The sequence below is a fragment of the Triturus cristatus genome, chromosome 5_2, assembly GCF_964204655.1.
Source record: "Triturus cristatus chromosome 5_2, aTriCri1.1, whole genome shotgun sequence".
Classification (NCBI taxonomy): domain Eukaryota; kingdom Metazoa; phylum Chordata; class Amphibia; order Caudata; family Salamandridae; genus Triturus; species Triturus cristatus.
In genome coordinates, this window is record NC_140588.1 from 1,091,821,630 (window position 1) to 1,091,965,808 (window position 144,179).

The following is a 144,179-nucleotide window of genomic DNA, read 5'->3' on the forward strand; positions in this document are numbered from 1 at the left end:
AGAGGGTATTGAAAACGTTCACACTGAGTTTCCAATCTGTACGATCTGAGAGGAATCTTGAGTTCCAATCTGCAGAGAGATTCGACTTCCCAGGAAGGTATTCCGCCTTCAGGGAAATCTTGTGTTCTAGACAGAACATCCAGAGTTTTTTCGCTAAAGCGGATAAGTCTGCTGATTTGGTTCCGCCAAGGCGGTTGATATACGATACTGCGGAGATGTTGTCCATCTTGAGAAGGACAGATCTGCCTTGAAGAGAGTGTCTGAAGCTCATTAGAGCATATAGACCGGCTGTAAGTTCTAAGAAGTTTATGTGGTGGGAAGATTCCGCAGAGGACCAAGCGCCACCAGTGTTTTGATCGAGGAAGCGAGCGCCCCAGCCGTGGAGGCTCGCATCTGACTCCAAGACGAATTCCGGGACAGAGCCGGAGATTGCTTTGCCATTCCAGGCATCCAGGTTCTCTAGCCACCATGAGAGTTCTAATTTTCCTTCTTGGTCGAGGGTCACAGAGTCCTCGTACCAGAGACCAGACTTGAGAGCTTTCGCCTTTATTCTCTGAAGGGCGCGGTAGTTCAGTGGCCCAGGAAAGATGGCTTGGATGCTGGATGAGAGGAGACCTAGAAGGCGGGCTAACTCTCGTAGGGATATAGAGTCTTTTTTTAGGACATACCTGATTTCCTTGCGAATTTTGGCGATCTTCTTGGTGGGGAGGAGGAGGAGACAGTTCGAGGTATCCACGGTGAAACCGAGGAATTCTAAGGACTTGGAAGGATAGATTTCTCTCTGTTTATAATGAAACCGAGACTTTCGATAAGGTGGATGGAGGTAGTGAGGTCTTTTTGAATTTGGGAATAGATTTGAGACATGATCAGAATGTCGTCTAGGTAAATGATGAGGCGGATACCCCTCTCTCTCAGAATCGAGACGATAGTTCTCATCATTTTGGTAAAGCACCAGGGAGCGGATGAGAGACCGAAGGGGAGAGCTTTGAATTGGTACAGACGTTCTTTCCAAGTAAATTGGAGAAAGGGTTGGTGTTCTACTGCCATCTGAATGGTAAAGTAGGCGTCCTTCAGGTCTAGTTTTACCAACCAGTCTCCTTTCAAAAGAAGGTCTCTGAGAAGATGAATACCTTCCATCTTGAAATGTCTGTAAGCTAAATATTTGTTCACCTCTCGAAGATTTATCACTGGTCTCCATCCTTTGTCCTTTTTTTGAACTAAGAAAAGGGTGCTGATAAATGTTTTGGAGGACCAGGGAACCTGTATGATAGCTCCTTTTCTGAGCATCGAAGAGATTTCCTCTTCGACGATCTTCTGGTGGTCGATTGAAAGTGTTAAAGGATTTGGGGGATGAGATTGAAAGGGGATTTCTAAAAAGTCTATTTTGAAACCCTGAACGGTCTCTAGAACCCAAGGATCTTGAGTTAGAGACTCCTAAATGTGGTAGAATAGTTTTAGTCTGCCCCCTACTTGGGAAGAAGAGGGAAGAGGAGGAAGACTTAATTGCGGGAGTGGAGAAGTTTGGATTTCCACAAGATCTGTAGCCTCTATTACGAGGACCTCCTCTGGTTCGACGGGTGTAGAATTGTTGATTGGAGGGGTAGAAGCCTCTACCAGAGCCTCTGAAGGACGAGAAGGGCCGTTGTGAATTTCTGCCGGAAAAACGGCCCCTTCTTCCGGCCTGTCCAAAAAGGTTTGTACTGAAGACACGCTTCATATTTGATTGAGCCCTATCTAGGGTGGTAAAGGTGGCGACATATTGGCCAATTGACTTGATCATGTCCTGTCCAAAAAGGAGACCCTTAGGGTTGTCCGAAGGTTCTTTTTCAGCCAGGTCGCTGAGTTTGGGGTTAATCTTTGTCAGGATAGTTTTCCTCCTTTCGATGTTCAGACTAGAGTTCGCATTACCAAGGAGAACAATAGCTCTTTGGCTCCATCCGCGAATGAGATTGGTGTCGAGAGGGGTATTTGAAATGTGAGAGTCCTCTGCTAGATCTAGGATCCTGGTGAGAGGGCCGAGCACGTCAAGGAGATGGTCTTGGCAGCCCTTGAGTGCTCTCTCCAGACCTCTTCTAGGGTCTTTTCCCAGTTTAAATAGGAATTTAATTAGGTCGGGTCGAGGTTGGGGGTTTGGGAGACCTTGTCGTGAATTGTGGGTCTCGGGCACTCTGATCTGAGGGTATTTCTAGTTTCTCTTTCCAGAGAGTTCCTTAGCCATCTCCTAACAAATTTAGAGACGTGTTCTTGGGGAAACCACTTTGAGCTGTTAGGGTGGGAAATACTTAGGGGGGGGAGAACATTTCTTCTCCTAAAGGGTTGAGTATAATGTTTTCGGAAGAAGAGGGGCATTCTCCTTTGTCAAAATTATCTAGATCTTGGTTTGGGTCGTCAAGATCCAAAACGAATTCATCATAGGGGTTGTGGAAATTTTCTTCCTCTGAATCAGAATCTGCATCATCCTTCCCGTCATAACGGGTTGTGCCGCTAGGGGCACCCATCAAATTTATGCCGCGAAGGGCACCATTCTCATTTGAGGCGCAAGGGCCTCCCAACATAGATGAGGTGCTAGGACCTGCTAGGTCGACTCAGGTGCTACGACCTCTTGTGCTGTAATCATCAGGATGTTCGCAGTATTTTGATTTTTTATTCTTTTTCCCGTGACTTAAGGTGTTATAGGTAGGGTCATCGTGACCAGAGGGGAGAGGTCTTTTGGAAGACATCACTTCTTTAAAGGTGGATAGCATGCAGTGTCGCATTTCTTTTTGTAGGAATTGTTTGAAGGAATCATTATTTTGGAGAGGTGAGCTAGCAGTAGCATCGTCCGATTCAAGGTCTGACATCTTTGGAGGTAAGTATAAATACTAAATAAATAATTAATGTCTCTTTTTTTTTATATATATATAGATATATCTATTAGTTGAATAATTATAATGATATCAAATTTCCCCTCTTTTTTTTTTTTTTTTTTTAGGAGATGGCAAGGCTGGAGGAATAATTTGTTAATTAATAATGCTGGAATTGAAAGGGGTTTCCTTGTTTGTTATTATATTCGAGTATTTCCTTGGAAATGGTTAAAGAGCATTTTTTGGCAGCAGCTGATCCGAGCGGAGTAACTGAACCTCTCGCTCGAGATCAGCTGTTGCCAGGGAGACGTCGGGATTAGAGGAAGGAGCCTGAGATACAGGCCTGTGAGCGTGCACCGTTCCTAAGGTGCATTCCTCAAAGGCAGTGACGCGCTCGCTAGGGTGTCGCGAGCGCGTCGGATCATCAAGGTCCGGCAAAATATTGGGCTTAATATTCAAACTTCTTGTCCTCGGATAAACGGAATCATTAGGGCGTTGCAGCAGATAAGGGGAAGGTGTCGCGAGGTAAGGAAGGCAAGGGCTTGCATGTGAGAAATAAAAGGAGTGTAGAAGTACAATTGTAGGAGAGAGAGGACGACAACCTCAATAGGAAGTCGATGGGAGGGGGTAGGGGAAGGGGGGGGGTAGAGCCCCTAATCGGTAGCGCAAGCGGCTGGGCAGATGTTCGTTACACAAACATAATAAAGGGAAGAAAAGGCACGATAATCAGGATTAAGAAACGAAGGGCAGACAAGATGAAAGGGTAGATGTTCCCTTTTCCCCTTCTTAAGCGTAAGCAAGGTCTTTAGGACAATAGCAGTAGGAGATATAAAATGTTACTTATCTGTCTGTGAGCCGCATTTAAAAGAGGCAGTCTGTTTGCGTCTCATGCTACTAGTATCCTGGACACTACATTCTAGAACTGTTTGGTTTCTTTGTGATGTAGTGCGGCTGTCTGTGACTGCATTAAAGGATTAATGCATAATGTAGCCTCCGGTCTTGTAATAAAATCCCAGAGAGATCATGAATATGCGCCCTCGCATTCCTCTGAGGAGGATAGCCCCTCCCCACAGCGCCTTCCCGTAGGGGTGGACAAGCTCCTTTCTGAGGCCATTACATAGGCGTTGGCCTTCCTGCAGGAAAGCATTGATAAGTTGTCTGCCCAGGTCTTCAAGGGCACGGAGATACTCGGAGAGGGGGGGGCTGGGCCTAGTGGGGTGACTGCGTCTTGCCCGTGTAAGGCCAGTAAGTGTAACGCGGGACACCCTGAAGGCTTAAGTCGGCTGACCGAAGCCTTTCATAAGAGTGAGCAAACGCTTAAGGAAGTACCCTACCGGGAGGAAGAGCCGCCAGGGGTTACCAGCAACGAGGTCGCCACAGATTTTGACCCCAAAGAGGGGTTCCCCAACACGGGGGAGGATGATTTGGAGGACGATGAGGGCTCTTCGGATGGAACTCAGGATTCGGGCAGGTTTTGGCGCCCACAGTCATCCTACTCCGATACTGGTGACGGGAGGGTGCCCCTCCTGACATGTTTGACCCTGAAGGTATTTTCAGACCGCGTTCTGCCGAATGGGTCCCAGACAGGAAAGTGGCAGACTATGTGAGCAATAAAATCAGACAACCACTTAGTAAGGCGGTGAGGGCCCGCCAAAGGTCAGAATGCCCCGACCATCTTTGGCCGACAAGGTCACAGCCACGCCAGAGATAGATCCGAACTTGTGCGCCTTCTTTAGTAAATACACGGGGGATCCCAAGAAGGGGATCAATAGATCATAGAGTGCCTGTCAGGACAAGCTCCTGGATGAGGTGGGACCGCTAACTAAAACCATAGAGCTGGCAGAGCGGTCCAGGGAGTCAGATCAACCCCTTCCCATGGACGACATGGGGGGGGTAGGCGCAGAGGGCGATATGTCTTTTGGGCAACGCAAACTGCGCCCTCTCTGCAGAACGTCGCTGCTCTCTTCTCCTGAATATAGATCCTAAGTTAGGGGAGCTCTCTTCCTCAGAAGCAGGCCCATTAGCCCAGGGCTCTCTCTTCAGCGATCCCTACGTCGAGGAGCTGGGAAAGTTTGTGTTGACGTTCTCAGCTCTTGACAAGGCGCAGGCGTCTATGAAGAAAATCTTCCCTGGAAAGGATTTTTAGCGGGGCCGAAAGAGGCAAGTGTCGCTCTTCCTGCCGCCAGGCCTACCAAGGCCTTAACAGAGCCCAGGCAAAAAGAAACAATGGCTGGCAGGATGGCTGGCAGGGAACATTCTACCTCTCCCGTGGCGGCAAAGGCAAGAACAACCGTGGCCGCGGAAAAGCCCACAACAACTCCAGCGGATATAGTGGTAAGCACCAGTCTTTTAACTCCTCTTCATTTAGGAGGGAGAATAAGCATGTTTGCTCGCAAATGGGCAGGGATCTCCTCAGACCCTTGGGTTCTGGAGACGGTAAAGGGGTTTCACATAGAGTTTTACGGAACTCCGCTGCAAACAGTCAGACCCCGTCCACTGGTCTTTTCCTCTCAGGACGAATCCCTGGGTGATCGGGAGGTCAAGGACCATTTGACAAAAGGGGCAGTTTGTCACTCAGAGCTGCGCCCCAGGGGTTTTTTAAGCAATCTGCTCTTGGTGGAGGAAAAGTAAAAGGGATTCCGCCCAGTCATCTATCTCAGGTCTTTCAACAAGTGGCAGATTTATCGCCACTTCAAGATGGAGGAGATTGACCTCCTCTGGGATCTGTTGCAGCAGGACGACTGGTTGGTGCATCTCGGCCTCAAGGACGCATACCTATCTGTCCCCATCTTCCCCTCCACTGCAGGTTTCTCCAATCCGAGAGGAGGGGCGGGTCTTCGAGTTTCAGACCCTGCCTTTCGGCCTATCATCAGCACCCTGGTGCTTTACCAAGCTCCTCAAGCCGGTGGCGGAGCATCTACGTACCCTGGGCATCAGATTGATTAACTATTTGGACTACATCCTGCTGATGGATCAGTACCGAGACCGTCTGATTTCCCATCTGAATACCACCATATCTCTGCTTTAGAGTTTGGTGTTCATCATCAACCAGTAGAAATTGGACATGGTCCCGCAGCAGAGCATGTTATTCCTGGGCTTCCAAATCGACACCACGACGGCGACCCTGAATCTACCGGAACAGAAAATCACCAAGCTCAAGAAGGAACTGAGGAAGGTCCTAAGACAGGACAGGATATCTCTACGGCAGTTGGCCAGGACTGTTGGCTTGTTATCACCATCGATACACGCCATCTTTCCAGGACCGCTGTACTACAGAGCATTGCAGAGACTGAAAGCTTCCCACCTCCGGAGGGGTCTCACCTGCTTCGAGCTCGTGGCTCTGACGCAGGAAGCCAGGATGGAACTCCAGTGGTGGATCGATCACATGGAGGCGTGGAATGGTTGGATGCCAGTCGCCTGGGCTAGGGCGCCAGGTGTGGGTCAATCACCATGGGAGGCAGATGGACATAGGAGGAGCTGTCACTCCATATCAACTGCCTAGAGCTTCTGGCGGGCTCTTTTCCCATTCGGTCCCTGATGAGGGACAGAGTTTCATGCTGTGTACTCCTACGGATGGACAACACGACAGTGGAACAGTACATCAGCCGGATGGGTTGTACCCGATCCAGAGCCCTGGCAGAGCTGGAGAGAGACTTCTGGCAGTACTGCCTCCACCATCAGATCTCGGTGACAGCAGAGTACCTACCCGGGACCCAGAACTCAGTGGTGGACTGGAACTCCAGGCACTTCAAGGATGCCAGCAACTGGAGAATCGATCCGGTAGTTTTTCGAGCAATGACAGCGCTTTGTGGTCCTTGCCAGGTGGACCTGTTTGCATCCAGATGGAACGCCCAGTAACCCCATTACTTCGGCTGGAGAGCGGATCCAGGGGCAGAAGCGGTAGATGCCTTCCTTCGGGATTGGTCTGCAATTCTGGCCTACTCCTTCTCTCCCTTTCTCTTCATCCAGCGGGTGGCAGTGCAGGCCCGGCGCCAAAAAGCATCGATCATCCTCTCTCCTAGAGCTGGCTTGGGATGCCCCAGTACGCCTTCCATCGTACTGTAGAAGCCATTTTCTGTATGATACCAAATGCAGTAAGCTTCTAGGCCCTGTTAAGTTGACATAATAAACACTGCACACTTGCACCTTTTCTGCTTCAGAGAAACAGCTTTAGTAACGCAAGGCTTGCTCGAAAACAAGATACGTGGCAAGGGAAGATGCTCGCTTAGGCACGTACATTTCAGCATATCCCATTTCTCAATATGTTTTTGGTCATTACTATTATGTTGCAACTATTAACTGGGAAAGCACCAGACTTATATCTTACATTACAGTGGAAAGTCCCAGAAGCTGCTCACTTGGGTCACGTGGTCGGCAACCATACATATCGGACCTTAAATGGTATATAACTGTTTAGGCCCTTGTTAATTGGTCAAATGAACTATGCTTAATTTGTGCCACGTATGTTATGATGCTACATCCTCTGCGGGTTGGACCTATATAAGCTGTCAGGCACGTCAACTCTTTGGACATTCAGTGACTTTGCTGATGTCTCCGTGCTGCACGTTAATCTGTTTGTTGGTCTCCAATAAACGCTGTTATATTATGTGCTGACTGAGAGTCGTATGTGTGGAATCATTTCTTATTTCTTATTTCAGCTTCTATATTTGGTGGAGAATGCAGCTTCCAGACCACTGACGATTACACAGAATGGCTGCTGGACTCCAGCTTCCATCAGGGGTTCGGAGACCTGAGGTCTCTGCAATGCTCTGTAGTGCAGCGGTCCTGGAAAGATGGCCTGTATCGAGGACGATAACAAACCAAACATCCTGGCCAGCTGACGTAAAGAGATTCTGTCCCGCCCGAGAACCTTCCTCAGCTCCTTCTTGATCTTGATGATCTTCTGCTCCGGTAGATTCAGAGTCGCCGACCTGGAATCTATCCTGAAGCCCAAAAATAGCATGCTCTGCTGCGGGTGCAGGTCCGACTTCTGTTGGTTGATGGTGAACCCCAGACTCTGGAGTCGAGTTATAGTAATTTTCAGGTGGGCAATAAGTTGTACTCAGGACTGATCCATCAACAGGATGTCGTTTCGGTAAATAATAAGCCTGATTCCCAGGGTCCGTAGGTGTTTTACCACTGGTTTGAGGAGTTTAGAAAAGCACCATGGTGCTGATGACAGGCCGAACGGGAGGGTCTGGAATTCGAAGACCTGCTCCCTCCACTTGAATTGGAGGAACCTGCAGTGAGGGGGGAAATGGGGACAGACAGGTAGGCGTCTTTGAGATCGAGACACACCAACCAGTCGTCCTGTCGCAGAAGGTCTCTGAGGAGATGGATCCCCTCCATCTTGAAGTGGCAGTACACCAGCCACTCGTTGAAGGACCTGAGGTTGATGACGGGCCAGAAGCCCTTATCCTTCTTTTCCGCTAAGAACAGGTTGCTTGAGAATTCCCTGGGATGTTACCCCTTTGGTCAGAAGGTCCTGGACCTCCAGGTCTATGAGGCATTCGTCCTGAGAGGAAAAAAAACAATGGACGGGGTTTGACCGATTGACCAGGAGTTCTGTAGAACTCTATGTGGTACCCCTTTACTGTCTCCAGCACCCAAAGTTCTGAGGTGATCTCTGCCCACTTGCAAAAAAATAAGGTCATTCTCCCCCCAACCAAAGGGGTGTTAACAGATTGGTGCTGACCACTGTATCCACCAGAGTTGTTGTGGGCCCCTCTGCGGCCCCAGTTGTTTTTTCATTTACCGCCATGTGAGGGGTAGAAGGTTCCTTGTCGGCCGCCCTGCTAGGCATTGTTTTGCCTTGCTTGGGCTCTGTTAGGGCCTTGATAGGATTGGCAGCCTGAGGAGCGACCCCTGCCTCTTCCGGCCCTGCCAAAATACTTTCCAGGGAAGATCTTTTTCATCGACGCCTGGGCTTTGTCAAGAGCTGAGAACGTCGAGACAAACTTCCCAAGCTTCTTGACAAAGGGGTCGCCGAAGAGAGCTACAGGACCTGCCTCAGATGATGAGAGTTCCCCCAACTTAAGGTCTGTTTTCAGGAGGATCATTAACCACCACAAGGGCAGCCCAAACCACCTGAACCAGGGGCATTCAATAATTATTCCAAACAAAAGGTTCAGGGTATACAAATCAAAGGAAATATCAGAACACAATAAAAGCATAAATTTATAATCAAAAAGAAAAAGAAAAAGAAAGAAAAAAGAGAAGACCCTAATAGAAAAACATACAAAATGTATTCAATAAAACAGCTCAGTGTGTTAAGCTGGTACATATAACATTAAGAACATATACATGACCAGACAAGTGGCAGACAAGGAGAAAAGTACATAACATGGGAGTGTACACTATTTTTCGTAAAACTCCAGTAGACAAAAGAGTGTGTCCTCCAATAGTTGCGGCCACAATAGCGTCGACGGCGTTTCGACCTTTGGTGTTAATCCATGGTCATCTTCAGCACGATAAATATACTGAGCATCCTAAACAAGTATCACATACCAGTGGTATTGAAACTGCTACCACTGGTATGTGATACCGTGCGGTGTTTAAGTCCCGCATGGATCAAATAGGGTGAAGTTGTCAAGAATTCCTGTCATGCGAGGGGAGGAAAACGGTAACCAGCGAAAACGGACTACATCTCCCAGGATGCTTAGCGGTTGAGAGGTTATGTAAACAGGAGAGCTGTTACATAACTCAAGGAAAACACGCCCTTATGTAAACAGGAGAGCTGTTACATAACTCAAGGAAAACACGCCCTATAAAGGGAGGAACCGGGAGGTACAACGCTGTCGGATATTGTGTTTACACCGACGTACCTGCTTAGTGAAGAAGCAGTGTTCCGGAGTGGTGCTCCAGTAAGGCAAGAACGGAGGTAGGTCGAGTCGTTACTCCCTGGGCCGTGTCTTGCCCCATCGTCACCTGTGAAGGACCCGGAAGCTCTACCGGATAACCATTGAGCTTCGCTTTTTGACTCGGCTGAGTCAAAGCGCAGTGGCGCTTTTGCTGGTTGGAGTCGTAACTCCCAGCCCGACCAGAGATACAGGGACTGCCAGCTGTAACGCACACCAGGAGGTGTTTGCCGCGTTACAGACTCGGAAGTCCACAGGATCGATCGAGCGGCTGCTCTCGGTTCAGTCTTCTTTGCTTGTGATTGGGGTATCGGTGACGCATCACCAGGAGGTGACTCCGCGTCCCGGTGCAGTCTGAGGAAGAGGTTGAGCGGCTGCTCCCTTCAGGTAGAGACCCCGGCTGGGTGTTTCCCTGACTCCTCGATTCTCCCCAACACTCTTCGTGCCCCTCACAGCCTACCGATTGGCATTGTCGGCCATTTCATTTCTGCCCTCTGTTGGCATACGCCGGGATCGGCGTATATGCAGAGGACGGTTAGGACCATCCGTGCTGTGGGCTGGTAACGTACTTAGCCTGGAGGATTCCAGTGACTATAACCTTTGTTTATTCCTTGTATTAATTTTGCCTTCATTAAAATAACTAAACCTTCACAAGTGGTTGCGTTCTCATTATCGTGTCTGTTAAACGATCCTGAGACGTTCAGGGCGTTACAGAAGTTGAGGACGATTTGTTCGCTCCACTATTCCCTGATTTCATTACCGTTAACGATCGGCTCCCCAAATTGAGGTTGTCGTAGTCTCCTTGACGGTTTGATATTTCTTCAAGTGGCTTCTGATATTTTGACCGCTGAAATAAAAAATAGCAGTGGTATCCAACCTGTTTAATACAGAAATTACTTGTTTAGGTTGCTCAGTATATTTATCGTCCTGAAGAGGACCATGGATTAACACCAAAGGTCGAAACGCCGTCGACGCTATTGTGGCCGCAACTATTGGAGGGCACACTCTTTTGTCTACTGGAGTTTTACGAAAAATAGTGTACACTCCCATGTTATGTACTTTTCTCCTTGTCTGCCACTTGTCTGGTCATGTATATGTTCTTAATGTTATATGTACCAGCTTAACACACTGAGCTGTTTTATTGAATACATTTTGTATGTTTTTCTATTAGGGTCTTCTCTTTTTTCTTTCTTTTTCTTTTTCTTTTTGATTATAAATTTATGCTTTTATTGTGTTCTGATATTTCCTTTGATTTGTATACCCTGAACCTTTTGTTTGGAATAATTATTGTTTTCAGGAGGAGAGAGGAACAAGGTTCTGCTGAAAGGGCGCAGTTGGCGTTGCCTAGGACGCATACCGTCCTCTGCGCCCACCCCGCCACGTCGTCCATGGGAAAGGGCTGACCTGACATCCTTGACCATTCAGCAAGCACTATAATTTTCATTACCGGTCCCACCACGTCCAGGAGCTTGTCCTGGCAGGCTCTCCAGGATCTATTGATCCCCTCCTTGGGGTCCCTCATGTATTTACTGAAGAAGGTGCACAGATTGGGGTCTATCTCAGGGGTAGCTGTGACATTGTTGGCCAGTGACGGACTAGGGCATTCTGACCTGAGGCAGGCTCTGACCTCCTTGCTGAGAGGCTGTCTAATTGTGGTGCCCACGTACTCAGCCACCTTCCTGTCAGGGATCCACTACGCAAAATGCGGCCTAAAAATACCTTCAGGGTTGAACATGTAAGAAGGGGCGCCGTCCTCCTCACCAGGGTCGGAGTTGGTAGACTGTGGGCGCCAAACTTGCCCGAGTCCTGTGTCTTGTCAGAGGAACCCTCTTCTTCGTCAAAATCACCCTCCCCCATGTCGGGGAACTCCTCTTCAGGGTCGAAATCTGTGTCGACCGTGTCACTGATAGCACTGGGTATGTCTTCCTCCCAGAAGGGTGCTTCTTTAAGCGTTTGTGCATTCTTTTGAAAGACTTCAGCCAGCCGGCTAAAGCCTTCAAGATACCCTGCGTCACGCTTACCAGCCTTACGTGGTGAGCCGAGGTCACCCCACTAGGCCCAGCCCCCCCCCCTTGAACACCTGGGCAGAGAGCTTATCAATGCTTTCCTGCAGGGGGGCCAGCGCCTGGGAAATGGCCCTAGAAAGGAGCTTGTCCATCCCTGCAGGAATGCGCTGTTGAGGGGGCCATACCTCCTCTGAGGAAAGAGGTGGAGCATAATAGTGGTCACGCTGGGACTGCATCATTAAGGAGGGTAAGAGCACCAGTAATATACGCCCCGAAAATTAAGGCAGGCAGCCCCCTCGAACGGTGCTCTAAAAATTAGACCACAAATTGCCAATTAGAAAGGTAAGCGGTGAAACAGCAATGCGTGAGAAGTTAATGCGGTATATATATGAATGTCCTAAGCCCTTCTTTCTTACCGCTTTGCAGTGTCAGGCGAGGGTTGGGAGGGAAGTAGGCACAAGCAGGGCGGGCCTCTCTAATCCCCCAAGCGCGAACCCGACCACCGGAGTGCTCCTAGCTGCTCTTTGGTGCGATTAAATGCGTTGGAGGCATGAAATAGAGCCACCTAGTAACCCATCAATCAAATCCTCAAACTATCTACCCAAGGCAGGAGGAGGGAAGGGATTTAACTGACGGGGCAGCAGTGTAGAAAGAGGAAGGACTACGACACTCGTATTATTATATGGACTATCGGGCTGCTAGGTGATTGGACTGTTGGTGGCCATGGTTACTCCTAGTGTTCATGGGAGTTGTAGTTCATTGATGTGTTTCTTTTACTTTATCTTTGAACGTGCTGTTAATAAAGAGTGAAGAATGTAATGCATAATCCTCGCCTCTGCTCCTGACATAGAATTGAAAATTCTTGTCACGAATATTTGCACAATTTGAATTCCATGTGAGGACCGAAGGTGAGGATTATGCATTACTTTCTTCACTCTTTAACAGCATTTTCAAAGATAAAGTAAAAAAAACACACATTAATAAACTAAAACTCCCATGAACACCGGGAGTAACCACGTTCACCAACAGTCCATATATTCAGAGACGTGTTAATGCATGGGCAAAGTGGGCTCTGGCCCAGGGCCCCAGCCTTTCAGGGAGCCCCCTGACAGTCAGCTCCATTCTCCAGAGTTTTGCCCTAATGACCTTGAATATTTCCTAAACAGTTTGTTTTAAATTCTGTTTTCCTTTCATTTATTTCTTATGTACCTGATGTGTGAGAGTCTAGTACAGCCAATTTGCAGAGAAATTTTGTGTTTGTTTCATGCAATATACATAAAAAACGTTTATTTTAGATCAAAACAAGGCCTAACATATAAGAAATGGGAGGGTGTCCCAGAGATTATTTGCAGTAATATTGGTGAGCTGCTGCTGTGTTACAATATTGAAAACACACATAACTATCCCTGAATATTAGATGTAAACACATTCAGGGCCTTATTTATGAGAAGTGATGCATCGCTGTGTGAAAACAGGGATGCGTCACTTCTTAGTGCGCCCTCATTGCGACATGATGGATGTGTCATATGTACTGTATGACGCATCATGTCGCAAGGAGTTACAGATATGTCAGTATTTCTGACAAATCTGTATGCGCAAAAGTGATGCATTGCTGGGGTGTGTCTGAAAATAGACGCAACTCCAGCAATGTGTCCTTTCACATGGGGCAAGCCCCATGTGAAAGGGCCTGCATCAGTCTTACGCCTGCTATGTGGCAGGTGTAAGATATTGACGCAATGGCGTCCTAGAAGTGGCGCACTGAGTTCTCATAGATTTCAATGCGCCACTTCTACGAGGCATTTTGCGGGGCATCACCCACCCTGCAAACATTATGCCTGGCGCAGGCATCTGCCTAGATGCGTCACTTTGTAAATAGGGCGTAACATTGCACATTTTTTATGCTGCCGGTGTGTCACAAAAAGTGACGCACCAGCGGCATAAAAGTGAAGCAAAGCCTCATAAATAAGGCGCTTAGAATTTGGACGAGTGTTCCTTTGGACTGTCAGGGACCTAATGAAATGAAATTGTGTATTTAATAAAGCGCGCAGCTACTCAGACTAGAGAGTCCTGGCGCATGACAGTGGGAGGAAAACATGCGTAAAATACCCATCAGTTATCAAAAAGCCAGGTTTTTAAGTTCTTTCATGAAAGAGAGTTGGTGTGTGGTTAGTCTCAGAGACTCAGGGAGGCAATTCCACAATTTTGGGCCTAGAAAGCCGTGGGATCTGCCTCCAATGCGGGCACTGCATATTTTAGGCATGATGGCCAGGTTGGCATTGGAAGAATTTAGGGGTCTAGCTGTTGTGTTGCGATTAATGCGCTTATTTATGTAGCCGGCTCCTAAGCCATGGAAAGCTTTAAAGAAGATGGTCATCGCTTTGAAGCCGATCCGTTCTTTTATGCGGAGAGACTTAAGAATAGGGGTCATACTAGATATTTTACCTTTAATATTTTGGCAGTCTACTTGGCACCCCACACACCTACCTGCTCCCTGCTGACGAGAGGCAATTACCTCGAAACACGTGTCCAGGGATGGCATTATAGTGACATACTCGTGGCATAGGCGTACTCACCGTTGCTACTACATTATCCAGAGTTCTATGGGGCTATTTGCTGGTATGACGAGCAGTGTGCGACCTACTTTGTTTATGTATTTAAGCTCCCTCGAGCGATTTGGGCTGACGAGCCTTGGTTCCGCATCTGCGCGCCGTGAGAGGTATTTTACCTTTAATATTTTGGCAGTCTACTTGGCACCCCACACACCTACCTGCTCCCTGCTGACGAGAGGCAATTACCTCGAAACACGTGTCCAGGGATGGCATTATAGTGACATACTCGTGGCATAGGCGTATTCACCGTTGCTACTACATTATTTAGAGTTCTATGGGGCTATTTGCTGGTATGACGAGCAGTGTGCGACCTACTTTGTTTATGTATTTAAGCTCCCTCGAGCGATTTGGGCTGACGAGCCTTGGTTCCGCATCTGCGCGCCGTGAGAGGTATTTTACCTTTAATATTTTGGCAGTCTACTTGGCACCCCACACACCTACCTGCTCCCTGCTGACGAGAGGCAATTACCTCGAAACACGTGTCCAGGGATGGCATTATAGTGACATACTTGTGGCATAGGCGTACTCACCGTTGCTACTACATTATCCAGAGTTCTATGGGGCTATTTGCTGGTATGACGAGCAGTGTGCGACCTACTTTGTTTATGTATTTAAGCTCCCTCGAGCGATTTGGGCTGACGAGCCTTGGTTCCGCATCTGCGTGCCGTGAGAGGTATTTTACCTTTAATATTTTGGCAGTCTACTTGGCACCCCACACACCTACCTGCTCCCTGCTGACGAGAGGCAATTACCTCGAAACACGTGTCCAGGGATGGCATTATAGTGACATACTCGTGGCATAGGCGTACTCACCGTTGCTACTACATTATCCAGAGTTCTATGGGGCTATTTGCTGGTATGACGAGCAGTGTGCGACCTACTTTGTTTATGTATTTAAGCTCCCTCGAGCGATTTGGGCTGACGAGCCTTGGTTCCGCATCTGCGCGCCGTGAGAGGTATTTTACCTTTAATATTTTGGCAGTCTACTTGGCACCCCACACACCTACCTGCTCCCTGCTGACGAGAGGCAATTACCTCGAAACACGTGTCCAGGGATGGCATTATAGTGACATACTCGTGGCATAGGCGTACTCACCGTTGCTACTACATTATCCAGAGTTCTATGGGGCTATTTGCTGGTATGACGAGCAGTGTGCGACCTACTTTGTTTATGTATTTAAGCTCCCTCGAGCGATTTGGGCTGACGAGCCTTGGTTCCGCATCTGCGCGCCGTGAGAGGTATTTTACCTTTAATATTTTGGCAGTCTACTTGGCACCCCACACACCTACCTGCTCCCTGCTGACGAGAGGCAATTACCTCGAAACACGTGTCCAGGGATGGCATTATAGTGACATACTCGTGGCATAGGCGTACTCACCGTTGCTACTACATTATCCAGAGTTCTATGGGGCTATTTGCTGGTATGACGAGCAGTGTGCGACCTACTTTGTTTATGTATTTAAGCTCCCTCGAGCGATTTGGGCTGACGAGCCTTGGTTCCGCATCTGCGCGCCGTGAGAGGTATTTTACCTTTAACATTTTGGCAGTCTACTTGGCACCCCACACACCTACCTGCTCCCTGCTGACGAGAGGCAATTACCTCGAAACACGTGTCCAGGGTTGGCATTATAGTGACATACTCGTGGCATAGGCGTACTCACCGTTGCTACTACATTATCCAGAGTTCTATGGGGCTATTTGCTGGTATGACGAGCAGTGTGCGACCTACTTTGTTTATGTATTTAAGCTCCCTCGAGCGATTTGGGCTGACGAGCCTTGGTTCCGCATCTGCGCGCCGTGAGAGGTATTTTACCTTTAATATTTTGGCAGTCTACTTGGCACCCCACACACCTACCTGCTCCCTGCTGACGAGAGGCAATTACCTCGAAACACGTGTCCAGGGATGGCATTATAGTGACATACTCGTGGCATAGGCGTACTCACCGTTGCTACTACATTATCCAGAGTTCTATGGGGCTATTTGCTGGTATGACGAGCAGTGTGCGACCTACTTTGTTTATGTATTTAAGCTCCCTCGAGCGATTTGGGCTGACGAGCCTTGGTTCCGCATCTGCGTGCCGTGAGAGGTATTTTACCTTTAATATTTTGGCAGTCTACTTGGCACCCCACACACCTACCTGCTCCCTGCTGACGAGAGGCAATTACCTCGAAACACGTGTCCAGGGATGGCATTATAGTGACATACTCGTGGCATAGGCGTACTCACCGTTGCTACTACATTATCCAGAGTTCTATGGGGCTATTTGCTGGTATGACGAGCAGTGTGCGACCTACTTTGTTTATCATACTAGATCTGGGTTTAGGTGTCAGGATGGCTCTGGCCGCCGCGTATTTTACCACTTGTAGGCGCTGGATAAGGGATTTGGGAAGACAGAGGTACAAGCTGTTGACATAGTCAAGCTTTGATGTCACCAGAGTCTGCACCACGATCTTTCTGCTCTCAAGCGGTAACAGTGGCAGGAGTTTTTTTTAGCATCCAGAGTATGCCAAAGCAAGTGCCATTTAGATTTTGAATTTGAAAGCACATGGAGAGTGTCTTGTCTATGACAATTCCTACGTTTTTGACTTCCTCCTTTTCAGCGGGCGGGGGTCGGCAGATCTTTTGGCCACCAAGAGCTCCAGTTAGGTGTTTATGGATTACCAAAGAAAACAACTTCAGTTTTGTCAGGATTGCACTTCAGCTGATTGATCTTAAGCCAGTTAAAAACCTTTGTGAGGCAAGACCTAATCATTGCCCCGTCAAAGTCGGTTCCTTTTTCACACGTAAAAATCAGCTGAGTGTCATCAGCATAGGAAACAATTTTGGCGCCCTCTTCCTCTACCAGAAATGCAAGGGGGATAGATATATATTAAAAAGGGTAGGACTGAGAATGGAGCCCTGAGGGACACCTACATTCATGGCCGGAACTGGGGATGAGAAAGGGGGGAGCAAGATGTCCTGAGATCTATTTGCCAAGAAGGATGACATCCATTGTAAAGGCGGTCCCGCCAGACCGATGTTAGCAAGTCTCTCCGGGAGCCTCTCATGTGGGACCATATCGAAGGCCGCCGACGTATCGAGCAGTATCAGAACAGTCTTGCCTCCCTGGTCCAGCTTACCCTTGAGAAATTCAGTCACTTCCAGCAGAGCGGACTCCATGCTGTAGTTAGCCCTAAAACCGGATTGGGACTCATGAAGGAGCTTCCCATCTTCAATATGTTTTTGGAGGGCCTTGTTTACATGCTTCTCTAGTACTCTGGAGAGGGTCGGAAGAAGGGAGATTGGCCTGTAGTTGGCAGGGTCCGTCGGTTTGGCGTTAGCCTTTTTTATCAGTTGAAGATTCTTAGCATTCTTCCATAATTTCTGCATGTTGCCTGAGGAGAGAGAAGCATTAAAGAGTTGGTTTACTGTGGGGTTTATGGTGGGAGCTAATAGGTTCAAGATATTCCCTGGACATGGGTCAGTAGGAGAGCCAGACTTAATGCTTTGGAGAGGGGTCAGTGACTCTTCAAGCTGAAACTCAGGGAAAGCTAGTAAAGATGTAGGATCCAAGAGGTGAACTTTGCTATTAGAACTAAGGTAGAAGGTCAGTTCTTCCTCTGAGATGTTAGTGAAGGCTTGTTGGATCATGGAGATCTTTTTGTGGAAGAATTCAACTATTTACTTAGACCATTCTTCAGTGCATGGCCCTTCCTTTGTGCCGGCTCTCAGGGCAGTAAAGGATTTAACTATGCTAATGATTTCCGTACTCTTATTTTGGGCATTTTCAATCTTGGTTTGAAAGAGGTTTTTCTTGGCTGCCTTCATGAGAATGTAATGAGCTTTTAAAGTGTCTTTATACACCTTCCTGTCCTCAGGTAGATAGGATTTTCGCCATTTCCGTTCAATTGTTCCACAATTTCTGTTGCGAGATCTAAGGGAATCGTTAAACCATGGAGCTGGTGGGGCTGACCTCTTTGAGGAGCAGCAAACAACCAGTACCACTGCATCAATGTTGGTTCGGAAACATGACTCTATTGAGAGGGCGTCCGATTCGGGGCAGCCAGACCGCTCTGGTGAGGAACGACCGAGGGCGTCTGCTAACATCGGGATGGATATTTTATGGAACGTCCTGTAATTAGAGACCCTCTGCCCTGTGTTAGCTCAAGGGGCTGTGGCAGAGTTGGGAATGACGAATTTTAATAGGAGGTGGTTAGACCAGGTAATGGGAAGAGGTAGGCTTACTGATATGTCAAAGTTGTGAACGATTTGGTCTAGGGTATGGCCCTTCTCATGGGTGGCCAAAGAAACAGATGGAAACATCTTGCAGGCCTGCAGCGCCTCCAACAAGGAAATTGTTTGAGGGTCTTTTCCATTGTCCATATGTATATTGAAATATCCCAGAGTGAGGCAGTTGTTGTATTTTAAGGACAGGGAGGTGGTGGCTATATTAAGCGTAGTAATAACATTTCCAACAGCACTGGGAGGTCTGTAAATCAGAAATCCAGCTATGCCATGATGGGGGGATAAGGCTAAGCAGTCTAGTTTTTTATTGTAAATTATGGCAACACCTCCCTCCTTCCCATTCGATCGGTCCCTCCTAAGAATGTTATAACCCGTAGGGATGGCCGAGGTGATAGTAGGGTTGGAGGCTTCAGACAGCCAGGTCTCTGTGAGAAATAAAAGATCAGACTGTTAGTCTAAAAGTAGGCCATAAATGTATGGTTCATGCTTTTGTATAGAGCGACAATTTAAAAGGGTGGCCTTTAAGTCCTCTGTTTTCTTATTGTTTTTACACTTATTGTTGCGTGGGAGGATATTGGGTGCGAGTTTCCTGGGCTGGAGGAGAGTCCAGTTGCACTTATTGCATCGAAAGTCTACCTCCAACCTCGGATCAGCGGCTGTACAGTGACATAATGGTAGCCGCCTAAGGCTAAGCAGTTTTTCCCTATTGCAATATAGTGGAAGAAACTCACCGGAGGGGAACTGGGCAGCATGGCCGGCGCCGAACGCCTCCAGGCGCAGACAGGCTTACCTTCGGCACCAGCGGCGCGCCCGCTGTGCACGTCCACTTAGCGCGTCCGTTTGCATCGGGAAAATATAGGCTAATGCCTATGATGCAAACTGGATCGCCAACGCAGCTGAGGAAGCGGAAACTGCATAGGCATAAGTGAGGAGCTCGATAGTAGCCCCAGCCCTCCGCACAATCGGCGTATCAGCCGCGGCGGACCAGGACTGGAGGACAAGCGAGATGCGAATCGGAGCAGCTAAGGAGGTGTAGGCAAGCAGAATCAAGTAAAGTGCAAGTGCGCATAGGGAGGAGAAATTATTAAAAAGCACAGAGTAATTCAGCCAGACATATACAATTTAAAAAGTAATAAAAACCTAGTAGCAGGGCAGGAAACACTAAATCCTACAGCTATCAGCTGTTCGCATCCGTTTGCATCGGGAATATATCGGCTGATGCCTATGATACAAACTGGATCGCTAGCACAGCTGAGGAAGTGGAAACTGCGTGGGCGGAAGTGAGTAGCCCGATAGTAGCCCCAGCTCCACACAATCAGCGTATCAGCAGCAGCGGACCAGGACTGGAGGAAAACCGAAATGCGAATCGGAGCACCTGAGGAGGTGTTGGCAAGCAGAATCAAGTAAAGTGCAAGGGCGCATAGGTAGGAGAAATTGTTAAAAAGCACAGAGTAATTCAGCCACACATATACAATTTAAAAAGTATTAAAAACGTAGTAGCAGGGCAGGAAACCCCGAATCCTACACCTGTAAGCTGCACATGTCCATTTACATTGGGAATATATAGGCTAATGCCTATGACGCAAACTGGATCGCTAGCGCAGCTGAGGAAGCGGAAACTGCGTGGGAAACAGGGGCTCAAATTAGATCATAAATTCAAAGGTGTCCTGAACAGGGGCCCCCAAAATATGTTTGGCCCAGGGCCCCCCAAATCCTTAAGATGTCCCTGCATATATTATAATCCGCATCATAGTCCTTCCTTTTTCTTCACTGCTGCCTCGTCAGTTAAGTTCCGTCATGCCTTCTTCCTAGACTTTAGGGCTTTTCTGGAGTGTCTTTTATATTTTACAATCGATTTGTGCTTAAATGAGAAAAGCGCTGTGAGCGCTTTTACTTTCCAGTGTTCACAGCAGGCTCTCTGGCCCGAGCACGTCAATTTCTGACTCCCGCGCAGGCGGGCTAGGTGGCACTGTTGCGCGCCTCTTACGATCCACAGAACTGCTTGCTGCGCTCCGGTGGTTCGTGTGCGCTCGGAGAAGGTTAGCGTTCTTCACTCGTGCGTCTTTCTCCCCCATCCCTCGCCTGACACCACGCTGCGGTTGTACTGAAGGGCATCACCCAATATATCCTTTTCGCCCCTCACTCTGCTCCGGGCAGTCTAGGAACTTTTGACTTCTGCTACTGCCCCAAGCAGTATTTTATACAAAGGAGCACCGGCGAGGGGGCTGCCCACAATACCTAACGGGTGTAGTGCTCCTGCCCTCCATTTGATATGCAGTCCCAGAGAGATCATGAATATGCGCCCTCGCATTCCTCTGAGGAGGATAGCCCCTCCCCACAGCGCCTTCCTGTAGGGGTGGACAAGCTCCTTTCTGAGGCCATTGCATAGGCGTTGGCCTTCCTGCAGGAAAGCATTGATAAGTTGTCTGCCCAGGTCTTCAAGGGCACGGAGATACTCGGAGACGGGGGGCTGGGCCTAGTGGGGTGACTGCGTCTTGCCCATGTAAGGCCAGTAAGTGTAACGCGGGACACCTTGAAGGCTTAAGTCGGCTGACTGAAGCCTTTCATAAGAGTGAGCAAACACTTAAGGAAGCACCCTACCGGGAGGAAGAGCCGCCCGGGTTTACCAGCAACGAGGTCGCCACAGATTTTGACCCCAAAGAGGGGTTCCTCAACATGGGGGAGGGTGATTTGGAGGACGATGAGGGCTCTTCGGATGGAACTCAGGATTCGGGCAGGTTTTGGGTCCCACAGTCATCCTACTCCGATACTGGTGATGGGAGGATGCCCCTCCTGACATGTTTGACCCTGAAGGTATTTTCAGACCGCGCTCTGCGGAATGGGTCCCAGACAGGAAAGTGGCCGACTATGTGAGCAATAAAATCAGACAACCACTTAGTAAGGAGGTGGGGGCCCGCCTCAGGTCAGAATGCCCCGACCATCTTTGGCCGACAAGGTCACAGCCACGCCAGAGATAGATCCAAACTTGTGCACCTTCTTTAGTAAATACACGGGGGATCCCAAGAAGGGGATCAATAGATCATGGAGTGCCTGTCAGGACAAGCTCCTGGATGTGGTGGGACCGCTAACTAAAACCATGGAGCTGGCAGAGCGGTCCAGGGAGTCAGATCAACCCCTTCCCACGGCCGACATGGGGGGGAAGGCGCAGAGGGCGATATGTCTTTTGGGCAACACAAACTTCGCCCTCTCCGCAGAACGTCGCTGCTCTCTTCTCCTGAAGATAGATCCTAAGTTAGGGGAGCTCTCTTCCTCAGAAGCAGGCCCATTAGCCCAGGGCTCTCTCTTCAGCGATCCCTGCGTCGAGGAGCTGGGAAAGTTTGTGTTGACGTTCTCAGCTCTTGACAAGGCGCAGGCGTCTATGAAGAAAATCTTCCTTGGAAAGGGTTTTGGCAGGGCCGAAAGAGGCAAGTGTCGCTCTTCCTGCCGCCAGTCCTACCAAGGCCTTAACAGAGCCCAGGTAAAAAGAAACAATGGCTGGCAGGATGGCTGGCAGGGACATTGTACCCCTCCCGTGGCGGCAAAGCCAAGAACAACCGTGGTCGCGGAGAAGCCCACAACAACTCCAGCGGATATAGTGGTAAGCACCAGTCTTTTAAATCCTCTTCATTTAGGAGGGAGAATAAGCATGTTTGCTCGCAAATGGGCAGGGATCTCCTCAGACCCTTGGGTTCTGGAGACGGTAAAGGGGTTTCACATAGAGTTTTACGGAACTCCGGTGCAAACAGTCAGACCCCGTCCACTGGTCTTTTCCTCTCAGGACGAATCCCTGGGTGATCGGGAGGTCAAGGACCATTTGACAAAAGGGGCAGTTTGTCACTCAGAGCTGCGCCCCAGGGGTTTTTTAAGCAATCTGCTCTTGGTGGAGGAAAAGTAAAAGGGATTCCGCCCAGTCATCTATCTCAGGTCTTTCAACAAGTGGCAGATTTATCGCCACTTCAAGATGGAGGAGATTGACCTCCTCTGGGATCTGTTGCAGCAGGACGACTGGTTGGTGCATCTCGGCCTCAAGGACGCCTACCTATCTGTCCCCATCTTCCCCTCCACTGCAGGTTTCTCCAATCCGAGAGGAGGGGCGGGTCTTCGAGTTTCAGACCCTGCCTTTCGGCCTATCATCAGCACCCTGGTGCTTTACCAAGCTCCTCAAGCCGGTGGCGGAGCATCTACGTACCCTGGGCATCAGATTGATTAACTATTTGGACTACATCCTGCTGATGGATCAGTACCGAGACCGTCTGATTTCCCATCTGAATACCACCATATCTCTGCTTTAGAGTTTGGTGTTCATCATCAACCAGTAGAAATTGGACATGGTCCCGCAGCAGAGCATGTTATTCCTGGGCTTCCAAATCGACACCACGACGGCGACCCTGAATCTACCGGAACAGAAAATCGCCAAGCTCAAGAAGGAACTGAGGAAGGTCCTAAGACAGGACAGGATATCTCTACGGCAGTTGGCCAGGACTGTTGGCTTGTTATCACCATCGATACACGCCATCTTTCCAGGACCGCTGTACTACAGAGCATTGCAGAGACTGAAAGCTTCCCACCTCCGGAGGGGTCTCACCTGCTTCGAGCTCGTGGCTCTGACGCAGGAAGCCAGGATGGAACTCCAGTGGTGGATCGATCACATGGAGGCGTGGAATGGTCGGGCGATCTTTGGCTCTCAGCCGGACCTAGTGATACAGTTGGATACCAGTCGCCTGGGCTAGGGCGCCAGGTGTGGGTCAATCACCATGGGAGGCAGATGGACATAGGAGGAGCTGTCACTCCATATCAACTGCCTAGAGCTTCTGGCGGGCTCTTTTGCCATTCGGTCCCTGATGAGGGACAGAGTTTCATGCTGTGTACTCCTACGGATGGACAACACGTCAGCGGAACAGTACATCAGCTGGATGGGCTGTACCCAATCCAGAGCCCTGGCAGAGCTGGAGAGAGACTTTTGGCAGTACTGCCTCCACCATCAGATCTCGGTGACAGCAGAGTACCTACTCCTAGAGCTGGCTTGGGATGCCCCAGTACGCCTTCCATCGTACTGTAGAAGCCATTTTCTGTATGATACCAAATGCAGTAAGCTTCTAGGCCCTGTTAAGTTGACATAATAAACACTGCACACTGGCACCTTTTCTGCTTCAGAGAAACAGCTTTAGCAACGCAAGGCTTGCTCGAAAACAAGATACGTGGCAAGGGAAGATGCTCGCTTAGGCACGTACATTTCAGCATATCCCATTTCTCAATATGTTTTTGGTCATTACTATTATGTTGCAACTATTAACTGGAAAAGCACCAGACTTATATCTTACATTACAGTGGAAAGTCCCAGAAGCTGCCCACTTGGGTCACGTGGTCGGCAACAGTACATATCGGACCTTAAATGGTATATAACTGTTTAGGCCCTTGTTAATTGGTCAAATGAACTATGCTTAATTTGTGCCACGTATGTTATGATGCTACATCCTCTGCGGGTTGGACCTATATAAGCTGTCAGGCACGTCAACTCTTTGGACATTCAGTGACTTTGCTGATGTCTCCATGCTGCACGTGAATCTGTTTGTTGGTCTCCAATAAACGCTGTTATCTTATGTACTGACTGAGAGTCGTATGTGTGGAATCATTTCTTATTTCTTATTTCAGCTTCTACATTTGGTGGAGAATGCAGCTTCCAGACCACTGACGATTTCACAGACTGGCTGCTGGACTCCAGCTTCCATCAGGGGTTTGGAGACCTGAGGTTCGATAACTTTTACATTTGTCTTTCTCTCTCCTCCACCTCCCTTGGAATGCTGGGGGACTGTCTGCCCGTAAGTTGACTTCGCTTTGCCTCTGGCTCCTGCTTCCGTTTCTCTCTCTCACTCAGCACATCTGTAGGGTCCCCTGCTAACGACCCTCCGTCGCTCTGCGCTCTGCGCTCTCCCTCGCCATCTGCCTTTCCTCCTCTCATGTCGAGGGTAGTTTGCCTGTGCCCTGGTGACGTATATAAGGTCTGTTTCCCTGACTTGTGGGACATACCAATGGCTATCATTACGGCTGCACTTATCACATTCTTCTGTGTCCTTTTCGTGGTTCTCGTGATTTATTTTGCGGTCTGTCATCATTCGGATAAAGACTGAGCTCCTGCCTAACGTCTGCACTCGTTAACCGGTGCCGACAGGCTTTCTCTTCTGGTTCCGTGCGTGGCTCTTGATCTCTGACATTGCTGCTGCTCTCTGCCAGAATTCTCTACATGTGCAATTTTGCTCTACCATTCAGTTCCTGGTCCGGATACCCTCCCCACCTGGCCGGTGACGGCGTCCTTCTGCGAGTTCCCTGCACGCAGTGACTCCCTGGTGCCAGGCAGCACCTGGCTGAGGGCGTACCAAGGAGGGCGACCTACTGCACCCCCCTGTCTTGCTAGCAAAGAGTCCCCGGACGATGGGGGTGGAGGACCTTCACGGATCTTTCCTATTGACTGGAGCAGAGGTCGGTACGCTTTGACTCAACAGACGCCGGTAAGTCTTGTTTGGGGGTTTTGTATACTCCAGGTTGGGTTGTAGCAGGTAGCCCCTCGTTTTAGAGCTGTGGCAGTTTTGCTCCCCAGGTTCAGGTGGTGGCGGTAATTGCACCCCTGTCATTGCACATCCTATTTGTGCTGGAACGATATCGTGGAGGCTGTGGTCAGTGGGCTGCTCCTCTTGTGGTTGCAACGGTTTCTTAGGGCGCCAGTTCTTAGGGTCCCTGAACTCAGGTCTGAGTCCAGCTGACTCATCTCAGCACCACTGGACCCGGGTACCCAGTGGGGCGCTGCCTTCTGCTGGACACCAGAGGTGGTCTCCAGCTGTGCCTAGGGGGTTTCCTAGGCACAGAGAGGAGGGAGTATCAGTGGTCCTGTTGTCTGTTATTGTAAGGGTTCCTTGCATTTTTCTAGTGTTGTATTGTATAGGCCTCTCATATATTGCGGCAAAGTTTAATTAGGGTTGTAGAGTATTGTTAGTATCTGTCAGACAGAATTTCTTCTTTGGGTATTGCGACGCTACATGACTGACATTTGACGCTGCTAAACTGTCTGACAGTATAATAAGCTCCCTTCCAATATCTACTGCCACCATATCAAATGTCCTTTATGTCATCGTCCATTTATATTAAACAGAGTGATTGACTTCTTGCGTCTGTTGACATAATAATATTGTTCCTATTTTTTTTTTCCCCTTACTCTTCTGGGATTAGTGTAATAGCACTTCACGTAGTTACAGTACACAGACTCTCTGACAGCGCTGCGCGCAGGGTTGCCAGAATTTGTTTTATGTTTTATGTGTCTGTCTGCACTGAATGTAGAGTTCACCATCCTGCACTGTTTATTTGATTGCCTGAGTGATTCCAATTCTGTCTAGCCGCTCCTTCCGCCCGATTATGGGATAACGGAAGATTGCAAGGAGACGGAATTACTAATCTTTCTTTTAAAATACTTTTCTGTCACCTTTCCTTCAGTTCATGGGACGCCAGTCATTAGCACCCAGAAATCTCTATCATTCTCACTTATGAACACTTGGGTGAACTTGAATCAACTGACCTGTCTGTTTGCCTGACGAATGGCTCCCTCTGCTATCACAACAGCTGGAGAGTGGCTGAGAAGCGCATGATCGCGTTTGTTTACCCACTGTGGTGTCTGTTCATAGTATAGCACGAGACCCCACCCATCTGTCTGGTGTGTCTGAACTGTCCCTGCATTACAAGACAGGTTAGCGCTTGCGCTTTAGACACTCCACACTCATCTCTCACAATGGGAAACACACTCTGCAAAAATAATTTAGACAGCAGTCAGCCGGCCCCCCCTAAAGACTCTCCGGCATACAATGTGGCCCTAAGCCAAGGACTCCACTCCATACTATTTATACATAAATGGCATGATCTGACAGCTAGGAGACAGGACTTGCAGTTCTCGTGTCAGGGAATGTACGACATAAAAAAGTTGTCATATTTGAGACAAATGTTGAAATTAAAAGGAAAAAAGATAAGACCAATAGAATGGGAGTGTTACTATAGCTGGGTCCTGGTACTGCGTGACAAACGCGCAACTAATGATGTAAAATCGAAAGTCCACAAAGAATTAGTAGAGGTCAAGAATAGGGTGCTAAATGATATAAGTAAGCAGAAAATAAATGAGGATTGGAGAAAAGTGCAAATGGATATTGTAGGTGTATACCCATGCATACCGGTGGTGAAAGAAAAACAGGGAGAAAAGGAAGATAAGGGGGACGATGACGCAGTACTAGAAGACCTGCTAATAGGGCGGATAAGATCCACCACAGTCTCACACTTTGCTCCCACAGACGAATCCTCTGAGTTAACTCAGCAACAGAAGACAGACGCTGTAGCCTTAACACGCAAACTTATCAATGAAGACGCTACCAAAATAGACTTGGACACCGTCCAAGACATTGCTGTTCTGCAGCTAATGAGGACGGAGGCAGTCCACGCTGCTAGAAAATATAGTGATAAGAAAAGACAGCTGCAGGCTCAATGTACACAGGGAGACGTAACACAACCAAGACTAATAGACCACAAATGGCTACAACAATTCGAGGACACATCAGCAGATGACTCTAGGTCATTAACACAATGGCAGTGCCTGGTTTGGGAAGTTTGTACATACATATTGCAAACAGTGCATGACATCGAATCGCTAGAACAGGCAGTAGTAGGCCCTCAACAGTCTGCACCACTGGCTAGGCGTGACAGTTTAGGTAAAATAAATAATACTATTCTACATCCACACAGCTCACCCTTAACACAAAAGAGGATATTGAAATCAGACACAGCAAAATGCCAGGATTTACTGCAACAGATGGTGGAAGGAAAACTAACTGTAGATGCCCTCACACAACAACACAACAGACTGTACCTAGAAAAAGTGCTGTCCCTACCACGCGCACAGTTAATTGACAAAGGCGCACAAGCCCATAATGCATATATACAGAGAGAAAAGGCCACGAGCCCAGATACTACAGGTGTAGTCCCACCACTACCTGCACAGTATAATTGGGATATAGCAAGGTTCAGTTTCACAGACTCAGACCTGCAAACATACAAAGAGGAAGACCTGAAAACTAGACTACAATATGCGGTGGACAAACTGCAACAGTGGAAGCAGCTGGTGCACACATTTGCAGTGTTGGAAGTAGTTCAGACCCTTACCCCTCGCACAGGAACACCAGCGCCATCAACAGCTGCCACACTAGCACTCATAATGCCCCTTAGAGAAATACCAGGTAGTACAGATAACGAATTAGCATATGTCCATGCCCCTTGGTCTAGACAAGACATTATGTGTTTTATGAAGGACTTTGCCAAGCTCAGAGATGAGCCAAGGAAATGGTACACTGAGCTAGACAGAATGGCGGTTTTGGGAGGACTGCTGTGGCGAGATTTTGACACCTTATTTAATATAATAGTTCCAAAGGATCTGTGGGAAGATTGAAAAAGGAAAGTGGAGTGGCCAAAAGGGGAGCCAGGAAGGGGGAAGGGAGGAGCACCAGGAGATGAAGTAGATAAAAAGTACAAAGAAGTAGTGAAATACTTAAAAGACAAAATACCAGAAGAAAAGGTAGACTGGACCAAGATCACACATACTAAACAAGAAAAGGATGAGAGTGTGAACTCGTACTTTGACCGCCTGCTACAAGTCTATCAGCAGAACAGTGGGTTAAAAAATCCAATGGGAGAAGCCATGCCAGCCTTTGTCACCACTTTTGTCCAAGGCCTGAAACCGCCTATTAAAACACACCTACAAACCTCTTTTGTTTGCTGGCAGCAAGAGCCCATAGAAAAGGTGCTGGCAGCAACAAGGTACTGCTCTGACTATCAGTCCAATGAACAAACAATGGAAGCAGTGAAAATAAAGAAGGAAAAGGTCAGACTGATGGTAGCGCAGGAAAAGTCCTACACAAGCCGGCAAGGAAGAGAGAGGGGCCGAGGTAGGGGAAAGGGTACGGGTAGACCACAGAATCACCGGCCAGCTTCCCTACCGCCACCAGGTACAGCTTGCTTCTACTGTAAGGACCCGAGTCACTGGAAAGCAGACTGCCCCATATTAAAAAAGAAAAATGTGGAAGGCAGGCCCACACAGAATAGGGGACAGTACGAACAACAATACCAGCATAATGCCCAGCGCACAGAGTATAGAAACAATGAACAGCAGGGCTACATGTCCAACGACATGCCTCCAACACGGCAAGACTGGGCTGGGAGGGACGGGTGGGGACCGCAGGACAATAGCTTCCCACCGCCACCCCAAAATCTATTCTAGGGGTGCCCGAAAGTGGGAGACTGCCTAATAGCTCCAGCCATAGCAGTGGATCAATCAGGTCCATATGTAGAAGGGACAGTTTTGGGCAAAATTGTGACCTTCCTGATAGACACAGGAGCTCAAAGATCAATGCTAAAGGCGTCAGTGACGCCGGAGGCACCACTTTCGGGAACAGAGATTACTGCAGTCGGAATGACAGGACAACCTATAGATGAATATCTAACACAGCCATTGCAATTAAGGGTAGGCACAGTAACTGTCAATCATCAGTGTATTCTCAGCAGATTCTGCCCAGTGAACTTGCTAGGGAGGGACTTGCTTTGTAAGATGCAATGCACCATACACTGCTCACCAACAGGGGTCTTTCTGGAAAGCAGACCTAATGGTCTGATGCTACAAGCCTTCATGACCTGCACTGACCCCGTCATACCCTCAGAGCTGCGTGACAGTGTGCCACCCCAAGTCTGGGCTACCAGTGCAAATGGTAGGGCAAGTGTTGAATTACCCACCAGTACAGGTTACATTGAAGCCAGGAGCCCCCCTCCCGAGAGTACCACAGTACAAAATTTCAAAGGAAGGGGAGGAGGGCATAGCACCAGTGATACAGGACCTCCTGAAGCAGGGAATAATAAGAGAGATACGCTCTAGCCAATGCAACACGCCCATACTCCCTCTAAAGAAAGCATCCAAGGGCCCGAATGGGGCCCCTGTATACCGTTTTACACAAGACCTGAGTGAATTGAACAAAATAGTGATACCTTCCTTCCCAGTAGTTCCAAACCCAGCAACAATATTGTCTAATATCCCAGTAACAGCGACACACTTCACAGTACTGGATTTGAGCTCCGCCTTCTTTACCATTCACCTGCACCCTGACAGCCAATCATATTTCTCGTTCTGTTTCAGATCTAAACGTTTCACATGGTGCAGGCTTCCCCAAGGTTTTACAGAATCACCCTCCATCTTTACGAATGCACTGAAGACAGATCTAGACTCCCTAGTGCTGAGGGGCGGCTCAACTCTTGTCCAGTACATAGATGACTTACTACTGGCCCCACCTTCAAAGGAGGCTTGCATACAGGACCCCATTGCCGTCCTGTGCCATCTAGCAATGAAAGGTTACAAGGTTTCCCCAAAGAAATTACAGTTCTGCCTCACTGCTGTGAGGTATCTAGGCCATGAAGTGTCCGAAGGGACAAGGAGATTATTACCTGACAGGATATCAACAATTACCCACTTTCCCCGACCACGCACACAAAAAGATGTTCTGGCATTTCTGGGGGTGGCGGGATACTGTTGTCACTGGATCTCACGTTTCTCCCTCATTGCAAAGCCATTACAAGCACTGACACACAAAGAGGTCCCAGACGTGGTACCTTGGCCACCGGATTGTGACAAGGCATTCAACAGACTCAAAAGTGAACTGAGTGGAGCACCAGCCCTAGGCCTCCCAGATTACAGCAAAGATTTCCACCTGTTCTGCCACGAGAAGGGAGGTTGCTCACTGGGGTTACTGAGTCAAAAGCACGGATCTTACTACCGCCCAGTGGCATACTACTTAGCCACACTAGACCCAGTTGCCTCTGCCCTCCCGCTTTGCCTCCGAGCTGTGGCTGCAGCAGCACTAGCAGTAGAACAGTCAGAGAGCATAGTGCTGGCACACACCATGATGTTGCACGTTCCCCATGCGGTGGCCACACTACTCACGTCCACAAAGACTCCGCACCTAACAAATGCACGACTTACTAGGTATGAACTGATACTGCTAGCACCACACATTATCATCAGGAGGTGCACCACTTTGAACCCAGCATGCCTTTTGCCAACAGAGCATGAGTGGGACGATCTAGAATCAGATGATGCCTTTCACGATTGTGTATTAGCCATTGACAGCCACACGAAGGTGCGCCCAGACTTGAGAGACACACCACTTCCCGATGCTCAAGGGGACTTGTTTGTAGATGGGTCATGTCTTCGGGATGACAAAGGAACTTTGCAGGCCTCCTATGCAGTAGGCACAGCTAATAAACTACTGGAAGGAGGAAGGCTAGTAAATGCCAAGAGCGCACAGGCAGCTGAACTCGTGGCACTAAGGAGGGCATGTACATTGGCTAAAGAAAAAAGAGCAAATATATATACAGACAGCCAATATGCCTTCAGAGTGGTCCATGACTTTGGCCAGCTGTGGTCAATGCGGGGATTCCTCACATTAGCAGGCCAACAAATACAACACGCCCAATTGATAAGTGACCTCCTCCATGCCCTGCTACTACCTTCAAAGGTGGCTATCATCAAATGTGCAGCACACACTTCAGCAAAAGACTATGTGTCGAAAGGAAACACATTCATTGATGGGGAAGCAAGGAGAATAGCACTGACAGGCTGTCAGCTAGCTATGACACAGATGATAAGCACCAGCAATAACACAGAGGCTACCAATGATTCCTTACACTTTGACTCCATACACATTCAGAGCAAAGTGGAGAAAGAAGAAAAGGAAGAGTGGGTAAAGGGTGGGTGTGTGCAAACAAAGGAGGGATTATGGACAGGGCCAAATGGAAAAATATGCCTACCTTCATCCATGCTCCCCTCCATGGCACGCCTCTTTCACGGCCCCTCACATATTAGCAGGGACGGCATGATCAGACTATTTGCCCAATGCTGGTACAGCTGCAAGTTTCGCCAAATAGCAGAAAGACTTTGCAGGCAGTGCACCGTTTGCGCACAGTACAATACTGGGAAAGGTACACAAACTGCACCTGGCCACTTCCCTCCTTCCCACGGACCATTTGAAAGCCTCCAGATATACTTCATTGACATGCCCCCCTCCCACAAGTACAAACATGTGTTGGTAATTGTGTGCATGTTCAGTAAGTGGACCGAAGCATACCCAACAAAGAACTGTGATGCACATATGGTTGCCAAATGCCTCCTACAGGAACTTATCCCACGCTTTGGAATACCAGCCCTTCTGAGCTCCGACAATGGGCCAGCGTTCATTTCCCATGTCATAGGGGGAATATGTAAGGGACTTGGGGTCACACAGATACTACACTGCGCCTATCACCCCCCCCCCCGCAGCGGGCGCGGTGGAGAGGAAGAATGGGGTGTTGAAGAATAAGATTGGAAAAATTTGTGCATCAACTGAACTTTCATGGGTAGATGCACTACCACTAGCCCTGCTAGCAATGAGGAGCACACCAGATAGAGTCACCAAACTCAGCCCCCATGAGATAATGTTTGGCCGCCCCATGAACATTGCAGGCCATATGTCCACGGCCCCACTATCAGTTACAGATGATCTTCTTTTATGTTATTGCAAGAAATTAACAGAGACTTTACTTTATCTTCACCGCCAGGTTCTGTAGGCTCTTCCAGAGGCAACAACTCCACCGCCACATGACCTGCAGCCTGGTGACTGGATCTGGGTAAAGGCCCACACCCGACGGCACTGCCTCCAGCCAAGGTGGAAGGGACCTCACCAGATCATCCTCAGCACAGCAACAGCAGTCAAGTGCCAAGGGCTGACCTCCTGGATCCACAGCTCCCACACCAAGAAAGCAGACGGACCAGACAGCAGAGAACCAGCTCTACCGGCACCACCAGCGACATCTGAGGCACCGCGCAGGTACAACCTTCGATCCACCACACAAGACAAGACCAACGCAAAATAAGAGGCAGACACCTGCTCGGGGCAGGCTAGGCCTCCAACAGAAAACAGAAGACACCAGAGGCAGTAACCTACTGCGCACAACAAGCCCAGGCCTCTGGGTATCATCACTCCAAAGACGTCTGTACCAGCTACTTTCCAAGGAAGTGCCAACTGTCATGTGCTAGTAACCTCTGACGGTACACCATCAAGGCACCAACGTTTTCTTCTAAATGGTTGACTGGTGTCTGCACCAATAGACCCCTAGGTGGTGCAGAGGCCGCTAGTTAAATATCGAAGACCAAACTTGGGAACATCAAAGAACTAAATTGAACGCTTGGTTAAGGGTATGCCAACACCTAAGTAGACCACATCTACGACCAATGCCAGCAAACAGATCTGGAAGGCTTAGGTCTATACAGGTGAGAGTAGAAGAGTTACAACTAATAATTCATATAAGGCTGTTGTGTCCTGGAATAGACTCAAATGGTGTGCTGGAACTGACTGTGCCAAATCCTCCGCTATTGAGTGGGTTGAGAGACCTGATCTTGCAAGACATTTCCTTCGCCACTTTTGGACTGCAAACAACGGCACAAGATATTGCAGACATACGCCTTGACATTTTGGATTGCGTTATTTATGCAATAGAAGACATAGGATCTGGTCTTATCAGAGACAGTAACTAAACAAGTGGAAAGCAAGGAACAATGCCAAGAATGAAAAAAACGGAGAGAATATGGCCTTCAGTGATAGCAGCGATATTGACACCAGTACCAGGGATAATAGTGACTGCGCTGGTAATAATATTTGCAAATGACGTTGAAATACCGTTCATCAATGGTCGGCAGGGGGATGAGGGAGACCAAAATGTAACTAATGATGAAAGACAAATACAGTTTGAAAATGAAGATATTTTGGGAAAAATTGACATCAAAGAAGGAGGGGAAAGGGAACTGTGGGACGAGTATAATGGAAACCAATATGTTGAAATGCTCAAAATGTATGTACGCATAATGAATATATCTGGATGTTATGTCTGCACACACTTGCCAACAGACACAGAGAACAGCATGAGCTACAATGTGCTGCCAGTTTCCAAATATGTGGGGTGCATATTAATGCGAGATTTGCTCCTCAACCAACATAACATGTCAGTGTCAGTTGCGCCACCAGCAAGTAGCAGAAATGCAACAAACAAGGGTGGGGAAGCACCTGGGAGAAAGAGAACGCCTTGTATGAATATGCAACCAGCAATAAGGGATAAGGAAATGTTAGACACATTTGATAAATCTTCTAGGAATGAAGGATAGAAAGGAAGAGCAGGGTGGAACAACTTGGGGACGAAGAAGGAAGGAGAGTTGAAGGTACCCAGATTTAAAATAGAACAACTTCCATCTGCCCCTTCCTGTATTCAGAATAACAAGGTGGTACTGCCAAAAAGAATACCTAAGTTGCCCCAAGAGGGAAAAGCTGCTCAATACAAAAGTTACTGCAGAAAGACGCCTGGAAAGATTGCATCTCATTTGGATGCACTATAGCAGAAATGGTGCAAGGGAACAAGGGACGGCTAGATTGTGAAGACAGGATAAACAGAATAAAGGGAATTAAGGAGGAAACAAACGTGGAACAAATTTTCGTTGGCAAGAGTAACTGCACACACATAACAAGGCTGTCACGGATCAGGAACAAAAATGAAAGATCCTCACCTGGACTAGTAGGATATAAGGGGTTATTTTTTGTATGCGGCCAGTGGGCATACTTCTACCTGCCACCAGGATGGTATGGCAGCTGTTATCTTGCCTCCATCATACCACAAATGACACATTTTTCCGACATAGTACAGATTACGCACCAAGGCCAACAGCCAAGGGGAGTAAGGAGGACGCCAGGATGGGCAGACATGATGACAGGTTTTGGGATGATGGTCCCTGGGGCAGGAGTTCTCTACACCACACAGAGAATACATCAGTGAGCAAGAATGATTGAGGACTTAGCTGACTCAACAGCTGCAGGGATGGGAAATGTTACTGAAGAACTTACAGCCATGAGGGCCGTAGTGATGCAAAACAGAGTTGCGTTAGACATAATTCTGGCCAAAGAGGGAGGAGTCTGCCACGTCATCAAGCAAGTGTGCTTTTCGTATATACCTGACAACAGCCGCAATATAGATGATGCAATACACAAGATTACAGACATTAGGGACGAAGCACACGGCATACATACCGGGAGCATGTGGGAAGACAATGGTATGGCTAGCAGGCTGGGGATCATGGATATTGGAAGTGGGTATTGTAATAATAGCGGTTTTAATTACACTCTGTGTGATGGTCCAGGTTTGCCCAGCATGCTGCACAGCCTTTGTGTCCTGCTGTGCACGTTATATGCCCCATAACAAATGGCATGGACCTCATGAACACCATACCAATAATGATGATGAAGGAGAGGAGATGGAGGTGAGGGGTTAGGAAAATAGTGATTTGGTATCAGATGGGGCAATGTAGAAGCCATTTTCTGTATGATACCAAATGCAGTAAGCTTCTAGGCCCTGTTAAATTGACATAATAAACACTGCCCACTGGCACCTTTTCTGCTTCAGAGAAACAGCTTTAGTAACGCAAGGCTTGCTCGAAAACAAGATACGTGGCAAGGGAAGATGCTCGCTTAGGCAAGTACATTTCAGCATATCCCATTTCTCAATATGTTTTTGGTCATTACTATTATGTTGCAACTATTAACTGGAAAAGCATCAGACTTATATCTTACATTACAGTGGAAAGTCCCAGAAGCTGCCCACTTGGGTCACGTGGTCGGCAACAGTACATATTGGACCTTAAATGGTATATAACTGTTTAGGCCCTTGTTAATTGGTCAAATGAACTATGCTTAATTTGTGCCACGTATGTTATGATGCTACATCCTCTGCGGGTTGGACCTATATAAGCTGTCAGGCACGTCAACTCTTTGGACATTCAGTGACTTTGCTGATGTCTCCGTGCTGCACGTTAATCTGTTTGTTGGTCTCCAATAAACACTGTTATCTTATGTGCTGACTGAGAGTCGTATGTGTGGAATCATTTCTTATTTCTTATTTCAGCTTCTACAGTACGATCAGGTTCTGGTGGATCCTCTAGGTCACGGTTACTCATAGTACGGCCCGTGGGCCGCCAGCGGCCTGGCAAGCCTTCCTTGGCGGCCCGCAGACCTTGCAGACATCATACTTGTGTTTTTTTATATCGCAGGTTGCAGCAGCACGGAGCTATGGGGGCCGGGCGATTCTTTTAAAGACCATTCACTTGATAATGAGGCTTTGTTGTATTTCGCCTCTTCTTAGCGCCCCTGCATCTCCACTCTGATTGAGTGGAGATGCGGGGGCGCTAAGAAGAGGTGAAATACAACAAAGCCTCATTAACAAGTGAATGGTCTTTAAAAGACCTGTGAAGTACTTGGGGGCGGCGGCTGTGTGTGTTCCCGGGAAGCTGTCTCAGCGCGGGGTGATGTGACAGAGGGTGACGAGGACAGCAGGGTGAGGTGACGGAGGGCAGGAGGGAGTGAGAGCAGCAGGTGAGGTGACAGCGGGAGGAAGACAGAGTGCGACAGAGGGAGGAAGACAGAGGGAGGGAGAGAGAGAGGGAGAGGGGGAAGACAGAGAGAGGGAGACAGAGAGGGAGAGACAGAGAGAGAGGGAGACAGACAGACAGGGAGACAGAGCCAGAGGGAGAGGGAGGGAGGGAGACAGAGGTCGGCTTAAACTGCCGACTTTGGTGCAGGAAACCAGGGTTCGAGCCTCGAGGTCGCGTCCACATCCTGTGATTCTGAGCAAATCACTTAATCTCCCCGTGCTTAAATGTGCAATGTAAATACGGTGCTCATGTAAAGCGCTCCAATACCTTCGGGTCGAGTTCACGCTATATAAATATGCACACAAAAAAAAGGAGACAGAGGTAGAACAGAGGGAGGGAGACAGAGAGAGAGGGAGACAAACAGAGTGAGTGAGACAGAGAGAGAGAGGGAGGGAGACAGAGAGAAAGGGGGACAAACAGTGATTGAGACAGAGAGAGAGGGAGGGAAGGAGAGAGAGGGAGGGAGACAGAGAGGGGGGGAGACAAACAGAGTGAGTGAGACAGAGAGGGAGGGAGACAGAGAAAGGGAGATACACAGAGTGAGTGAGACAGACAGAGAGAGAGGGAGCGAGACGGAGAGGGAGAGGGAGGGAGGAAGAGGGAGAGCGAGGGAGAAGGAGAGGTAGGGAGAGGGAGGGAGACAGAGGGGGAGGGAGACGGAGGGGGAAGGAGACGGAGAGGGAGGGAGACGGAGGGGGAGGGAGACAGGGAGGAAAACAGGTAGGGGGAGGGAGACAGAGAGAGGGAGGGAGACAAGGAGGGAGACAGAGAGGGAGGGAGGGGGAGATAGAGAGAGGGAGGGAGACAGAGGGCGGGAGAGGGAAAGGGAGAGGGAGGCGGAGAGGGAGGGAGAGGGAGACGGAGAGGGAGGGAGAGGGAAAGGGAGGCGGAGGGAGACGGAGGGGGGAGACAGGGAGGGGGAGGGAGGGAGACACAGAGGGAGGGAGGGAGACAGAGAAAGGGAGATAAACAGAGTGAGTGAGACAGACAGAGAGAGAGGGAGGGAGACAGAGAGGGAGCGAGACGGAGGGGGAGGGAGGAAGAGGGAGGGAGGGAGACAGAGGGGGAGGGAGACGGAGGGGGAGGGATACGGAGGGGGAGGGAGAGGGAGGCGGAGGGAGACGGAGGTAGACGGAGGGGGAGGGAGACAGAGAGAGGGAGGGAGACAGGGAGGGAGACAGAGAGAGGGAGGGAGACAGAGAGGGAGAGATAGAGGGAGGGAGACAGAGAGAGGGAGGGAGACAGAGGGAGAGTGATAGAGAGAGGGAGACAGAGAGGGAGGGAGGGAGACAGAGCGAGAGAGATAGATAGAGATAGAAGTGTGAATGCCGGGTCTGGTGGCTCAGTGGACGAAGGCGTCCGCCGCAGGGGCCTGTGTTCAACCTCATGGTCATAGTTTTTTTTTTTGCTCTAGCCCCGCCCCTCCCCCACTGCCCCCGCCCCCACCGGTGCGGCCCTCAGCCACAAACCACACTATACATTTGGCCCCCGAGAGAAAGTTTGTGAGTACCCATGCTCTAGGCCAACCAAATCCCCTGGTTCTCCAGGGCCATCTTAACCTCATGGCATGGAGGATTTCAGGCGACGCTGGCAGGACGTCAGACTTTCGCAGAAGGCTGAATTCCTTATCCAGCAGGCTTGGGCCCCCGGCACCATCAAGAAGTATAGATCGGCCTGGAGGAGATGGGTACATTGGTGTGTGGAGAGACACCTGCTTGCCGTGGGCACCAGCGTTACCGATATAGTGAACTTCCTGGCAGAACTCTTTCAGGAAGGATTGGTCTATTGCACCATCAATTGCATCATGTCATTCTTCCGATTATTTTAATATTACTTTTTTTTCTTTTTTTAATCTTCAACTTTCTTCTACTAAAATGTTGGCATCATGTCTGGAGGTATGAGACACTCCAGCCCACTGTCCGCACACAGACCGGACCGACGACCACCGGCTCCTGCCCTCCTGGCATGGACACTGCTCGCACGCAGCCAGGCTCCCGCCACCATCGCGCGGGGTAGTCCTTCTTCTCTGTTTTCCGCCGCCATATTGACACGGGTTAGACCTTCTCTGCTTCCGCCATACTTGTACGGGATAGTCCTTCTTCTCTGTTCCCAAGCCGGCCCGGGTGAACACTAAGGAAGGACTACGGGTCTCCTAAGCGTCGCCTGACGTCAGAGGCGTCTGACAGGCCCCGGAAGTGGTGCGGCTCTAGGGGGCGGGGCCGGAAGCAGGAGCTGGGAGGGTCCGGGAAGGGCGCACCCGGAAGAGGGACGGGAGCGGAACGGAGGTCGGAAGTTGAGCGGTGAGTGTTGGGGTCCCGGTACTGCTGTGGGGCAGGCTGTAGGTCTCAGCCGCTTGGACGCAGGGGGAGGCCCTGCCAGACAGTTGAACCGCCCTTCACCGGGAGCTCACGGGGAGTGGCTGAGGGGGGCTCTGATCCTCCAGTGAGCTCTGGTGAGGAGGGGCTTTGATTCTACAGTAGGCTCAGGTGAGGTGCAGGGGGCTGTGATCCTCCAGGTGAGGTGTAGGGGGGTTGTGATCCTCCAGGTGAGGTGTAGGGGGCCCCTGATCCTCCCGGCGAGGTGTAGGGGGGTTGTGATCCTCCAGGCGAGCTGTAGGGGGGGGGGGGGTTCAGCCTCCAGGTGAGGTGTAGAGGGGTTGTGATCCTCCAGGTGAGGTGTAGGGGGGTTGTGATCCTCCAGGTGAGGTGAAGGGGGGTTGTGATCCTCCAGGTGAGGTGTAGGGGGTGTGTGATCCTCCAGGTGAGGTGTAGGGTGTGTGTGATCCTCCAGGTGAGGTGTAGGGGGGCTGTGATCCTCCAGGTGAGGTGTAGGGGGGCTGTGATCCTCCAGGTGAGGTGTAGGGGGGCCATGATCCTCCAGGTGAGGTGCAGGGGGCCATGATCCTCCAGGTGAGGTGCAGGGGGCCATGATCCTCCAGGTGAGGTGCAGGGGGCCATGATCCTCCAGGTGAGGTGCAGGGGGCCATGATCCTCCAGGTGAGGTGTAGGGGGGCCATGATCCTCCAGGTGAGGTGTAGGGGGGCCCTGATCCTCCAGGTGAGGTGCAGGGGGGCTGTGATCCTCCAGGTGAGGTGTAGGGGGATTGTAATCTTCCAGGTGAGGTGTAGGGGGCTGTGAGCCTCAAGATGAGGTGTAGGGGGGTTGTGATCCTCCAGGTGAGGTGCAGGGGGCTCCGATCCTCCAGGTGTCCTGCTCAGGTGAGGTGGGGGGGGCTCTCATCCTCCAGGTTTTCTGCTCAGGTGAGGTGGAGACTCTGATCCTCCAGGTTTCCTGCTCAGGTGATGTGGAGGCTGTGATCCTCCAGGTTTCCTGCTCAGGTGATGTGGAGGCTGTGATCCTCCAGGTTTCCTGCTCAGGTGATGTGGAGGCTGTGATCCTCCAGGTGTCCTGCTCAGGTGAGGGGGGGCTCTGATCGTCCAGGTGTCCTGCTCGGGTTAGGTGGAGGGGGGCTCTGATCCTCCGGGTGCCCTGCTCAGCTGAAGTGGAGGGGACGGGGGGCTCTGATCCTCCAGGTGTCCTGCTCAGGTGAGGTGGAGGGGGGCTCTGATCCTCCAGCTGTCCTGCTCAGGTGAGGTGGAGGGGGTGGGGCTCTGATCCTACAGCTGTCCTGCTCAGGTGAGGTGGATGGGGGGCTCTGATCCTCCAGGTGTCCTGCTCAGGTGAGGTGGGGGGGGCTCTTATCCTCCAGGTGTCCTGCCCAGGTGAGGTGGAGGGAGGGGGCCTGATCCTCCAGGTGTCCTGCCCAGGTGAGGTGGAGGGAGGGGGCCTGATCCTCCAGGTTTCCTGCTCAGGTTAGATGGAGGGGGGCTCTGATCCTCCGGGTGTCCTGCTCAGGTGAGGTGGAGGGGGGCTCTGATCCTTCGTGTTAGACCGAGCCGGGGTCACACATGATCTACCGTGGAAGAGGCAGGGTACATATGCACGAGTGAAGCATGCTTTTCTTATTCAGTGCTGTCATTGGCAGCCTTTAGTGACGTACTACTGGTCGTATGTATTTCTCCATGCAGTGGACATCTGTGGACAAGGACACCTATTGGCTACTTGGTACCAATCAGCCTTTCTTTTACACGACTCCCCACCACTCGTCCTTCCTCATCCCCATTCACCTTGTTCAGCAACATAAGCTTCTTCCTTAAAACCTACCGTAGAGCACCGCTCCTTGCAGTTGTTTTCAGAGCTCCTCCCTCTCCCACATAAACCTCTAATCCGACACACTTCGCCACTGTCCTGCCAAGTGGCCCTTGCTCTTCAGCCCATGCCATCGTCTGTCTGGCGAGCAGTGTAGCCCTTCTACATCCGCTAACCATCACTACATTTCTAATTTGTAAACAGATAATCCATTGTGTCCGGATCAGCCATTGGCTGAGTCACGGTGACTTTATCTCGCACTGCACACCAGGCCTTGCAGTGTTTCAGTGACACAACCTCGTTGCTCCAGGTCAGCACCCCGTAAACCTGCACCCAACCTTGGATCACACCACATATCTGGCACCTCAAGTCCTTACGGGTAGCCCCGAAGTCCAACCTCGAACTCACCCATTTTACCAGTCTTTATGCGCCGTCGTCTTTCCTCGATGCTTCCGCTTTGCCATTATATTATCAATCGCGAATAAAGGTCATTGATATCATCCCGGCTGTGTTAACCCTTTGTAGAAAGAAGAGGGCCCGTCATGCCTGTGCTCGAGGAAGGATCCTGACTGCTCCCCTGTGAAGTTTCAAATGCCATTCTTGGAAGAAGCAATTGAACGTTTGCTTTTCCAGATTTTCACATGTGGTTGATTCTCTAATGTCTGATTTCCGTACTGTACACTACACCAAGATCACTCGGACCCATATCTCGAATTACAGCACACCTGTCTTCCTGCTTGCTTGCCCTTCCCACACTACTTCTCCTGTCACTCGCCTTGGATACCGTTGTCCACTCGACCCTACTTAATATGCCTACACATTTAAGCACTGCTGCACTTTATATTATTGTTTCTTCTTCCACATCTCAACTAATCTTCCTCCTTACCCTGGTGTCAGTCCTTTCCCCACCTACCCCTCTCGTTGGCTCAGTCTGGGACCCAAACACCACTCTCTCTACATTTTTGTTTTCTCCTATAGCCTAGCTACCCAGATCTCTCCCCTCCTTCACACATGATTGTCCAGCTCTGTCACCGCTTTTGAACTTTGGGGAGCCTTATGATTCCAATCAATCAGGTTTGTTAAGCGCGACTACTCACCCGTAAGGGTCTCAAGGCGCTGGGGGGTCGCAGGTTCCAGTCCATCAAGGAGGGGGTCTGTCGAAGAGCCAGGTTTTGAAGTTTCTTGCGAAGATGGGGAGCGATGTTATCTGTCTGAGGCGGAGCGGAAGGAGAAGGATCGGCCTCCCGATCTGGTCTTTCTGGTATGGGGCACCACTGTGTACGAGAGCTGGGCTGATCGTAGGGTCCTTTGGGATGTGTGGAATTTGAGTCGGCTGTTCAGGTATGCTGGTCCGGTGTCGTGGAGGGCCTTGTGAGCGCGGATTAGCATCTTGAAGGTGACTATAGCTTCGATGGGGAGCCAGTGGAGTGTGCGCAGGTGCTGGGAGATGTGGCCGTTTCTTGGCAGGTTGAGGACCAGTCTTGCGGTGGCGTTTTGGATGTTCTGTAGCTTGCGGGTGAGGTTTTTGTTTATTCCGGCATAGAGTGCGTTGCCGAGCCTGTTGGTGACCAGGGCGTGAGTGACGGTCTTTCTGTATTCGAGGGGGATCCATTTGAAGGTCTTACATAGGAGTCGGAGGTTGTGGAAGCAGGAGGACGAGACGGAGTTGATCTGGCGGTCCATTTTGAGCTCCAAGTCCAGGATGATTCCCAGGTGGCGTGCGTGGTCCGTGGGGGTGGGTACGCTTCAGAGGGCGGGGGCCACCAGGTGTCATTCCAGGCGTCCGGGTTTGGGCAGCATGAGGAGTACTTCCGTTTTGTTGGTGTTTAGTTGTAGGCAGCTGTTTTTCATCCATTTGGCGACGGCTTCCATGCCTTCTCGAAAGTTGTGTCTGGCAGTGTTGGGTTAGTTGGATAGGGAGAAGATGAATTGGGTGTCGTCTGCGTATGACACAATGTTGACGATGGGGGCGAGCAGAGCCATGTAGATGTTGAGCGTAGGGCTGAGGGGGGACCCCTGGGGGACTCCGCAGGTGGTAGGTGTAGGGTCTGAGAGGAAAGGGGTAGTCTGACCCGCTGCGTTTTGCCGGAGAGGAAGGAGCTGATCCAGTCAAAGGCCTAGTGCTCTTGGAAAACACAAACAACCTGTCTTCTGCATTTTAAACCGTTTTCTATGATGTTTCCCATCACATTTTATTCTCCATGTTGGCCTTTGTATAATTATCAGTGTTTTATTTAGCATACAAAACAACTGCATTTCTTCATTTACAAGATGGCCACTGCTGCTACATACCAAGTACTTCACGTAAATATTGACTCCCAGCCCACCTGTTACCTGTTTATGAGCAAACGGGGCAGGGGTGATGGCTGTGTGTGAGTCTGTCCCCCTCTGCGGTGATGGCTGTGTGTGAGTCTGTCCCCCTCTGCGATGACGGCTGCTTGTGAGTCTGTCCCCCTCTGCGGTGACGGCTGCTTGTGAGTCTGTCCCCCTCTGCGGTGACGGCTGCTTGTGAGTCTGTCCCCCTCTGCGGTGACGGCTGCTTGTGAGTCTGTCCCCCTCTGCGGTGACGGCTGCTTGTGAGTCTGTCCCCCTCTGCGGTGACGGCTGCTTGTGAGTCTGTCCCCCTCTGCGGTGACGGCTGCTTGTGAGTCTGTCCCCCTCTGCGGTGACGGCTGCTTGTGAGTCTGTCCCCCTCTGCGGTGACGGCTGCTTGTGAGTCTGCCCCCCTCTGATGTGACTGCTGCTTGCGAGTCTGCCCCCCTCTGATGTGACTGCTGCTTGCGAGTCTGCCCCCCTCTGCTGTGACGACTGCTTGCGAGTCTGTCCCCCTCTGCTGTGACGGCTGTGCCTGAGTCTGTCCCCCTCCTTCACAACAACGCCACCTCAGCGACACATTTTCCCTTTGTTTCCCAGTACGTGCCGGCTGGCTTTACGCCAGCACCGGTGCCTAGTGTGTTTGTGTGGGAAGGAAGCCCGTATTACTTTGGCTGCAGGCAGTGCTTGTGGTTGCACTTACCCGTTCTAGGAAGTATTCACGTTTTGCTGGAATTTGTGTACCTGTGTGATAGGAGTAGAAGGAGCGCAGTGTATTTTCCAGAGGTGAATCTCGCCTAGTAGTGGTTTCCCTGATGCCCCAGGGTTTGTTCTGCTTGCTGTGAAAGGAGTGCCTGTTTCACTATTCTAGTACAGCTCTCCGTTTTTGATGTTGATCTGTGGCATCCGCACAGACCTCAAAGCTCACGGTGTTGTATGTTGGACATGCTCATCGCTCTCAGTGATACAGTCAAAAGCACAGACCTTGATGCTCATGGTGTCATATGTTGGACATGGCCATTGCTACAGTCAAGAACACAGACCTTGATGCTCACGGTGTTGTACGTTGGACATGGTCATTGCTACAGTCGAGCACAGACCTTGATGCTCACGGTGTTGTGTGTTGGACATGCTCATCGCTCTCCGTGGTACAGTCAAAAGCACAGACCTTGATGCTCACGGTGTCATATGTTGGACATGGTCATTTCTACAGTCAAGAGCACAGACCTTGATGCTCACGGTGTTGTACGTTGGACATGGTCATTGCTACAATCAAGAGCACAGACCTTGATGCTCACGGTGTTGTATGTTGGACATGCTCATCGCTCTCAGTGGTACAGTCAAAAGCACTGACCTTGATGCTCACTGTGTCATATGTTGGACACGGTCATTGCTACAGTCAAGAGCACAGACCTTGATGCTCACGGCGCTGTTTATTGGACATGGTCATTGCTACAGTCAAGAGCACAGACCTCAATGCTCACGGTGTTGTACGTTGGACATGGTCATTGCTTTAAATGATGCAGTCAAGAGCACAGACTTTGATAGTCACGGTGTTGTATGTTGGACATGCTCATCGCTCTCAGTGATACAGTCAAGTGCACAGACCTCGATGCTCACGGTGTCATATGTTGCACATGGTCATCGCTGTCAGTGGTACAGTCAGGAGCACAGACCTTGATGCTCACGGTGTCATATGTTGAACACGGTCATTACCACAGTCAAGAGCACAGACCTCGATGCTCACGGTGTCATATGTTGGACATGGTCATTGCTACAGTCAAGAGCACAGACCTTGATGCTCACGGTGTCATATGTTGGACATGGTCATTGCTACAGTTAAGAGCGCAGACCTTGATGCTCACGGTGTTGTATGTTGGACATGCTCATCGCTCTCAGTGGTACAGTCAAGAGCACAGACCTTGATGCTCACGGAGTCATATGTTGGACATGGTCATTGCTACAGTCAAGAGCACAGACCTTGATGCTCACGGTGTCATATGATGGACGTGCTCATTGCTCTCAGTGGTACAGTCAAGAGCACAGACCTTGATCCTCAAGGTCTCATATGTTGGACAAGGTCGTCTCTCTCAATCATGCAGTCAAGAGCACAGACCTTGATGCTCACTGTGTCATATGTTGGACACGGTCATTGCTACAGTCAAGAGCACAGACCTCGATGCTCACGGTGTCATATGATGGACATGCTCATTGCTCTCAGTGGTACAGTCAAGAGCACAGACCTTGATGCTCACGAAGTCATATGTTGGGCATGGTCATTACTTCAGTCAAGAGCACAGACCTTTGATGCTCACTGTGTTGTATGTTGGACATGGTCATTGCTCTCAGTGGTACAGTCGAGCACAGTTTTTTATTTTGGTGTTATAGCAATTAATAGAAATTATAACCAATTCAGTCTGTGCAGTGTGACGCACATAATCAAATTAAACTGTTCAATTAAAATGAAACACCTTATATGTGGCACAGTGATTTTTGTGTGTAGAGGGCAGAGGCACGTCTTGTAATGCCAGAAACTATATAATATGAGTGGTGTAAGAAAGTGGAGAACGCCACTAGAAGTAAGCCTGTCAGTAAGTATTGGCTAATACCAGACCTAAAAAGTCTCAAGTAATGGGTGATTTTATGGTGTCCAATTCCACATCCTTTTCAAGGCCTGTCTGACACCAGCAACTCTTTCCGTAATTTTCCCTTACATATTGTCACTTAGCCAGAAATATAGACTAGAGGACGCTACTTTCATGTGCTTGAGATGGGCATGCACGCATATGAAGGATTTCTAGGGAAGCTGTGAACAGACCAAGTGTACCCACAAGGTAAATGCTAACTCCAGAGTCCAGGAACTGTGCACTGGGTGTGAATCCACTGCCTGCGAAAGGTGCTATGAGAAACCAATGAGGATCTGTTAGCCTACTCCTGGGTAAGAGTGGTGCAGGCCTACACGGACCACATCCCGGTAAACCCGCAACAATCGCCTCCCAGAGAGATCACTGGCTGAAGGGATCCACAAGTGGAGTGGTGTGGCTCACTGGTTAGAGGCAGCAGACCCGGAAGCAGAGGACGGCCCGGGACCAGGGTTCAATTCCCGACACGGCAGGGTCGTGGACCAGGGCCAGCGGACTCGATAATTCTCTCCTTGGTGCCTACTCTAACCAGGGATCACACTCGGCAACTCTGGGCATTAGCTTGCCTCATCTCCACAACGGCCCCCCACATTCGCCGGGGATGCCTGGTTTCACCTTGGAGATACCCAGGAGGGACCATCTCACAGGGATAGCCAGGACGGGTTCCCCAGCGGTCTACAGCGCCAGGACGCCTCTGGGCAGCAGTGCGCTTTACAAGACACATACATTTACATTTTACAAGCTGCAAACCCAGACAGCACTGGAGTGGAGATTTGCAGCACGTATACCACTTACTATTTCCTCTGGATATCAGGTCAACTTGCGGGGTACAGACAGTTTCTGCCAGAGGAACCTTTGGAAGCTGCAAGGAGGTGACTGCTAAGAGTGTGTGGGGACGGGTGATTGACGCTACCCTAAGGAGAGACAGAAGGCTCCTGGAAGGTTCACTAAGGAGCTCGTTGGGGGATGTGGGGCACTTGTCTATTTCCCCTGTTGCTGAGGCGCTGTGATTTCATGAGTAGTTGAGAAGGAATGTACCCTGCACTGTTGCCATCTTTCACATCTCCTGATTGGTACAATGGCATCTGCGGTCTCAGTGAAGGAACAGTAAAGAATTACAAGTGGAGCATGATAATGTGAGGTTTAGGGTGTGTAGTCTACACTGACATCTTGCTGGAATAAAAAAAAAAAATGAAATTCAGGAGATGAAAAATGTGCTGACTTGTGTGAGCAAGGATGTCCGAAAGCTCCGTGTTCACAAACCTTCACTCCTTTGGCCTTTGTTGGCCCTCTTGACATCCCGTAGGTTACCAGTTGGCTTCCTCGACAATAAAGAGGAAACCGTGCTAAAATATCCCCATACCCGCAAGCCGATTTAAACTTTGATGCACCAGCATTATTTTTTAGTATGCAAAATGTGTGCCGTATGAAATGAAAAGAAACCGTCAATGAGCTGCAAGCGTTGCATGGTAGTCATGTCAAACAGTTTGCACCACATGTAGAACCTCCATGTAGGAACTGTAGTTATAATTACGTGAATAGTATATCGTGTATGCTGTACTTTGGGTAGGCATTTTCTCTTTTGGAGATTAAAGGAGTGCTGTGTTTTTCCAGTTAAGATGTATGCAATCTCTGCCAACCGATCTGTGCTGGATGCAGTCTGTAACTTCCCCATTTAATTCACCAATAACTATATTTTTTCAGTTTTTTAGTTTATAATCAAAATCTCCAAATCTCCTGACGGAAATGCCATTAACTCTCTTGTGAATTATGTGTTTGTTTTCTAACAGATAAAAAGTTGAGGGAAACTATCTTTCCCCATAAGTAAGAGGTAAAGTTACAAATTGGTACAAACTGTGGTTGTAGCGGCTGAAGTCCTTCCTCTTTCCAATATTGTTCATGTGATCTCGTGACTCATAAGTCACTTGGATATTTCTCACGAGGGCTCCTTATGAGCTGTAAGAAACCACAACTTGCCTCTCCGTAGAGCACTGTGATCTTGCGAAGGAAAAAATATGCTTGCATCAATCCATTTCTTTAAAATTAATATGTGCATTTCCGTGGAGCATCTATGGCGCGCGTTTTCAGGCAGAATCGCAACTACTGCCATGATGAATGCGCAGTCCCCGGCTCCAAGCCACATAGTTGGATAAGTGATTTTGGCCCACGGGCAGACCTACTTCCAATTTTAGTCTTGCATCACCCTACAGCAGTCGTGCAGATTGGGCACACCCCCAGGTGCATTCATGCACAAAACACAGCTCCAAGTCTTCTAGTTAAGCATCACATCCATTTTCTCTCACCAGTCCGCACTTTAGTCATATAGAAGATTTAAAGGCACCACAACCACACACTCGTATCTCTGCATTAAAACCACAAGAGCAGCAAAGATGTTTTCAAACTGAACAGCCAACAAAGCTGAGAAGTGCACAGCCGAACACCACGGCAAAAAAGTTCTTAAGTCCTCAGGACACATCCATACACATAAATAATTCCCAGCGGCGATCGATAACTTCAGCTAGCTGGCCACTACCCAATATAATTTGTTTCTAAACAAAAGCCTGGACCTTGCCAGATACAGCCAAGATGATGTACTCTTGTACGAACCACGGCCAAATTAGAGGTCAGCTGACCATATTGACACTGAACACCTCAAATCCCAGAACTTAAAACGACATCTCGAATTCGACCCGCTGTGGGGTCATGCAGATGGTAGAAATGCGGATTGCAAATGCAGGAAACGGCTACAGTTAAATGCCGTCAGTGGTGGAGCCCCTCTCTCAACTGCTGTCTTGGGAATTTCTAATCAGTGTATACAGACAGGAAAGTGTTTTTCATCACATATAATACATTTGTTTCAGTACAATGTTTAGAGATGTGGGTCTTGGAGCCCACAGTCATCATAGTTTACCCTGTTTCCTTGGCAAAACGTAGCATGAATTTATTCTTTGGCTCCAGTTCTGAGATGGACTACAATATCATCCCTGCTTCTGTGCATTAAATACATTTTTAACCACATTTCTATGTTTGGAGTACCACGGTGTGTCTTTTGTATAGTGATAGTTTTAGGTCTCGCCTGAGCCAGCGCATGCGTTGTGCTGGCGAGACATTTAGTGAGTGGGCTTTTAAAAGTCCGACCACAGCTTTTTAGGTGACATTGAACGTGCGGATACGCGCACAGGCACGAGCGGAGGCGCCATCTGGCTTTGTTCTCTCGTCATGGTGCGCGCACAATCACTTTCACTTTTGCCGCTCGCATCGCTCGCGGACTTCAAGCCTCGCGCGTGATCACTTTCAATTTTGCTGCTCGCATCGCTCACGGACTTCAAGCCTCAAGGCTTGTTTTTTTTAGTTCTGAGTGCTTATTATACTAATAATATTTTATATATAACTTTTTCTAAAAATATTAATGATCTGTTGAATGCTCTTGTGATTCCATTGTCATCAACATTAATGAGGTCAGTCTTATTTGCGCTTTGCTTTGGGTGCTTCGCCCCAAGCGGTGATGAGAGAGCTTCCTGTTTTCCAAATGCTTGTGGTTCTCACAGGAACGCGTGTAACACTGTTGTGTGCGCTCCCCACAGAGAGAACGTTATCAGCTTCCACAGTCAGGAAGGCCGCACCTGTCTATTCTTCGATGTGTGACCTCTCACCTTCGGTTTCACATTAGCTTGCCGGTGCGCAACACTGCAGTTTTACTCCAGTTTACTGCTTATTTAACAGTGGTTAAAGTGCAACATTGTAGAGTACTCGTCGCCTCTGGATCTAATGTTTTAAAGCTATTTTATCGGCCTGCTTTATTTTTTTGAGTTCAATTCCCCATCAAAAAAGAGAAATAGGATACTTTCATATAGTAAACGTTTTTGTTAAAATTTGCTCCGCCTCGCTTTCTTCTTGTTCTTTCCACCCTACGTTCCCTTGCTTGTCTCTGGGATCTCCTGTTTTCTCAAGTTACGTTTTTAACGCCCGTGTCCCATATTTCACTTTTGTGGCGTCCCCGTTTTAATCCCTTATCCCCCTCTCTACAACCACCACCCTACGGCAGCCTCTATGAACTTTGCCATCCCAGTCACGCTTATCTTCCACCATTTCGTTTACTCACCCTACCTCAATTTTCTCCCCCACTGCACCTCCCCGCCTCACTGGTTTGCCTTTGGGAATCCATTTGTCCAACTTTTCCTGTTGTCCCTCTTTACTCTCACTCATGCTGTACTGTTCTTTGCGAGTTCTCTCTTTCCTACCCTGTGCAGACTCGAGCCCTCATTCCTCTTCTGTAGTGACTTTTCCTGTCCTCTGACTTGCTGCTCTCATTCTGTCTACTTTTCCCTGCCCTCCTCGATATCACTGCCTTGTTTCTGTGAAGTCCTTTGCCTCCAGCCTAACTTTGTCTTTCACACACTTTCCCCTTATATTACCCTGTCAACTCTCACGCACACCGCCTGCCCCCCTCTCCCCCAGCCCCCCCTGTACTTCTCTATAGAGCTGGTGGAGTGAACAGATTTACTGGGAGAGCCGAGCCAGAGCCGATCCAAGGATCTACAAGTGCGGGACTCTGCGGGACCGCACGAGAGAGCTCAGCGGCAATGCCAGGAGCGTGCCAGAGTTCCAGGGATACCTACACCGCTAACTTCGTTCAAAGTGTTGTCTGGCAGTGGAGTGACATGTACCTTAACTCATCAGTTTTGAAATCATATGCAGACTTAGTCAGTTTCCAAACTGCTCGGAGAAGCCCTGCAACATGCGGTGTTTCATTGCATGAGCTAATAAAACAAGTGTTGGCATAGCCAATAGGTCTCACCTTTGGGACCTTTTAAGTGTTTAGCCATGCAACAGTTGTTGTTGCACCAAGAATCTTGTGCTGCATAACTAAATACTTAGAAGGTCCCAAAAGCGAGACCTATTGGCTATGCCAATGCTTGTTATTATCATCTCACCCTCTTGTTGCAGGGTGGGGGCACTGACTTTATTTGATACATTTGTAACGTGTGCAAGTTCTCTTCCCTTCCGCCTATAATATCATAACATCACAGCCATCTTCCCTTCCCATCTAAAGTTTCTTGCCATTCATCCTTTGAACCCCTTATAGTATGGATATTAACCTACCTAACCTGTCTAAGTTCAGAAACCTTTCAGTGACTTGCCTGTTTATATGCCTGCATTAGTATTCTATAGCAGAACCTTCGGTGAAGAGCAACAGAGTGCTGTACAGTCATGATAGTTTACAATAGGCCGACAGAGTGCTGTTAAACGCTGTGTGAGGAGTGTCAGGAGCTAGGAAGTTAAGTGGGGCAGCAGGTGGGTCAAGTATGTGGTGTGTGATCTGAGCTAAGGGTGCTGTGGTTTAGTAGTAAAAGTAGTTAATGGGAAAAGTCTTGTAGGCGTTCTGGTAAATTATGCTTGTACTGTTGCGGTGCTAGAGAGAGCTGATGGGTTAAGTTTGGGAGTACTGGAGGAGCAAATGTATAAGAGGAGGAAACTGTGTGGGAGGACTATTTGGAGATGAGGGCAAAAACCTTGTGGGATTGGAGGGAAGTTATGAGGCTGGCGCTGAAGCATTGCAGAGAAGAATGCAGTACATTTTGGAAAAGGCGGAGAGAGCAGAGGGGTGAAGTATGGGAGAAGTGGAAGGAACTGAGGTCTCTGTGGTGGAACAATGGAGTGTGCTTGTGTGGAAGTGCTGGGGGAGCCAGAAGTAAATCCTTGTTTTCGTGGATGGACCCTGGCGGTAAAGCCTGTGAGGAGTGGAGCAAGATAAGCTGCTAAGTCTAGGGGAGTCAGTGGAGAAACAAGTAATGATGAGTGGAGAGAGCTTTGTACTGAGGAGGAAGAATGAGTAGAGGATTAAATGTAACTCTTGCCCTTTTTGTTTCTTTCTGAGGCTAATGCTTTGCCCAGATGGTTGAGACTTTACACAGATGCATGTTGCCTTCTTAAATACCTTCGGAAAGATGCCATTTGCACAGAGCATACTATACGCCTTCCTTTGGCATATTTGCTTTGTTTCTGAGCTCCTTAGATCATGTTTTTATACATTTGCTTTCTCTTCGCATGTCCAGACACCGTGACAGGACAGCAGATCTGCTCCTTGGGAGTTGGCACTTTCAGCAAGATTCCATGTTGTGTTCAGGCGAAGGACTGGGAACGTACGGCTCCCTTGCAGAATGTGATCAGACCCCTGCTGCCCAAGAATGAAGTGGAACTTGCTGTAACTTAGATCTTGGTGTTGCGCTCTTTGGAGTGGGTAGGTAACATTTTATTTTCTTGCCTAATTGTCGAAATCTGAACTAGAAGCCCTGAATCCATCCACATCTGCTCTCTGATTATGAGCAAACATTTGACCTGGCCTGAGCGGTATTATGTTAGGTGTAAACAACTGTTATCGGGTCCAACTGCTCACAACACTAATTCAACTGCCCACGGTCCCCCCGCTTTAGAGACAACTCCCGGCACAGTCATGAGAACAACAAGGCTCCAAGCTATATATTTGTGTAGACTTTGGCCCCTCACCTGTACATACGTTTACATATATCTACATCTGTCTTTGCATTGTGGCATTAATGTGACATAATAGGGAAAGATGTCACAAAATTACCAACCACCTGAAGTCAAGCCGTTGGCATCCGTACACCCCAGCAGAGCTAAACAGATGGCAAGGACTTTCAGCGTAGGCGTCTATGGACAGTAGAACAATATGCTCCATACAGATCTATAACCCCATCTAGCAGCCACTACCCAATGTAATGCATCTCTACATAGTTCATCATTCTGCTCCAAGCTTGCCTGCCACCATTTAAACAATAGGAAGCGGAACCAAACACTTTGTCACCAGATTCCTTTGACTATTGACTCATATGGCACCAGATTCTAGCAGCACACCATGACCATACAAATGGTGGGAGTGAACAATTTACAAATACTTAACATAACTTTACAGTACTTTTATTGTGGTGGGTCAGTGATAATGTTAAACTTTCAGATTTACAGAATATGGAAGGGTTGTGTATTGCCTCTTTGACTGTGTTGTTTTTCTAATATCACTCATAAGTAGGAAATGTTTTGAGTGTGGCTACTGACCCAACAAATCGCCTGCAGTTGACATGATCCTGTCGCAGATGCAGAGACATTCAGTATTTAGTGGTTCCCATTCAATGGCTTTTATCATCTTTGCCATTTTTAAATCCAGCTCAATAGTTTTATTGAAGCCTACATTTTAAGAACTTCTACTTTTGAAGGATTGAGATCTGGCACAGGAGACCCGTTGGAAGAGGTGTCAGGGCTCGAAAAATCCACTCGCATCTGCAATCCAGATTTAATTAGGACACGCTATTTTTTAGGTCCTATTCGCCCTTTCTGGCGAGTATGAAGACAAACTGACTTTTTACCTCTGTCTCTGAAAGAAGAGCAAATGTGACAAGATAGCAATATTTAAAGGCATCTTTATTGCTCACAAAGTTAATGAGCATTAAAATGCCTTCAAATCTTGTTATCTTGTCACATTTGCTTGGCTTTCAGAGACAGAGGTCAAGTACATTACAGTTGGGTCGAGTAGATTTTTTTAAGTTACTAGACCTGCCGGTCTAGTGACATTTGTTTGATTTTTGAGCCCTGGGTGTGTTTAGATACTGTATAATCGATCAGTGAAAGTGTGGGCAGTTCTTGCTGAAAATGCGAAGAATGAAGATGGCAATCTGGTTATCAGTTTATGGGTCTGGTTTGTTAAAATGGCTGCATAGATGGAGTGTGATTTGCAAGCTGTCATAGGGGTTGGGAGCTGCAGGGCTCGGCTACCACCCATTTGGAGTGAAGATGCCTGGATGTGGATCCACTAGAGGAGAGGGAGTATCAACTGGGTGGTGACGGGACTGAGGACACCTGGTTGTCGCCTATGGCACTACAGCTTACAACAACCGAAGCCTCATTGTTGTGTTGTCATTCCTGCAGTCTTGTAGGCAAGAGGGCGGTCCTAAGCAGCCGCTAGAGGTAAGGGCTCCCCTTTGGCCTTTGCTGCGAGACCGCTCATGATTCCCGGCTACGAGGAGCTCACCTCCTCCTGCTGTATAGTTACAGCTAGACTATAGTCTGGCCACTGAAATTATGCAATTGTGCGGCCGCAGCTATTTTCGCATATTTGTATATTTGCCGCATCTGCCACATAATCTGCAGAATTAAAAAAAAAATTGTTTCTAGTTCAAACGGTTCAAAAGTTACTGATAATGCAGCAACATGTGTTGCCGCGAAGTGGAAGGCGCTATGCAGTGGTTGACTGGTCACCTTTTTGTTGCTTATTGCTGTATGTGGGTGGTATACTGGTACTAATGAGGTGCAACCAATGCCCAGACAGTGTTAACAAGTGTTAAAATGAGACAATAATGAAGTAATACTGTTGCAAAATGGGACGCGTTATTCTGCATAATTTACTCAACCCTGCTGCGTACGTTGGTCTTCCTCTGCCGCATAATTCCCATGACTCTGACTATGTTAAAGAGGCTCAAGTACAGGTCTCGATCACACTGTCGAGTAAGAGTTAATCAGGTCAAGCTATATTTACCCGTTTTGTTGAGTTGACAACAGGTGTTCTGACTGCTCACAAAGTGAATGAAGATGCCTTTAAATCTTGTTATCTTGTCACATTTGCTCCGCTTTCAGAGATAGAGGTCAAAAGTAATTTTGTCTTCCTACATTTATTTTTCTTCCCGTTACTGAAATTAGATGATTTAGTAAAGTGAACTGTGCAAAGCATATGAAATGAAAGGCTATAAGATGTCAGGCTTTTTTCCTAACACAATGCTGAAATAGCTAATACGTGAACTGAATGGGGACACATGAGCGCTTGGTGGGGAGTGAGGACTACGGCCCCCAGACTGCCCTGGAACCTACCATGTCTCCTTGGTTCCATGAGGTGCATACATTTCCGGCGTGGCCCCCTTGGCGAGGACACACAAACATTTGCCGGGTAGTGAGGATTACAGCCCCCAGACTGCCCTGTCATCTACTGCATCACCTCGAGGCCCGGAGGCGCATAAATTACCAGTTGGGCTCCCGCAGTGTGGCAGGTGTGCGGTCCGCGCCCGGGCCAAGGACAGGCCCGTCGGCGCATGGAGTGGGCTGGGCAACCCCCCTAATATTTCCAAAGTGACTTTGCTTGAAGACGATAAGTGCCAAAATTTAGACGTTTTGTTAGTCCTTTTTAGAATTTATATTTAAAACGTTATTGCTTTACATTAGGCCTCCTGGCCATTAAAACTTTGGTGTCAGTGAGCTAATAATACTATAGGGAAGAAGAAAGCGGAATCCACCAATGGGACTGATAAAAGACCCAGAACCAGTAAATTGATACTGTCCTTTCTCAGCCAGGCTGTTGGAATACGTTTGGGTGAAACTTTGTGTGCTGAAGTTGAGCTTGCCTCGAATCATCAACCCATTATTTTATCCAGAGACGCCCAAGGCGAGGGGGAATTTATTTCAACTACTGAACCTTTACCTAACCCCACCCCCCAGCAATTACCCACAAATTCTAAACCCAAAGTAGCCCATTATAAAATCATGAGCTCCTTGTTAGCAAGGAAACTGTTGATACTCAGAGGACAGGAGCCAGACGCAAAGTAAAAAATCCAGGACCATCAAAGAGCCAAACACGCTAGCATCACGTTGCTTGAGGCAATGTGAAGGACACGGATGTCTGTAGCATAGTCATCGGCATCTCCTGATGCGATTTGTTGTTCACACGGGAGCGCAGATGTATCTGAAAATAAAGCCCCTGGCAAGCGGCATGGCACGCACGATTTCACTCGCAGGCAGGGGATCATTTTCACAAACAAGATCGTCGAGTGAATGGGTCTTTAAATAGGCTTAAACACGTGCTGGTAAACTACGCGGGATTGTACGTGCCGGAGAAATACTCTTTATTCTGGCGGCCCGTATGTTATACGTCACTTCGTCAGCTTGTAGCAAGCTGGGCACAATGGGTCTTGCTCCGGATGAATCGTGGTTGGCACTTCACGCCCCAGAAGACCAATACTACAAACCTGCACAGCGAGTGGCTCCTTGGTCCAGAGATATCTTTTTAACTCCCGAGGTGACAACCCTTCAGCAACTGCCTCGAACTGACCATAAATTAAGTCAATGACAGATTGCGTGAAGCGCCCATTGTCAACAAATGACTCCCCTCCACCTCTTCCCTGAATGGAAGGCTGGATGACGTAATTACAGGTGGTAAAATCAGGGATTCTTTTCACTAACCCCCTCCCTTGCTGAACTCTAAACACTGTAGGTTACAGGTGCCTGTTAACCAGACCCCCACCCCTAAATGGAGAGCTCGACCAGTCACTCAGCAAAGTCATTTGACGTCTGGACAGAGACTATAGCTGAAAAGGGAATGCTTGGGAAAATCTGCTCTCAAAATGTAGATTTTAAAGCACATGCAGAGTTGCTCAGCACAGCCCCTATCATCAAGTAATTCTTGACAACATATCATATCCATTAGTTAAAAGGACTTTGATCGCCAGAGGCTAGCAGGGGAAAGAGGGGCATTACTAGAGGCTGTACCACGTGATCTCTGTAGTTATTCCTAGTCCACCGGCTGCGGATACTATTTACTAAAAACATTAAGAAATGCACTTCTCTGGTAAGGCTTGAATAACGCCTACTACGCACATTTGACAAATGGCATGTTTGCTCCCGTTTTCCAGGTTCAATATTCTCCCGCTCGCCTCCCGTTGTCTGCATTCCCTTTGTTCCCACCCCCCTCCTTTTGTCAGTGTTCACCATTCTGCCCACCCTCCCATTGTCCGCATTCCCTTGTTCCTTTCATTGTCCATGTTATTTTTCTTCCCGCCCCCCTCCCGCCGTACTTGTGGTTGTACATTTTCTGTGGGTCTCCTCGCTGTGTTGTCGATCACAGGCCTCGGAGGGCCTGTCGAAAGTGGGTGGTCCACAGGTGCCACGCACTGCTCAGAGGAGGTGCCGCGCACTGCTCAGAGGATGCGCCGAGTCTGCTGCTCTCACCCTCTCCCCTTCACTTGCGGCAGCCCGTGAGGTACCCCCTCCCTGCGCGGCACACCACTGTTTAAATGCTGAACAGATTCAGCAAAAAGCATTGCAAAGCCAAAAGGCGAGACCTATTGGCTTTGGCAATGCTTGTTTTGTAAGGAGCCAGCATTACCCACTGACCAGAGTCAGAGGGTGGGGTGGGCATCAATTGTCCCATTGAATTTTACTTCCACTTTGGTCTCTTCCTGCTCAACTGATTTTTCCATTTGTCTTCGTGATGAAGCCTTGGCTCAAAGTATTATTGTGTCTTTTTCAAATATTTGTAGATTTATTAAATCTGCTCTTTGTAAACTTCATCCAGTTAGGTGGTTCGAAAAAAAGTGCTTGGAAGCACATAATGACTTGTTGAAATCTTTGCATGAAATACCTCCGTGTCAGAATAAGGTCAAGAGAGCCATGGTGGCCTACCGCATGATTTGCAAGGAGCGTAAGACCCAGCTAAGAGAGGAGGCCTGGGATAATCTACTCGCCTCCAACACTCTGCGTAATAGTGCCGCCTTTTGACGAGAGGCAAATCTTCTCTTGTTTAATAGAGACCAACTTTCTAATCAGGCGTTCACCATTACACCACAAGCTTGCGTCAAGCATTTTAAGGCCCTTTATAATCAAGAGGAAGACCTTCTCAGGTGGCAGTAACGAGGATCACATAATTGTATTTCAACTGGCCGAAGTAATCTCGGCGATCTCCTGCCTTTCCTCCAATAAGGCTCCTGAGGCGGATGGAGTGCCCTTTGAGCCTCATAAATCTTCTGTCGACCTGTGGACCCTTTTAATAACCCTGCATTTAAATGTAGCTGCTAGAGGCTCCTTCCCACCAACATGGTGTCAGTCGATCATAGTTACAATTTTTAAAAAGGGAAATAGATCAGATCGAGCTTGCTACAGGCCCGCGTATCTCTTATTGATTCGGAGTTTCTAATTATAGGTTGGGCCCTGTTGGAGCGGCTTTCAAGTTGGGCCGAGGAGCACAGCGTTCTGTCTGACCTGCAGTATGGGTTTGGGGCGGGCACTATTGAGCAGCGCCTGAATCTTTATTTGCTGATCTTTAAGTCCACTAAGGCTCAGAGAGGCGTAATCCAGGATAGCTCAGATGGGTAAAGAACCCACACTAGTTCACTTTTTGCGTGAGCTACCCAAGGACCTTTCGGCATCTGTTAGATATGGCCTAATGGTGAATTCACACCGTACTTTAAATTAAAGCGTGGCATCTGCCAGGGTTGTGTATTAGCAACATTAAAAAAAAATATATATTAATCTACTTGAATCATTCTTGACGGAACTTCCCCTGGATGTCAATAGAGCTGGAGGTCGCCCCATCCCCGCTCTGCTCTATGCATTTTAAAGCAAGTCAAACTGTAAATTGTGTAGATGTCGCTATTTCGTAATGTATCACATTTCGCTCGACTTTTATGATTTTATTTTCAAAATCGAATAAAGTATATTGATTTGAACTGTTCAAATATATTTCACTAGTTATGAAGACACATTTTTGTGATTCTGTGGGGGAAAAAATATTTTATAGAATCAAAACAAATTTGAACACTTTACTTGGTGATGTGCAAATTTTCAATATGTTTGCTGAAACTCAATTTCGAAACCTTGTTTATGCGCTATTATCAGTAAAGCTACATGTTAGTTGGAACGTTTTGTGGCCATTTCAAGGGAAAGTATGCTATCTGTAAATGACAGTGCACTACCACATACATCATGCTTTGGTAATATATTTATGAAAAGTGAGATTTTCAACATGAACAAGGAATTATTACTGCTCCTGCCCAGATGACAATGCTATTAGTGAACTACGCGGCTAGCCAGTGATCATGTGCACCCTATATGTGGGCTCTATTCTTATTATACATGGAGCAAAATTGTAGTTTAATAAATAAAGAGTTTTTTTTGTACAGCAGAGATAGTGAACTTGCATATTTGAAGGTGCTGTCTTATGTCATAATAAAAAAAGAGGCAGCAACAAAATATTTGCCTAGGATCACACAATTTGAGACCTGTTCACAGGTCAAGTACATTGCAAGTACATTACAGTTAGGTCGAGTAGATTATTCAAGATTCTAGACCTGCAGGTCTGGTATCCTTTTTTAGATTTTTCGAGCCCTGCAACTATGACTGTACTCCTTTGGGGCCTCCGCTGCTTAAATAAACCCTTAAACCCACGGCCTCCAACTAAAGTCATCGAATTGTGACTCATACAGGGAATGGTGCTCACACAGGTCAGTGTGCTCCCAGTACAGGCCCTACTTGGCAGTTGCATCAAAATGAACAAGCGCCACCAGATTGAATCAAGTACGAATCGCTTATAGGGATTCCTCCATGATTGCACGAGGAAGATGTCAAAACTGCTGAGGCCCATGTCATCCAAAATTACGAGAGCTAGGCCTGGTGTTCAAGCACAATTTTCTGGGCATGGGCCTCACACCCTATATTCTGAATGCCTCAGAAACGTAATAAAATACAGGGTAAAAGAGTAGACTACTCATGGGATATCACCCAACACAAGGCGGGAGAGAAAAGATGAGAGGATCCCAGAGATACTCCAAACATGGCTTCTAAAAAGGATGAACCCTCCTTTACAAAAAACGACTTGGAAACATGGATCCAGGAGCTGAAAGAAGAATAAACCCAACAAACATAAACCACAAATCATAAACAAAAACCTTCGAAGACTCCATTTCGTCCATCCAAAAAGACAGTGACCAACATGATAATAAAGTTATAGAACTTGAGACTGATCTGTAGGAGCTGTTGCGAAATAGAACAGACCAGGCTGATAGGATTTGGTCTTTGGAGACACAAGTGAGCATCTTTCATTTGAAATGTGGATCTGTAGACCGGAGCACGCTGAGATCTTAAAAGTGAAGGGAAAAAGCAGAAAAAACACTTTATCACCTATGTCCATGTCCTGTTTACTCAAATTTTGCAAATGAAGGAAGTAGAGTCGGTTCGTATCAATTCTTCTGCATTTCAGTTGGAAAGCGACATACCCATTCTCCTGCAGGACCTTTTGCTATTGACCCTTGAAAAGCGATGGAAGTTAAAATCCCTTACTGATGCACTGAATTGAGAAAAGATCAGATTCAGATGGACAGTGGTAAAAGAGCCTGACAAGGGCTGACGTTTGCTAGCAGAAAGTCACCACATCTAGGCACAGCAGAAGAAGGGTTAAAAAAAAACCTTGGGCCATACCCCAAGATCACAACCATCAATGGCTTGCTGGAACTCAACAGTTAGAATGAAGCTCAAGGGTTGGGCCATACCCCAAGATCACAACCATCAATGGCTTGCTGGAACTTAACAGTTAGAATGAAGCTCAAGGGTGTTCATTCCCTCCACATTGAAGGTCTGCAATAGATCAGCTGCAAGTGGCAGATAAGTTGAGCGTCTCTTGAGCTCATATCTCCAGGAGCAGCAACCTGTGGGGTACCCAAAGCTCTACGCTTCTCTACAGTCAAGTGTCATAAGGGGTCATTTTAATAACAGTCCTCTGCTCACTGAACGAGGGACAGAATAGATTCCTCTCTAAGGTACTTTTCTGGCTTCAAAAAGGGCAGGCGATACTAGCAGAGGACTTTAATCCAGTTTCGCAGAAAGCACTAACAGGTCCAAACGCACCTGGTCAACGAGCAGAGAAATGTTGGGATATCCATGAACGGTTTTTGGGAACTGGATGTTTTAAATAACTCTATTTCATTCCCTTTTTCTTATTGTCCTTTTTGTTTTGCCTTGTGTGTAGAACAGCTTCTTGTCTCCCCTTCCTTGTAAACTGGCTGCAGAGCCTGGCATCTTACTGCTTCTTCTCTGTCTCACTATCTGCAAAGCACTTGTGTTTGACTGACTACTTGAGGAAGAGATAGTGTTACTGACTGCTCAGGGACATGTCTCTCTTCGTTCCTCTTCATTATGCACCAGTGCTGCCTATTGTTGTATACACTCATTGAGATGCATTGACCGCCTCTCCAAGGAACTTCCATGTAAGGCCTTTCACATTTCATCCACTATCACTGAGGGGCTTCCAGCGACGCATAAGGAGGCTAACGATTGGGACCCTCTCCTTGAGCGCCACAATATAGTGTACAGCTCTGCTGATGCTGTCATGTCTTGGATTAACCTTCCAGTGCCCCATCATCCGCAGCCTTGGTGCTTTTCAGTGCATCCCTGGCTGTCCAATATGCTACTCCTAGTGGTGAAAGCAATGCCTGTTGTGGTCTTCATCTAGGAGCAGCGCCTTGCAGGCTTCTCTTCACTGTGAAGTCTCGTCTTTCCCTCCTTCGGTGGATCTCTGTGCCGCTTGAATAACATACAGCCAGGGCTCAGTGCCGTCACCACTTTGGAGCAGTTTGGTTCATCTTGACCTGGTCTGAGGACATCTTGGCTCTTAATGACATATCTCCTTACCTGGTTTCTGAAGTCAGAAGTGTTCTAAATTATCAGTGTACAGTGGTGCTGTTAGTCCCTCTTCTTAAACCTTTCCTGTAATTCCTATGTAGGAATTGAACCCTCAGCTGCAGCAATCTGCTGCTGAACCTCCAGTGTCACAGAAGAGGTAAAATTAACAAAGTCTGAAATTTTGCCTCTTAAAAGTCAGGGAGTTTCTACCACTGGTGGACTGTCTCTTACAGCAACAAGCGAAGTAACAACGTATTCACAGTGCTAATAATCAGACAACCTCACAGTAGTTGTAGGCAACATTACGTACTTTGTTTAATGTTGTCAAGCCGCATGATGCTCTGTGGGTCCTGGAACTTTTCGAAGTTACTGGAAAGAATCTACAACGTTACTGTTTACCAGTGTTGTCAGACTGGTATACTCCAGTTGGATAACCAACTTAAACCCTTTAGGTATTTCACTCTCCAGGAACAGTGAAGTTTGTGCTTACTCCAGAAGGTGGGAGTGAGTTAGAAATTCATATTCAGCATGACACAGTAATGGGCAGACAAACTCAATGTCGAGTCAGGACCATCTCTTTTTTAAGATAAAATACATAGAATTCCAAGCTGATCTCTATCGATAAGGAGGCTTATGTTCCATACCAGCCAGAACCATGAACATGATGCAGAGAGAAGGTTGTCAAAAGAAGTTCAATAAGTGCTTATGATGGTGATATCTATCAATGTTGTCAAAATAACTATTGTGTCCTTCCAAATTATCTTTTAATATGTATTTCTTGATATGGGTAGGTCTTCAGCTTTTCTCTTCTCCAAGACGTTCTTTAACAGTCTTTGTTAAACAACCATCAGTCTGTTCCAGGGCCATTACTCCCTCTGTATGCTGCTGTGATGTTGGAGGCTCCTCAGTCGCAAGCGTGCCATCCTGCTGCACTACCATTTCATTTATTGGCCTCTGTCAACTACTTATCAGGCATTGTGAACCATGTCAGAACATTTACTCTTCGAGGTGTTCAGATTCCAGTGGGTCGTAGACCTGCTCACATGGGCAGTAATCCTGTCCCTATTTTGAGCGTTTCCCAAACTTCTGTCGGATGTGTAAAGAAGTGAGACTTTTCCCCTGGGATGACCCTAATGGTTACAACAATATGTACTTTAGGCTGAGCGCTCTCTGCTTCTTGCATTGGTTCAGATGCTAACTAGACATCTTGTCCTTTTTAGAGGAGTTGGGAACAATTCTGAGGGTTCTGTTGACGTATTAGGGAGCGACTGCCCACCACACATGCTGCAAGATAATGTCTCTGTCCCTAAACTTGAATAACCATGTAACACGGACTCTTGAAGGCAGTCCCAGTAGCTGCTCCAGTGTCCTATGTGTTCTTCGGTTGTATAGACTGAGTGCATGCCCTCTGACTTCAATATTTTCAGGATCCAGTCATCAAGGAGTCGACATCCCTTGCACCATCTCTGGGAATTCCAGAATCTTTAACATATTTCTGCAAGGTCTTCCCTCAGGATTCATGATCCTCCAGTTTATTATCTTGCATCACCAGGGATTTAACTCTCTCTTAGTTGTGTTACCTTAGTCTGTAATTGTAAGAAAGTGGCTCTGTGTATATACGGCACCAAAGTAAGGTTCAGTGTGCCCAGAGTCCACAGTCCCCAGAGGTTTGGCAGAGGCTAAAGTTAGATATAACCTTACTCTCTAAAGTGGTAGCTTGGTCGAGCAGTAAGGCAGTATCAGAGGACAGTGTAAAGCATTTGTTGTACACACTCAGTCAGCAAATGGCCTCACACACTCAAGAACTGAACTCTAGGCCAAATGTTTTGTATATAAAAATATATAGTTGTTTTATTTTAGAACAAAAAGTAGGTATCAAAATACTTTCTCAGAATGAGATGCTTTAGTTAAATACTTTCAATAAGCAATAGACTTTTAAATGCAATAGTTAGAGTTGTTGCAATAGGCAACACAAGTTAAACACAATTATAACATTGAGCTCAGTATGGATTTTAAAGTAAACGCAATATCAATTACTTTACATAGGTTTTTCTTACTTAGGGCTGGATCCTGGATTCAGCCCTCTTGCATCTCCTGTAAACAGTTGAAAGAAATAGTTTTTGTTACACAGGCGATGTTTAAGGAATATTTGTATGTTTCAAAAATCGACACTTAGCCTGGTTTTTGCCAGAAATTCTTCTATGTTATCCTATGGAGGAAAGTTTGGTTATCGGAAAATCACAGTTGTAATTGCTTTGTAGGGTCAGTGCTGGGCACAAAGATCCAGCACTGAGATCTCTCCTGATAACAGGTGAGTACTTTCGTTTTCGTTGATCGGGCGATTTTTAGTGAATATTTTAAAGTTTCAAAACTCAACAGAAGAATTTCAGGTAAGTACTCGACTGGCAGAGTTAAGGATCGGGACATAGACTCAGGGGTCTCCCAGGGTCAGGTAGGTACAGTTGTTACACCCTCAGCGACACAGGGGCAGCCGGGTGCAGAGAGAGTTAGGCCCAATGTTAGCCTATGGCCGGCAGGGGGTCTTTGGTTGGTGGATGCTAGCAGGCAGGCCACACGGCTGTGGGAGCTGGGCTCCTGGTCACTTACACAGGGCAAGTGGGGAAGTAGAATAGGACAGAAGCTGCACTTCCAATGGCATTGAGCAGCTGGGTGCAGGGTGCTTTTGAGCCGTCGGGCGCTCCAATATATTTCAATGGAGAAGCTGCAAGATTATCAAAGGCTGCAAGCTCAGGGACGGAGATTCTTCAGGTGCGACCACCACTTCGAGAGGTAAGTTGGGAAGCTGTAGGTTAGGTAGGCACCCAGGAGCTGGGCACCGGGTGCAGGGGTGTCTTTTGGCGTCGGGAAATCTTACCCTCTGCTGGTCGCGGTTGGAGGGGTCCCTGGTATTGAGGCTGCAGGCGTCGTCCGGAGCGTTGAGGAGGGTCCTTGGGTGCTGGATTCTTGGTCACAGTTGCCGGGGGGACATCCTCGTGGTCTTTGTTCACTCAGGCACAGGCCAGGCTCGACGGGTGCAGATTGCTGGATTTGCGGTTCCTGGCTGGCACCAGGGGTTGTTGCTTGTTTTGAGCAGAAGCACTGCTTGTGGGAGTCCCAGTCTTTTAGATGTGCAAGGCAGTCCGGTCCTTCGGGGTTTTCGAGGTTGCTGACCACTGGAAACGCCGGGATTTAGCAGGAGCAGGTTCGAGGGTCGACAGGCCTGTAGGGCTGGGGCCAAGTCAGTTGGTGTCGTCCTCTTGTTAGCAGCTGCACGGCAGGTCTTCTTTCTTCTTGTTCTTCTTGTTTTGGATTCGGGATCTGAGGAAGGAAGGTTCAGGGTGCCCCCAATTACTAAATTTAGGGGCGTTGCAGGTAGTTGAAGGTCAGGGACCAATGGGTCCCTTCCCTGGGGTGGGTACACCCACTATCCTGCCACTCTCCAGTGGGAGGGGGGGCAGGAGTCTAGTCCGGATTGGGTAGGGCTCCCCATCCTCGCCCCCCCACCTGAGGGGTGGGGTTGGCAGAGGCTGGCATACCGCCTTTCCTCACTTGGGTTTTCCCGCCGATCTTCCTGCCAGAGTGGGGGTCAGAACCGGTGGGGGCCAGTTGCTGAGTACAGCAAGTGGCCTGGAGAAGCTCACAAAGGCGGCATGCCTTTGAAGCTTCCCCTGCCCATCCTGGGGGAGGAGACCTAGCACCTCGCCCAGGATGTGCATTGTTGCAGACCTACGAGAGCGGATGGCTCTCTACCCAGGGGTCCAGCAACAGGTCTGCTGGGTGGCAGCCTTTGCAGCCTCTCAGTCAGGACACGGGTTGTTGGTTAGTTTCAGGGGGCAACTCTAAGTTGGCCTCTGTCGTGCATCACACATTAAATCCCACACTGGCATCAGTGTGGGTTTAATGTGCTGAGAAGTTTGATACCAAACTTCTCAGTCTTCAGTGTAGCCGTCCTGGTGCTGTGGAGTTCGTGATGACGATTTCCCAGCACCATATACTCTTGATGGCAGCACTGCACTGCACTTAAAGTGCCCAGGAATGGAACTGGGTACTGTAGGGGTACAGGGCTCATGCACCTGTACCCACACCACTGGCATAGGGCACCCAGCTAGAGGGGTGACTTAGGTATGCCAGGGCAGTGTGTTTGTGGGCATGGCACACAAGTGCTATGTCGACTGTTTTGTTCGGCACCAAGACACTGCCTGCAAGGGCAGTGTGTGTGTGTCAGGGCACAGGGTCTCTAAGGGTGGCACAATAAGTGCTGCAGCCCTTAGGGGCCTTATCTGGTTATAGGGCCCTGGGTACCTAGTGTACCATTTACCAGGGACTGACATATGGCCAGAGATGCCAATTGGGTTTAGGCTTCAATGCAGTTTTAGGGAAGGAACACAGGCCCTGGGCACCTGATTGGCAGGAAACCAGGGCACACTCAGTCAAAGTACATCAGCAATCCAGCAAAAAGTGTGGGCATACCATGCAGGAAAGATGTCAGTTTCTCACAGTAATTGATCTACTCTGTCCTCTGACATGCTTTCTCCCTGCCATCTTCTGTATGTCTCCCCACAGCAGCTTATCCTCAATGGTGACCCAGTCCGTCTTTGTTTTCAATGCTGACTTGAAGTTCTGAGTGGCTGCCATAATATCTGCAGGTGACAGTCCTATCTCCACCACTGCCTGGGGGTGGGATGCCTTTCCTTGCTCTGCCCCAACTGTACCCTATACTGCTGTATACTGGTCAGCTTTAATGCTCTTGGATGGCTTCACCAGCAGCCTTTGCCATTTGCATAAACCCTGGGCACCACAGTGGTGCATGTTCAAACACCTCTGCTCCCCGAGGCACCCTTGTGGTCACCTCGAGTGCTCATTTTCACATTCGTACTCTCGCTATCTGTGTAGCAGTCCAGCTATGATCCCAGAATGCCAGTCTCTGTCACTGTTCAAAGCTCCCAGATTCGCCAGACTCCACATCTGACCAAGAGTAAGCACTCAGCCAGGCACAGACCTGTGGTTATTCCAGGAGGCCCTACTCCCTTATGGTAGTGCTGAAATGAAAGCACTCCAGTGTAGGTTGTGCACGTGTCGCAGGATCTCATTTACAGCATGTAGGCTTAGAACCGCCGCAGTTTTAGTGCACAACACCAGTGAGCTCTGCTGTCTTGTTTTCTAGTTCAACAGCCCAAAGCTCCAATGTCAGGAGGGCCCCTCCACTATGCAGTCACGGGGTCTCACCCCCCCATTGAACCTTCTGTTACCTCCATAGCCCAGTTCTCAGTCACAACCTTTGCTGCTTGAAAAGACCAATCTCGTTCATGTCGGCTACATCGACTGGCTTTGCAGCTGGGCCTTCCTGACTGCTTCTTCCCTGCAGGGTCTCTGATCGCTGCAGGTTAATCTTTCTCTCTGCTTGGATTTGCGAGAACTGTGTCGCTACTTCTGCAGTAACTGCCAAGGAGAACTACAACCTTTCCCTGACTCCTCCAATCCTGGACGAGACTGCTCTCACATCAGAAGTCTCCCTGAGCACCCATCCTCCATTCTTCAGTGGGCGCTTTCGTAGCTGCAGTCATTCCCCGGTTCTGCTCATAAGCTACTGGACCAGGGCAGGGTATATTGACCCGATTGGAGCTTTTTTGTTGTTGTTTAATATCTGTTTATTGAACAAGTAGGAAACAATACATGCCCCAGGAAGCCAAGGGAAGGGGCGAGGGCATATCAAATAATCCGCACAAAAAGCAAATCCCCCCTCATTTGGAGGCTCCAATATACTGCAGGGGGGGCTAAAAAAAATAAAGGTGAAATCACCTGGGAACTTGGGACAAAGCAAGAGTCCAGGATATTTGTTTTATATATAAACCTTTTATTGAATCAAATCACAGAGTCATCAGTGCAGATCAGAGACATATCAGTTCGAAAACACAATGTTGTAACAGCTAGGTATCACTTAACACATTCAGCAAGGGCGTCATAATTCAACTCTTCGGTGCATCACCATATCGTCTGCGGTGATGTGCAAATCTCGCCCCTATAGGAATTCCAGTGTTTCCATTTTCGATCCCATTTCTTAGGGCAGCCCCACATTTTATAAACTTCCTTCTCTGCTATCATGCAGCGATCTAATTCCGCCACCCAGCCAATCGTTAGGGGCCGTGAGGCGGATCCCCAGGTTATTGCGATAGCTCTCTTTACTAATAGGTACCCCAGTGCCACCCATTGTTGTTCTATTTCAGATAAATCTTTGGCCTCCCAAATGTTGAGGATCCCTAACCCTGGTTCGGGTCAATCTGTTTCCCTAGCGTGTCTTTCATTTTATTGGCGGCCTTGTCCCAGAGGGGGAGTATCATGGGGCATGTCGCGAGAACATGATAGAACGTACCAACCTGACCACATCCTCTAAGGCACAGTGTGTCTGACCTACGGCCCAGTATAGCAAGAAGTGTACCTGAAAGGTAAGAGTGGTGGAGGATTTTTAATTGAATGAGACAGAAACGGTGATTTATCGCCGTTTCCCTGGGGGACATTCAGGCCGTCTGCCAGTCGTCATCAGATATAGGCCCTATGTCTGCCTGCCAGTGGTCCCGGAGAGTCTGGAAGGGGTCGGGTAAATTGTTACAAAGCTTGCTATAAGTGCTAGATACCGCCTTTTTAAAAAGCGGTTCGGAGAGGAGGCAGTCTTCCAGAGGAGAGGAATCTGGTATAGAGGACAAGTCTGGGATAGTAGTCTGAAGAACATGTTGAATTTGCAAATACCAAAAAACCTAGCTTGAAGCAAGATCGTGTTTAGTTTGCAGTTATTTAAATGTGAAGAGTTTCCCTCGATGTACCAAATCGCCAATAGTTGTGATACCGATCATGTCCCATTTATCAAAGCCCGCATGATGGCAGAGTAGCCCCAGTTTCTACGTGGACCAGAGCAGTGTAGATTTCGTGAGCTCATCTGCCCAGCCTAGACTTTTGGTGGCTTGGTGCCAGATGGCCACCGTCCATGACATGGGTCCGAGATATCGGCCCCTCCGAGCCTTACTATACAGGGCACCTAGATAGCCTTCCCATCTAATACCTCTCCAGATGAAAGGCTGGATTCGATGGGGAGCCGTGAATCCAGTTGCTTGTGACCACCAGTTGTGAGGCCCAATAGTATAGGCGAAGGTCAGGGAGAGCGATGCCCCCATCATACCACCCCTTCGTCAGCTTGCGGAGGGCAATTCGAGGTGCCCTGCCATCCCATAATAGAGTTCGGATCTCTCCCTCTATGGCAGCAAAATATGAGTCAGCTATGGGGAAAGGGCAGTTCTGGAGGGCATACAAAAATCGAGGTAATGCAAGCATTTTAAATAAGGCTGCTCTTCCCAGAAGGGATAAGGGCAGCGACCTCCAATGTTGCACATCATCCTGCAGCTTTGGAAGGGGGCCAAGAAGATTACGATCATAGAATGTTTTGGGGTCGGTGGTAATATAAATCCCCAAATATTTAAAAACGTCGGTGACCACAGCGACGTCATATCCGCGTGGCAGCCGAGGCGGGGAGCCATGAAGAACATATAGTACCGACTTTGACCACTTGATAGTATATCCTGCATATTTACCAAAGTTAGTGATGACATGGAATAGGCTATTAAGTGAAGCCCGTGGAGATGCCATATAAAATAAGATATCATCCGCGTACAATGATATTTTATCCTCTACATCCTCACTCTATCGCAGGCCACGGTTGGAAGCATCTTTACGAATCCAGTGTGCAAGCGGCTCCAGAGTCCATGCGAACAAGAGGGGTGACATCACTGTCGTGTCCCCCTCTGCAGTGCAAACACCCACAAGGTGCAGTTGTTGACTCGGACCTGGGCCAGTAGAGCGGTATACAATAGCATGATCCATTGTCGGAATCGAGGACCGAATGCGAACCTGGTCAGGACCTTGAATAGGTAGGGCCACTCAATCGAGTCAAACGCCATTGCAGCATCCAGTGATAGTATTACTGCATCTTCTTGCAAGTATGGTTGCCTGCCCAGGACGTTATGGACTCGGCGAATATTGAGGGCCGTGTTGCGGCTTGGTAGAAATCCGGACTGGTCCTCACGGACCAAGGAGGGGAGAACCGTCAGCAAGCGTGAAGCGAGGAATTTGGCCAGGACCTTGGCCTCCGAACTAATTAAAGAAATGGGCCTGTATGAACTACAAGTTGTCGCTGGCTTACCGGGTTTGTGAATAACGACAATCGACGCCAGTCTTTGGTCCAAGGGGAGAGCACCTCGCTCCAAGCTTTCATCATACATGTTTTTTAAATGTGAAGCTATTTTGGGGTCCATGCCCTTGAGAAATTCAATTGGAATTTCATTGGGCCCCATAGCTTTCCCGTATTTAATAGCAAATATCGCCTTACTGATTTCTTCTGAGGTTATATCAGCATCTAAGGCCTCTCTGTCTCTATCTGAGATTACGGGGAGGGTCATTTCATCCAGTAATTGACAGGAGTCGCCGGCGGAGGCAACCGTTTTTGAAGAATATATTAGCTCAAGATGGTCAGCAAATTAATCTGCCACCTCCTGTGGATCTGTAACTAGCCGCCCATCATCAAGCAGGAGCTCCGGGACCCCTCTGGCCGTCTGATCCCGACGCTCGAGCCAGCATCTTACCGGCTCGCTCGCCCAATTCATACACCCTATGGCGTGTATAGAGAAGTCTAGCTTGGGCTTTTTCCCGGGCAAGAGTTCTGTATTCAAGCTGCTTATTGCAGAGTGCAAGGGCCGTGTGGTCAGAGGGGGAGGAAGTCTGTGCAGTCTCGAGCTGTAGTAGTTCACCTTCTAAATGAGTCAGTTGTACGTTCTGGTTTCTAATGTATCCTACTTTTTGTGTCAGTGTGCGCCCTTTGATCACTGCCTTATAGGCTTCCCAGATGGTATTGGCTGAGTCGACAGAGCCAACATTTTCTCTAAAATAATGTTCTGTATGTTCGAGGAGGTCATCCTTAATATCTGGTATTGTAAGGTGCCACGGATTTATAATTATGGGGCCACGTTCTCTCTGGCGGTAATAGGTAAAGTCAGTTACTAAGGGCGAGTGATCAGATATGCCTCTCGGGAGGCCGCGACGGTTTTGAACCAGGCTGATGTTCGCAGCTGAGGTAAAGAGATGGTCCATGTGAGACATGCTTTTATGCGCATTGGAGTAGTGTGTAAAGTAGCTTGCACTAGGGTGTAGCGTACACCAAATGTCGGTGAGACCCAGTGCTTGGGTGAACTCGGCCATTTATGTGGTTTGTGTGGGGGGCTGTCTGTGGGGGCATCTGTCTATTGCCTCATCCATCACCATATTGAAGTCACCGCCCATCACAAGAGTACCCTGGGGGAGATCTACCAACATTTTATCAAGGTCCTGTAGTGCAGCCTTACCCAATGCGGCCGGGAGATAAACTGAGACTACATTAAGCAGCCTGCCCTCCCACACCCCTTCGAGCACCGCAAATCTACCCAATGGGTCATTCCACGTCTTAGTAGGTGTCAGGGCGAGGCCCTTACGAATAAGTATACCTGTTCCTCTAGATCCTGATGTGCAACCCGCGTGAACTAGAAGCGTGTATCCCCATCTATTGAGGGCCTTGCAGTTGTTTCTGACTAGGTGTGTTTCCTGGAGTAAGATAAGATCTGGAAGTTGTTGCTTAAGATATTGCAAGATTAATCTTGCTGCCCAACCTATTAACATTCCAGGTCATAATGGATAACTTGGAAGATGTGGCGTCTATCATGGTGGGTGGTAGTAGAAAACTGGGGGGATAAATGAGGCACGTAATAGCACCGTATATGGCACCTTGAACTGAGAGGGGTAGCGCGGCCTGCATCTGCAGACATCTGTGTTTCCGTCCCCAGCTATTGTGTATCCCGGCTGCGTGTATGTAACTAAATCTGGCACCTTCAGGCACTTGTAACTCCGAGTACACTGTTGTAAAATAACCATAACAACGAACAACCCCACAATTTTATCACCTCATTATTAACAGTAGAATATTACGTAGTGACCACAGATAAGTCTGAGAATGCAATCCAAGGGTACAAGAGGGCCCCCAGCCAAAGCAGCTGAAGAGAAGACTAGTTCAGTGCAAAGGGTCAGTGTCGACCCAAGGGGTCATCCCCCACGCTTCGTTCCTGGGACAGCGGCGGGGCACGTTGACAATGTCTGGGATCTTTTTTGTTGTTACCGTCCGGTGATCTCCCCACTCGTCGCCATTCCTCAAGCCATTTCCAGGCTTCGTCCGGAGAAAAGAAGAACCATGATTTCCCTTCGGATTCCACCCTGAGTTTGGCTGGGAACAGCATAGAGTACTTAATCTCTTTGTTCCTGAGGGCTTTTTTCACTGTCATAAAGCTGCATCTCTGAGCCTGAACCTTAACTGTAAAGTCCGGAAAGAAGGTGATAGACGCATTGTCAACTTTTATCGGAGGGCCTGTTCTCGCTGCCTGGAGGATGATGTCTCTATCTCGAAAGTTAAAGACCCTTGCGATTATAGGTCTGGGGTGGGCCTCAGGTTTTGGACGCCCGCCTGGGACTCTATGGGCTCGCTCGATGGAGAAATAACTAGAGAGGTGCTTCGGTTGGAGTTTGTTGAGCACCAAATCCTCCACATAGAGATCCACAGGCCCTTCTGATTTTTCCAGGACCCCAAGGATACGAATGTTCCGCCTTGCCCTCCCTTCATAGTCTACCGTCTACGGGGGATGGTACTGCGCGGGGAGGGTTATGGTATGGAGCGGGCCCCTAAGTTACAGAGTGAGGCAAGAGCATATAACACCCCTCCATGGTTGGGGGAAGTCATACAAGTCGGGTTGCACCCCCCGTGTACCGAGGACCGCCCTCCGCTAATTGCTTGCATTTCGGTGTGGCAGCGGCACCCAGCTCTGCCCCCGTGGATCAGCAGGTAGGGTCTTGTGTACGCATTCAAGCCGTGTCCACCCTGAGTTCAGCGTCAGCCCAGATTGCACAGATATCAGTGGGCCCCACCGCCCGCACGCTCAGATCAATGAGATGGCCCCTTCCTCCTCCGTCAGTACTGCAGTCCAAGGCCCACCTACACAGCACACAGGTCTCCAATACGGCCTCAGGTGAGTCTCTTATGGCCAGGGAGATGTGGACACAGGCCCCTTTGTGACAGTTTCTGTATGCAGGGCAGCCGTCCCAGTGGAGAGCCGAGTAGGCTTGGAGCCAGGGCCTCAATTTGGCAGAGGGCCTCATCTCTTCAGGCAGGCAGTTACTGGCAGCAAGGTAGGCAGTGCGTCTCTTTCCGCCCCGCTAGGAGCGATGAGGGCGTTATGCAGTTCGCGCCCTGGGGGGGGCCTATATATTATTATTATTATTATTATTATTATTATTTATTTTTTTAAAGCGCATAGTCACCCGGAGGTATCCCAGCGCTAAAAACCCTAATTCAACAAATCTGAGGCCCGGGAGCTAAGAGCAAAAGAGAGGAAGGGTGGGAGATCAAAACAGAGGGGTGGCATGGAAGCTAGGGAAAGAGATGTGTTTTTAGCAGCTTCCTGAAGCGCAGATATTGTGGTTCAAGACGTAAGTCATGGGGGAGTGAATTCCAAAGACGGGCAGCTTGAACCGAGAAGCGTCTTCCTCCTGATCGGGCCTTCCTGAATCTCGGGGTATTGATGAGGTTTTCTGCGTTAGAACGGAGGGATCTAGTGGTAGTGTAAGGGGTGACAAAATTGCTGAGGATAGGGGGGCCTTGGTTATGTAACGTTTTGTGGACCAGGCACAGGGCCTTAAATTTGACTCTCTCCCTTATGGGGAGCCAATGGAGGAGTTTGAGAGCGAGTTTAGCAGATGATCTGGCCGGGGTGTTTGTGATGATCCGGGCAGCAGTGTTCTGAATTCTCTGCAATTTATTAAGGGTCGCTTCGGGAGCGCCCAGATAAATCACGTTACTGTAATCTAGTCTCGATATTATGAGACCTTGGATTAGCAGTTTTTGGGGTTTAGGGGGAAGAAGGGGTAGGACTTTCCTCAAAGATTTTAGAAGACCGAAGCAGGTCCCTGCTACCTTCTTTGCTTGCGGAATAAATGAGAGATCGGAGTCGATCCATACTCCCAAGCTTTTCACCTCTATTTTTGGGTCAGGGAGAGGACCTAGACAGGCTGGCCAACTATCCAGGGGGAGTGAGGTTCCTTTCGGGCCAAGTATAAGGACCTCCGTTTTTGTCCCGTTTAGTTTTAGGGCTGATCTATTCATCCAACGATGAACCTGCGTAAGACAGTTGAAGAGATCAGCTTTCTGTTGTTTGGGATGGGACAAAGACACCACTAATTGTGTGTCGTCAGCATAGCTGACGACGCTCACTCCGAATGGGGTGATAACCTCCTCCAATGTGGACATATAGATATTAAATAATGTGGGGCTCAGGGAAGAGCCCTGAGGCACACCACATTGGAGGGGCATTTCGGAGGAGCGGGCGTTCTTCTCCCAAATCTGATAGGACCGTTGGGCCAGGAAAGATGACAGCCAGGATAGGGCTGTACCTTCTACTCCAACTCTTGCCAATCTTTCGATAAGGAGTTGATGGTCGACGGTATCGAACGCCGCGCTAAGGTCAAGGAGGATCACTGCCACTGATCCTCCCCCATCCAGTAGCGCTCTGGCCTCCTCTACCGCTGCCAGGAGGGCGATGTCCGTGCCCTGCCCTGGTCGGAAGCCCGTCTGGGAACTTTTTAGTTTGTTATTGGCCTCTAGAAACTGCGAGAGTTTCCTGTTGACTAATTTTTCCGCGATCTTGCTGACTCCTGGGAGTAGGGAAATGGGCCTGTAGTTCGCCAGGTTCTCAGGATCAAGAGAAGGTTTCTTCAGTAGGGCTTTTACCACAGCTTTCTTCCAGCTCGAGGGTACGACTCCTTGTTGGAGTGAGGTATTAATCAAATGAGTAAGGGAGGGGATGATAGTGGGGGCTACCTCCTTAAGGATCCGAAGAGGAGCAGGGTCCCTAGGGGAGCCGCTCTTCATGGAGTTGAACGTATTTCTCACTTCGTCTATTGTGACCTGGCCCCATGTGGACAGACAAGTGGACGATGTCGTGTATTGGGAAACAATTTCTTCCCCTGGGCTCGAGGGAGGAATTGAGTCCAGAATAAGTCGGATTTTGTCATGGAAGAAATTAGCCAATTTTTGGCATTTCTCCTGGTCTGCTTTAGGGTCGGAAGGAGGTCCCAGTCCTTGTTCTGGGGGTTTTGAGAGCTCTTTAAGGATGGCGTATGCTTCCTTACTGGAGCATCCCGCTTTTTCTAATCTCTTCTGATAAAACGCGCTTTTGGTTTTGCGAATAGCGATTTTGTAGCTTAGAAGAGAGGTAGAGTAGGTGTTTTTATTGGTTCCTGATTTTTCACGTCTCCAGGCGCGTTCGGTTTTTTTGCACTCTTGGCGCAGAGCTTTAAGCTCTGGAGTATACCATAGAGCGGGGGAAATTCTCTTGGGCTGTTTAAGGGTGGTGGTTTTCGGAAGCATCGTATCAAGGGACGAAGTGATCCAATCACAAAATTGTTTGTCAGCCGTGTTGGAGTCAAAGGAGAGCTCGGGAATGGAGTCTGCAAGAGAAGCAGCCCATTTCTCCGGTGACAATTTGCGCCATTGTCGGTCGGTAACCTGGGTTTTAGGGGTTAGGAGAGTAGGTTTGGGGATTTCCCAGGAAAAAGGGACCAGAAAATGGTCCGTCCATGGTAGGGTCACAGGTAGGTTGGTGGTCACCGCTGCTATATTGGTGAGGATAGGGTCCAGTAAATGGCCCTTCTCATGGGTAGGCTCGTTATTCACTAGATGTATCTTTAAAGATGTTAAGTCGTGTCTAATATCCGAGGCTACTCGATCCATGGGGTCTAGGAAGTGGAAGTTCAGGTCACCTAGTATAAGGAAGTTGGAGGTGGAGGAAGCTAATTGTGATACAGATTCGAATATGGAATTGATAAAATTGCCTGGGGCTCCTGGGGGGCGATAGATCAATAGCCCTGCCAGGGAAAGGGATGAGGAGATTTGGATGGAGAATTGGCCGCTCTCGCAGTCCTCGATACCAGCGTTAGCCATCCTACAGGTGAATTGTTCCCTGTGAATTATAGCTACCCCGCCTCCTCTCCCTTTAGGTCTATTTAAAGTTTGGCAGAAGTATCCAGTGGGTAGGGCCGCGACGACGTCAGGGTCGGTGTTATCTGATAGCCATGTTTCCGTTAAAAACAGTAGGTCAAGATCCTGATTCTGAATCAAAAGGTTTACTTCGGTAGCATGTTTGGAGAGGGAACGGCAGTTAAGAAGTCCCAACTTCAAAGGGAGTGTGGTAGATTTCAGGGGGGGAGTCGGATTGCATCGAGGACAGAACGAGAAAGCATTACCTGCGGTGAGCGTGTGGTAGCAGGTAAGGAAGTTCTTAGGTCGAAGGGAGCGCAGTGTATCTGCTGTATACGTCACTCGGTCCTGAGGGCCACCCGGCAGAGTAACGGGGCCTAGGGCCGTCCGGGGCCGGACGGGCCCAGACGGGCTTGCCTTTGGCGCGCCTTCGGAGCGCAAACGGCGCTCCCGCTGCGCTCGTCCGCTGCGCTTCCTGTACTGGCACATATCTAGGTAAGGAAGGGGGCGTGGCCTGAAAGGGGGCGGAGTCAGCGCGCACACCTGGGATGATGGCGGCAGCTGAGAAGCGCGAGGTAGGGCGTGGCAGCTCTCAATCAGCTGTGTTTCCGCTTTCCCGGGGTATACGGGCATTGCAGCGGGAGGGCCTCTGAGCCGGGGAACTAGCGCCGCGGGGCAGCCACTCTCCACCGTGCCCGCGCGGCTCGCCCCGGTCGCTCTCACCTCTGGCTCCGGTGGTGATAGATCGGCGTCCGCTCAGTGCCGGATCAGCGAGGCCCCGTACTCGCACAGTGGCCATGGGCTGGTGCCGCTTCATTACCAGCGAGGAGGCAACAATCTTCTCCGCCTAGTAGAAGCCGATCGCCATCTTGGGAGGCTCCTGGTCGCTCCGCCGGAGATCGTTTCCGCCGTAAATCAGCCGAGGAATCTTGTCGTCATCCAGCTATTGTCTTCCAAATCGGTTCAGATAGCGATTCCCCTGGAACAGGGGGAATCTGTCGCGCTGTAAGCGGATAGTTGCCGGATGTTTTAGGCGAGGGCTGCGGAGCTGTTTCACGGAGCGACCATTCCTATCGGCCACTAGCCACGCCCGAGAGTCCAGGACTTGAAAGTCAATCACATAGGGGAGGGTTCTCCCACAAATCACAGGGAGAGGCCATGAAATGAACCAAGGGCCTAAGGCCCAGTATAGAGAGGTTTGACTATCCTGGAGGGGTCCCAGATATACGTAGGGAAGCAAATAAGGACACAAAATTAACCAAGTTATGCAAAACAGGGCCCTCGCCCACTCACAAGGCACAGGTCTCAGTGCAGCATCACTAATACAATTTGTGGCAATTGATATACAAACCAATATCAAACAAAAAAGAAAGAGAAAATAAGAGAAATACTAAGAGGAGACAGAAAAGGAAAAGTAAAGACCAGAGGGAAAGAAGGCCAAAGATGACAACAAGAAGAAGGAGAGGGGTGAGGAGTGACCGATGCCAAGTCCTAAAGTGGAGGGCGGGAATTTCAGGAGTCAGGATGCTCGTCCAGTAGGCGTTACAAACTGCTCCAGGGGATCCGGATGACCGCCTCCAAAATAAGGTTCCAAAGAATTGTCAAACAATTGTAGTGGCCGCAGTCTAGGAGGCATTAGGCAAGAGTGTTCAATTTTAGTAAGGTAGTGCACAAGGGGACGCCATATGCGGTCAAAACGTGTGTCAGTATGGGCATGGTGGGCTGTAAGCAACTCGAGGAAGGGGACATCCCATAGACTGAGAAACCATGCAGCAATAGGCGGGGGTGGGGCTGCTTCCAGCAGGAGGCAATGGTCTGTCGCGCTGCACCCAGTAAGTGAAGGATGAGGTGCCAGTGGGCCGAGGTCATGGCCCTTAGCGTGCTGGGTCGAATGCTTAGGAGTACCAGGGACGGGGTAGCAGGGATTGGGAAACCCACAATCTCCTTAATATGGCTGAGGACCTCCTTCCAGAACACAGTGAGCTCTGAGCAGGACCACCAGCTTTGTAAAAAATCCCCTCTATCAGTCTGACATCTCCAACAAATTGGGGAGGTGCCTGGGAACATCTGATGGAGGCGAGTAGGAGTATAATACCACCGCGTCATTAGTTTATAGGCAGATTCATGCTGAGGAATGCTACGGTATACCTTAGGAATGCCCGTCCATAAGCGGTCCCATTCCTCTGGGGAAACGTCAGTAGCCAAATCAGCGGGCCAGCGAGTTTGGTAACCGTAGCTTGGTAGATGCACAGAGTGCTGAAAAACGAATAGGTCTTAAAGAGATAAGGCCTTTAGATCTGTCGAATCTATGGACCAGGGTTTCAGAGGGGGTGAGACGCCGAGTCACTTCCCGAGAGTACTCGGGAGCTGAAAGCCAGTGATGTACTTGGCAGTACTGTAGGCGCTCCTTGTCAGTTAGGCGGAAGAACTGTTTACATTGAGCAGAGCCCTGGAAAAAGTCCTGGAGGACACGGCGACCCTCTGCAGTCCAAGCCTCGAAGGAACGGGGCTGAAGCGCAGGAGGAAACACAGGGTTGCGTGTTAACGGTGTGTTAGGGGAGGGGGAAGTTGTTAGACCTCGAGAGAGCGCCAATCCATCCCATACCTCCAGGACCGTTCTCGTTGGCGTCGCCAGGTATGCGCTGCATGGGCGTGCTGCACGCGGTAGCCCAGCGAGGTCCCAAAGCGGTCCATCAGCCACCGCACGGTCCATGTGGAACCAATGCTTTTCACTTTCAGGGACTATCCATTCCGAAATAAAACGGAGGTGGCAGGCCCAATAATATTCCAGCCAATTAGGACAGGCCAGGACTCCCCGAGTTCTGGGTAGCAGAAGTATCTTGTGGGAAAAGCGGGGGTGCGATTTCCCCCAGATGAACTTAGTAAATTCACGTTGCAGGGCTTGAATATCCGCATGTGGAACGGGGGTCGGGAGAGACTGAAACAAATAGAGGATTTTAGGGAGAAAGGACATCTTAACAGCATGAAGACGTCCCAACCATGCTAAAGGAAGACCCTCCCACCGTCTCATCTCCTCGCGAACAGAGTTGCGAAATTTAGGCCAATTCGGGGAGGTCCAAGATGAGAGTGTAGGGGTTAAGTCCAAGCCCAGGTACTGTATTGACTCATCATTCCACTGCACAGGGAGCAGATCCCATAAGCGCTGGACCTCCGATGCTGGTAGCGTGAGGTTGAGCGTGGGATTTCTCCAGATTAATACGATAGCCTGAAGCAGCCACAAAGGAGCCTAAGAGCTTGGCTACTGCGGGCAGGGAAGATGACGGAGAGAACAAAGATAGCAACAGGTCATCAGCAAAAAGGGAGGCCTTTTGTTCCACCCCCCCATAAGAATGCCTTGAATATCCCAATGGAAGGGAATGGCGATATCTAGGGGTTCAACAGCAAGCGCAAAAAGAAGGGGAGAGAGGTAACACCCCTGCCGTGTGCCCCGGTGGATGGAAATAGGAGCAGTGGTAGAGCCGTATACGAGTAGTGGGTTTGGTGTAAGAGGCCATCAATTTAGAAATAAAGCCCGGTCCCAAGCCAATCTTCTGAAGAGCCGCTTGTATGAAGCCCCCAGTCCACGCGGTCGGAGGCCTCCTCGGCATCGAGGGAGACCAAACAGGCAGGGATGGCTCTGACACGTGGTTTTTCCACCTGCTGGGCAATGAGCCGGATGTTAGCAGCGCCCTGACGGTGCCGAATAAATTCCACCTGGTCAGGGTCAATAAGTCCAAGTAAATAGAGCTCCAATCTATTGACTAAAATGTATGTGAAGAGTTTGGCGTCAGTATTTAACAAGGCAATGGGGCGGAAGGAAGCCGCCAGAGTCGAATCCTTTCCAGACTTAGGGACCAGGACAATCTCTGCTTCATTCATTGTAGGCGAAAGGCCCGTACTATCCGTAAAACTATTAAAGAGATGGAGTAGATGTTCCCGTAGTTGCGGGTAGAAAACCCGGTAAAAAGTATGTGGAAGACTGTCAGATCCCGGCGTCTTGCCCGTCGGGAGTTGCTTCAGAGCTTTTGCAAGCTCCTCCTGAGAGATAGGTTAGTCAAGGAACCCCTTAACGTAAGGGTCAAAAGGATCCCAGGGGCAGGCAGCAAGAAACCTCTCAACCGCCTCCGGAGTGCAAGGAGCATGAGCATAAAGATCCTTATAGAAGGCCATGAGGGTATTACCCTTGTCCCTCTCCGCGGTGGCCCAAGAGCCATCAGGACACCTGAATATGGAGATGTGAGAGCGAGCAATCTGGGCTCGCAAGCGACGCGCCAAGCACGCTCCAAATTTATCGCCCCCGATGTAGAATTTCTGTTTAAGATTGACAAGCAGCCGCTCAGCCTTATTAGTACGGTGCAAGCGAAGTTGGCCGCGCAGGGCAGTCAGGCGGCGTTTATTAGCAAGAGATGGAGAGGCATGGTCCACACGTTCCAGATCTTTAATATCGCGGAAAAGAGTGGTCTCAACTAACCGCGCCTCATGGGTCCTAGCAATAGATATAGAGGTGATGAATAGTAGCCTTGAAGGCATCCCATCGGACATCCTCAGGCGTATCCTCAAGGATATTAGACGCAAAGAAAGATTCAATCTCCTTACGGATGTCCGCCACATCCACCGGGTCACGAAGAGCTTGAAGAGGCAGTCGCCACCGCGGGAGGGGGGTCATCTCGAAAGTGCAGGAAGTTAAAGCGTAAGCAAGACATGCGCATGGTCAGAGATAGAGATGTCTGAGATATCTGCCGTGCAAAGGTCCCGCACCAGGGAAAGCGAGAGGAAAAAGTGATCAATCCGCGAATATGAATGGTGAACATGGAAATAGAAGGAGTAATCCCTGGAATCCGGATGGAGATACCTCCAGGCATCGACCAAGCCAAGGTCAGTATTGGCATTTTGCAATTGCGCCGACATTGCCCCGGAGACATGGTGCGCCTGTGCCGTGCGGTCCCACTCAGGATCCCAGACTAAATTAAAACCGCCTCCAAGAACAATAGGGGTAGAGACTGCACGTAATTACGTCCCTAACTGCTGCCGCAGATATACGTCCTCTTTCTGATTAGGGGCGTATATATTAACAAAAGTGCAAGAGCTCTGGCCCCAGACCATATCAATTTTTAGAAATCTCCCATCTTTGTCAGCTATGCATTGGGAGGAGGTCGCTCGCCAGCCAGGCTTAAAAAGAAGCACAAGGCGTAGAGCCTCCACCAGCAGCATTCCGTGCTGGAATAGAAGAGAGGCACACTAAAGTCCAGTCACTGGGTCCTAGTGGAGGGGCCCCGATGGAAAGGCACATGGTAAAGGCACAGCCGGAGACATCACAGCGTTGGAGGCGGCTAGTTCGTGAGGGACGGAGAAGCACTCAGGAACTGCACCTGATTAATGACCTCCTGCTTAGCTTGCGCGGATTCAAGATCTCTGGAGAGGCGCCTAGACCGAGGCGGAGGAACAGTAGACCACTCCGGTCGAAGGGAGCCCATAAGACGTGTACCAGAGGGTGGAAGGTCATCGCTTTCAGGGTCAACAGGAAGATGGAGAAGAAGCTGCACCTCCTGCAGGGACCGAACACTCCGTCTGCCCTCCCAAGAGAACATCAAGGCAAAAGGGTGACCCCACTGATATTTAATTGCAAGATCCCTCAGCTTGTCCGTCACAGGTTTGGTGCTCTTCCTGTGCGTAAGTGTAGAGGGCACGAGGTCCTGGAAGATCTGAATGGAGAATCCATTGTATGAAATCGTTTGAACTCCCTGTACCTTGTGGAGGATGGCTTCCTTGTCAGTAAAGAAGTGGACCCGTGTAATGATGTCCGGGACAAAGTTAGGACAGTTGCGAGTAGCAGGTAACTGGTGGGCCCTATCAAGCATGGGCGGAGAAGTACCCTCGCCCTCCCGAATGGCATGAAGGAGGTCCGCTGTGTATGACAGAATGTTCGACCCATCCGTTCCCAATGAAACGCCTCTAATACAGAGGTGGTTCCGCCTACTGCGATTCTCCAAATCCTCCTGCTTCTGCTGAAGGGTGATATTCTGTTCCTCAAGTTCAGACACTTTCTTCCATAGACCATCTACGTCCTCCGTCCTAGTGTCCATTGTGCGTTTGAGGCCACCCACCCTATTGCCAATTTCAGTAACCTCTGCGAATGTCCTGCAGCCCAGCCTTGAAGTCCTGGCGGAGGGAGCCAATCTCGGTCTTGATCTCCTGCAGAAATGCCGACATATACGCCTGGGTGATGGGCACCCCGGAGGCAGGCACCCCAGAAGGCGTCAAAGAAGAAGCAGGTTCATCTTGCGTGTTGGAAAGCATCTTGGACCTCAAGGAGGTCACCGGATTCTCCCGGGAGGCCGCAGCATCAGGATCCTTAGCGCCCCTGTGCTTAGGAGGCATATCTGCAATGAACAAGGGTGGTGAGGGCCCTGTCTCAGGGGGTCACCTACAGTGAAATCAGGGAGTGGGCGAGCGAGGCCCCAGGAGAGGCCAGCCAGGCAGCAGGGGGTGTGGGCACAGAGACAGCGCGGTCTCCGGTTCTCAGGGCTGGGCCAGGGGCCCACAGCTCCCAAGCATGCAGGCGCAACAAGGTGATGACCAGGCACAGGCAGGGAGCAGACAGGCGGGGCCAACAGGCCAGATGATACTCCCAAGGTAGATTGCAGGCCCCAAGCTGCGTGGAGGTCACCAGGCTGTAGCAAGGCTAGGTGAGCCAGGTAAGGACCAAGGAGAAAGTCACTGAGAAGAAGCACGATCACACTGGGCCCAGAGCAATCCCTCGCAAAGGCCAGGGGTCCCCAAAGGCCGCAAGAAGCAAATAAAGTCCTCAGTGGGGCCCAGAGGGCAGGAAACACCAAGACGAACAAGCAGCGAGGAGAGAGTCACATCGCAAGTCCCAGGCAAGTCAATCCCCACAGCCAAGGGTCAGGTAGCAGGCAGGGGCATCAGCGTCAGGGCCTGGAGTGCGCAGGCTGCATAGAAGGGCAAGATGGCGGCGGAGCTGAGGAACACCACAGAACCCACCCACCCCCCCCGGGCTTTCGCAACAGTACACCCCTCATCCCGGTACCTCCTGCCTCCCAGTGGCACAGCAATGTCTCCTCCGCTCGTCAGGCCTGGCGGTGGCGGCGCTTCCACAGTGCGGCTAAACCCAGAAGGCCCGAGCGTCACTCCCGCCCCCTCCAGCAAGCGTCAGGTCACACTGGGCCCCCGACAGGCTCCCAGATGAAGCCGAGACGTCTCGGAGCCTTCGAGTCCCTCTGGGGCACAAGCATCACACACTAGGGCAGCAAGGGAAGGCGTCCGCCGCCGCCCGAGGCTCCACCGCTGTAGGCAGAGAAAATGGCGGCGGGAGCGGGCGGATCGTCGACAGTCGAAATCCCCGTAGAGCAGGTTCCCCGGGCAGCCCCTACAGCGGCAAACACTTGCAGCAGAGGTCCCCAGAGGTCTTGGGGCCCATCAGCAGAAATGACAACCGTAGTGACCGGGCAATTAGCTAATGCGGGAAGCGCCGGAGCGGAGACTCAATGGCAGACGTCTCACTCCATGCACGCCCAAGCCTCTGCCCAAGAATCCGGTGTCTGCTTGTTTGCTGTCTATGATTCTACTAGTGTGTAATAGTTGAAGGATTATGCATTGGAAAATGAGGAGAGCCGCACTCAGACACATTTATTTGGCCATCTTGCCTGGTCATGATCCCGGAAGGAATTGCACTTTTAGATGTAATTCATGCAGCACAATTGTTTGGACACATGTTGAGGAAACTGAGGGAAAACCCTTGTAAAAAGACGTAGGCTATTTCAGCCCTAGTTTACTTAAGAAAACCAGTGGTTGGGTTGTAAATAATGTGGGTGGCGTTCTCATCTAATGAATAATCTTACTTCCAGTTCTGCTGCTATGGCTCTAATGTAGACACATCTTGTTCTCTTCCATCACTGTGGGCCCATTTCTTGGAATTGTTTGTGTTTTTCACAGACTGGGTGTTCTTGTTCCTGCACGTCACACCCAGATGTTCAAATACCGCTACCTGCAACACACCTAACATAAAAAACAATCATTGGGCCACCAGCATCAAACAGAATGCCAAGATATCACCTGGCTCTAAACCAATGAGAGAGAAAACCTAACTGCATGAATCTGGTGCATAGAAATCTCCATCCTACAGTTCCGACGGGTGCTTAAGACCCTATCCCTTCAAGACTCCTGCCCAACAATATGGATTCAGCCCTCCTCAATCACAGCACACAATCCAGGAGCATTTTTGCCTCCTAGAGTTAGCTCCAGGTCCTGCCTGTTGCTGAGTACACTCTAAACAAATATGAACACACAAATACTTGACTCTCTAGATGTTTCTCAGCTCTCATGATAGATGCACTGTTAATATGGCATCAACTCTAGTAGTGTCACTAAGCCAGTGGCTTGATCCAATTTTCCAAACACTCCTGAATGCAGAATCCTCAATGAAGAAGTAAGTGCTGGAAACAGAGGAAGCATGTTAGCACTTGGGTAATGGAAGGAGTGTCTGTCTATTGAACTTGCACCCCTAGAAGCATAAAGAGATAGATAATTATAATGGTTCCACAATTGCCCTTAATGAGTTAGAAGACTGTATCACATCTGTGCTCTTCAGAGCTTATTACGTTGAGGGATAGGCATTTTATCCAACTTCAAGTCATAACAGGTAAACCTCACCTAGATGTTTTACTGTATTATAGATTACAAGCAGCTTGCTGGAGTGTTTACTACACTACCCCTTAGAGACGCCATTATTTATGACAGGCACTAGTAATCACACTTATAACACTGCTTTTATGCAGGAATGGCCGCCCCTGTGATGACTCCCCTCCTCAGGAGACCAGTGGAGCCATGCCCTTCAGTAGAGGTCTCCTGTGTGCTCACTGGGGCCCCCTCGTCCAACAGCAGACTTGGGATAATATATTTTAAATTTATAAATAGAATTTTTCGCATCCGTCCAAGCCTGATGAAATATGAGGTTTGTGATGTCACTCCTTCTCCAGCATAGCAACGAAGACCTGGAACGAGCTACCCTTTCATCTACGGACCTCTCCATCGCTTCCAGATTTCTGAAAGTCCATGTAGATCTGGCTATTCGGCTAATCAACTGGACCCTGTCAGTGCCTGGATACCCTCACTGGTGACAAGAAGTGCTCTACAAATCTACTGTTTGATTGTATCCGTGGCTTTCAGAGTCGAGCAGAGGTCCAAGTGCAGGATTTCTACACCTGTCCTGGGTTTGCCCACCAGTGGATAACTATTGGCAGGAGATCTTTTAAGCAATAACTAAAATGAGTCGCTCTATGCCTCCGCTAGATCCAGAGTTTGCCCTGTTAGTTTTCAGAAAAGGCCACCCTACAAATATTAGAAGATACACTGCCGTAGCATAGCTAAAAAGCAGGTGGCCAGAGTCTGGGGATGTGTCAGTCGCCAGCCCAAAAACACTAGTTGAAAGAATTAACCTACTCTAGCAGACAACTAGTAATGTATGCAGCAACGCTCGTGATACGAGGAAGTGATGTGTATGCAGTTGTAGATGAATAGCAGAAGTCCTTGCCTGACATTCTATGTAAAGAATGGTGTTCTAATGATGCTTATATACTAAGCCACAGTCAGTGGTCATGTTGAAAACACTTAAAAACAAACCGGTATATGTAATATTTAATTCTATGTTCCTTGAATATTCTTTTCTTTGTGTATTTTAAATTTGATCAACATATATTATTTAGTCACTATATGACGTATTCTTTTTAATAATTCAAAATTCAATGAAAAAACAAAATTGCATATCGCATTGCCTGGAAATCTTTAATGGTCACATATCAAAAGAACCAAATTTCAACCAATCAGAAGCAAGTTCATAGAATACCATTTTCCCCAGAGGTCACAATACCAATAATTTCTACTGCACCTCGTGTGAAGGGAGTCCCATGAGCTATGCTCAGCCTTCCCCGAATAAGTGCCCTTTTGAATTATTTGAGGGATTACTTTGAGATGGAATTCCACATTTACTTTAAATGTACATCTGGGATAAACAGGCAATGTCTGACGCCTTCAAAGTGCCTTTCAAGGACTTGTGAAACTTGTGGTAAAAATAGGGTACATTCAGAACATCCATACATGGAATGTATTTATTTTCTCTGTCATTAGGATAAGGCTAAGTCTGAAAGATCTGTTGCAAATTTACTACAAAAACCCTCAAGGACAGAGAGGGTCGACTTTTGCTCCAACTCTTCAAATCAAAATCTACGGGTATGCCATTTTCAGACAAGGGCTCTAATGGTTCCTCAAGAACTTCAAAAATAGCCCATACTGGGTTCATTTTCTGGAAGGACGCTCTCCAAAAAATCATTTCTCTGAAGAGGCCTTATCTGAATAAAGAACTTCCCAATAACACTCATCAGGAAATCCAGAGAAAAAAACTTTGCCTTCTGAGGTGGTCATCTTGACTAATAGAATTGCCTCAAAAAATGACTTCAGAGCTACCAACACCAAGGAAAAGCTTCCTCTGAAACCGGAGAAACCAAAATAGTCTAGAATGACATAGTCGACATGAATAACGGCATCGTCAAAGAAGAAGTAATTGCTGATGAAGACACCATCTACAAGCGTCTACCACTGCTCACAACCGGCTTGTCCATCACATCTTCAACACAAAGACTACACCATAAACTACTGCCTTGTTGCGAACAACGATGATCACCTCATCGACAACACAGTTGACAACTATACTAACTATCAATGCATTGTCAATGACCACTCCAACTGAGTATCAAAAGGCACCAAAAGTGACTCTTAATTTCTAGGGAGAGGCATCCCAACACCTTTTAATTCCTGAACATGTCACCAAGCAGAGTTTTCCTCGATCTTCCTCAATGCCTCTTTGACACACAGGAGTCTAATGAGAAGGACCTTTCGGGCCAGCACACAGTCCCACACAGCTCAAGGTCAAATATCGGGACCCTGACTAAGAAGAGTATGCCAAAGCAGATGTCTTCCAGTATGAAGAGGGACAAAGACAAGATGAAGCTCCTGTTAGGGGTTCTTTCCAACCGCTTGCTGGACATGAAGAAGATCGGCAACATGGAGAGTTCTACAACAAGGGCACTAAAGTCTCAGATCAGCCTACAATTAACTTGCTTAGGGATCTCAGACTTACTATGGCAGATTATTAACCTGTTGTCCAGAACCTAAAGGTGATCAACAGAGGCCTCCCACTCTAAACATCCCACTAGTTTCTCAACCACCACAACCTGTGGCTTCTGCTTATAACTGATGCCTATACACATGACACTCCGGAGGAAGGGGAAGTTCGAGAATGGGAGTACTATTTGGTGCCAAAAGTGAGCAATTCAGTTCCTCTCCTAGCAGACTCTATTCCTGACAATACATGAGGCTTCCATAACATAATAGAGAGGGTATCAAAAAGATTTGACCTGCCTCTTCCATCAAAAGAAACAAACTGTTTTCTGTATAAATTACAGTCCTCGATCACATCTTGCCCAAGGAACTTAAAGTCATGAAGATACGCTGGCTTGCCTAGTTGGTCATCCTTGGGCAGACTCTGGTGAAAAAAGTTGCACAAAGGTGATCTAGAAATGCATTGTGAGCAAGAGACTCAATAACATGTGGAAGAGATTCTCTGCAACAGTGACAACTTTGATTAGGGCTTGAGGTAAAAGCTGTTCTCTCCAAAAGGGAAAGAACACCGTCAGCCATAATAGATACTACCATGGACAGTTTGACCAATGGGTTCAGACGATTACCTGGTGTAGCTGTGATGCAGAGGCAAGAATGGATGAAGGCTGCCTCTTTTAAAACAGGGGGTTCTAAGCTATATTCTAGGCATGGTGTAGGAAGGTGGATATCTGACTATGGTTACCCCCAAATGTTTGCCTAGTGTCTAGCTGGTTTTTCGACTTAGTTGGCCTGAGATCCTGCCATTCAGGCTCTCAGGCTATCTGCTCTCTCTTTAAAATGGACTCCATGTACCCTAGGTACATACCCAATTAGTTGGATCACCCTGTCAGCCCCTGTACCAGTGTACACTAGGTACCCAGGGCATTGGTGTACCCAAGGCCTGCCCGGGGCTGAAGCATGTATTATGCCACCCCAGGCTTGGCCTAACAAATCTGACACAACTGGCTGATCACTCAGCTGGGGTAAGTTGGTGTAACCACCTCTTACTTAGGTGTAGTATACCTATACCTAACCTTAAATGGGACACCTGGTAACCTATAAGTCACTCCTATGGCAGGCCTTAACAATCCTGAAGGCAGAGTGCTTGGTTCCATGTGAGATGGTGCTCTGGCATGAGCTGAGCCTGTCTGCAGTGGTCGGAACAACTTCCTTCTACTGTTTCCAGATATCGTCATACCATATACTCTTAAGTGCATTATGAACCTCGCGGTTAAATGCTAACTTTGGTTTGGCTTTATCAAAACATGTCGAGTAAGGTGTCATACGAATTGGAATACTAACCCCTCGCCAATTCTGCCGACGGGGTTAGCATTCCACCCTTCTAGAGGGACACGACATGTACAGTACCTGAAACCCGGGTAAAATCAGACATAGCCTCAGCTCCACAAAATGGATGCTGCCACCACAGACACAAGTCTGCCCTCCTGCTGCTGGGAGTCCTTCCAGCTTGGGAGGTGTGGACAAAGGGTTTCCTGCCAGGGGAGGTGCGTGCACCACCCCAGACAGGATTTTGTGTATTGGTCAGGTAGGGCTTGAAAGAAACCAGACATGCCTGAGGCTCACAAGGAGCCTCGGTGCATATGCCAGTTCAATCCGGTCCTGGGGCACACCAGTCCCGGGCCTGGGGCGAGCTGGACAAAGGATTGGGGGTGTAACCACCCCCCTTCCTGGTCCCACCCTTAGGGAGGGACCTAGCAGGTAGTCCGGCACCTAGAATCCGCTTAAAGGTAGGAGCTGTGTCCTAAGACTTCAGACATCCTGGAATCAACTTGAAACTAAGAAGAAGACGGGAACTTCGACGCTCTGCCGCACAGAGGACTGAAGCCAATCTCCCCTGTGGTCAGGGAGTGACCACCTTGCTAACGCAAGCACCATCCAGCGAATCAACGTCTGCTTTGCCGCCGCCTCCCGCCCGAGCCCAGAGACTGACAAGACCTGGACCTCCAGACCTCTCACCGCCCGATCCACAGTCCCTGAAAAGAGGAGACCCGTGGAGGCACCGAGACACGTGGAGCCAGCCATCTTGGAACGACTACGACAAGCTGACAAGTGCAACAACCGAGGCTCCCTCCAAGTTGTGCTTTGGGATCTGAGAAGCCCAACCCTCGAGCAGCATCTGCACCAAAGGTGAGCCCTCCAGCATCTCCACGATCTGCGTGGGGCCCTTCTGCATTTTGCCACTCAACGCGCCTAACCGGTTGCTGGCCCGCTGGCTAGTGGCCATCTTGGCGACGAACTCTACGAAATACACCGCTGGTCTGGTTGCTCCAGACTGGCCCTTGCTCCCCTCCAAAGGAGCAGTTCCTCTGACCTTGCTGGTCAGAGCTATCAGCTTATTTCCTTTCCTACAACAATTGCTTTTGCCAAGGCTTGTTTGCTTCGATCAAGTCGCCGACACCGCCGACAGCGAGAGCCTGCGTGGAACAGCTCGTGACTCGACTCCTGGACGTCGTCGACCTTCAGGGACCACGTGGCTGCGGAGACAAGCTACACCTTCCTTCCTGTTTGCACCCGACATCGCCTGGTACCCACCTGGTGCCACGCCGGTCACTGGCTAGTGACTGTGAACACTGTCTCCTCTTCTTACAGGTCTTCAACATCTCCGATCCACCCTTGGATCCACTGCATCTCCTCCGGGCCGGTCGCCTGCAGCATCTTTGTCTTCAGGCTCCACGGAACAGATAGAAGAAACCCGACGCACTTCGAGGCCTATGCACCCGCTTCCTGTGGGTGAGGTAAAGCTGGCACTCCGGTGCCCAAGTGTAGTATTACATCTCTAGTGCCTGTGTTCCAAATCTTGAGTTCCTAGCCCATCCGGAAGATCCTCTTTGCAGTAACTTTGTACTTTTTACGCACCCATTGAAACCTATGGGAGCACGCGTGTGACTATTTCCTCTGCACACGCCACCCGTGGACCTCCTGGTCACTAACTGAAGTTAGCTCCTTGTAGGCCCAGCGATTCTAGAGGCCCTAGGCCTTTTCCCTTTTCTGTTCGTGGTACTTATACCACTATTTTAGTATATGGTTCGAGTGGCCACCAGGGCCTATCCATATAAAGTGCAACTTCTGTGTATTCTGTGATAATCTTGTTTGACGATTTGTGCTCCTGTGCTCATAAAGAGACTAGGGGTTACTTTGAGAAATAAATACATATATATTTTGAATATATATCTGTGTGGTGTCCTTTCATTGGTATAAAAGGGGGTTACTATTGGTAAAACAGCTTGCTTAACACGCATCACGAGTTTAGCCTCAAAGACTGCTTAGCCTACGCTACCACTAGGGCAGCTAGTCCGAAAAGGTTGACTTACAACCACACCATAAGGGTTGCTTGGCATGGTACAAGGTGGTCACTAGAACTAGTGAACAGCATATACCAGGCCAACTTCTCACATTGGTGAGCAGCGGTTGGATTTGAGCTTGCTGTGTTTTACCATTGTAATCTCTTGGTTACCAATTGAAAGATCACATAGGTACCTGTAGGTACATATAAAACAAGATCAGATATACTTAAGTTCTACTGAACTTAGTTGTTGTAGAGCAAAGGGAGTAGCACACCCTGACTACAACTACTAGATAGGTTTAGTAGGTAAACCCAAGTGTAGGTAGATTGCAACACATCCACCCACACTTAAGAGCAATGGCTGGGGCAGAGGGGTCCACTGTACCCATCTCTGTTGAGAGTGACCCCCCGAGGGCACCATCCATCTTTGCTACCCTTAATCAGAATGAGCTCAGACATTTGGCAACTCTTAGAGGCCTTAAACAGCCCAAGAACCCTACCTCTGCCAAGCTCAGAGAACTCTTGCAGGATGATGAGAATCAAATAGAGCTCAAGAGAGCCTCCCAGTTAGCCCCCTTAGGGACAGGAACAGGAGGCCCCCCTTCTGAAGATGCCACTGAGGTACCCCTTTCCAATAGCCATCCCTTAGATGAACACCATACTACAGAGGAGGAAAGTGATGGGGATACAGATGTGAGTGGGGATGAAGGGAGAACTAGCCCAGTGCCAAGTGTTATACTTGGCTCAGCTAAACCAAGGCTATTGGGGACTGACAGTGGGTTTACCCCATTGGATCTCCCCAGTGGACTTAACCCAGGGCTTGGGAGGCAAAGGAATCACTCAGGTGAGTCCAATGCTTCCCATGGCTCTAGAGGCTCTCAAGGTCACTCCAGGAGAAGGATGACCACCCCTCAGAGGAGGGAACATGAGGCCAAGATGCAAGAAGCCCAGCTAAGGATCAGGAAGCAGGAGCTAGAAGTAGCCCTGATGGAAGAGAAACTGAGCAAGGCTAGGCAGCATAAAGAGAGTGGGTCTATACCCACTGGTGGCAGCATTGTCCCTAAGGACAAAGATGGGGTTTTCGATAATAGAAACCTGTCTAAGGTTGTGCCCCCCTACAAAAGTGGGGATGACATCCACAAGTGGATAACTGCTCTTGAGAGAGCCTGCAAAGTACAGCAGGTTCCTGAAGACCAGTGGGCAGCAATCCTCTGGCTCTCCTTTGAGGGAAGAGGCAGAGACAGACTCCTCACTGTTAGAGAAGAGGATGTCAGAAACTACAGAGTCCTGAAGAGTGTCCTAGTTGATGGGTTAGGCTTAACCACTGAACAGTACAGGTTAATGTTCAGAGACACCCAAAAGACACAGACTCAGGACTGGTCTGAATACATTGAATGTGCAACTAAGGCTTTGGGGGGTTGGTTGCTGGGAAGTAAGGTATCTGATTTTACAGGATTGTATAATTTGATGATGAGAGAGCAGATTTTAAGTAATTGTCAAAACCAGCTTCTCCATCAACACCTGGTAGACTCAGATTTGACCTCTCCCCAAGAATTGGGAAAGAGGGCAGATAAATGGGTCAGGACCAGGATCAGGCCTAAAAACCAGGGTGGTGACCAAAAGAAAGATACCACCAAGCCTCAAGAGAAGGGTGGGGATAAAGCAAAAGAGAAATCTTCCTCAGGGCCCCAAAACTCCACACAGGGTGGTGGGTCCCAAGCTCCCTCCTCTACCACAGCTAAAAAGCCCTACTGCCATGAGTGTAAAACTCCTGGGCATTGGAAAACTGACAGCGGTTGCCCAAGGGCTAAAAACAAAACTGTTCCTCCAATTACTCCTGTCACACCACCTATTACTGTCAGCAGTAATCCCCCAGGTGGTGGGAGTGCCCCCAGAAATCTGGGTGGGTTCACTTGGGGAACACAGGGGGACCCTGGCTTAGCCAATTCCCCTACAGCAACTACTCTTGTCTGTGATGGTGGCATGGGGTTTGCCAACTTCACTGCCTGTCCCAACACTTTGGGTAGGTACAGACAGGAACCCTACATCAATGGTACAAAAGCTGAGGCCTACAGAGACACTGGAGCTAGCATCACAATGGTGGCCCATTGGCTAGTTCCCTCTGAGCAGATTTTGCCTGGTTGCTCCTACCAGGTAACTAACATTGATGGCAAACAGAAAAGTCATCCCATGGCAGAGGTATGTCTCAGCTGGGGAGGTGTCACTGGCCCTAAAAGGGTGGCAGTATCCCCCACCTTGCCTGTAGACTGCTTACTGGGGAATGACTTAGAACTCTCAGCTTGGGCTGGAGTTGAACAAGACACCCATTCTAAAATGGTAGGCCTGTCACAAAAGGGTAGGGGGGTTGTGCCATTCACAACCCCTGTCCAAATAGATTTCCTCCCTGACAAGGTTGGAAGGGCAGTGGTAGCCACAGCCCAGGCACAGACAGACTTCCCTGTAGAGACTGGCAGAGCTGTGACAGTCACAGCTCAAACACAAACTGAGTGCCCCCCTGAAAAGGTTGGCAAGGCTGTAATGGTCTCAGCCTATACTCAGACTGACATAGGTGTAGTGAAGCCTGAAACTATGGATCACTCCACACAAACTGAGAGTAGTGGGGAGGAAGAAAAGTCTCCCTCTCCCCAGACATTAGGAAAAGGTCAGCCTCCTCAGGGATCTGACCTCACCCCTTGTGAAGGAACTGCCCCAGAGGTAGCCAGGCCTGGCCTGGCAGAGACTCTGATGTCAGTGGCCCCTTCCAAGGTGGGACCCAGTCTGGTGCAGGTAGCCTGCCTCTCTCTACCCTGCCTCAGTCAGCCCAGGGCTGCAGAGGTCAGGGAGGCCAGTGGACCCCCAGAGGGCCCCTGTCCACAAGAACCCCCCCATCAAAAGAATGAGGATTGCCTGGCTAATAGCCCTAGTCAGGTGATGGGTAAAAACATTCCTGAGGGATCTCCTTTACTGGTAGTTAGGGACCTCCCCCAGAGGGATTCTGTTGGGCACAGGCAAACCTGGGACCTTAGGGCCCCAAACCTGACCTGTCCCTCCAGTAAGCCCACACAAGGGACCCAGCCTCCAGCTTTAGGTAGCCAGAGGCTGACCCTGAGAGCACAGTGCAACTCAGTTAAGGAAAGAAAGGCATCCATGGTGAAAAATGATTGGAGGAAGCTGAGGCCTCACTTTGAGGACACTCACTTCAGTACTCCATCTCAACACCAGCCTTTTACTTTGCCAAGACACACCAAAGGTAGAGATTCCCTATGGTGGAGACCCTCTGATACCCTTAGGGTGAGGGATTGCTTAGTGGACCATGAGACAGGGGGTAACCATGCCAGTGCTGGTTCCTCCTTATATGGCCACTTGGGCAATATAGGCTTACCTGGTCAAGGTCAGCCTTATCTCCCTTCGTTTGGGGGGGGGGGTTGTGTAGGAAGGTGGATATCTGACTATGGTTACCCCCAAATTTTTGCCTAGTGTCTAGCTGGTTTTTCGACTTAGTTGGCCTGAGATCCTGCCATTCAGGCTCTCAGGCTATCTGCTCTCTCTTTAAAATGGACTCCATGTACCCTAGGTACATACCCAATTGGTTGGATCACCCTGTCAGCCCCTGTACCAGTGTACACTAGGTACCCAGGGCATTGGTGTACCCAAGGCCTGCCCGGGGCTGAAGCATGTATTATGCCACCCCAGGCTTGGCCTAACAAATCTGACACAACTGGCTGATCACTCAGCTGGGGTAAGTTGGTGTAACCACCTCTTACTTAGGTGTAGTATACCTATACCTAACCTTAAATGGGACACCTGGTAACCTATAAGTCACTCCTATGGCAGGCCTTAACAATCCTGAAGGCAGAGTGCTTGGTTCCATGTGAGATGGTGCTCTGGCATGAGCTGAGCCTGTCTGCAGTGGTCGGAACAACTTCCTTCTACTGTTTCCAGATATCGTCATACCATATACTCTTAAGTGCATTATGAACCTCGCGGTTAAATGCTAACTTTGGTTTGGCTTTATCAAAACATGTCGAGTAAGGTGTCATACGAATTGGAATACTAACCCCTCGCCAATTCTGCCGACGGGGTTAGCATTCCACCCTTCTAGAGGGACACGACATGTACAGTACCTGAAACCCGGGTAAAATCAGACATAGCCTCAGCTCCACAAAATGGATGCTGCCACCACAGACACAAGTCTGCACTCCTGCTGCTGGGAGTCCTTCCAGCTTGGGAGGTGTGGACAAAGGGTTTCCTGCCAGGGGAGGTGCGTGCACCACCCCAGACAGGATTTTGTGTATTGGTCAGGTAGGGCTTGAAAGAAACCAGACATGCCTGAGGCTCACAAGGAGCCTCGGTGCATATGCCAGTTCAATCCGGTCCTGGGGCACACCAGTCCCGGGCCTGGGGCGAGCTGGACAAAGGATTGGGGGTGTAACCACCCCCCTTCCTGGTCCCACCCTTAGGGAGGGACCTAGCAGGTAGTCCGGCCCCTAGAATCCGCTTAAAGGTAGGAGCTGTGTCCTAAGACTTCAGACATCCTGAAATCAACTTGAAACTAAGAAGAAGACGGGAACTTCGACGCTCTGCCGCACAGAGGACTGAAGCCAATCTCCCCTGTGGTCAGGGAGTGACCACCTTGCTAACGCAAGCACCATCCAGCGAATCAACGTCTGCTTTGCCGCCGCCTCCCGCCGGAGCCCGAGCCCAGAGACCGACAAGACCTGGACCTCCAGACCTCTCACCGCCCGATCCACAGTCCCTGAAAAGAGGAGACCCGTGGAGGCACCGAGACACGTGGAGCCAGCCATCTTGGAACGACTACGACAAGCTGACAAGTGCAACAACCGAGGCTCCCTCCAAGTTGTGCTTTGGGATCTGAGAAGCCCAACCCTCGAGCAGCATCTGCACCAAAGGTGAGCCCTCCAGCATCTCCACGATCTGCGTGGGGCCCTTCTGCATTTTGCCACTCAACGCGCCTAACCGGTTGCTGGCCCGCTGGCTAGTGGCCATCTTGGCGACGAACTCTACGAAATACACCGCTGGTCTGGTTGCTCCAGACTGGCCCTTGCTCCCCTCCAAAGGAGCAGTTCCTCTGACCTTGCTGGTCAGAGCTATCAGCTTATTTCCTTTCCTACAACAATTGCTTTTGCCAAGGCTTGTTTGCTTCGATCAAGTCGCCGACACCGCCGACAGAGAGAGCCTGCGTGGGACAGCTCGTGACTCGACTCCTGGACGTCGTCGACCTTCAGGGACCACGTGGCTGCGGAGACAAGCTACACCTTCCTTCCTGTTTGCACCCGACATCGCCTGGTACCCACCTGGTGCCACGCCGGTCACTGGCTAGTGACTGTGAACACTGTCCCCACTGCTTACAGGTCTTCAACATCTCCGATCCACCCTTGGATCCACTGCATCTCCTCCGGGCCGGTCGCCTGCAGCATCTTTGTCTTCAGGCTCCACGGAACAGATAGAAGAAACCCGACGCACTTCGAGGCCTATGCACCCGCTTCCTGTGGGTAAGGTAAAGCTGGCACTCCGGTGCCCAAGTGTAGTATTACATCTCTAGTGCCTGTGTTCCAAATCTTGAGTTCCTAGCCCATCCGGAAGATCCTCTTTGCAGTAACTTTGTACTTTTTACGCACCCATTGAAACCTATGGACCTCCTGGTCACTAACTGAAGTTAGCTCCTTGTAGGCCCAGCGATTCTAGAGGCCCTAGGCATTTTCCCTTTTCTGTTCGTGGTACTTATACCACTATTTTAGTATATGGTTCGAGTGGCCACCAGGGCCTATCCATATAAAGTGCAACTTCTGTGTATTCTGTGATAATCTTGTTTGACGATTTGTGCTCCTGTGCTCATAAAGAGACTAGGGGTTACTTTGAGAAATAAATACATATATATTTTGAATATATATCTGTGTGGTGTCCTTTCATTGGTATAAAAGGGGGTTACTATTGGTAAAACAGCTTGCTTAACACGCATCACGAGTTTAGCCTCAAAGACTGCTTAGCCTACGCTACCACTAGGGCAGCTAGTCCGAAAAGGTTGACTTACAACCACACCATAAGGGTTGCTTGGCATGGTACAAGGTGGTCACTAGAACTAGTGAACAGCATATACCAGGCCAACTTCTCACACATGGCTTATGATGGCATGTCCTTATTTGGATGCCCTGTTAATGAGGCTCTTCAATTCGTTTAATCCAATACGGATACAGCGAGATCACAAGTGTCTTAAAGCAGTGACAACCACAGACCTAAAAAGGAGCAAGGGGAAGGCATCAGAACTTATCCAGAGGCAGATTTCAAGACTACAGATACCACCCACATAATTTGCCTCGGCAATCCTATCCACATCAGTATACCCCAAAGTACAAAGCTCCACCTCCAACGTCAGACAGGTACCTCGTAAAAGCGATGCCCACCAGTCTAAAAGCTAAGAGCTGTCAGGACATCAGTGACTGCTTTCCGACGGCAGACCCGCAATCTTCAGACCAAGGGTCACCAAACTTTTCTGTAATGAGAGCTGTTTTGGGGCAATGAAAATCGTCCCAAGCTGTTAATATTATTAATGTTGTAAAAGTGACCACATCAGAACAGATTACATTTATGGCCGTCGTATGCAAGATCACTAGCAGGGATCACCTTAGACTAGATTAAATTTGTCATCGTCGTGTGCAAGATTACTAGCAGCGATCACCTCAGACTAGATTATATTTGTGGCCGTCGTACGCAGGCTTACTAGCAGCGATCACCTCAGACGAAATTACATTCGTGGTCATCGCATGCAAGATTACATTTATGGCCGTCGTATGCAAGATTACTAGCAGGCATCACCTCAGCAGTGCATCAGGCAGAAATAAGGTAGAAAAGGCTTTGTCAATGTTCAATACCTCAAACATTTTTTTTTTAGGAGTTTTATATAGCGCGAACTTGACCCGAAGGTATCGGGCATCAGAGCGCTCTACATGAGCACCAGTTACGTTACATAAGGACACATTTCTTTTTTTGTTAGGCACACCATTGGTAATGCATAACAGCCACAGCTGCAGTGCCTCTGGTTATAACATTAGTATTAAGTCTCCTTAATGCCACATGATTTATTACTCAAACATCAGATTAAACATAATTTGGAATTTCGGCCATTTTTCTCCAAACAGCTTGTGAGTTTTGAAAATACGCACATTTTTCATCTTGAGTACACCCAGTCGGTTCTGGTTTACACACATTAATTCAACCAAGCAAGAGGTTCTAATGTAGTAGCTGGACTGCACACACACATGCTACCGGTGTCGCAAGAGCTACATGTTGGAGAAGCCTGCTCCAGACAAATCTGTAGGGGGAAGATCTCTTATTACTTCAACCAGTGGCAAAAATAACATTGACAGCTGTGCTCTGGATCTTGTTCAATTTGGCCATTCTCTAGAGTTCGTCCAGAAACCTTAACCAAATCTCCCATCTAACAAACCCCATCCACCCTTTACGCCTGTTACAAGCAGAGAGAGTTAAAGAAGATAGCAATAGAATTGGTCCCCAGTTCCCAACGAAATGTAGGTTTCTATGTATGCTTTTTTCTCACCGAAAAGGAAATTGGGTGAATAAAGGCTAATCTTCAATCTTCTTTAATTGAATGAATTTCTCCAGAAGCAAACATTTCACTTTACTTTACAGACATCTCATAGCTCATTCTAAAAGGATATTATGCATTCTGTAGGTCTATTGTAGAAACGTATTTTCATATTCCCATTCACCCCAAGCACAAAGATGTCTTCGATTTGAAGTGGCCAGTCATCACTATCAAACTATCAATTCAAAGTCCTCCCATTGGGCCTCAAATCGTCCACGAGAATGTTCACAAAGAGCATAGCCTCCGTGGCTGCGTATCTGAGGAAGAAAGAACATTAAGCTAGACCACACTTGAGACTTTAGAGAAATTCTCAAGTGGACTGACAAATGATTGGATATATAAAATGCCAAACACATGGTGTATGTCCACTTCATTGTGATTGTGTTAATCATCCACAGTTACAGTGCATATCATCTGACATCTTTGATGACCTGTGTAAGTAGGTCCTTGTGGCTGCTCCCTGTATGGATGTGCAATCTTTAACTGTTCAGTAGACTTTCTGTATTCTGTGGCCGATTTCTCCATAGTCTTCAAGATGGATATTGGTTTTGTCATGGCTCACTTTGCATCCCTCCCGACCTTCAGAGCCTTATGACCTCTGCAGTGGTGAAGGATGGCTTGCAGAATATCAGGCTATGCTTACATTGGCCTGACCATATATTGTCACAACTGTTACATTGTAGAGTTTGCCAGCCAGATATCGTTTTAGTGATGCCATTTGATACCTGTGTCTAACCCTGACTTTTTGCCCATTAGGTGCTGCTCAGGTGACCTTTGTGCCTTGATGAAGAATGCAGACGATCAAGTGTGTCGTGGTCGGAGATGGAGCTGTTGGGAAGACCTGCCTGCTCATCAGCTACACCACCAATGCTTTCCCAGAGGAATACATCCCCACCGTCTTCGACAACTACAGCGCCCAGATGACTGTTGATGGGCGGACTGTCAGCCTGAATCTTTGGGACACTGCAGGTCAAGAGGAGTACGACCGTCTCCGCACCCTCTCCTACCCTCAGACCAACGTCTTTGTAATCTGCTTCTCCATTGGGAGCCCATCATCCCATGCTAATGTCCGTCACAAGTGGCACCCAGAGGTCTCCCACCACTGCCCGAATGTACCCATCCTACTAGTGGGAACCAAGAGTGATCTCCGAAGTGACCCAGATACAGTAAAGAAGCTAAAAGAACAAAACCTGGCGCCAACTACTCCCCAGCAAGGGCACTCTCTTGCCAGGCAGATTGGAGCGGTGAAGTATTTGGAGTGCTCTGCGCTGAACCAGCAGGGGGTGCGGGAGGTGTTTGCTGAAGCTGTACGTGCCTTTATGAACCCTGTGATAAAGAAAAACTCCAAAAAGTGCGTTCTGCTTTAGTGCCTTCTTCTAACACTGAACATTTACTGGTGCGGAAAACCTTGGCAAGACAGGGTGCAAGTTTGGGGACTTTGTTAGCAGTCTCTTTGTGCGGCAGTCGTCAGAAGGCTTTGGGCCACCCTTCTCTGTAGAACTGTATGGTTTGGATGTTTGCCTAAGACTGGAATCATCTAGAAATGTGGAAAAGAGAAGGGTGTGCCGCAGATAGCCACTGGTACAGCATTGTTCAGGAACGTCCGCAGCTCTTCTGGTCAGCAAATATTCCAGGGCTTTGCAATGAAAGCATGTATAAACCTTTTTTTCTTGCTTAGTGCTTTTTTGTACTGGAAGGGTTTACTGTAGTGCATTCATGTTTCTACTCCTTTTTCAAGCTTTTTGCAGGATAGGTTTACTGGTTTGGAAAACTGGTCTCCTTGTTATCATGCAGCTTAAATGTGCAATTTAAATGCTGTAATCTAGACCCTTTGTGTACTAAAGGGTGTTTAGAAGCATACAAATGTGCTGGCTCAGGAAATTGAAGGAGAAGCAGCACCTGGATTCCTCCCACCCCCTTCCAAACAGACCAGAACTTCCTTGGAACTTTGAATATCATTGGTGTTATTAGCCATAAAGATGCAGGCGCAAGAGTGCCCTCCTGAGGCCCACCTTGATCACAGAAAGTTTCATATTAAGTTTAGCATTATTCTAGTGTGTCCCAATGCCTAGAGCCAGGTTCTGGGCTACAAGATGAGGTTAGACAAAGGCCATCCCTTTACAAGCTCAGGTTTGAAGCAAAGCGAGCCAAATGCAATCGGAGATTCGGCAAATGCCTTTGCCACGCCACTGAATCTGAAGGCATTATCTCCTTCCTTTTATGGTAAGATTTAGTTCAAGTGAATCCGCTGCTAAGATCCCGTTTAGTTTTCCAGGTCCTCTTAGGCCAGTTTGGTTCCAGGCTTGCATAAGGATCCTACCCGTAGCTCTGTAAAGTCTGTTTATGGTGGCATAATGACATGCACAACTGTGCCATCTACCATTGTCCTGCTAACCATACCCGTGGCCTAATTGACCGCATGTTCACGAGCCGAGTGGAATTACGCTGCTGAACATATTTTCTCAACAAGGACATTTTCAGACGCTACTGTGAGCTGAAGGTAGAGTGAAGTGCCCAGACCCATGAAGATTCTGTGCAATTTAGAGACAGCTTAATGTGGGAGACAGCTTCACAATTACCTCATTTATCTGCGTTGATCATTGTGAACAATACTGAACATTAAACATTTGAGTGATAAAGCAATTTTAGAACCAAAGTATTGATGGTCTGGGGCTAGCTTAAGATGCGGACGTGGTGTCCATTAGGGGTAAAGGTCGGCACGGTTGGGTGGTGTTTAGAAATGATTTGGGGTGGTGAGAAAGTGACAGTGATGGGTTCTGTATTAAAGGTCATTAGTAAGAAGCAGGAGCGTAATCGCTGACACCAAACACACGTTCAAGGGAGCAGCAGAAGCGCTAGCTTTAGATACCAGAAGACTGGAGTAGAAGCTTGAACGATAAGCCATCAGATGAAGCAGGGGTCCGTTCCGCGCCTGTAAAGATTGCTTGTCGGATGACATGGCGATAAGAGAACGCCACTGAAGCATCGTTTCTTAGCCTTAAAAGGGGGTTGGCTACATGGCTTGTCTCTGAGGACTGCAAGGCAAGTAAAAAGAGGCTCTATGTAATGGGTGGAATGTGCAAGTTTCCCATTTGCGGTCTACAATGAAGAGGGGAACATTGTAGCTCACCCTTAAAAAGAACGGTGGTGGAAAGCTCTGTCTCTAAATACAAGCCCAGTTGCTGAGGCTGTGTTCAAGGACAGTCGAGCTGTGGTCGACAGATGCTGCCCTTAAGTGATGGATCATAATGGAAAGGGGTTGAGAAAGATACCCGTTCCCAGAAACAAGTGAACCATGGCATGAAGGCTGAAGTGCTACACATTGGGCTCTCCTAAACACAGTGGGATGGGATATAGGCGAAGTGTGATGTCTAAGCTGCAGTAACACAAGCAAGAGACAATACCTGTGCGTAAACCAGTGAAGTACTAAATGAGACATGCCCCTACTCCATCCAAGATGAATGTGACCAAAGAGCTCCGTGAGTGAGTGACATCAGTAGGATGAATAAACCGCAATAACCGGTCACGTGCCCTCTTATGGTACAAAATCTTTTACCACACTGATACATTTTAAACCCAAACATATTTGACAGTGGCTGTAAATCATAAATATTTGAATATATGGTCCAATCTTCTGAAACTTAAAGACCCATTCCCTGTTACTCTAATGTGAGCAGTGAGACGTAATGATAAACAGCATACTCAAAACTGTAGGAACAAACATACACACGCACTTTCCCTTTATGGTGAAAACAAGGCCTTGGTGGCCTCCTAGTGTGTTGCCTTGTCTGTTACAAAGCTGTGTGCTGGCTCGTTTTTCCCCTGGGAGTAGTGCAGAAGGTTTGAAACGGAGATGGTAGATGAATAAATGTTACAGGTCTTACAACTGGTAGATAATAGTATTCTCCAATTGAAATCAGACAACATTTCTCAGTTGGTTGATATTCGTTTTACCTCCCTGAGGCTGGTGACCAAAGGAGCGCCATATTAACACCCCTATGGCAGATTTGTGCTTTTTCTGACGTCGCTTACGGATTAAGAATGATCTGCGAGCAGTACACAGAACTGCATTCAGTATAGCTCTAACAAGTCTAAAGCTTACCATCTAGACCGGATGTCCCGGATGTCAGTGCTACCTTTGCCCTGTTCCGAAGGAGAGCAGTAAACAAGAAGCTGTCTAGAGTCTCCTATTTCTACTGATTGCTGCATGTTTAGAAAACAGTCCTCGGCAAATCTTAAAGGGACCATTGCTGGAACATGACAAAAAGCTATTTTAGGAGGACTGGAAAAGTACATTTAGAAAGAGAGCATTAATGAGTCATTTTAAGTAGCATTCATCTTCACAAGAACCAGAGAGTGTCATTAACTTGAATGTCTCCCTTATCCTCTGTGACCTAAGATCTCATGACTCTGAATGACAAGAAATCTAATTCTTCTCTTATGAGAGTACAAACCTTAAACCTATAGCCTGAGGGGGCTGAACCCAAGTGATATGAGCTTCTGAGACAGTGTTCGAACCATAGGTGAGAACGCCACAGGAATGTATCTTCAAACTGCAGCAGATAATGTGCCAATACGCTACTTAAAACTTCAGTCAGTGAAAAGACTGGAAGATCAGTGTAAATACAACCTGTGCTATCATGGGACCTGTCTCTAAAGAAAACGTTATTTAAGTGTAGTAATTATAAAAGACCATTTCTTAATTAAAAAAAAAAAGTTTTTAAATCTCATAATAGAAGTATTGTCCGTAAGCATCATGAAATGTCTTTGACCTACAAGAGAACAGGTATTCAAAAGCCTGTTTGGTGAAAAAGAATGAAATAGCATGAAAACACAACTCCTAAAACATTAGTTGTGACAGAGCACTTAGAAGATGGCACAACAGAAAGCTTGTCCTGAACCCATCTAATACACTAAGGAAATGTGTATGTACACAAGATGAAGTCCTGTGTAGAGATCTCTCTATAGCCTAGGGGAGTCCTGCTTGTAACTGGAAGAGCATAGAGAGTCCACGTTCCCAAACAGCATTCACTATCATTTAACAGCAGTCACTACTTAATAGTATAAAATAGTATTACAGGATGCCAGTCATAAACTGTGCTAATCTAGAGTAACTGATGCTCCGTCCCCCATACTACAGGTTTAAAACCAAGTCTAATAACTATAGGGAACGGCAAGCCAGAAGATCTCTATCTGAACACCTGACACAAATCTGACCAAAGACAGCAAGAGGAAACACTACCTAGTCTTGGAGTGCAAAGAAGGCTGAAAGCACTGTCCTAGATCACCATTGGTCAGTGGGCCAGGTGGGGAACGCATATGGCAGAATATGACTCGAAAATAGCTGCCCTGGTTTCCTTCAACTATCAGAACATGACTTTTTAGGCCAATGTCACCAGTCCACTATTAGTTATTAGTTTTTCCTAAGCAGGCATTTGGTGCTCAAAAATGCTTGATAGAATTTTAGAGCAAACTAGGTTTTATTTTCCATATATGTGCAATAGGTGTGAGAGATGAAGTCAGTCCTGAATAGTAGTAGAAACATTTTGTGTGTGACCTACATCGACACAACTGTTGTCTTGTTCATTGTAAGAAAGGTGGCCTCCTCTGCACGGTGAGATTTAGCCGGGTCCACTGAGCCTCTGGCATATTTTGGGAATTCTGTTTCAAACCCATCAGTCAACTTCATTTGTACTTTGGCGTTCAGAGAAAAGCATTGGAACCAGCAGAGTTTTGATAGAAGACTTAGCAACGGTACTGCCAGATTACATCTTTTAGACAGATTCCCAAAATACCTACATCTCAAAAATGCCAACAAATGATAGATAGTATTGAAATGTTTAACATCTGAAAACCATTGGTGTGGGGATGGTTTAGCAGAAGATGTGTTGATAGAAAGAATCCACTACTGTCTGAAGCAACACAGACTGTTCTGGGGGGGGAGGGAGACTTTTCTTGTCCTCATTTTCTCGGTTGACCCCAAGGAATCCTAACAGCCTTCAGGGGATGCTATCGTAGTGAGAGCGAGCAGGTCCGTGGTGAGACTGTGGATACTTACCGTACTTGAAATCTCTCTATGCAGAGCTCTTCTTTGTCTCCATGTCTGTGAGCTTTGATGTGTGCCTTGATTTCTGAATAGCAATAATTACGTGCCTAGTTATCATACTTCTGCTGGTAACTGTAATTACCCAGGGAAATGCGTTTTGTAATGCCAAGATTCAATAAACCTGTATGGCTGGGCTTGCCCAGGATACACAAATGCATCTTGTTGAAGTTGTACCTCTCATCATCTGTTTTCTCTCTGAATGTCTGCTTTACTTTTGCGTTTCTCTTGGAAGAGGGACGTATGTATTGTATTTTTGCTACCCACCATCATCCAAAAGATAAGAAAAATGATTAGGTTCAGAAGAAAATAACATTGTATAAAATACCTAGGATGCAGTGCGTTGCTTTGTACCAGAAAAAACAATTCACGTTTAGGAACATTTATCAACTATGAGTTGGGTGGGATATACACTTAAACTATCATTGTATCAACTTTTGAGTAAAGAGGTTATTCATAACGCACAAACATTTTTCACTGTACTACAAGATTAGTGTTTTCTTCAAAGTACCTTTATTTCTGGTGGTGTTTTCAAACAAGCCAGCCAACACGTTTGATCCCTGAAAATGATACTTCTTACTGCTATAAATAGAGGAAATCTGTCGGGAGTAATGAGTCTTCTCTCAACCCCACAGTATGCGATGTAATTTGATGAATGACTTTTTGGGTAATGTCCAAATATGGCTTCGTTCTTACAGTAGCTCAGCAACAATCTGTTTGGAAAACTTGAACGAACAAAGTATTCTGTGGTCCAGTTCTGCTAAAAGTTAGTAGATTGCCCCTCCTATAAGTATTTGATTACTTATATATCCGGGTAATAGTGTAACATGACCATTGTAAGTCAAAGTGGTTTTCAGACAGGTTTGTGATGATGGTATATGAAATGGAGGCAATACATTGACATGAACAAAATATTAGAGATATCTCTCGCGCACTAAAATATATCGAAATCCTAGTTCAAGAGCAAAGCCAGGGCCAGGAATGAAAAGGAGCCTAAACACACACACGTTTTCAGTATTCTCTTCAGTTGCTCCAAGTCAAGGCTGTTACTCAGATCTAAGGTTAATGGATTCCAGCTGGTTGCCTCAATTTCCAGAAGTCTACCTCCTACCCTGCCCACGTGAATTTAAGGACATTGACCCGTATATGAATTTAGTTTACCAATGTTTTAGATCATAAAGATGCCCATTTTTACAGTGTAACTAATGCACATACATGCCGGGCATTGGGATGGAGATCTCAGTTAGGTGGCAGACCAGTTGAGTGTCGTCTGCATAGATTTGAAACCCTAGTCTCTATTGCAACAAATCATGGAATGACTTCTTATGAATATTGAAGGCCTGAGATGCACCACAAACAAATGCCACTATCGGGGTGATTGCTCCATGTTTGACCTCCTGCAATTTTCTGTTTGCCAGAAAAGATTTTAGTCATGTGAGGGAAGATTCTGATAGGTGCTTCAACAATGTATTGTTATGAATTGAATGTATTGAAAGCAGCTGAGATGCATAGCATCAGAAACGGTGTGGCTGATACCTCTAATGTGATCTTGAGAAGCTTCTCGCTGACATCCAGCTTAGCTGTCTCCAAGAAGGTTTGGCATTTGGTCAGATCAGTATGCTGACGATCTCAAGGTATTCAACTGGATGTGACAAAACTGCCTGCAGCTCAATGGAGAGAAGACCGAAGTCGTGATGGTAGTGAACCAGACTCATTTATGGCCGGATGCCTTGGCCTGTTCCCTACTGCCCCGCCTGTGGTGTAGAGCCTTGGGATCTAAATGGATGCCAATCTCTCTATAGACATCCAGGCCAAAAAACTGTCGGGATACTTGTAAGAAACTGTCTCTATATATACTGCACCAAAGTGAGGTACAGTGTGTATAGAGTCCAAGGGTCTCCAGAGGTTTGGCAGAGGTTAAAGTTAGATAGAACCTTACTCTCTCTAAAGTGGTAGCTTGGTCGAGCAGTAAGGCAGTATCAGAGGACAGTGTAAAGCATTTGTTGCACACACTCAGTCAGCAAATGGTCTCACACACTCAAGAACTGAACTCTAGGCCAATTGTTTTGTATAAAAAATATACTGTTTTATTTCTAGAGCCAAGCAAGCCTGGTACAGGTAAGCATATAAATACTTTTCAGTCGTAATTTACTTGTATGAACACAGTTCAGAATTGCAGTATAACTTGTACTGGTTTTGGTTACAGTTTTAAGAAAGCAGTTTGCAACACATTGCAGGTATAGTACATTCAATTGAATGGGCTTTTTAAGTAAAATGCAGTTAATTACTTTTCAGATTACTTTTGTTACCACAGGACTGGATCCTAGATTCAGCCCTGGGACATTTCCTGAAAACAGGTTGTGGTAAATATTTTATTACCGGGACTGAATTTAATACGGAATCTAAATAAAACAGCTCAGTGAAATAAGAGGCAGAATCCGTGGTATAAGAGGTTTCTGAACGGGCTTTATTCAAAATGGCCGACTCGAGTCGCGGCCTTCATGTTCCGTCACCACGGGGGTTCAGGAAGTGAAGTACGATATTTTATTGACAGTCAATCGTTTTTATAGAATGTACATTACAATGAAACAAATGCAGAAGGCGTAACAATTGATAAGAAAAGTGACAATTTACATGCGTAACCAAAAATGGGCGTAATGAGGAATAAAAAGAAACATAATTGGTTATAAGGTCATATGATGTCATATATAGGTGGATCTATAAGATAATACTTGGCATAGATGCGCGCGCAGCAGCATGACGTGTGATTGACGTGCAACTAGGGGGTGAAGGGGACTTGACATTTAGCTCTACATGTGGAGACGAAAAGTCTGGGGGGTCACGTCAACCTAATCCCAAATCATATCTAACATCCTATGTTTAAAGAACTATGTTATCCACAAAGGAAGGACTCTCAGACAGAATCTATTCTATACTGACTGTGTGTGCGTGTACAAGCGTCTAAGTGTCTATATGAGGTGCAAGAGGCAGAAACTTTCCATGGTAACGGGGCTATGAATTACTTGCATGAGGACAGAGAGGCCGGCCCCTTTGCTCGGTAGCTGAAGGAAATGTTTACCTAAACTACTAGACAGGAATGCATCGGCTGAGGAGCGTAGTAGATAATTCGAAGGTGAAATACGGTTTCTTGGCAGGCAGGCGAAGCCGGCCGAGGCAGGCACCGTTAGCCGCACAGGGAGTAGGACAAAGTTCATGGATACAGATGCGAGCTCAAGCTGAAGCTGTCAGAGGCAGAGAGAAAGGAAAGGCTTGATGGCAGAATCAGGGCCTACTCGCCTGAACTGCAAAAATGGAGTAACTGAGCCATATAAAGTCGGTGGCCTTTCATACTTAGGAATCGAATATCCAGCCCATTCATGGCGGATCTGACAGAGGACATGTTGACGGTGGACGCACATGTGTTTGCGTCTTCATAACTGGAACTGGAGGGAACATACATGTACTTGTAACATGCACATAGAACCGTTGGGGTCCAAGATAGGGGACATAACTGATCAGGAAAATCCATATTTCCACATTCCCTCCTTGTCCCCTACTTGCCCATCAAGAGACATCAATCTTCATTAATCCATCGATTAGTTCATGGAGCATCATTTCTTCTTCTTTCTTCTTCCGGGATCTTGAGTGAAAACCTTGATGTGGAATACACGATGTGGCACACAGGCCACAAATCGCTGGTCCACATTGCAGGCATAAACAGCAACTGAATAGTATAAGAAGGCCAATACCTAGGAAGGATAGAACTCTCCATCCCCAGGCTGATATCACACTCCAAAACCGAATTTTCTGGTATGAATACGCAACAGCTTGATCCGATGACCCTACAAGCTCCGCCCCTATCGGCCAGGATGACGTCAAGGACAAGACGATTTTGAAGAACAACAATCCTCATCGCAGATTGCTCCTCTGTTAAGTTGCCTAGGGCGGCAATAGTTTCATTCACTACAGCTTCAAGGGTTCTAGTTAATCTACGTATCAGCTTACTATTAGTAACAGTACCTATATAGGGAAAGATGCCTTTATTAAAATCTACATACTTGTCCCATGCCGTCTCAGTATAATCGACAATTGGGAGATCTCTCCGCTCTCTATTGTGTACTAAATGAATATTTCTGTAATAATCAGGAGGAGCTAGGAAAACAGGTGGCAAAAGGAATGCAATGTAGCAGGTACCATCCCAATCTAGAGGTAAACGCATATATGCAGTCTGACCACATACAAAGTAGGAATGGCGAGAAGCTCTAAATGAAGATTTGCCTTGATCACTAAACTCTACTATAGTAGTGCATTTACTATGGCCCATATGTATGGAACCACTTTTTCTTACACATAATTCACCCTTTACTGGGAATACTGACATGGTGGGCAAAATTAGTTCAACTTCGGATTCGACATTCAGAATCATGAGATTAGGTGTAAAATTACCTAATCCATATACTTCATTTTCTAGATCAGTTCCTGTTCCTTTGGGGCGACCCTCCTTGTCAGGGTAGCAGACCTTGAGTAAAACTAGGTTCAGGTTTCCCCATACCCAATGATCTTGGTAAACTGCTGTGTCTGAGTCTATGGAATTGATTAAACTAAACCATGCTCCACAGGAGCCATTATGTGTAAATGGATGTGGAAAGAAAGGCAAAACTCCTTTATAATTCTGATAGGGAGGGAGTCGGCCACACACCCAACAATTAGTGGCATTACTAGTCTGATGGGAATGATGTAACATACTAATGAAAGTGTTATTGCGCAGCGCAAGTCTATAGGACAATTCATGCGGGGGTAAGTCACTAAAAGAATGTTCATCAGTAATATTAAAAGCATGTTTAGAAATTGGATAATATATATGCAACAATATACTTGCAGTGATTATTATAAAACTCAAGAAAAACAAAATTAATAACGTCACTATACAGTGGCTACGCAGTAATTTACAATACGCATGTCGTTTCAACATTTTTCGCGATTGTCCATGATTCAGGTCTAAGGGATACATGTCGGAGACAGATTCAACCGCTTCACCTTGGAGAGGACTTAAACAATCAAATCGTCCGACGGTTTGGACCTAAGTTTTAATTTATAGAGTTCTTTACTGGTAGCCTCAGCCAAAGGTAGTTTTGAGTCAATAGGTGAGGACACACGAGGTGGGCTGTTTACATCTGAAGGAAGTCCATGAAATTTCTTGATATGACTTGAATGCACCCATCCTTTCCTGCCCTCGATCTTCACGGCTGTCCTTGTGGTCAGCAAGACCAACTTGGGTGTCTTCCACCTGGGCTCCAGCTGAGTCTTTCGGTCGAAATTTCTTACAAGCACAAGGTCCCCCGGAACTACGTCATGGGGTTTCACCTCAGTATTGTCGGGAAAAGCTGCAGCTACCTGTGAACGACAAGATTGTAGTGCAGACATCAAGGAAGCCAGGTAATCTGTCAGCATATTACAGTCAACATCAGTTATTTTACGTGGTATAGGCGTCCCCCACATATTAGGTGGTCTTCCAAAGATCACCTCATAAGGGGATAGCCCTGTTCGAGAGTGTGCTACCATTCTCATGTAAAAGAGTGCAACTGGTAAGGCTACTACCCAATCAACCCCTTTTTCCCTACATATTTTGGACAATCTGATTTTCAGAGTTTGATTATGTCTTTCCACGAGACCTGCTGCCTCGGGGTGTCGGACACAATGAAACTTCCACTGATATCCTAGCAAGAGTGAAACATGTTTCATCAGTTCGGATGAGAAGGGCTGGCCGTTATCTGAATAGACAACACGTGGTAACCCGTACCGTGGGAAGAATTCTCGAACTAGCTGTTTGGCAGTAGTCGGGGCAGTGTAATCTGATACTGGGTAGGCTTCGGTCCAACGGGAAAGAGCACAGACAACTACGAGAACATATTTGAATCCTCGACATCGTTCCATCTGGATATAATCCATCTGGAGGACTTCAAAAGGGTGATCAGGAGGCTGAAATCCACCCTGTTCTACGGGAATGCTTTTACCTGGGTTAAACTGACAACATATCATACAGGTACGGACTTTTTGCTTAGCTGCTGCTCGCAAATGTTTGTTGAACCAAATGTGTTGAATGCTGTCTAGCATAGCTTTCTCCCCTAAATGTGCCGGACTATGAATTGTAGTTATGATAGACTGGACCATAGAATCAGGAAGGAACCATACAGATTTCTCCTTCGTCATCCATCCCTGGTCCGTTTGGATCCCTCCTAATTCCGTCCATTTCTTTATTTCGTCTGCGGTAGCATGTGTCTGTATGTCAATTATGTCAAGTGCGGGATCCTTAATCGTCATACAATGTGTTGGTGTCGGGACTATTGGCTTTGTCATGTCGGATGTGCGAGTCTGAGCAGTCTGTTTAGCTGTTCTGTCAGCTAAATCATTGCCTTGAGAAATGATATCAGTGACTTTCGTATGTGCTTTGCATTTCATAATCGATATAGCAGTGGGCAGATGAATTGCGTCTAACAGAGCGTGAATGAGGGACCCGTGCTGAATGTGGGTGCCATGAGAAGTTAAATAACCTCTCTCTCGCCAAAGCACCCCGAAGTCATGTACAACTCCGAATGCATAACGTGAATCAGTGTATATGTTAACTTTTTTACTTGTGGCTTGAATACAGGCTTGTGTCAGAGCAATAAGCTCTGCTGCCTGAGCTGACAAAGTATCTATACAGTTTGTTTCGATGACTTCAGTATCTGTCGTGACTGCATACGCGGCCACTAAATCTCCTGTACCTGTCCTCATACATGATCCATCTACATACAACGTCAGGTCTGGATCTAACAATGGAACGTCTGTCAAGTCTTGTCTGGGTTTCGTTGTTATTGTAATGACTTCAACACAATCATGAGCTAGTGGGTCTGTTCCTATTACAGGTAAAAGTGTGGCAGGATTCAATGTATTACAACGTCGGATTTCTATATGTGGCTGAAACAATGTAAGTTTGTACCCTGTAAGTCTTGCTATGGTCAAGTGTTGTGTTTGCGTTCGGTTCACAAGAACCTCTACTGCGTGTGGTACTTGTACTGTCAACGGATGTCCTAACACTATGGCATCGCTTTGTCTGATTGCTAAAGCTGTTGCTGCCACTGATTTCAGGCATGCAGGCAAAGCCTGAGCTACGGGATCTAATGTACTAGAGAAATAAGCACATGGCTTGCGTGATCCTGCTTGTTCCTGAGTGAGCACTGACAAAGCAGTACCTTCACGTTCTGTAACAAAGAGTGTAAAATGTTTATAGTAACATGGTGTCGCTAAAACAGGTGCTTGACATAGAGCTTTCTTCAAGCTTTCAAAAGCTAGTGTATGTTCCTGAGTCCAAGGGAGGACAGCCGATGTGGCCGCCTCCTGTGTTGTCAACTGAATGAGTGGTTTTGCTAGAAATGCATATTGAGGGATCCACTGCCTGCAGTATGAAGTGAGGCCTATAAAAGCCCGCACCTCCTTTTGTGTCTGGGGTATTGGCATGTTAGCAATTAACTGAATGCGGTCGGGTGTGAGCTGCCTTCCCTCCTTGGACAGCGAGTGACCAAGATAAACAACTCGCTGTACACAGAATTGCAGCTTAGAAGGGGATACCTTGTGCCCCTTTTCGGCTAGAAATTGTAAAACCGTCAGTGATGCTTTTTCACATTCTGGTTCGCTTCGGGCGGTGATCAGCAGATCATCGACATATTGAAGCAGTGCAGTGCAAGCTGGCATGTGTATACTGTCAAGTTCTCGTTTCAGTGCTTGGCTATAGATGCTGGGGCTTTCTGTGAATCCTTGAGGAGCGCGGGTGAATTTAAAGCTACGCCCATTTAAACTAAATCCGAACAAATATTGGCTTTCCGGATCTATTGGGACGCTGAAAAAGGCATTCTTGAGATCGATTACAGTAAAGAATGTCGCTTCGGAATCAATAGCTGTCAGTAATGACGAGATATCTGGGACCACAGGGAACTGTGGCACAATGCATTTGTTTAGTTCGCGCAGATCAATAACCAGTCGATATACTGGCGGGGCCTTCGGATCAGTTCGTTTAAGAATCGGAATTATCGGGGAATTACATACATTGGAGTCGGTTTCCACAACCACTCCTTGGGCAATGAGCTCATCAATTATTTTCAGTAAAGCCACTACAGCATCTGGTGGTAACTTGTATTGTCGCATTCGTGGTAATACCACTCCTGCCTTCAGTGTGACTCGATATGGTGTAATGTTCATGCAACCAACATCAGTAGGGCCTTGTGCCCATAAATGTGCGGGTAAAGTCTGTAATCGGTGATCCATGTCTCTGGATACATAGTGACCTTTGAAATCTCGTAAAAACAATCTTACTCCTTCCGGAGAACAACATATAATAGCCCCTAGAGCTTTCAATGTCTTTATACCTAACAAGTTTTCTGGACATGATTTGGTAAGCAATAAATCTGTAGTTCGTGTCAAGGGACCAATCGTAAGTGGAAGTGGCTGTGATACTTCATTAACAATAGGTTTTCCTGAAAAACCAAGGGAAACATTTTGAGAGCCTGAGAGGGGTGCCCCTGGAACTTCACTACGTTTTATTGTTGTTCGACTTGCCCCTGTATCAAGTAAGAATTTTCTGTCTTGACCTAATAATTCACTGTGCACATAAGGTCCTTCTTGATCTACTGGGATTTCAATAAGGGGTAAGTCAACTTCCCTCTCTAGGCTTTTTCATGCGTAACGCTGATACTCAGGATATTCATACTGTGCGGTCTGATACATTTGTCGTGTTGTTGTCTGTGTGGCAGCAACAGGCAACGGTGGTGCAGCTGGCACAAACTGTATTGGCTGTTGTGCGGCTGGCATGGCCTGTGCATGCTGCGGAGCTCCTTGTTCATTCTGATCTTGTCTGAGTGGCCGTGGTCTTTCTTTTGCAATACCTACAGCTATATTACGCTTCAGGACTGGACAATCGTGTACATAATGACCTAGTTGTTTGCAGTAATTGCATGTCCCTTTTACAGGAACTGCTGAATCTCCGGAATGTGTCACACCCTTTTTGTGACCATCCGCTGGTACCGTCTGAGAAACTAGCATTTTCATTTTAGTGTCCTTCATACGTCTTTGTTCGTGTTCTTGTTCATCTCTAATTCTATTGTGGTGATACTGTAACATTTGCAACATTTGTGACGGAGTGTTACCCTGCCATGTACTCTCGAATTTCAATACTCTATTCTTCACTTGAGGCAAGGAATTCTCCACTAATTTTGTCACGAATAAATGTGGATATGACTCACTATTTGCTTTTATCCCACTATTTATACCAAAACATTTTTCAAATCGGACATAGAAATCACTAGTATCTTCATCTTGTTTCTGTTTACAGGCTGAGATTGCACCCCAATCTTCCTTTTTCGTAGCTAATAAGCGTGGCAGTACCTGTACTAGCAAACCTGGTAGTGCTTTAACTTTATCCCCAAGCCCTGAACCTGCAGTTCGACCTCTTTCTTCAGTTTCTAATGCTGTCCAGTCTATTTTTTGGTCTCCCACTTCCCACTCTTTTTCCTTAAGTTTTTCATAAATGCCAGCAGGCATTAGCACCTTTAATATCGTCATAATGTCAGGATAGGTATACTCTCCCATCAGTAACATGTCTTTAATTTCTCGGTGGAAACCCGCTGGGTCCTTGTCGTGACTGGGTACCACCTTTTTCATTTCCAACAATTCCAATTTAGATATGGGTGTATATACGAATACACGGTGAAACTGATTATCCTCACCTTTTATTGGGTGCACTTCTCGTAAAGGATTCTGTCTAGCCATGTAATACGGCGTTCTTTCCTTGTGAGGCAGCGAGAAAGGATCTGGGCTTACAAAAAGAATGTACTGCTTTCTGGATACGAGTATTTCTTTGATTAACTTATTACCTGAACCTTTCCATCTATTCGTGAGTAATTCAGTTAATATGTCAGGTAAAGGACCAGGATCGGAATGTTGGTTCTTATATAATATAAGAAGTTGCTGAATCATGTAAATTCCAGCTAAACGCTGTTCATCTGGACTGAGGTTCAAAAACGTGTGTGCTACTGTGTCATCACCATATTTTCCGGGACTATCAATCCAATGAACGGCGGACCTAGCTAATTCTTGCTCATCCATAGAATCGAGGAGGTGGTAACCCCTTCGTTCTCGGAGTATTTTGTCAGCAGCTTGAAACGAATGTTCGGGAGACTTCAGATTTATGATAGGTGTCGGATAAGTTCTGTTATTATCTGGACATATCAAATGAATCGGATCAATAAAACATCTAGTATCATTGCAGGACCTTCCTCTACCTACATAGGCTATGGTATCTGACTGTCTTACGGGATCCCCTGATTCGGGCACCTCGTTTTGTTCAAAATCGTCTGTCTCCAATCTCTCTTCATGTATACGTTCTATTTCTTTCCTTATTTTTCGACACATGGCTACTATACTTCCTTGTTTATCATGTCTTCCGTCTGATATATTCTGACTCCATCTCGTAAGAGTTTGCATTATTTCCGGGTCCACCCCCGGTCGGTCTTGATTTCTGATCACACAATTTACGAGAAAACGTAACAATTCCCCCTGTATCTCCACTTTCTGATATTCCATAGCTCTGTTAATGCATTCAGGATCTCTCCCTGTTTGGACAAAATGATATATGTTGTCCAGGTGCATAGCCATTCCTGGTAGCTTCCCTAAAAACCCTGCAGCTCTTCTGATACGTAATGATGCCATGACCATTTCATCCTCTTTGCCGGGCACCGGGTCATATCTACAATCTACTAAAAGGTCCTTAAGCATGCGGGTATTTATAAGTTTGGGCGTACGTGTATGTACTGGTTCTTGAAAAGTAAGTTTACTTATTCGGGGTGGCGTAGAATAAATGCTAGTAGCACCTCCGGTAGCCCCATCTGGGGTACTGGGCGCGAAAGGATTCGTTGAACGTGCTACAGCAACTACAGGTGTGGACACAACTATAGAATCGGCTGCGGAGACAGATGCGGAAACAGATGTGCTTGCCGAAGCTTGTGTCGGAGTTTGTTGTTGCACAGAGACAGATACCTGATCTTGACGTTGAGCCCCCCCAGCAGACAGTCTATGTGGTGCGGGGTTAGCATACTCGGGAGCTGCGTCATCTAAATACGAGGAAAGAAAAACATCTTCTGCGGTTCTGGGATGTCCTTTAGGATGTACTTTTATTGGAAACAGTGGGGGTGGCAAGTCTTTTGGTATCTCCATAGTAGCCTTAGGTAATCCTTCGGCCAGAAGGGGATACATACCTTTCATAAGGGCATTTCTTTGCCTATCGGCTTGCTCTGCTTTTACTCGTGTACCCTCTTCAAACAATAAACTTTCTCGGACTTTATTTGCACTTTCTTTACTTCTCTCTTCCTGTCTTAGCGCTTTCTCGGTACGTCTATGCGATTCTTTACGCCATAACTCAACAGCGTCTTTCTGTGACTGTCTAGCTTTCCTCTTCCACAACTCTTCTTCTACTTTCATAATACATTCTGCATCCCAGGTCCCAGCTACGGGCCATCTCTGACTTTCCGGTAATTCTTTGGTGTAGTCCACCCATAAATCAAGAAATAATATGGCATCTAAGCCATGTTTGTGATACATGAAGTGCCCTGGAGTGTCCCTAGGAGGAATAGGAACTGCTTCTTCAAGTACCCCTTTTCTCGTAGTGATCTGTCTTAACTTCGAAAAGAGCGGCATATTGACAACTGATCTGATACTTGAACTTGAACACACTTAGTACGAAAAAATACAACAATGAACAATCATTCATACCACAATATGCAAGACGTTTAACACTTTAAACATTAAATATTAAACATTTTTTTTTTTTTTAACCTTTAAAATGACCAACAATGATGATCGTCTGCATAACTAATCACCAAGCAGAATTCTTGACAATAACTAGATACTTCGGAATACTTGATATACTGCTAAACAGTACAGATACACTGCTAAAACAGTGCAGACCGGATTTGTGTACCCAAATCCGTCTTGACCGGCACAACCTAAGTGCACGTCAGAACGCCTCCCCAGCAATGGTACTCACCGGGTAGCTCGGAACGGAAGGCCTCGGAATGGGACTGGACTGGACTCGACACTGCGGACATCGAACTCTCTGGACGTCGGGACTTCGAAATCTGGTGGGCCTCTGTATACCTCGGATCTTGCTCTCTCTGCTAGGCTCTGGTCGGGATACTTCGCACTTCTCACCGCCTCGTCTGGGTTGATCGCAGCCTCAGTCGCCCCCGCTTGACCGGAGGGAGCTACAGGAAATCCTGCTGGTACGCGTTATGGTCCGTCCAGCTGTGGCAGGAGACCGGGCCTGCAACGCACCACCGGCGCGTGAGATGAGAAAGTGTCCCTATTCGGGCGCCAATCATGTGGTAAATATTTTATTACCGGGACTGAATTTAATACGGAATCTAAATAAAACAGCTCAGTGAAATAAGAGGCAGAATCCGTGGTATAAGAGGTTTCTGAACGAGCTTTATTCAAAATGGCCGACTCGAGTCGCGGCCTTCATGTTCCGTCACCACGGGGGTTCAGGAAGTGAAGTACGATATTTTATTGACAGTCAATCGTTTTTATAGAATGTACATTACAATGAAACAAATGCAGAAGGCGTAACAATTGATAAGAAAAGTGACAATTTACATGCGTAACCAAAAATGGGCGTAATGAGGAATAAAAAGAAACATAATTGGTTATAAGGTCATATGATGTCATATATAGGTGGATCTATAAGATAATACTTGGCATAGATGCGCGCGCAGCAGCATGACGTGTGATTGACGTGCAACTAGGGGGTGAAGGGGACTTGACATTTAGCTCTACATGTGGAGACGAAAAGTCTGGGGGGTCACGTCAACCTAATCCCAAATCATATCTAACATCCTATGTTTAAAGAACTATGTTATCCACAAAGGAAGGACTCTCGGACAGAATCTATTCTATACTGACTGTGTGTGCGTGTACAAGCGTCTAAGTGTCTATATGAGGTGCAAGAGGCAGAAACTTTCCATGGTAACGGGGCTATGAATTACTTGCATGAGGACAGAGAGGCCGGCCCCTTTGCTCGGTAGCTGAAGGAAATGTTTACCTAAACTACTAGACAGGAATGCATCGGCTGAGGAGCGTAGTAGATAATTCGAAGGTGAAATACGGTTTCTTGGCAGGCAGGCGAAGCCGGCCGAGGCAGGCACCGTTAGCCGCACAGGGAGTAGGACAAAGTTCATGGATACAGATGCGAGCTCAAGCTGAAGCTGTCAGAGGCAGAGAGAAAGGAAAGGCTTGATGGCAGAATCAGGGCCTACTCGCCTGAACTGCAAAAATGGAGTAACTGAGCCATATAAAGTCGGTGGCCTTTCATACTTAGGAATCGAATATCCAGCCCATTCATGGCGGATCTGACAGAGGACATGTTGACGGTGGACGCACATGTGTTTGCGTCTTCATAACTGGAACTGGAGGGAACATACATGTACTTGTAACATGCACATAGAACCGTTGGGGTCCAAGATAGGGGACATAACAGGTAAGTAAATGCGTTTTGGTTAAAGGTACAATTTGTAAGGATTAAAATTGCATTTCAAAAGTTGACATTTAGAAACTTTTTCACATAGAATCACCAATGTCATCCTTTGGAAGGAAATTCACTTAGCAGGTAAGTTAGGTTATTGTTACTTTTTCTTACTCAGTGCTGGATCCTATATTCAGCACTGGGACATTTCCTGAAAACAGTTGAGAAAATGCGTTTTAGTTATTTGGCTGATTTTTAAGGCATATTTGCAGTTTTCAAAAGTCGGCACTTAGAAACTTTTTGGGAGAAAAAGTGTCAATGTTATCCTATGAGGAAAAATGAGTTATCGGTTTCAAGGTAAGTAATCTGTCTTTTGAGTTAGGGTTCTAGGGTTAGACTCAGGGGTCTCCCAGGGTTAGTGATGCACTGTTGTTGCACCCCCAATGGCACTAGGGCGGCCGGGTGCAGAGTGTTGAGGCCCAATGTTATCCTATGGAGGATAGGGTGGCTCCGGTTGGTGGCTGCTGGCGAGCAGGCCACAGGGTTGTGGGAGCAAAGCTCCTAGGGTTAAGCTCAGGGCAAGGTGGGGACCAAGTTTGCACAAAAGGGGCACCCTCAGCGGCGCTAGGGCAGCCGGGTACAGGGTGCTGTTTTGAGGTCGGGTGCCCTGTTGATTTCAATGGGGATTCTCCAGGACAAAGAAACACTGCAGGCTTAGGGACGAGGATCTTCTAGGAGTGACCACCACTTTGAGGGGTAAGTTGGGATGGTTAGGCACCGCTGGGTTGGGCACACAAGGACGTGGGGCATCGGGTGCAGGGGTGCCTTTGGACGTCGAGTTTTCTTACCCGCTCTGGTCGCGGAAGGGGGTACCTCTGGAATGAGGCTGCAGGAGTCATCTGGAGGCTTGAGGCAGGTCAGGGGTCGCCGAATCTCGGGTCAGGATCGCCGGGGGGGACCTCCTCGTGGTGTTTGCTCACTCAAATACGGGCCGGGCTCGGCAGGTGCAGTGTGTGCTGGATTTGCGGTTTCTGGCTGGCACCAGAAGCTGCAGTTTAAACACGTCCGGTGTTCACGGGAGAAACGGCTTTGAAAGTGAATGCAGGCAGGTCCTCCGGGGTTTTTGAGGTTGCTGGCCGCTGGACACGCCAAGGTTTCGCAGGTGCAGGTTTGAGGGGAGACAGGTGTGTAGGGCTGGGGCCAAGTCAGTGGGCGTCGTCCTTTTGTTAGCTATGCACGGCTTCTAGTCCTTCTTTTCTTGTGGTTGCTGGATCTGAGGAAGGAAGGTTCAAGGTGCCCCTAAATACCAAATTCAGGGGTGTTACAGGTAGGTAAAGGGCAAGGACCAATGGGTCCCTTCCCTGGGGTGGGTACACCCCCTATTATGCCACTCTCCAGTGGGAGGGGGGCAGGAGCCTGTCCCTGGTTGGCTGGGCCTCCCATCCTTAAGATGTCGGGTCTTGAGGTTGTACTTCACCTCGCCTCCCCCACCTTTAGGGGTGGAGTTGGCAGAGGTGGGCACACCTCTCTTCCCCACTTTGTTTTTCCCGCCGGGTCTCCTGCCCAAAGTGGGAGGTAGAACCAGTGGGGACCAGTTACTGAGAACAGCAAGTGGTCTGGAGAGGCTCACCAAGGCGGTATGCCTTTGAAGCTTCTCCTTTGTGAACCCTGTCCCATCCTGGGAGAGGAGGCTTGGCACCTCATCCCAGGATGTGCATTGTTTCAGGCCCCCGAGAGCAGCAGGCTCCCGACCCAGGGGTCCAGAAACATGTCTGGTGGTGGCAGCCTGTGCAGCCACTCAGTCAGGTCACTGGTAGTTGGTCGTTTTTCAGGGGACATCTCTAAGATGCCCTCTGTGGTGCATTTTACATTAAATCCCACACTGGCATCAGTGTGGGTTTAATGTGCTGAGAAGTTTGATCCCAGTCTTCAGTGTAGTCATTATGGTGCTGTGGAGTTCGTAATGACAACCTCCCAGCATCATATACTCTTAATGGCAGCACTGCACTTACAGTGCCCAGGAATGGACCTGGGTGCTGTAGGGGCACAGGGCTCATGCACCTGTACCCTCACCACTGGCATAGGGCACCCAGCTAGAGGGGTGACTGATGTATGCCAGCGCAGTGGTTTGTGGGCATGGCACACAGGGGTGTGTGCCATGTCGACTCTTCGCTTTGTTCTGCAACAAGACACGCCGCCTGCAAAGGCAGTTTGTGAGTGTCAGGGGACAGGGCCTCTAAGGGTGGCACAATAAGTGCTGCAGCCCTTAAGGGCCTTCTCTGGTCACAGTGCCCTGGGTACGCATGGTACCATTTACCAAGGGCTGACATGTGGCCAGAGATGCCAATTGGGTTTTTGGCTTCAATGCAGTTTTAGGGAAGGAACACAGGCCCTGGGTACCTGATTGGCAGGAGCCCGGGGCACACTCAGTCAAAGCACATCAGCAATTCAGCAAAAAGTGGGGGCATACCGTGCAAGAAAGATGGCACTTTCTCACAATACTGTTTCGGGTTGTAAGAAGTCTCAAAATGTTCCTCTGGAACCTGCCTCTTAAACCAGTAGACCAGCCAATTATCATGTTGCTCCTGTGTACAAAACTGGGTTTCTGTTGCAGTAACCCCCCCACACACTTTTTGCCAGGTTTCTGATGCTTTTTGACTTGATGTGCCCTTGGTCCTTTCCTAAAACTGTACCTTTGTACCCCCAATTGGCTCCTCTCTGGCCACATGCAAGTCCCTTGTAAAAGGTACCGTTGGTACCAAGGGCACTGTTACCAGGGAACGCCTCTAAGGGCTGCAGCACATATTGTGCCACACTTAGAGGTCCTGTACACACACACACGTACGTACACACACACGTACACCCACCCCTACACCCCCCCCCCCCCATTGCAGGCTGCGAGTTTTGGTGCTGAGAAAGGTGAAGAGTCGACATGGCACACATACGTGTGTGCCATGCCTGCAACCTACTACCCATGGTAGAGGTAAGACACCCCTCTAGCAGGCTGCGCTATACCACTGGTGCGGGTACAGTTGCATGAGCACTGTACCCCTAAGTCCATTCTTAGACATTGTAAGTGCAGTAAAGCAATAGAAGGTATATGGTCTGGGAGTTTGTCATTACAAACTCCACATCACCATAATGGCTTTACTGAATTCTGGTAAGTTTGGTAGCAAAGTTCTCGGCATAATAAACCCACACTGATGCCTGTGTGCGATTTATTATACCATGCACTCAGAGGGCATCTTGGAGATGACCCCCTGAAAAACAACCAGCCGCTGTTGGGTTCCCTGACTGGTAAACACCAGCTTGCCACCACAAGATATGTTTCGGGACCCCTGGGGTGGAAGCCTTCGCTCCCTGGGCCCAGAAACAAAGCCTTTCCTGGGCGGGGTGGTCACACCTCCCCCAGGTCAGTAAGAGCCATCTGTGGCAGGGGAGCTTCAAAGGTCTTGCAGCCATTGTAATGTGACCCCCAGCCTCTCCTGCTATCAGGAGCATGCCCACTTAATGTCTCACCCCCTTTTCGGGGGAGGACAGGTGGGAAAAATCAGCACACCCCAGAAGGTGTGCCCACCTCTGCCAACCCCACCCCTTATGTGGGGGGAGGTGAGGTGAAGCCCACTCTTCAGTGCCTGCCATCTTGCAGATAGCAGGCACTCTCCAATCAGTGTTCGGGATTGTGCCCACTCATCCACGTAGCGTGGGCACACTAAGGGTGTAGTCACCCTAAGGTCAGTAGCCAATTGGCTACTGATCTCGAAACCCCTAAAAAAAAAACCTAAATACAGTATTTAGGGGGCAGGCCTGAACCAAGAAGGCAGATTCCTGCAACATACGAAGAGAAAGGATGAAAGAAGATGCCCAGCAAAGGGGACTGCAGAGAAGAACTGACTTGGCCCCAACCCTACCGTGTCAGCAATTTCCAGAGATCCTGCGCCAAACATCGCCTCATTCTACTGCCAGCGACCTCCAGAACCCCTGGGGGTCTGACTGCCTTGAACAAAGACTAGATCTCCTGTGAACAGCAGCTCTGTTAAAAAAAAAATTCACCAAAGTAAGGCTCCAAGCCTGCTGAGGACAAAGAAACACGACGCCTGGAACCACCACTGCACCCGTCGCCTACGGCCCGAGTGGCCCACCGGTTCAGGCGAGGTCCTCCAATGCTCCAGAGTCTGAGTCCACCGTGGGTTGACACCTCCAAGGCTCCCAACGTCGCCTGCAGCCGCTGCACAGTCACCCACCTGCGAGTGGCCTGGTAAGGTGAAATTCCATCTCAAAAGACACCCTTCATTCAGCCACCCTGCTCCCTGGAGACGAGGACCTGAGGTGCACCTACTTCCCCGAGCCTTCCAACTTACTTGCCCAGCTGTTGGTTCGTCCCGGAAGACTTCCTGTACCGAGCCTGCAGTCAAAACCCAAAACCTACAGCTCCCATTGAAAACAGGTCACCCAACACTAAATCAGCACCCTGCAACCGGCCGCCCTTGTGCCGCTGAGGGTGTACCTTGTGTGCTAAACCTGATCCCCCTTTGCCCGAAGCTGAACCCTAGGAGCTTTGCTCCCACTTCCAAGAGGCGTGGCCATGAGCAGCCACCAACCAGAGGACACCCAATACCCCATTGGATAACATTGGGCCTCAGCACTCTGCACCTGGCCGACCCAAGGCAGCTGAGGGTACTTTTTGAGTCAATCCTTGACCCTGGGGGAAACCTTGTTCTAACCCCAGAAACTCATCCCTCAAGACTGTTTACTTATCTGCAAAACGATAACCCCATTTTTCTCCATAGGATTGCATTGGCTGTTTTCCTCTGAAAAACTTCTAAGTGTGGAGGGTGTTTTGTATGGAAACCTAAGAAACTGTGTTTTGATAAAAACTGTTTTACTCACCTTTTATCCAGGAAATGCCCCAGTGTGATATATAGGCATATCACACGCAGTGAAAACATTGATCTGAAAAGTAACTTGAAAAGTAATTGCAAAGTAACTGAAAAGTAATTTCAACTGTTTCTGAACGTTTGACCTACCTGTAACTGCATACAACTGTATTACATGAGAAAAGTATTGTTTTACTTACCTGCACCAAGTCTGCTTGATTCTAAAAATAAAATACAACAAAGAAATGTTTTGATACAAAACAATTGGTCAGAGTTCAGTCTTTGAGTGTGTGCAATAAATGCTTAACACTACCCTCTGATAAAGCCTTACTGCTTGCCCACACTACCACAAATGGAGAGTAAGGTGCTATCTACTTTAACCTCTGTAAGCCTTTGGGGATCCACTGGACTCTGTGCACACTAAACCTTACTTTGGTATAGTATATACAGAGCCAGCTTCCTACATGCAGGACTATGGAAATGTTCTTTATCATTGTGCCTCATGGTCAACCGTTGGGTGTCTGCAGCCCGGTTGCTACTACATATCCCCAAATGCCATTCTCTCTCTCCATAGCTTTCAGCCTTACACTGGCTACCAGTGGGGATTTTTTTTTAATTTAAGGCTCTTTGTATTGCGTTCTGGGCCTTTTCTGGATCTGGCCCGATGTGTCTCAGATTTGATCCAGCCTTACCACTCTTCCAGGTTATTGCGTTCTACCAGTTCCATCTTAGCTACTTTGCCTAGGTTTAGCAGAACAAGGAAGGGCGGAAGTGCACTCAAATACATGGCTGCGAGCATGTGAAATTCATCAACTTGCTAACTTTGCCGCAGTCCTAACAAATTAACTTTTAGAAAATCGCTAAAACATTACTTTTTAAGGGCATACTGCTGAGCTGTGGGTCTGTCATGGTCCTCAGTGCTGGGAAGCTGTTTGGGCAGCTATGCGCTATATAAAACATAAATGGCAACTTACGTTGTTTTTGTTCATCGCTTCCCTGGTTGTGCTTTTTGGCTTGCGCAGTGGTGCATGGAGCAAGCTGTATTCTGTTCCAGTCTTGTGTGCTGCTTTACCAAAAAGATTGACCTTGGTCAAATCCTACTCTGCCTGTGCCTCTGTCCCAATTTTCAATATGTGATCACTTTGAAACAGGCCTAATAGAAGAAAGAAAATGGGGTCATAGTCTCGCAGGCGGTGCCCAGCATGGTTTGTTTTTTTTAGCAACAGATTTTATTGGTCATTTGCAGATAGACGCAGGGCGCTGTACCCCAGAGGCCACTGCAGCATTAAATTACAAAATAATAGAATCGCAAAGGACATTTTCGTTTTTTATGAAAACAAAACAAACACATTCTTTGAACTTAAGTGTCATCTCGGATATCCACCCCCAACTCCCCCCACTCCCCCAAGTTGCGCAATACCCACTGATGACCGCTCACCCGCCCACGCTCAAGGACCAACGAGAGGAATGAAAATGGCGGCCAACTCGATCCAGTAGAGAACCATCCCACTCTGAGCACACACTCACCCCCGGCGGCCCCACCCCCCCCCCAAACAACAGACCCAGCCACTCTAGCCCTGCCCCTATCCCACTAGGAGATCTTCCGTCACTGCTGGAGGCTCCAGCCACAGGCCCCGGTAGTCCGCCCACCGCTTCCATATTTTATAATGCTTACGCGGACAGCCCCGGGCCACAAAAATGGGCTGTTCCAGCCCCATACAAAAGTCTAGGCCATTTTTCCAAGCGGCCACCGAGGGTGCCAGTCATCCTTCCACATCCTAGCTATGTCGTGTTTCACCAACGTAAGGCCCAGCTGCATAAGGTGCCGTTTATAGATATCGCCCCCGATGCCATCCATGACATGCAACAGTGCAAGCTGTGGCATCCGCGGGAGCAGCCACCCCAGGACCTCAGACAAACAAGAGAAGAACCCCCTCCAGAAGCGGTCCAGCGACAAACAATGCCAGACTGTGTGTAGGAATGTGCCCTCCGCCCCACCACACCTAAGGCATTCCGGGGAGGCAATCAGGCCCGCCCGATACAGTCGCACCCGAGTATAGTACACCAGGTGAAGGTACTTGAATTGGATGAGGCGGAGGCGCATCGCAATGGCCGCCCCCGAGGGGCGGCCAAGGCCTCCCTCCAGTCCTCCTCCTCCAGCGTACCCACATTCTCCTCCCACACCCTCCGTAGCTTGTCCAGCGAAGGCGCACTGTGGGTGACCAGGGACTGATAGATCCGCGAGATCTTTTTGGTTGCGAGATCACCCATGAAAACTTTTGGCTCCAATGGGCTAAACTCGGGAATATCAGCGAGACCCTTCAAGCTAGGGGAGAGCGCATGACGGAGCTGGAGGTACCGGTAGAACTGGGTCCGGGGCATGCCAAATTCTTCCTGCAAATCCCGGAATGATTTAAGGGACCCATTCCTCATCACGTCGCCCAGAGTGGAGATGCCGATGTCCTCCCATCTGCTAAACCCCTGCAGCGCTGCCAGCTCCGGCAGCCGTCCATTGTGCCACAACGGGGTTTCCCCCGTCAGTGTATTCCACCACCCCATTCTCCTTAAGGACTGCCGCCAAATCGGTAAAACCACCCTGGACACCGGCTGCATTGCATTCCGCAGCGTCGCTGAATATAAGATTGTGTGAAGAGTGTGACGCCCCATTAGATGCCTCTCCAGCGCATAAGCCGGATCCCCTCTGTCTCCATACCACCACTCGTTGAGGACCAGCAGGTGCGATGCCTGGTAATACGAAAGCATATCTGAGGTCGCCAGCCCTCCACAATAAGTGGAGAGAAAGCACGTGTGCAACGCCACCCGCACCGCCCCCTGCCCCCATAAAAACCGGCCTAACACCGAATTCACCAGTCGGAACCAGTGAGGCGCGATCGGGTATGGGTGATTCTGTAGTTGATAGAGCAAGCGGGGGAGCGCAACCATCTTAAAGATACCCGATCTACCATATATAGTCAGCGGCCTACGGGACCATGTCGTAACATCTGCACAGGCGCGCTCCCACACCGGCGCCAAGTTCCGCTCCCACGATATCTCTGGCACCTCCGACAGGAAAACTCCTAGGTATTTAAGGCCTCCGTCAGCTACCTGCAGCGCAGATGCCCACACGCCCACCCCCACCCGAGTACCCAAGACCCACAGTGTGGACTTGCGGGGGTTCCTATACAGCCCGGACGCTTCCCCGAAACTTTGCATTATCTCCAGTATGTGTGGTCCCGACCTATCCAATGCTGTTAAAAAGAATAGGACATCGTCGGCATATAATGCTATCCTGTCCAATAGGCCAGAGGCCCACTGCTTCAACTGTGCATCTATACGCACCCACGCCGCCAGTGGCTCCATGGCGAGGGCGAATAAATAGGGCGATAGAGGGCACCCCTGTCTAGTACCCCGACAAATGGGGAAGCCGGACGAGACCGCTCCCGCCACCGGACCGAGGCTGTCAATTCGGTATACAAGAGCATCACATACGACAGGAACCGAGGGCCGAGATTAATCCGGCGAAGGAGGGCAAACCAATAAATCCAGCTTAGGGAATCAAAAACCCTGTCCATGTCCGCCAGTAAGAGCGCCGCCGGCTCCCCCGTCCCTCGGACCGCCGCCAATGCTGCGTGTGCCCGCCTTATGTTATGTCGCGTCGCCCTATGAGGCATGAATCCTGCCTGGTCCGGGTGGACCAGAGTCGAGACATGAGGTAGGAGGCGGTTAGCTAGGGCCTTGGCCAAAACCTTGGCCTCGACATTTAGGAGAGAGATGGGGCGATATGAAGCGTGTTGCTCCGGGTACCGACCAGGCTTGTGGAACACCACCACCTCCCCATGTCGCCAATCCTGTGGGAGCCGACCGGCCTCCCTGGCCTCCTCCACCGCCGCCCGATAGTAAGATACTAGTTGTAAATTGTATCGACAATGAAACTCGCTTGGGAACCCATTGGGTCCCGGTGCCTTCCCTGAATTAAGCTCCCCCAGGGCCTTACTCAGTTCCTCCGAGAGGGGGAGTTCCAGCTGTTGGCGTATCTCATCAGGCACCGCTCTGGGCGGAAGGTCCTCCATGAACTTGACCACCGTTGCCTCCGATAGGCATTCCTTGGGGGCGTATAGATCCGCATAGTAGGCGGCAAAACTCTCTGCTATAGTAATCGGGTCAATGATCGACACTCCCTTCTCATCCAGCACCCCTGGGAGGACCTGGGGAGAGAAGACACCCTGGCAGAGCCGATGCAGCATCTTGCTCGACTTGTCGCCCCATTGATAAATTCTGCTGCACGTCGCAAGCCATATTTGGCGAGCCTCATCCATCAGGAGAGAGGCATACGACTGCCGTGCCAGCAGCAGCTGTCGCACCACCAGCCCGCCACCCGCCTCCCGGCTCCGACGCTCAAGCCCTTCCACCTCCGCCTCCGCCCTAACCAACTCATCCCGACGCTTCCTACGGGCCGCCACACTCCATGCAATGTCCACCCCACGTAAAGTGGGTTTCAACGCCTCCCATAGTATTACTGCACTGGGGGCCGACCCCGCGTTGGCGACAAAGTAGTCCGCTATCCCCTCCCTCATGCACCTCTCGTAGTCCGAGTTTTGCAAGTTCCACACTGCTAGTCGCCAGCGAAATGGTTGCCGCCCCCTACCCAACTGCAGCACCACGGATACCGGTGAGTGGTCCGACAGCCCCCTAGTAAGGATCTCTGCGGACGTTACTCTCGTTGCGATCGCCCGGGGTACGAAAACATAATCCAACCGCGAGAAGGACTTGTGAACCGCAGAAAGGTATGTATATTCCCTCCGATCCCCATGTACATGTCGCCAGGTGTCGACCCAATCAAGGCTCCTCACCAAGGAGCGCAATTTCGTGGGATGGGTGCCCCCCAAATCCCCTCCCGCCCTGTCCCTCTCAATATCCATAACATCATTTCAATCTCCACCCACCACTGCCGCCACGGCCGCCCACAAAGAGAGCAACCGCTCCACCAGGGACCATTGTAAGGGGGGGGGGGGAGCATAGACACAGCCGAGGCCCAGCATGGTTTTAAATCACACTTACAGGTCCCTTTAACTTCAGGGTCAGCGTTCTGTATTAGCAGCTCTAAAGTGCTGTTTTCAGCTCCCTCTTCTTAACCAGACTATAAGCAAATGCTAGTCACTGACTAATGCAGGTTTACAGCTCACGTGGAGATAAAATGCCGACGGTGAAGCGCTATGCTGGGCCACTCGAGGTGTCCCAGTGGGCCATTTGAATTCTCACGACTATTTCTTGCTTGTCCTGTGAGCAGCAATGGGTTGGACATTAGCAAGCCTCGTCATCTCAATGCGTACAAGAGGGCCAACCACCCAGGAGTTGGACAAAACCACAGAAAACATGATGGTTGGCCACCTTAATACACCCTGCTCCTAAACCCCCAGGATGGATGCTAATAGCCATTGTTTGCCATTGGCTGCAAGGCCTTATCTCGGGGACTTGCACAGAATGTGCTGCATTCATTATGCCACTGCTTTGCCTTCTCCTTAATGCATCATTTAGTCAATCCTCTCTGTGAGAAGTTGGCCTGCTATATACTGTCCACTAATTAAAGTGGGCACCTTGCACCAGCCCTAACAACCCTTATGGTGATTTAAGAGGTCAAAGATAACCTTAGAAAGCTATCCAAGCAGTTTGGGCTGGACTGTTCTCATGAGGCACAGGGTAAAGACAGATTTCCATATGGCCGGCTCTAAACTGGGGTGGCATGGTGAGCAAAAGAACGATAGATTTAACCCAGATCTCTTGACTGGGGGTGAATGTTTTGATTTGTTCTGCATTCCGTCCATCAATTGTGTGTCTTTTGCTTTCTCGCCCTAAGTGCGCCAGGTATGTCCAGACGTGGGTCCTGGGCTCACTGTGCCACTGGAATCAAGCTATCCTGGCTGAAGAGGGGTGAAACCCCGAAAACGGTCCTAGGATGCTTGTTTCCGGTCCAGACAGGACCTGGCTTGGCAGTTCGGGCTGGACTGTTCCCAAGAGGCACAGGGTCAAGACTGATTTGAATATGGCCAGGTCAAAACTGGGGTGGCATGGTGAGTAAAAGAATGATGGATTTAACCCAGATCTCTTGACTGGGGGTGAATGTTTTGATCCGTCCATCAATTGTGAGTCTTTTTCTGTGGAGAACAGCCTTCAGAATTAGTCTTGAAGGAATGTTCAGAAGCTTGTTTTACCAGAATGCAACCTTAGAGTATTGGTTAAATGAAAGGAGAACCACACATCAGTTATAAAAATATGTATTTATTAATAGAACACTCTCTAGTATGACACAGTATCTTCTACACGAAGATACTCACAAAGCGCACACTACTGTAACACAGAAACAATAGTAGATGGCACTAATACACAGTGGGCTCCAGGGGGGACCAGACCATATACTAAAATAGTGGTATAAAAACCACGTCTCGAGTCAAGACAGTATCTAGATGAGGTAGAATCGCTGGACCCCAAGGAACCACACAAGGTGAGTATGTAGGGACCCCATGGAGGACAGGTGCAGTGTGGGAACACAACCGCTTGCTCCGTACAATTCTATGGGGAAGTCACAGTTGAAGTTTTAAAGTTTAAGGACCCTTCGCAATGGACTTCGAAGAAACCCCGTGGAAGTTAGGAGGTTGGAGAGCCACCCCACCCGTGGATACCATAGTACCAGAGTTACCTATCCCAGGGAAACCAGGTGTATAGGTCTGAGGTGGTGTCGGAATCCGCCGTTGATCTCTATGGCGGACTTCGAAGAAGAGCCGCTGCTGGGAAGGAGAAAAGTGTCAGATGAAATCCAAAGGTGGATTCATGTTGAAGAGTACCTGAAAGCAGAGGGGACAGAGTCTGGGTCACTCAGGAGTGACCAGGGGCTCGGTAGATGAATGCCCACCGATGTCTGGTGCTTCAGGTGCATTGAGGGGGTTCTTGGCTCTGCAGCCACAGAGACCAGGAGACGTCGAGGACGACCAGGAGCCGGATGCGAGCTGTCCCACGAAGGATGTAGAGTACGGAGGGGTCGGTGTCCGGCTGGAGCACCAACATGCCTTGGCAACAGCAACCCATGAAGAAGGTCAAGAAAGGTTACGGTTTGGAGCAGCAAGGTCCAGTAGACTCACTAAACACAGGGGAGTCAGGGCAAGCCTGGAGCAAACAGGGGAACCCAAGAAAAGCAGTGTTGACCCTAAGAGGACCCACAGGCTGGAGACACATGAGTCGCTAGGGGACCTCGAGCAGTTTCACAAAGCAGCGGCCTACGGAGCACTTGGTGCGAGGAGGCTGGAGTTCTTTGTAGGAAATGGTGCCACAGGTTGGGGCTACACGGAGCCCAGTGCACTTGCTCGGGAAACGCCAAAAGCATATGCACTTGCAAGTGCGCAGGGGTACGGGTATTGCAGCCCCCACAAGGGATTCTGACCTCAAACTTTGAGAGGGCAGCTTGGACCTTGAGGGACGTAGAAACTCACCTCCTGTGTTACTGAAGCCTTTGGGGTCCGTAGGAGCTCTGGAGCAGCCGACCGGTCAATCGAGAAGTGGTGCGTGCGGTTGCATGGGAGTGACTCCTTCACTCCAAGGGAGATGTCTTCCGTTGTCCTTGATGCTCCACAGGTCCTGCACGGAGCCTGTATGGTGCATGGGCACATACGATGCTTTGGCCAGAGTGGGAGACTAAGTCAGGCCCTAACGAAGTCCAGAGTGTCCAGTCGGTCAAAGTTCAGTGGTTTCTGGTTCAGAATCTTGTCCACGTTTAATCTAGGGTCCTACAGCCAGGTAAGCCCTTTTGTACCCACGAGAGAGGGTTGGACAGATTCAGGGGATCCTCCCAGGGGAGAGTCTGGACAGTGGGGAGGTTACTCCCATGTCTTTTGTCCAGTTTCTCACCAGAGCAGGAGCCAAAGGCTCCCAGGATTAGTTTGAACTACACTATGCATAGGGACACCAAATGTGCCCCTTATGCAGACTTTCAGTTGCTGGCAAGCGCACCCACCCAGCCCTAATACACTAAATCCTGTCTGGGAGGTGGGCACACCTCCCTGTGACAGGGTGCCTATTGTTCCACCTTCCTCTGCTCGAGCTTGGCTCAGCAGCAGGAGGGCTGAAATGTGTCTCTGGTCGGCAGCAACCATTTTGTACTGCCCGTGACTAGAAGGTTGGCACTGGGAACACCAGGGATCCAACAAAGCACGCTTCTGAGGGCTGGAATCATACCTCCCATACTGGTTACCGGTGTGGGGGTATGATTCCAACATGTTCGACACCAAACACGATAGGGTTACTTACAGCCGCTTTAGAGTTGGTCAGTACGCAGTCGCTTAATGCCACTCTATATGTCGTAAATGGCTGATACACTGACAACCCGGGAGAATGGACTCCGTAGGCTGCAGGGGTGTTCTGCTTATGCAGTGGCACCCTCTCACTTAGAACCAAGCACCCTGCCCTCAGGATTGTAAAGGCCTGCTAGAGGGTTGACTTGTAGGTTTTAAGTGCAGTGACCCTTAGATATAGTAAACCTTTATCTAACTTACACAGGGTGCAATGGCAGGCCTGTAGTTCCATTTTGCATGGCCTCTCATGGGTGGCATGATTGATGCTTCAGCCCATTGGACGCCTCTGGGGTACCTTTGCCCTGGATACATGTGTACCATATACTAGGGAGTGACAAGGGTACCCCAGTGTACCTAAGTACATGGCATATCAGTTTAGGGAGAAAGCAGATAGACTTGAGTCCTGATTAGCAGGATTCCAGTCAGACTAGTCAAAAACCAGCTTAGCACCAGGCAAAAAGAGGGGGGGGGGCGGGGGGTAACCATGCAGAAGGATCCTACCTTCCTACACTCTCCGAAAATGCGGCCCTCCGCTACTGCATAATCCCAACTGCCTGATTATAACTCCTACTTGTCTCTCCGGCTCACAGATGAATATATATCAATATAGTTAAGATATCATAAAATAACGGGTGTGTTTGAATGCCCTGAAGAGAGTGCAATGAATAAACATACCTGTATCTAAATTACCAGCATGTGACTGTTCTGGCCGCCTTGTCCTTAATACAACAGAAAACTCACGCACAAAAGCGAGAACATTTTACGTTGTGTGCCGAGACCGGGAAGTGAAAATGATGCTAGATCAAAGCCTTTCAATAATCGGTTGATTTGAAATTGACTCAAAATAAAAGGATATTTAAAAGTACACACCGAAGGCCAAAAAGCACCCTTCATAGTCTGTTCATGGTGCAAACCAGCCACAAATGATTTTAATAACATAGCTTCACCTAACAGGTGAACCTCATCTGCTGATTTATTTATGCCACCCTCCAACATCACCCATCGAACCTACTAGCCAAGGAGGGACCTGAAACTAGAGCAAAGTAACTCAGAAAAGAAATCAAACGCTGCTTCACGTTCCTTGACCCGTTCTTGTCCCATAATCAAATAATGAACACAAAGATTCAGATGCCCGGGACAACTGAGGTACGAAATAAACCTAGTGCAAGTCTTCATTTCCCTGGTTATGGCGAATGATTCTTCTTACAGGGTAAAAACACTGCCATAAATGTCCAAAAACTGACATCAGAAACTACTGTAGGGAATCGGGCATATAGTACCCGCTAAGTTGGCCGACAATTAGTTCCCAGAAAGGTACTCGTTTGATGGTTTTTGCAGAAATCTCAACCCAGTGTACCACAGTCTCCTGTATCGAGAGGAAATTAAAATCTGGATCTTCTGAGTTCTCTACAAACCAAGGGGTGTTCTCCTGCCAGATACTAGACAACAGGTAGGTGTTCCTGTGAGATGTCAGATCTACATATACTACGGTAGCAGGATCTAGACCTCATTCCAAACACCGCACTCCAGGGGTTACTGGAACTCCTTTTAGATCCGTGAGTCAAAGAAGGCTTGCTTGCCTCATCCGAGAGGCAGAGAAGGGGCGAGGTCATGTGGTGGTTCAGGAAGTGACTGTGATGCAAGTGCTCGTACAAAGCGACATATGAAAGATATGGTGACCGAAGATCTAAAATGGCGGCGCTCTTTAGGTGTCTGGATCGAAGCTCTAATTCCACCATTGGACTTCTAAGAAATCCTTCTAGTTGCCCTTTGTGATTTGGACTGAACTACACTTGACAGGCAGCCGGCAGGTGGCTCGAGCACTACTAACTCCGGCCTTTTTATTGTATTTTAGATCTTCAGGCACCATATCGTTTACCTGTCACTTTGCACAAGCACTTATGTCACACTAATGCAAATGTTGGCGCAACCTTTATGGACATTAGTTATGCTTTTGGTTTACCTAAAGAAATGCACGTTCTCCTGAATTTTTACTGTCAACGGCAGGACTTGCTTGTTGGAGGTTCTGAAACCGCAGCAGGCCCTTAATCTCCTAGAAATATACCCTGCATCTAGTATAGACCAGACAGGTTCCAGTGGGAACAGGTAGCCCGTCACCTCTGGTACAGTCTGTGTGGCTTGCAGCCAAAAGGGGGATATCTCCACACACGACTACACCATGTGTACAAAGTCTGCTTCATTCGTTCCACACCTAGGGCACTTGCTACTCACACCTGGGCACATCTTCCTGATCCTCTTTGGGTCAGATGTGCATGGTGCAGATAGTGAAATTGAATACGTTGGAACCGAGCATTACGTGACGCCTGTCGAATCAACTGAAGTCAATGTGTCCACACCACTCTGTGGGCCAAGCAAAATAGAAACTGCTCCAGTCCATAAACAAGTGTCCGTTCTTTAAAGGTGTGCTACCTCTAGTCGTACATCACATCCGCCCAAGACCGAATTTCTACCTCTTCCTAGTCTCTAGTCCGGTACGTCGCCCTCAAGACCACACACTCCGGCATCGTGCGTATTGGAAAGCTGGGAGCATAAGGTGTGGATTTTGCACCTCTACAAGCATATCGCCTTCATGTGCATAGGGCCACCCATAAGACACTGTCCGAAGTCCTGGGTGGAGTGGTACCCAGGAGCCTGTGTAAGAGGGGTCGTCCTCCCAATTTGCCCACCACCCTAAGGATTCCAGTTGTGGGGCTCGAGGGAACCATCGCATCGGCCATTACAGTTGGGCCTCCGCATAGTATAGCTCATAATTGGGGGCACATTGTCTGCCCTCATCTAAAAGGTCGTAGAGCTTACTCAGGGCCACACGCCGTCTATCATCACCCCATATTAGAATTGTCAATAAGCCCTGCAGTTCCCTATAGAATGACTTCTGTATAATCATCAGAATGGCTGGAAACAAGTACAACAGTCTGGGTAACACCCGCATTTTAGAGATGGCGATCCTACCCATCGGCAACAGCAGTAAGCCATTCCAGAAGGGGAGCGAGTGACGAATGGAGATAATGGCCTTGCCCAGAATAGCCTCTATTAAGGCGGCTTCCCCATGATATACCCGAACTCGCAGATATTTAATGGTGTCAAACTACCAGACCAGACCAGTGTGTGGCAAAACCTCAATCTGGTCATCTGTTGGGGGCGCCGGGGAAACAGGCAGGACTTGTCCCAGTTGATGCGGAGTCCTGACATTTGCGCAAAGTCATCCAGTACTAACGTTACTCCCAGCAGCACACCCGGGTCCGCTCTCAAGTACCCAAGCACATTGTCTGCATATAATGATATGACCTGTGGCTGCCTCAGCACCGTGAGGACCCACTGCAGTGTCAAATCCCATAGTAGGCATGCCAGAGGTTCCATTGCCAGGGCAAAAAGTAGAGGAGACAGGGGGCATCCCTGTCTTGTCCCCTTGCCAATCGGGAACGGGTCCAAAATTGCTCCCCCCTGTTTGCACCTGGGCAGCTTGCATGGAATCTAACAGCACCACCCTTATAAGAAAGGACAGCCCAGTCGGCATTTGCTGCATAACCGCTATGAGGTATGACCACCCCATGGTGTTGAATGCCTTTTTAATGTCTAAGGATGTGAGCCGTCCAGCTGTCCCTGTGCGTCTCGCCTAGTCTATGGTGTGAAACAGCTGTTGCAAGTTAAGGAATGTATTACATCCTGGTATAAAACCAATCTGGTCCAAACGTACTAATGTGTCAACCACCCCCACCATGAGATTAGCCAAGACCTTGTTGAGCACCATATAGTCCAAATTTTGAAGGGAAAAGGGACGGTAGAATGTCACATTCAATGGGCTGTGGCCGGGTTTTGGAAGCACCATTATCACTGCCTCCCTCATGGAGCTCGGATGAGACCCACAAGACACCGCCTTCTCGTAAACTTTCAACAACCTAGGTGCCAATTGGGCCCGGTAGGAAGCATAGAACTCCATTGGGAATCCATCCGTGCCCAGTACCTTCCCATGTGCAATCTGTGTTATCGCCCCCTTTATTTACTCTAATGTTAACGGGCCATCCAGTTCCTGCTGGTGCAGAGGATTGATCGTGGGGATTCTCACCCTCACCAGATATGCCAAAAATGCTTCCATCGTTTTCTCCGAGGTCTCCTCATACAACCTCTTGTTTTCCTCAAAAGCTGTATTGATCTCCAGCTGCGAATTCACCACCCACCACGACTGGAGGCAGGGAGCTGCTATGGTAAAACTGGGGGATTCCGTCCTCAACAGCCAAGCCAGTAAGCAGCCAGCCTTGTCTCCTAGCTAACGTTGTCGATGAAGGTAGGTTTTATAGTCCATGTCACACAACCTGTTCAGAAGTGCCCCCCAGTCTTTTCACAGCTCTGCCAGTGCCACACAGTGGCCAGTGCATGTCACACATTTTTATCTCCAGCTCCCTAATGTGGTCCTCTGTAGTAAGCCCTTCGCTTTCAGGCCACTCTGCACACAAGCGCCGGTAAGATCCTGCTGCCATAGAAAAGCCAAACACTGTAGTTTGCTGCTTCTACAAACTTTCTGAGTAACTGAAGTGGCCTCGGCCTGAAAGACAGAGTGCTAAAACTTGATCAAAGATGGGTGGGGGATGCGAGCTACACCCACTAATCTACCTCGAATGCTGAACATGAGGGGGGATCCCAGAGACAAAGGAACTCACGAGGGGCAGGTGGAGAACTAGTCAGCAGAACCCCTAGACCTAAAACATTTGACCATGTGAACCGGGTAATCGTGCATTATTGATTGCATAGTGCAATTTTATATTTTTGGTGTAATAAAGTACTTGCCTGTTCTACGAAGAAAAGCACTGGGCCTGGTGTTGATCTTAACATGCTCCTGGGGGATTTGTAAACCTAAGTAACCCCCACACAAACCTCCATGAGAAGCCTGTGACTGTCCTCCCTCGCTACTACCGAGAGTCAAGTGTGGAAAGGGTTGCACTTGACCCAGTTTGCAGAGCGATTATAGGGCAGAATCTGGGACTGCAGGGAAGTCAACTGCTCAAAGGAGAAAAAAAATATTGTGGTGTCCCTGTGAAGTCCTTGACGAAGGCATCTGTCGTCTTTGCCTCTGGATCTGTTCTCCAACTGAACTGGGGAATTCGACTGCTCAACTGAGAAGCAAGGAGGTCTAAACAACAAGGACACTGGTGGCCCATCAACTTCAGAAAGACTGACTGGTTCAATCTGCAGTTGCTGTAGTCTATAGGGAATCTAGAATTCCAATTCACAATGTGACTGGACCTGTCTAGTAAGTACTTTGCTGAAAAAGAAATTGTGTGCTCCAGGAAGTAATGCCAAAAATTCTTAACTAACTTGGCTAGGAGTTTCAACCTTATAGTGCCCACCTTATTGATTGGCTTCATAGTGAAATGTTGTCCATATTTAACAACACTCAACATTCTGTCCAGTTTCTTATTAGACATTTCACCATTTCACTACAAAGAAGTTCGCAAGAACCTCTAGACAATTGATGTGCTTTTTTTTTCCTCTCTACACAATACTACTTCCTACCGGTAGATAGGGGTGCACACATTCATTCGCCGTGTACTGAGCTGGCGTCAGACTCTGTCATCATGTCCAGTTATTGTCTAAAGATTGCATGGCCCTTCCATGCACCCATTTAGTCCAGCCCCCACCACGTCTCCTGTTAGGCTTCTTGTGCTAAGGGCAACACATCAACATAAAAAGCCTTTAGCAAAAAATCTGCAATCTTGATTCTTTGAAGAGCCCTGAAAGGAAAAAAATATGGGATAAATTATTTAAATGGGTGTCAATGCCCACCATTCTTGGTATCCTATGCTCCCTATGACTTTATGAAGTTCCTACTTTATCTATTTTATCCTTACCAAAGGGGCAACAGAGAGCTTGACCCGAGTCTCAAACCTCAGAAAATTGAAAGAATGTTGCAGAGATAAGTTTGCATTTGACATCTTTGTTCATGAATCCAAAGTCCTGGAGTTATTAAACTGTTACGCTGCGAGACTCCAAGAGGATGCCAGGGTCCCGTGACGAGCTAAAGGTACCAATAATGAGGATGCAAATCCCTTTGGTGCGGAGACATTCGATCTCCGACTTTAAGGCTTCGGTGAAGCACCGGTGGGTGGACGAGAGGCTGCAAGGAAGGGCCGGGTCTTGTAAGTCGAGCCTCACTACTGCCGCCATCGGTTGTCTACGGATGGCGTGGGCCTTCCACCGACTGAATCTGCAGTGAGACCCGGTGGGTCTGGTTAATCTGGCAGAGGATGCGCCCTGGAGATGGATCCCCTCCTTCTTGGAGTGGCGGTACAGGAGCCCCAGCTGAGCTATCACAATAACCAGCCTGGGCAGGGGCGGCTGCCTCTGAGAACCAGACCTGCCATAGAGGAACCGCAGAGCTGCCAGCGCCCTGAAGCCCGCACACTGGTCCTCGAGCACATGAACACGTCCCACATAGGGTCAAAGTCACCACTACACGTCCAGCCACCCCCCACCGGGGCAGCTGCTCCCCGGCACGCAGCGCTTCGGCCCCGTAACCGGCTCTAGGCGCTATGGCAATGAACCAATGGAGACAGCCCCCGCGCCTGACAGCGCCAGCGGGAGTCACTCTTCTATGTCTATGGCGCCGTCCGACGTTAGTCCTCTCTCTCTGTCCATGCTCCTTGTTTCCGCTACTGGGATTGGCTGGGCCTCAGTGACTGCTTCCGGGTCAGTCTGGGCAGCGCCGCAGCGAGTAAACAGGAGGCGGGAGCTGTCTAAAGTGCGGCCGGGACAGGGTGGGGGTGCCCCGGTGGGGGCCCGCAGCGGCCCGGGAGGAGCAGCTGCACGAGAGACCCGGGGGTCTGAGCAGGAGGGAGCCCGAAGGGACCCAGGGCAGAGTGGGCAGGAGAGGGCTCTGCAGGGACCTAGGGGAGATGGGTCTGTAGGGTGGGGAACCCAGGGCAGAGAGGCGAGGGTACCACAGGGAGGGACACAAGGCAGAGGGGGCGAGGGCTGTGCAGGCAGCGGGCAGTGGGGGCCTGAAGGGACCCAGGGCAGGATCTGCAGGGACCTAGGGGAGAGGAGTCTGTAGGGACGCAAGGCAGAGGGGGCAGGAGAGGCTCCAAGGGCCCGCAGGTAGGAAGCACCGCTGACAGGGGCCCCGCCATGTCGGACTCCGAGAGCGACGAGGAGCAGCCCTTCTCCCTCACCGGATTCCTCTTCGGGAACATCAACGAGGCGGGACAGCTGGAGGACGAGAGTGTGCTGGACAAGGTGAGGCCGGGCTGGGGGAGAGGGAGGGCCAGAGGCACAAACTGAAGGTTGGGGGCGAGAGTGTGCAGGAGGGTGAGACTGGGGGCGAGGGGCACCCAAGAGGGAGAGAGAGGACCATAGGCACAAACTGAAGGGTGGGGGCGAGAGTGTGCTGGAGGGTGAGACTGGGGGTGAGGGACACTGGAGAGGGAGAGAGAAATTGAAGGGTGGGGACCAGAGTGTGCTGGAGGGTGAGACTGGGGGTGAGGGACACTCAAGAGGGAGAGAGAGAGAGAGGACCATAGGAACAAACTGAAGGGTGGGGGCGAGAGTGTGCTGGACGGTGAGACTGGGGGCGAGGGGCACTCAAGAGGGAGCGAGAGAGAGTGAGAGGACCAGAGGCACAAACTGAAGGGTGGGGGCGAGAGTGTGAAGTTAATGTCCCAATACCTCCCAGGGTAAATATGAAATTGTGCAGGATGGAGCTAGATAGTTATTAGCTTGCACGTGTGTTGAACAGTATATTGTATTAAAATATTTTCATAGCGCTTATTATCCCTATGTGGAGTGCTGAAAAACCTGCTTACCTTTGTGGTATGCTATTTATTTATTTTTATTTAAAAAGTTTTATATAGCGCAAACTAGGCCCTGGAAAGGTAACAGAGCGCTTTACAAATGTTACATCAAATAGATAGCTCGATAAACTAGGAACAAAAATATGAGTAGATAGCAGGAAAAGCATAAATGGTGTCCATCCTAGTAGGATATCCGGAAGGTACTCAAGAGTGTGTTAGCCATTCATCCTTAGAATCAGGTGCAGATCCTAGTTGGTGAGCTAAATCAAGGGGATCAGGGTAAAGTTTTGTTCATTAAAATCAGTTTGACTTCTTTTTTTGAAGGAAGTGCTTGAAGGGTTCATTCTGATTTCTGGGGACAGGGTGTCCCAGATTATAGGTGCTAGTCCGTAGAAAGTATGGTTGTGTTTTCTTTTTCCGAAATTTTTGAGGTTTCAATAGCAGGGTGCTGGTGCTTCTCGATGTTCTGCCACCGCCTGATAATTCCAGTTTATCAGCTAGATACCTTGGTGTGTTGAAGTGCAAAGCTTTGTGTGTTATATGGGCAATTTCTAGCTGTGTTCGTGCCTCATAAGGGAGCCTGTTCAGTGCCTTTAGATCGGAGGTGATGTGGTTGTTCTTTTTGGAGCTGGTGACAAGTGTTGCGGCCGCGTTGAGGGAGTCTCTTAGTGGAGCCATTCTGGATCTCGGCAGACCACATAAGGTTGTAGTCCCATAGTCTATTCTGGGCATCACCATAGCTTGCACAGCTGATTTGAGGTCTTCATGGAGGAAGGGTTTTAGTATTCTACTAATGTTCATATGAAAGTTTGCTCCTCTGGTGACTGTCTGATGTATTCCTGCGTGGAAGAGGTGTGGTGCAGCAGCCAGGGTGCCTGACTCCGGACCACATAGTTAATGGTTCGATCCCTGACTCCGACGGCAGGTTAGCCCAGCACCATGTGAATCTGGGCAATAGCTTGCTTAATCTTCCCGATGGCCCCCAGCGCCGGGACACCTCTCCGGAGGTAGCTGTGTGCTTTACAAATGCTGGCATTTACATTAACATGGTGATATTCTTGTCAAGTGTTATTCCCAGTGATCTTGTGGAATCTATGATGTGTGGTTTGCAGTTGAAGGCTGTTAAGTGTTTCATCCAGTCTTCAATGTCACCGTGTCCTCGTGGTGGGGTAATTAGAATTAATTCGGTTTTGAACGCATTAAGTTTGAGGTGGTTTCTGGTCAGCCAGTTGTGTTTTTTTTGCAGAGTTGTATTGAGTAAATGGATACCATGTGGGGATGATTTTTTAGGTATAGTTGGGTATCATCCGCATATATGTGGTAATGAACATTGGAGAGTTTCACAATTTCGGTTTAGGCCTCCATGAACGTATTTGAAGAGGGTAGGTGATAAGGAGGAACCCTGAGGGACTCCTAGGGTCACCGCCATGGTAGTGAACAGCAATTGGTTAATCTTGATTCTTTGCTTTCGGCTGCATAAGAAAGAGGTGAACCATTTTAGGACAGCCCCTGATAAACCCTCTCTGTTTTCAAGTAAGACCAGGAGACTGTTATGTTTGACCGTATTGAAGGCTGAGGATAGGTCTTGGAGGATTAGTTGGCAGGACTCGTTTTGATCTAGTAATCTGAGCCCGTCATCAACAATGTGCGTCATGGCTGTTTCCGTGCTATGGTCCTGACGGAAGCCTGATTAGAACTGGTCAATGAGGTGGAATTGAGCTATGTGGCTGCATAGTTGCTAATGAACACATTTCTCCAGTAGTTTTGCTAGGGTAGGAATAGTGGATATTGGATGGTAGTTAACTGGGATTGTGTGTTCAGCTGTGTTTTTTTAATTCTTTTTTATTTTTAGAATGGGTGTTACCTGGCCTGCTTTTAGGCAGTTCGGAAGTGTTCCTTGCAGTAGTGGAACATTCACTATCTTTGTCGAGAGGGGTATTAGAGAAGTTTTGATCACACTGAAGATGTTGGCTGGAAGAGGGTCGTAGAAGCTATTTGATGTTTTTTTTATTATTCTTTTTATTAGCATTTTCAGTAACATATACAATATTAACCAAAATTGCATTGCATTACTCATAAATTGCGCGATTTGATGGTTTAAGTGTTGTTAAGGTCTTTGGAATGTCATTTTCATCAAAAGTTTTGAAAGTGTTCCAAGATGCTTTGTTTTTGGGGGTAAGTCCCAGTTGGTTAGGGGTTTGTACAGACCGTGGCACATTGGGGACAAGTGGAGGTATCATTGTGAGGTCTTATTAGCTCTTCAGCGGGATGACGAAAAGGCGTTGGCGACGGCCCGGGCGTGGGAGGCGCTGGTGGTGGAACTTCAGGGGCTGATGGCTAACAACGGGACAGAGGGGGACACATCTGGCGGGCAGGAGGAGGTGGTGAATGGGGAGTAGAAGGGGAGTAGTAGTGAGCGCTGGAAACGAGGGTGTGGCTCAGCGCGAGGGAAAGCCATGGTTCTCTAGTGGAGGGCGGGCACCCATGTCTGATTTATGGCAGGGAGGGGGCACATCAGGAGTGAGGCGAAAGACAGGAGGCACACTGACATGGGGTGGGGAGGGAGGGGGGAGGGCCTGTATGGGCTGGAAGCTCATTCTCCCGGATATTGGCTGGTAACTCTGTATGTGTAAAACATTCTTTGACCGTGGAGGAAGCGGGGTTTGTACTGAGCTGTTGCTATGAAAACAATAAAAAGTGTTTCAACAAAAAAAATCATTGTGAGGTCTTCCTTTTCTGTGTGGAGTTCATTTTCTATCTTTTTAGATTTTTCAAGGAAGTAGGAGGGAAATATGTTGCAGTTTGTTTGCGAGTTGGGACGTAATGTAGAGGTGATGGGTTGTTGAGAGGATTGTTGTTTGATAATTTCGAACAGTTTTCTTGGGGAATTTCTGGCATACTTTAGTTGAACTTTGAAGAAATTTGCTTTTGATATTCTGATGTGTTTGTTGTGGGTGCTCCCCTGTGATCTAAGCTGCTTAAGGTGCTCTAGGCATGGTGAGGATCTCCATTCCCATTCAGCTAGTTTCAGGTTGCGTCTTTGTTTATTTAGGCACCTATTGTACCATGGTTTGGAGTCTTTAGAGGACAGTCTTTTCAGCTGAAAGGGCGCAACTGCATTAAGAATGCTAATCATTGAGTTGTTAAAGTAGTTTGTGAGGTCATGGACCTCTTGTCATGTCCGCTGGCAGCGTTAATACATTGTTGCTGGGGTGATGTCAAATCTTTGAGTTTAATGTTGTAAGTGCTCCTTTCCATTGTTTGGGTTTCTTAAGTTGGGGTTTATGTGTCTTCGTTTGTTTGGTGATAAGGAAGGCAATGCAGCGGTGGTCTGTCCAGTCAGAAGGGACGTTCGATCCAAGTTTGATGGAGTTTGTCCTAGCAATAACAAGTACACTACACTGTGTAGGATGTTTGGTTGGAAGTGTGTTTTTTTTTTTAATCCTTTGTGGGAAGTGTGTCGGACGATTATCACTTGGGTTAGTTTATCATGTTATGGGATACATCGCCTAAGAGCGTGGTGATGAAGTGTGGGATACAGACACACAGTTTCATGGGTTTCAGTACTCCGGAAGCTGTGAACAGCTCTGCAGGCTCTTTTATGGTACTTCTTATGTTCTTAGTCTACGTATCTGTGTACTGCACTGGGCTGGTCGTTCTGAGATATTTTGTATAAAGCTTATGGTCCAGAGCAGACACCGATTAAAGGGAGAAATGGAGATGGACTTTAATATAATTCCTTTAGTGATTGTCTTTGTGAGATGTCAAGAAACGGTCATAGTATGTAGCTAGTTGGGACCTGCAGTGTTGGACTAAATGCCTGTCCAGTTGGTGATGTGTAGTTTATTGCTGTGGACTGGTACATTACTGGATGAAGGAATTGACAAGCAGCAGTTGTAGCTCATGTGATCATAAGAGAGACAGACGGTAAACAAGAATTATTATGCAGCCTGTATGAAGTACCTGAATGGGTGCAGTGAAGGTTGTAGGCAGCTCCATACTGTTCTGAAAAAATGAGTCCGGGGGAGCTGCATGGCTGATGGACCAACACTGACTATGTTGGACCCCTTGTACAAGTGTTCAATGTGCTTTCCTTCTGACTTCGCAAACACAACAAGATGATGGACGGAGTGCTGAAACTTTTCAACCACTCACCCCCAGTTAAGAGACCTGGGTTGAATCCATTGTTCTCTTGCTCACTTTTCCACCCCAGTTTGGACCCAACCATATGCAAATCAGTCTTGACTCTGCTCCTCATGGGAACAGTCCAGCCCTAACTGCCAAACCAGGTCCTCCCTGGACTGGAAACAAGCATGCTAGGACCAGTGTCGGGGTATTACCCCTCCTCAGCCAGGCTACCCATGGGGAGCAGGGTCAAGACTGATTTTCATATGGATGGGTTTAAATTGGAATGGCATGGGAAGAAAAAACACGATGGATTTAGGCCCAGATCTCTCTCTGTACAGGGGTGAATGTTTGACATTGTTCAACATTCTGTCCATCAGTTGTTCTTATTGCTTTCCTTCTGACTTAACCAAAGCTTTGCAGTTCATGCACATTGATAGCTATTCATGCTGTTGATTTTGTGCCTTTGTATTTAAGTTTTGCTATATTTGACAAATGGGTCTGTGGAGGAAAGTGTGGTATCCAAAGCCTCCTTGATTTTTCTATGCAGGTTGCTAAATTAATCCAAACCTACATTTTAGGGAGGTGGAGTGAAGGATGACCCAGTACAACACAATTGATAATGATCTTTCCATTTCTGGCCGGGATTGTTGATTTAAAACGGTTCAGAGCTTTATTGAAAACGTTATTAACAAAGTACAGTAAACATGAGACAATAATAACACCTCTAACCTACCCATTGAAGAGATTATGAAGAAAATAAATTTTGGGTTCGGGCACTGTATTCCTCTCCATAGAGTTTTTTTTTTTCACTGGTCTATTTTGTGAAACCACTTTCATAGAGCGTCATTAGGTCTCACCTAATCAGCGCTCAAGCGCTGCTTAGGAGTGACCTCTTGGAATCGGTCTGCACTTTTTGGAAAACTCATGCATGTACTGCACTGTTTCCAATGAGCGCTCGTGCATGTACAGCATACACCTTGCGGGAGCGAGCAGCGGCGCCATCTGTTTGCAATTACGCGTCCGCGCTTTGGAAACAGATGGTGCCACTGCTCGTTCCCGCATGGTAACCGCTGTACATGGACTGAGCGCTGGCTCCAGACGACCCTTTCCCAGGCCCGGGGCCTGGGTTTTCTGGCAACTGGTTTCCGGCAGCCAGAGGCTCCTCCACGCTTGGGTTAGGAGCCAGGGCGTAGCCGCTTACCTGCGCCTCACGTCTGCACGGCCTCTGCCTTGAGCCTCGCATTCCCGGGACAATCTTTGTCTGGCTCTCAACATCACTGTTACACCAGAAGTGCTAGAACACCACTCACAGTGTGTGAACATTAGACAGCCATTGTTAAATCTATAGAAGAGTGCTCGGATTATTGTTAATTATTCATTTGAGCGCTGGACAAAGCAGAAGAGATGAACTGAAGTTTCTCTGGTCTCCTTGCAATCGGTAGGGGGCCCACAGAGTAACTAGTAACAGTTAGCCCCTGTAACCTGTCCTGAGAGTGCCCCGTCTCCTTATTCTGTCTGCCTCGGCCCTCTAAGCACTGCGACACATGACACGGTAAGCATGGTGCTCTGTTCACTCTCGTGTGACACAAAAGCTCTTTTCTCGTGAGTTCACGTCCAGTATAGCGAAGCCCGCCTATTCCATAACGCTTTGGTGCTCACATTGGTGCCAGCATAAGGAAACCCCTCTTATGTGCAGCGTTGACGTCTGTGGTCCAGTTGACCCCACCATTGCACTCTTTAACCACACATTCCCAGACATATTGTCTGAACTGGGGTGGCGAAGTGAGCTAAAGAATGATGATAGTTCAACCCAGATCTGTGACTGGGGGTGGGTGTCTGAAAAACTTCAGTGCTCCGTCCATCATCTCCTTTGTGTTTGCTTTGCTAGCCTGCTGTATGCCAAGGTTTTCTATTAGTTAGGGTCTTTAAACCTTTTGAACCCTAACTTTAGAGCCGTAGGCAATAGTTTCATGGGTCCAACTCTGTAATGAACCCTGGGCGAGTTCTACGTTTGCTTCAAGGTTACATGTCTTTCTAACCTTCAGTAAAAGCTTTATAAACTTAACCTATGTGGGTTCAAATTGAAGTTGGATCAATCACCCATCGGGGAGCTTTGGGCATAGAGATTGGCCCCTTGCTGGACCTTTGCACAGCCTGACAGGGTCAGCAGTGGTTGTCCTCGATTGTTTATATGGAAACTCCTTGAAAGCTATGCCTCTTAATACTACAATGAGCAGAGGGTCTATTGCTGTAACGCATGGAAGGGAAGAAGATCCCTTTTTTAAACAAAAATGCTAACAAATGTTGAGGAGAGTGGCTGCCAGGCAGTCCCTATTAAAGGATTCCTCACCTGCATAGCAGTAATTGATTATTTCTTTGTGTGTCTTGCTTGTCTTCTTGGGCTGGTCACATCAACTGCTGCAGTCCACCAGCCATGCACCTCGTTCATGAATTGTATGTAGGCCTGGGAGGTAAATTACGTTCCGCTCGCGGAATTTGGGTAATTTCACGTTCCGTGGAGAACGCAGAACT

The 144,179-nt window shown here is 48.4% G+C and overlaps 2 protein-coding genes across 4 annotated transcripts in view; both read left to right on the forward strand.

Annotated features, from left to right (window-relative positions):
* The first annotated feature begins 38,295 nt into the window (after positions 1-38,295).
* LOC146829739 (rho-related GTP-binding protein RhoG-like) lies at positions 38,296-103,115 on the forward strand. 3 transcript variants are annotated; one of them, XR_014962289.1, is made up of 3 exons: positions 38,296-38,410; positions 51,270-51,454; positions 97,609-103,115. XR_014962289.1 is itself a non-coding variant. In XM_085608460.1 (2 exons), exon 2 carries the CDS (start codon positions 97,644-97,646, stop codon positions 98,217-98,219), a length of 576 nt encoding a protein of 191 aa, XP_085464586.1. In that variant the 5' UTR covers positions 51,318-51,454; positions 97,609-97,643; the 3' UTR covers positions 98,220-103,115. The 3 variants fall into 3 exon arrangements, 1 of the variants encoding a protein (XP_085464586.1); XR_014962290.1 differs by having other exon boundaries at positions 38,399-38,562; XM_085608460.1 differs by lacking the exon at positions 38,296-38,410 and having other exon boundaries at positions 51,318-51,454.
* Positions 103,116-136,429: 33,314 nt separating this feature from the next.
* Positions 136,430-144,179, forward strand: part of TAF1 (TATA-box binding protein associated factor 1) — a 303,188-nt gene continuing 295,438 nt past the window's right edge. The window contains exon 1 of the mRNA XM_085608461.1: positions 136,430-136,965. Within this exon, the coding sequence (XP_085464587.1) occupies positions 136,858-136,965 (108 nt within the window). The 5' untranslated portion in view covers positions 136,430-136,857. The remainder of the gene's footprint in view (positions 136,966-144,179) is intronic.

Bases quoted from the DNA above. Each gene is read 5' to 3' on its own strand.
- LOC146829739 (XM_085608460.1), top strand. From the start codon at position 97,644: ATGCAGACGATCAAGTGTGTCGTGGTCGGAGATGGAGCTGTTGGGAAG.